This window comes from Zootoca vivipara, chromosome 2 (genome assembly GCF_965207765.1).
Source record: "Zootoca vivipara chromosome 2, rZooViv2.hap1.1, whole genome shotgun sequence".
In the NCBI taxonomy this organism is placed as follows: Eukaryota; Metazoa; Chordata; class Lepidosauria; order Squamata; family Lacertidae; genus Zootoca; species Zootoca vivipara.
This window is the reverse complement of record NC_142584.1, coordinates 107,926,073-108,066,924: the sequence shown is the minus strand read 5'-3', so window position 1 is coordinate 108,066,924 and position 140,852 is coordinate 107,926,073. Positions and strand designations below refer to the sequence as shown.

The following is a 140,852-nucleotide window of genomic DNA, read 5'->3' as shown; positions in this document are numbered from 1 at the left end:
ATAAACAGTTGCCTTGTCAAATCCACCCACTGTTTAAAAAAACAACAACACAGTTTCTTGGGGCATCTTGGGTCATGTGGTGGGAGGAAAGAGGAAACTTGGGATTGTGTACTGCAAACACCCACCAATAGGGAGGAATGTAGACTATGTAGCGTGTCAGATATACCTACATTAGTAACAAATCACGTAAAATTTCCATTTTTAAAAGAGACCTTCACTTAGGGCCAAATGAAATGTGATACAGGCAGAATTTGGAAAGTTCATTTTAAAAAAAGGAACAAATAATACTAGTTCAAAATGTAGAAAAGAAGAATTTATGTGCACATCTGTCCCCTTTACGGAACGAACTACTTCAGTTCACTGTTAAATTCAAGTTGACTCAAATGAAATCTGGCAATTTATTTTCAGCATTCGGGAATGTTACAAAATGCTGTGTCTAGGGATTAAATATGCTTGAGAACACAAAAAAAATTAACACACACACACACACACACACACACACACACACACTGGAATGTGAATTGTTTAATTTATTTTGCCCTGCAATTCCTATCTTTCAGCTTAAAGGCCAAAAGAGTTTAAAAGAGTAAAAAAAAGCACAGGTGAGGGAACAAACTCAAAGCTCTGCCCCCAAATGAACTTAATTCACGTTTGGTTCACCCAGAAATTGTAGGAACCACCTTCAGGTTTAGTTCAGAGATTTTTTTGAACTAATTCAATGAACTTTGTTAAATAGAACTAGTTCATTTTGAACTGGTGCATTCTATAGAACAGTTTCTCGGTTCCCCCCCCTTGCCCTCCTCTCTCTCTCTCTCTCTCTCTCTCTCTCTCTCTCTCTCTCTCTCTGTGTGTGTGTGTGTGTGTGTGTTCTAACTTTCAATTCTTTCCTTGATGGGAAAAATAATGTTCCTCCTACTGCCGCTACTGCCAGCTGAGTTCCCGCACTTTCTCTGTTCCTCACCCTTCTTGGCAAGAATGATGAGTAAGGGGCTGTGAGATATTTATAACTTTTATGTTCGTGGGGTTGACTTACTGTGAATGTGAGATGATGCAAACCGAACAAGTTCCAGTTCACATTTGGTCTTCTCAGGAATACAGTTGACACTCCGTCAGAAATACATTCATAAAATATAAGGTCTGTCTAGACGCAAACAGGATATAATACGTTCAGGGTATATTCCCCTCCCACCATTTGACCAAGTGTAGTCCACAAAAAAAGCACATTTGATCTCGACGCTCTTCACACTAAACTGCTGTTTCCTGTCCATACCTGTAGTCCGTGTGAACTAGACGGTTGAGGAATCAGCGTGTTTTCACATGAGTAGAATGTGTACTTTTATTTAAAATGCATCTCTGGGTTATTTGTGGGGCCTGCCTGGTTTTTACATGAGTAGAATGTGCCCTTTTATTTAAGATGCATCTCTGGGTTATTTGTGGGGCATAGGAATTCGTTCATTTCCCTTCATTCCCCCCCCCCAAATATAATCCGGCCCCCCACAAGGTCTGAGGGACAGTGGACCAGCCCCTACTGCTGAAAAAGGTTGCTGACTGACCCCTGAACTAGCCTCTATCCACATTGTCCCCCTTCTCCTATGGGATACTATGGTTCCCCCCAAATAAACTGGTCCCAAGCCATTAAGAGCTTTATATACCTCAAGCTTGGGTCAGTAACAAATCAACCTGTGCAGATATCTGAGCAGAAGTGCAATATGCTGACAGGGTTGTGGTGCTGTCAGCAACCGTGAAGAAGAGTAGTTTGGATTTGATATCCCGCTTTATCACTACCCTAAGGAGTCTCAAAGCGGCTCACATTCTCCTTTCCCTTCCTCCCCCACAACAAACACTCTGTGAGGTGAGTGAGGCTGAGAGACTTCAGAGAAGTGTGACTAGCCCAAGGTCACCCAGCAGCTGCATGTGGAGGAGCGGGGAATCGAACCCGGTTCCCCAGATTACGAGTCTACCGCTCTTAACCACTACACCACACTGGCTCTCAATGCTGCAGCATTGTGCACTAGCTCTAGTTTCCAGGCCAAGCACAAGGGAAGCCCCACGCGGAGTGCATTGCGGCAATCCATTCCTGAGAAATCAATGAGAAACACAGGGGGAGTAGCATCTATGTAAAAGGTGGGGGGGGGGAAGCGTTCTGACTCAGACACATGATAGGGGAGGGGATCCCACTGCAATGCGTCTGGTAACAAAATGATGACAGTCTGGCGCTGGATTGTTCTCCCAATTCAGATCGCCCCTGGATACGGGAAATCCAAATTTACTGCTGAAAAGAAGTGAGAGAGGTCCTTAACTGGGTGGAGCCAATTAATTGAGATATAAGGAGGTTCCTAATCTACACGGAACACCAGGGAGGCTGAGACAATGATGGTTCAATGGGAGACTAATTCTACTGTCAGTTTGGCCCATCCTTTGACATGGATAATGGCCCTGAATATTAGGCATCCGGGCAGCCTGCACTCAGAAGCAACAGAGGCTGGTCCATCAGGATGACGGACACATAGCCACACCAACCTTAGCCAGCTGCCGTCACCACAAGCCTGCCTCCCTGCCTTCTTAACAAACCTGTCTGCTTCCTCATCCTTCGTTTCAGTTTTGCCTTTGCAGAACTCAGCAGTAGGGTTGCCAGACTCAATAGAGAACAGGACTTCTGTGCCTTTAATTGCCCTGCTCTCTTTTGAGTTTGGAAACCTTAAAGAGAAACCAGCAGACCCTTTGCTTAATTTCCAAGCAAAGGGTCTGCTGGTTTCTCTTTAAGGTTTCCAGTCTCAAAAGAGAGCAGGGCAATTAAAGGCACAGAAGTCCTGTCCTCTATTGAGTCTGGCAACCCTACCATTACGTCCAGAGTCTAAAATGACTTGAATGCATCTCTCTCTCTCTCTCTCTCTCTCTCTCTCTGTGTGTGTGTGTGTGTGTGTGTGTGTGTATACATGATGGTGGGTAGAGGGGGTTTTTTCAGTGGGAAAACTTATCAGAGAAATGGTTAAGTCAGGCACCCCCAAACTTCAGCCCTCCAGATGTTTTGGACTACAATTCCCATCATCCCTGACCACTGGTCCTCTTAGCTAGGGATCATGGGAGTTGTAGGCCAAAACATCTGGAGGGCCATAGTTTGGGGATGCCTGGGTTAAGCACACACACCTCATCGCTGCTTCTCCACTGCAATATATACTTTATCAGTCATTTTAGTTTCCCCACCAACACTTTGTAAGCTGGTTGTAAGTATTAATTAAACTTTGGAGGGATGGTGGGGTTTTTTTTCATGCTTTTCAGTGATTCTATGTCAGCTGCCTGAGTCCCCATCAGGTTGTGTGGCAGCTGACAGCTATCAAACATGAATGGGAATAGTGAATGAGACTGTATTACAAACTTTAAACTTGTTTCTCGTATCCACAGTTTCTTTCTTTTTCTTTTTCCTCCAGTAACTGAACTGTGGAAGACAGGAGTGCCTGGCGTGCTCTGGTCCGTGGGGTCACGAAGAGTCGACTAAATGACTAAACCACAACTACTGAACTTTACGTTTCTTCTTGGCCTGTTTACGCCTCCCTTTCTTCTCCTTTTCATGTGTCAGACCTATATTTCATCAAGTGCACATGTCTAATATGTGGCCTTACTGTTTGTGTGTTTGCAAAATTTCATGAGGCCGGAGAGCGTGTTAAAGGTAGCAGTGGGATGCTGTGGGGGTGGACCTCATGCAGGATGTTTATGACAGGACGAGGGCATATTTGTGTTGCCACAGTTGCTTGTTTATTTCATGCGCTCGGAGGGTGTGTGCCAGAGAGAAGTTACATTTGGCAAAATAATTTTTATGTGGGGGAGACCGAAATGACATATTATGGGGGGTGCACAGCTATACATCTGACCCCTGTTGCTTCCTCATACCTTCCTGGTAAAGTGATGGTCTTTGGAAAGCATCATCAATTTTACCTATTTTGAGGATTGTTGTTATTTATCCATTCTTCACCTTAAGGTCCTCGGGTGGGGCTGTGGTCTAAACCACTGAGCCTCTTGGGCTTGCCAGTTCGAATCCCCGCAATGGGGTGAGCTCCATTGCTCTGTTCCAGCTCCTGGCAACCTAGCAGTTCAAAAGCACACCAATGCAAGGAGATAAATAGGTACAGCTGCGGCGGGAAGGTAAACGGCATTTCTGTGCGCTCTGGTTTCCGTCACAATGTCCCGTTCCACCAGAAGCGACTTAGTCATGCTGGTCACATGACCCATTTCGCCTGAAAGCGAGATGAGCGCCATACCCCATAGTCGCCTTTGACTGGATGTAACCATCCAGGGGTCTTTTACCTTTCTACCTTTTACCTTAAAATAAGGTAAACGTAAAGGTACCACTGACCATTAGGTCCAGTCACGGACGACTCTGGTGTTGCGGTGCTCATCTTGCTTTACTGGCTGAGGGAACCGGTGTTTGTCCCCAGACAGCTTCTGGGTCATGTGGCCAGCAGGACTAAGCCACTTCTGGTGAACCAGAGCAGCACACAGAAACGCCGTTTACCTTCCTGCCGGATTGGTACCTATTTATCTACTTGCACTTTGATGTGCTTTTGAACTGCTAGGTTGGCAGGAGCTGGGACAGGAGCTCACCCCGTCGCGGGGATTCGAACCTCCGACCTTCTGATTGGCAAGCCCAAGAGATTCTGTGGTTTAGACCACAGCGCCACCCGCGTCCCTAGACCTTAAAATACAACAAGCCTATTGTTATGTTCAACCCCAATCTCTGAGCGGTGCAAGATTCCAGAGGTTCCAGTCACTTACCCAAGAATCGTGTTTTCTTTGGAATGAGGTACAGTAGACTGCTGTGTCTTTATGATGTATGGTTTATTTACATATATGTACGTTCAACCTGAGCCTATAACAGAGGGGTTCACAGCATTTAAACCCCAAGAGGGTCTAGCTTCATCTGTAGCCGCAGTCTTGGATTCAAACAGAAATCAAGCATCAATCTGACTCTTTGTAACTACTAGCATGTTGAGGCAAAGGGACCTACCCATTTGTCCTCTGGCACAGAGCCACTTCCTTTGTTCCCCTTAATAGCCCAACACCCAGCTATCACCTCACCAGGAAGCTAGCCTGGCTGTTCAAAGGACCCAGGCATTAGAGGGATCTCGGCATAGAGCCTACTCTCCCCTCCCCAAACTCAGGGCAATATTTTGAGAGTGTATAAAAAGTGTCCTCTCCTTCAGTCCCTACACTGGCTTTCAACCTGCAGCCAAGCCCTGTGTTTACCTTTGAAGCCTTCCTTGCCTCTCTCCTGCCCTTATTTCTCTCTATCCTCACCTCAATGCTGTCTGTGACCTTCAGCACCTCCACTTCCAAATCTCCTCCGTCATACCAAGGTCTTTTGTTCTTTCCTGTTCTTTTCCTTACCTGGAACTGCCTCTTGGCACATCTTTGTGAGGTCTTCTCTTGCCTGCAGCTCCCGACAACTGGTATCCAAGAGTCATGCTGCCTCCAACAGTGGAGGCTGAACATAGCCATGCGCTTTGTAGCCATAGAATAATAGAATTGCAGAGTTGGATGGTACCCCAGGGGTCATCTAGTCCAACCCCCCTCGGCAATGCAGGAATCTTTCATTGTCCATTCACTCTGTGTGTGTGTGTGTGTGTGTGTGTGTGTGTGTGTGTGTGTAGGACAGCAGAGTCTTGTGGCGCCCTGAAGACCAACACGGTCATTTATTACACCGTAAGCTTTCATAGGGGTTGCAGGTAGTGCTGTGGGTTAAACCACAGAGCCTAGGGCTTGCCGATCAGAAGGTTGGTGGTTCAAATCCCCGCGACGGGGAGAGCTCTCGTTGTTTGGTCCCAGCTCCTGCCAACCTAGCAGTTCAAAAGCACAGCAAAGTGCAAGTACTGTAGATAAATAGGTACCCCCCCTGGCAGGAAGGTAAACGGCGTTTCCGTGTGCTGCTCTGGTTCGCCAGAAGCGGCTTAGTCATGCTGGCCACATGACCTGGAAGCTGTACGCCGGCTCCCTCGGCCAATAAAGCGAGGTGAGCACCGCAACCCCAGAGTTGCCCGCGACTGGACCTAATGGTCAGGGGTCCCTTTACCTTTAAGCTTTCATAGAATCGTAGAACTGTAGAGTTGGAAGGGGCCCGAAGGGTAATCTCATCCAACTCTCTGCAGTGCGGGAATTCTCAGTTAAATATGTCAGCTAGATAGCTCCGTTGGTTAGACTGTGGTGCTGATAATGCCAAGGTTGTGGGTTCAATCCCCATTTGGGACAGCTGCTTATTCTTTTCTCTTTTTTAAATTAATTTATTTATTTATTTTGTTTCTCAAATTAAAATTTTACAGTCAGATGTCCAACTTACGACATAAAAACAAGATTCCAAGGAATCTCTTGGCCTTCCCTCCTCCCCTTTGTGGGCCCTATTGTTAATCATTTCCTCCTGCATCCTTTATGACAATCCAAAATCTTTTACCCCTCCATTTGTGTGCAAAATCCACCATTAAACTACAAGTGCCATTCCAATCCTGCTAACGATTTTAACTGTTTACAATGGTTTTTTAAGATAAGTTATAATTTTTCACCGTTCCTTATTAAAATTTTGACCTGCCAGGCAAATCAGGTACAGCTGCGTATTCCTGTATTGCAGCAGGTTGGACTAGATGATCCTCAGGGTCCCTTCCAACGCTACAATTCTATTATTAAAGCATCCATGACAGAACCCCTGTCCACTTCTATCTGTTCAAGTAGACCCCAGTGCACCACCACCAACAACATCATCATCAACAACAACACCTGTCTGTGTGTGCAGATGTTGCGCTGCATAGATTTATAAAAGTCACTGGCCTCTTTGTGTATTTCTTTTCCCCCCTTTCTGTTTTTACAAATCTTGGTGAAACATTCAGCACATATTTACACAACAATTTGCCATATTACAGTTTATGCACAAACACTGCGCAAGAAAAAGAAAAATACAACAAAAAAGGAAAAGGAAAAGGAAATAGAAAATGAAGATAAAAAGGACAAAATAAACTTCTGATTGCTCTCAAAACAACAAAGTCTCATTTGTTTGTTTGTTTGTTTGTTTTACATAGTGTCAGGGGGACTCCCTACAGGGAGCCTCCCCCCATCATCCTGACCAGCACTTCGCCCAGCGACAGTGCTAGCTGCGGGTCAGGGGGAAGGGGAATGGAGGAGGGAAGGCTCAGCGAGGCATCAGAGCCCTCTGACCAACAAGTGGAGGAGGGACGGCTCAGGGAGACGTCGGAGCCCAGGCACTGCCCCATCCAGCAAGGGGAAGAAGGGGCACCGCTCCTTCTGGCACCCGAATTGAGGCGCGCACCCAAACGCAGGGGAGGGGCTGGCATTTCAGGGTGCCCAGGTTATTATGCTGGCCCCGAAGCCGATGGGCGCCATTGCCGGGTTCTGAGAGTGACTAGGAGGTCATGTTTTCTGCTATCTCTGCACTGTAAATAGTATGCACAATAAAACCTTTAAAGACACAACGGACTGGAGTGTCTTTACTCGGCAGTAGCCGCAACAACTCCCTGACACATAGTATCATATTATTCTACATTGTTTTCTTAATTTCCTTCAGAGAAATATTTTTTAGTTTGTTGTCTATACATTACAAGAATCATTTAAGGTCTGCCAGGAGGTGTTTGCTATCATAATAGTTTTTCAAATATTCTTTAAATATTATCCATTCTTTATTCACCTTCTGCACTGGCTTCTTTGTGTATTTCAAAGGCCAGGGCAGGATGTGTGCAGTGCCGGATTTATGTACAGTGGTACCTCGGGTTACAGACGCTTCAGGTTACAGACGCTTCAGGTTACAGACTCCGCTAACCCAGAAATACCACCTCGGGTTAAGATATTTACTTCAGGATGAGAACAGAAATCGCGCGGCGTTGGGAGGCCCCATTAGCTAAAGTGGTACCTCAGGTTAAGAACAGTTTCAGGTTAAGAATGGACTCCAGAATGAATTAAGTTCTTAACCCAAGGTACCACTGTATAAGCTAAACAAGCTATATGCAAAGCAAGATATGTCAAGCCTTTATGTATTGTAACTGTAATTATTTGTCATTAGGTGGGTCACTTATAAATGGAATGTAATTAATGAAATGTAATAGCAATGTTTATTTTTGTATTATTGTAACTATTTGTTTTATTACTGTGGAATTTCCAAAAGAAAGCATTTCTAAAAATTAAAAGAAAAAGAAAAAATAATAAGTTGCATTACTGAAATAAATGCACTTTTCGACGATATTCTAATTTTCCGAGTTTTTCACCTGTATATTCAACACAAAAAACAGCGGCAATTTGTTGTTGACAAAAGACATCTGGACATATAAAGGGCCCCACTACCTTCAGTAGCTGCCTTAGGGCCTCATCAAACCTAAATCCGGCCCTGGATTTGTGCATCCATATAGGCAGCGAGCTATTAAATGAGGAAAGGGCACTGGCGCGCTTGTTTGTTTTCAGCCTATATCGCTCTGCTCTTTGCAAATTACGCAATGCTGGCCTTCTTCCCTCCGTTTTCACTCTCTCTCTCTCTCTCTCTCTCTCTCTCTCTCTGTGCGTGCCATTGCCTCACATTTCCTCCCGGGCGCTCAGCCAGCTCTGCACTTTGGAAGGTCTGGATTTTCCAGGCTGAGCTGTCTGCTGAGCATCAGGCTCCCTTGGCCAATCGGGTGGCGGCGGGGGCGCGGCCTCTGCCATTCATAAAAACCCCGGGCCGGCGGGCGCCTTAGTCAATCTGACAAACGGTCGCTTCGCTCTCTGCTTGCTCTCGCTGCATGAATACCAATACCTTGTACGGCGCCTCTGCGACGATGTGCTACGCTTGCACGCCAGCTCTGCCCGCCCTTAAGATGGTCCCTGGCCCCGGCAGGCCTGAGCCCACCGGGCCCCAATACTTCACTTTCGATCCTCTCCCGGAAGCCGGGGAAAGCCCGGCTCCCAGGAACCTCTCCAAACCGAGCAGGATCAAGAAGAGATCCCGGAGGGTGCTTTATCCCCGAGTGGTAAGTGAGCGCACTCACGCCCAGCAGGGGAGCTCGGACTCCTGGGTTCATCTGGAAGGGGGTGGGGGCGCGGTTTTTCCTGAGGGGCAGAGAAGTGGGTCTCCTCTTAACAGCGCCTCTACCCAAGAAGTAAGCCCAATGAGTTCAGTGGGAGCTTTTCCCCCAGGTAGGATGGCAGCTTTTGGGGAGATCAGCAGATTCTCCCCAATCCACCTCAAGAGAATAACGCAGAGGGCAAGAGCAGGATTCTAGGTTTCTAAGAAGAAGGGTGGGGGAAAGGAAGAGGAGCTAAATAAGGTTTTGCAAACACCCTACATTTAAAGAACACCCCTGAGAATTCTGGGGACTTTAGTTTGCCCCTCACAGAGCTACAATTCCCAGCACATTCTTTTAAAACAACAACAACACAGTTCCCAGGATTCTTTGTGTAGAGACAGAATGTGTTTTCTGTGTACGGTGCGCATTCCATAATATCCACTCCTAGTTCCCACCCTTTCCTGGCAAGCCTCCTGAGCTGCCCAAAGTTGCACGGCTGAGGCTGACTAAACCCCCCCACGGGCAAAACTTTCCCTATCCTTGCATCTATCTGCAAGGTGAGGAGGCAAGCTCTTTGATTTACGTCATGCATCTGCCAGGAACGCATGGGCTTTGCCAAAAAGGTGGGGGCGGGGGGAGTGGATGAAGGGGAAAAAAACAAAGAGCTTTGCCAGCAGGGAAGATGGCAACCCAGTCAAACATGCTGAGACAGGTACAGAGGCAGGATCCCATGTTACCTGCTTCCCTCCCCACTGAAGCAATGGGGAGATAGTTCCCTCTCCTCTATAAGGTTTTGGTAGCAAGGACTCTCCCTAGTGGAGCAGAGCCAATATTTGTTTTGGGGTTTCCCCCCCCCCCTTGAATTTTGATCTGAGGAAGGGTGATTGTGAATTGGGGTGGGGGTGGGGTGGAGCTAAGTAACTGCATAGGTGAGATTAGGAGGGGTGTGTTTTGAGAAATGCAGCCTGCTGAGAGCAGAGGGAAATAACTGGTGAGTTTGGTGCAAAGGAGAGTGGGAAACAGCATTGCATTCTGGGAAAAGGGCCGCCCTGCACCTGGATTTCTAGGCTGCCGCTGTTGCCAGCTGAAAGGGATTCTGGGAAACACGCTTAACTGCAAATGGGAATGTGTTTCTAATTGCCTGCTCTTCCTCTCCTTACAGGTAAAGCGCTACTATCCCGCAGAGGAGCGAAGCTACGTCAAACACCTTTTCGTTATCCTTCTCACTATCATCTTCTTCCAAGTCTACAGTGCTGAGGAAGACTTCGCTGTCGTGGACGCCTCCCAGAATGCGGAGGAAAACGTCTCTGTCTGCTCTCCAGAGATGAGGGGATCCCTGGGGGAGAACCTCCTTGAGCAGCTCATCGTGGCCTCCTTAGAAATCGAAGAGGCAGCCAATAGCACCGGTTGGGACTGGGGAGATTGGGAGGCAGCCGAATCCGCCATCGACATCACTCAGTTTTTGGAGCAGAGGCCAGCTGCTTTCTGAAGACCCCTAAGGGGAGAGAACTTTGAGGGGGGAGCCCAGGCTGGAGTGCTCACATCTGGCTTGAGGGGAAAAAAAGCAGAATTCAAGCCACGAATGAGTTAAATGCCGTTTGAAACACAGCCAGCTCCTTCTGGCATTCTAGAGCAATTTTGCTCCAAACCCAGCAAGACTGACGTCAAAAGAAACTTGAACCAGCACTACATTTTGAACGGAAAGGGGAAGGTTGTTTTTTTAAAAAATGTTATTTTATTTCTGCAGCAGATCAGACATCTGGCAGGCAGAGTGAAGGATGTTAATTTAATATTTATTTAATTAATAATAATAGTAATTAATAATATGTATAATTTAATGTGTTTAATTTAAACTGACTTAATTTAAATCTTCGTGAAACTGGGAGTTTGCAAGTGAAAATGCTGGCTGGCTTACACTGTTGGGCTGAAATAAAAACACACACAACTTTTAATGTACGTCTTTCTCTGTCGTGGCCGAACATAATCGTATTAGAGCTTAAGTGGGGAAATATTTTAAAAAATTATGAAGATTAAAGTAGGGTTGGGAACATTGGAGGATGGTGCTATGATGTTATTAGCTGGTCTGGTGGGGAAATTATTAGTGTGACAGCTCTGAGAGTACAGAAAACCAGACCGGTAACAACCCCCCCCCCCACAAGCTCTGACAATTCTGTGGCTGATGGAAAAAAACAAGCCACAGCAATTCTGGCTCATTGACAGAGAAGGACACAGTGAAGAGGAACAGCAAAGGCATCATAGGAGACTTGAGTTAAAATTTATTCTGCTCTGGATATTAGCCAGCAGTGTTTGCTTACTGTGTAAGCATGCTCTCAAAAGCAGTGACCGCTTCCACACCAGCATTTCCGAAATTGCCGTAGATTTCTTTTGCGAATTGCACTTGTGCGTGTCCACGCTATTGCAGATGAATTGTCTGAACTCTGTATGTTCTGTGAACAAAAGTGAATAAATGTTTTACATGAGACACACTTTTTCTTTTTTCTTTTGGTCTGACTGACACTTCTGTCAAAGTGTTGTGGGAGGAGGATAGCCCAGTGGGCTAGGAGATATAATAGAAAAGGGGGGGACCAGATGACTGCAAAGAGGGGCTTCTGGGCTGCAATTCAGGGAGAAAAGCATTTGCTGGCAGTTCCAGGTTCGATCCTCAACATCGCTGGGTAGTGTTGGGAGACATCCCTATCTGAAACCCCGGATAACCACTGCCAGTCATTGTAGACAACACTGAGCTAAATGGACCAGCTCAGCATACGGCAGTTTCCTAGGTTCAGAAGGGATTTAATGGTCACCAAGAGCCTGCTCAAGCAGGCTATAGCCTAGTAGTACTTCAGCGCGGGTGGCGCTGTGGGTTAAACCACAGAGCCTAGGGCTTGCCAATCAGAAAGTCGGCGGTTCGAATCCCCACGACGGGGTGAGCTGTTGCTCGGTCCCTGCTCCTGCCAACCTAGCAGTTCGAAAGCACGTCAAAGTGCAAGTAGATAAATAGGTACCGCTCCGGCGGGAAGGTAAACGGTGTTTCTGTGCGCTGCGCTGGTTTGCCAGAAGTGGCTTAGTCATGCTGGCCACATGACCCGGAAGCTGTACGCCGGCTCTCTCAGCCAATAAAGTGAGATGAGCGCCGCAACCCCAGAGTCTGTCACGACTGGACCTAATTGTCAGGGGTCCCTTTACCCTTTACCTTTACATCACTGTTACTACATAGGTGTGAGTGATAAGCACCAAGATGGGAGATTTTGGGTGATATCCAATGCACTCGTTCTGTCACTGCAAGGACCTTTAGCTGCTCAATGGGACTTCCCCACTCCTTTTCCCCAAATTGCTCCAGAGGGTTGGGGGGAAATCAATAACTGATTTGCGAGGGGCGCAGGAAGAAGTCAGAGAGGGGATGTTCAATTGCACAGTTAAAAGTTATTCTGTTGATCAAGAGAGAGTGTTGAATTCCACCCTCTGTTTCCGTAGGTAGTAGCATCGGTAATGCTACCAAGAATTGTGCTAGGTACATTTCTTATTTTTGTGAGTAGCTGAATGAACCCAAGAAGAAGAAGAGTTTGGATTTGATATCCCGCTTTATCACTACCCGAAGGAGTCTCAAAGCGGCTAACCATCTCCTTTCCCTTCCTCCCCCACAACAAACACTCTGTGAGGTGAGTGGGGCTGAGAGACTTCAAAGAAGTGTGACCAGCCCAAGGTAACACAGCAGCTGCATGTGGAGAAGGGGGGATGCGAACCCGGTTCACCAGATTACAAATCCACTGCTCTTAACCACTACACCATACCACACCACACTGGCTCTCAAGAAACGGCCAAGAAAGGCTCCAATAACAAATCAAATTAAACATAAGGCTCATGGCCAACTAGCTCTTACATACTGTATCAACTCACTCTATCAGAAGCAAACGAGAGGCTGTGGTCTAGTTGTGTGCAGAGTAGAGGGTTCTGGGTGACGTGCTCAACAAAGTCAAGCCGTATCCTTCAAGGAAAAGCAAAATCCCGGGAGTTTGTTACCAATCTGACCATTGATGTACTTAGGGTGTACTTCCATTGTGCAGGAGGAATTCAAGCACATGCCATAACTTTAGGTTTGCACAGTTAATGTGGGTTAAAATGTGGGGGGGGGGAATTCCACTTGCCAGAGGGCGGGGTGTTTGTTTGCAGGTTGGAAAGTTACAAGGAAACGTGTTGAAAAGTATGTGGGGTGTGTGTGTGTGTGTGTGTGTGTGTGTGTGTGTGTGTGTGTGTGTGAATGAACAATTAACAGGAAGACATGCAAACAGCCTGCGAGCAAAACAGCAGGACTGCTCCTTCCTTGCCATATAACTTCCCCATAAACAAATCAGGATGAATGCTTGATAAAGGCCAGATATAGGTCAAATTTGCACCATACATTTAAAACACTATAATGCCACTATAAACAATTGAATTCTAGGAGCTGTAGTTTGTTAATGGTGTTGACTGTTGTTTAGAAGACCCCTGTTCCCTTCAGAGAGCCACAATTCCTAGAATGGTCTAGGAACGTCTAGTTCAGGGGTCTCCAAACTTACCGTGCTTAGGGCCAGTGCCTGCAGCACCGATCGCGCTGTGGGCCGGAGGGTGGGGGAGCGTGCAGGAGCGCCCGCCCATACGCGTGCGCACGCACTATTTCCAGTGCACTTCCAGGTCGCAGGAGCACCGGAAATAGCTTGTGTGCATGCGCACGGGCCTCCTCCGACCTGGAAGTGCGCCAGAAATGACGCTTGCGCGCAAGCTATTTCCGGTGTTCCTGCGACCCGGAAGTGGGCAGCCGCGCCACACCGGTAAGAGTGGGTGGTAGCAGCAGCAGCGGGTGTCGCCACAGGCCGGAAAAATGAGCCCTTCGGGCCGTAGTCTGAGGATGCCTGGTCTAGTTTAGCATGGAAACTCGTGCCAGTCTAGGCTTTTGGGGACACCCACTTCCCATAAACTATTGTCTGAACTGGCAGGCCTGTCGGTATATGGATATATGTGAATTTAGGGTGCTAGGCTGTTGCTCAGAGGTCCCCTGAGCTGCCCACAGCTTCAGTTTCACTCATATACTCTGAGAAGACGGGGTGGGGGGTGGGGACCAAGATGACTGCACCCTTTTTGAAAAGGTCATATCTACCCTGCTCTTCCTACGGGGAGGTAATGACCCAACAGCCTGTTTTCTCCTCCCATCCATCTTGTGAGGCAGAATAAGCTCCCTGGCTGAAGGTCATTCCATAAGCTTCATGAGTGGGTGGGGATTTTTTTATTATTATTATTATTTACCAGGGTGTCCCTGGTCCTAATCTGACACAAACCACGACACCCTGCTGGCTCATCCAGTCCTTTTTAAACCAGTTGAGCAAAAGCTATGGGGAAATATCTTTGATTCATATTTCTGGTGACTTGAGAGCTGTTTGTGATCTCAGGGCAAAGGGAGGTCACAGCCACACCATGCATCAAAAACACATGTAACACAAATTTATAGCACACAGCTTCCCCCTCTCCAAAAAAACTAAGCCTGGGAACAGTAGTTTTTACCCATCGCAGAGCTACAGTTCCCAACACCCTTAATAAACTTCAGGATTATTTGGGGGGGAAATCACGTGGTTTAAACCTTTTAACCTTGACTTACCAGGGGTTCAAAACTGGCCTGTGAGACTGTTTTCCCCAAGCTACAGCCGCCTGATGTGTGACATCAGATCTGTGGGTGTTGAGACGCGGCTGCCAAGGCACAATCAGCATTAAAGTGCACACCCAGCTGGCGAGTGGAAGCAGGTTTCAGCTAGAGTCAAAACCTGGTGAATCAGATGTGCAAGAGAGTTCCTTGCAAGCAACTCCCTCACACACCTGATGCCTGCAGAGAACAGGCTTCTGTGGAGGAACACCCAAAGCGTGCCGAACTGAGCATAGAAACGAGTTCCCTGTGGTGAACGCCTTAGCACAGCCAAGCAGCTTAGCACAGCTGCTGTGTGTGGTGCCCTGAAGTCCCAACTTCAGGACACAAACACGCAGCAAAGTATAACATGGAAATAAAGGCTATCAAACCATTAAAATGATGCCCTTGTGAGTTATAAAGCTTCCCTTTTCCTCTAGCATAGGAAAAGACCGCACGTTTGGTAAATTAACAATTGGTTTACTCACAAACCCTTCAAAGGTCAGGTTCATGTGATTTTCCATACATCATTCAGTAAAACTGTCTTAGTCACAGTGGTGAAAGTTTCGAAGAGTGTGGAGGAGTGACCTAGCTAAACCTGGCAGGACAGCTCACTCTATGGCATTAACCCCTTCGTGCCTTGACTACCCTGTTTCTCATATTTTAAGGCATCCCCATAAAATAAGCCATAGCAGGATTTTTAAGCATTCAAAGAATATAAGCCATACCCCGAAAATAAGACATAGTGATAGGAGCAGCAGCAATGCCGGCCGCGGCAGGAGGAGGAGGAAAAAAATAAGACATCCCTTGAAAATAAGCCATAGTGTGTTTTTTTGAGGAAAAAATAAATATAAGACGTGTCTTATAATATGAGAAACACGGTAGACCTTTTGCAAGTTGGTCATCCCACATATTTTTTGGATGCGTTGTGGAGTGCAGCCTGTGAATTGGGTTGTGGAATCAATTTAAAAAAGGCCCCCTTTGGTTCAAAATGGTTGCATTATTCAATAAAATAACAACTCCAACAAGAGGTAGTGATGGCCACCAGCTAGGATTTTTTTGAAAGAAGCCACTATGACAACAGAATGACAGACTGGATGGGCCAGGGCCTTTATGCTCTTCTTATGGTTTTATTTGACACTGACCCCAAAGTAAAATATATTAGGGTTGCCAGACTCAATAGAGGACAGGACTTCTGTGCCTTTAATTGCCCTGCTCTCTTTTGAGTCTGGAAACCTTAAAGAGAAACCAGCAGACCCTATGTTTAATTTCCAAGCAAAGGGTCTGCTGGTTTATCTTTAAGGTTTCCATACTCAATGAGAGCAGGGCAATTAAAGGCACAGAAGTCCTGTCCTCTATGGAGTCTGGCAACCCTAAATATGAAACCAGAAGGAAAGAAGCCTTGATGGTTGATAGCCCCATTTATACTCCACCTGAACCCATAGCTGCCAAGTTCTCCCTTTTTTTAAGGGAAATTCCCTTATGCTGAATAGGCTTCCTCGTGAGAAAAGGGAAAACTTGGCAGCTATGTCTGAACCTGAAAAGGCAAGCCAAACAAATCCTAACCACCCCTTGGTGATTAATCATCTGGATTAAACGAGAAAACAAAATGGGGTGGTATTTTGGTGAGGATGATGCCGTGTAGGAAAGTGCTGGCCAGGGCAGCAGCAAGTGCACAAATAAACTGCAGTGCAGAAATTCCCTTTTAAAAAAAGATAGGGAGTTATCAGGCTGAGCAAATCCTGTCTGATGCAAGGGACACATCATAGCCCCACCATTTTGAGGCAGAAAGAGGAAGAAGGTTAAGTTCATCCTCCTTGAGGCTTCGGTGGGAGGCAAAGGAAGGGAAGGGAAAGGCGTATTTGAGGTTTGGTGGCCGTGGCAAATAATAACAACCAGGAGCAGATCTGCAATCTGGAAACAAAACTACTGTACAGTTCATCGTGTACTGTACTTCACTCTAATTCGTGATGAAGTTTCCAGTTCTCTCACAATGGCAGCCCCATTCAAAACCCTTTGACGACTATAATGCTCAGCAGGCCCATTTTTCACATGGGACCGACGAAGTGACACATTATGCGATCGCCCTGCCTTTTGTGTGTGTGCGGTGACCTGAGACCAGTGTGTTATTGTGGCGAACCTGCAACAAAGCCAAGCGTGAAGCTGCCCTATGACACGCGTTTCATTTTGGATTTCAAAAGCTGTCATCAGCCTTGGATTTCCTCACCACATTTCTGTGGTGAACATGTGGGTAAAACGAAAGCATGTTGCCACACACCAGATATTAGAGGCTCCTCTCTCTTGCATCACACAAGCCCCACCGGCACCTTACATTTAAAGCAGTATCAAATATCAAGCACAATTCCCCTCCTGCCATTTCCAGCACCTAGCATTCAGAAGCGTTGCTGCCTCTTTGACCGTAGAAGCAGAGAGCAGAGCCATTGTGCCTAGCAGCTCCCAGGCGGCCTGTTTGTTGAGCATTGATCCATATTTGTTTCCACAAACCTTGCGTGGAGATTGTACAACACCTGCTATTCACTGAGCAGTCATCCGGATTTGTTTGCAGAGAGGTTGCCTGACTTCCCGTCCATCGATCATCACCCTAAACCAGGCATCCCCAAACTGCGGCCCTCCAGACGTTTTGGCCTACAACTCCCATGATCCCTAGCTAACAGGACCAGTGGTCAGGGATGATGGGGATTGTAGTCCAAAACATCTGGAGGGCCGAAGTTTGGGGGTGCCTGCCCTAAACTTTAGGTAAAGGGGTGCTACCACCTTCCTTGCTGAAAAAAGTCTGAGCGTTTTTTTGTTGTCGTTTTTTTTAGAAGAGTGGGTTTTTTACATCACATTTCACCTGCCTTTGTTGCATACACCTAATGTGACTAAATCACTCTCACGGAACTGTGACAGGCAGCCAAGGAAGCTTTTGATTTCCTAACACCAAACCCTAAACTCTGCTTTATTGCAACCTGAACTTGTTGGGACGTCTTCCAGTTGCCTTCGTAAACATTTCATATCACTTCTTGAGAACTCAGGTATCACACCCCTGAGGTAAATGTTCCCTCACCTAGGCCAACCATTCCCTGTTCGCCATTCGGCCATCTTTGTTGCCTTCTGAATCTGATGAGGTGACAGGAGGTGGGGGCAATACCTGCGGAGCAGATATTTCTAAGCCTGAGCTGTGTGCTTTTTGCCTTGCACTCACACCCTTATTTCTCTGAACACCTTGGAGCTTCTTCCAAAGAAACAACAAGATGCCCAGCAAGATAATCTCCTTAGGGTCGCTTGCACAAGAGAAATCAAATTAAGTCATCCAACCCACTGAAACTCTTAAGACACCTCTTTATGGAATGAATACGCGGTTTCTACTTGAAGGTTGTGAGAAAGTGGTAATTTATTACATCTCTCTCAGACTAGAGACGTGCAAGTATCAATATGGGAAACTGACAATGTTATCAATGGCTACCAGCTACATTTCTCTGATGAAAATAGGGATGTCCTACATTATTTCTGTTTATCCCTTGATTTCTTATATTCTTTATACTCTTAATCATAATTACATTTCAACCGGGTTAGTCCTTTTCTGCCATTAGGATTTCATTTATACCATATTATTATACCATCTGACTGGACTGTCCCAGCCACTCTAGGTGATTTCCAAGATATATAAAAACATAATAAAACATTAAACATTAAAAAACCGACTTCCCTATACAGGGCTGCCTTAAGACGTTTTCTAAAGGTTGTATAGCTACTCATCTCCTTGACTCGGGGGGGGGGGGGTTTGCGCGCGCATAACTCCATACCCTCCAACATCACTCTGATGAAAATAGGGACGTCAGAAACCAAGATGGCTTCTGTAAATCTGGGATGGTCCCTGGAAAATATAGAGACTTGGAGGGTCTGCAGCCATAACAGCTCTGCTCTGCTCGAGTCAAAGGCATCATCCTTCTAAAAAGAAAACTACAGGGGGGGAGAGCGTTCTTGTGCCCAGGTTCTCCTCGAGGGTTCCCCATAAGCAACTCGTTGGCCACTGTGAGAACAGGATGCTGGACTAGATGGGCCTCTGGCCTGATCCAACAAGGCTGTGCTGACGTTCTTAAGCTGACTGGCTGACTGACCGAACCCAAAGGGTGCTCATCAATGGCTCCTTCTCATCCCGGAGAATAGTGACTAGTGGGGTGCCACAGGGTTCTGTCTTGGGCCCAGTCTTATTCAACATCTTTATCAATGACTTGGATGATGGGCTTGAGGGCATCCTGAGCAAGTTTGCAGACGACACCAAATTGGGAGGGGTGGCTAATACCCCAGAGGACAGGATCACACTTCAAAATGACCATAACAGATTAGAGAACTGGGCCAAAGCAAACAAGATGAATTTCAACAAGGAGAAATGTAAAGTACTACACTTGGGCAAAAAAATGAAAGGCACAAATACAGGATGGGTGAAACCTGGCTTGAGAGCAGTACATGTGGAAAGGGTCTAGGAGTCTTGGTAGACCACAAACTTGACATGAGTCAACAGTGTGATGCAGCAGCTAAAAAAGCCAATGGAATTCTGGGCTGCATCAATAGGAGTATAGCATCTAGAATTAGGGAAGTAATAGTACCACTGTATTCTGCTCTGGTCAGACCTCACCTGGAGTACTGTGTCTAGTTCTGGGCACCACAGTTCAAGAAGGATACTGACTAGCTGGAATGTGTCCAGAAGAGGGCAACCAAAATGGTCAAAGGCCTGGAAACGATGCATTATGAGGAACGGCTTAGGGAGCTGGGCATGTTTAGCCTGGAGAAGAGAAGGTTAAGGGGTGATATGATAGCCATGTTCAAATATATAGAAGGATGTCATATAGAGGAGGGAGAAAGGTTGTTTTCTGCTGCTCCAGAGAAGCGGACACGGAGCAATGGATTCAAACTACAAGAAAGAAGATTTCACCTAAACATTAGGAAGAACTTCCTGACAGTAACAGCTGTTCGGCAGTGGAATTTGCTACCAAGGAGTGTGGTGGAGTCTCCTTCTTTGGAGGTCTTTAAGCAGAGGCTTGACAGGCATATGTCAAGAATGCTTTGATGGTGTTTCCTGCTCGGCAGGGGGTTGGATTGGATGGCCCTTGTGGTCTCTTCCAACCCTACGATTCTATGATTCTAAGCAGCCCTCCTGTAAAATATGTTCAACGAAAGGATAGTCATGGGAAATTATGAAATCTCCTTCGTGGAAGGCTTGTTAACTGTGAGCTGTTTGCCTGTGATGGTTTACGTCCATGGTTCTGCCCCTTCTCTTATTCTCTATTTGTTAATACCATCACATTTTTCTGTCCCGGGGCACCCTTACCACCAAGTAAACCCTTAATAGAAACCACATGGTACAAAACAGGAAGGGAGGCACTGGAGAAGGAAGCCAAAGGGGACTCTAGGAGATGAGTCTGTGCAGAACAGAGGAAATGAAAAAGGGTGCAAAAGTAGAAGGGAAATGGCTGATGTTTTGAACCTCAGGTGATGTCATATGAAGAAGAAGAAGAGGAAGAGGAGGAGGAGGAGTTTGGATTTGATATCCTGCTTCATCACTACCCTTTGACGAATCTCAAAGTGCCTAACAATCTCCTTTCCCTTCCTCTCCCACAACAAACACTCTGTGAGGTGAGTGAGGCTGAGAGACTCACAGTGCTACAATTCCCAGAATAAATAACAAGCTGCAGTTCTCACAATCTGGAGGAAGGCCACGGCACTTCAAGTGTGTTGAGTTGTAAGTAGAGTCACCAAAATGAAGAGACCTAGTCATGCCCGTTAATTTCAGTAGGCCTACTTGGGGGTAGAATGAGACTCGGCCGTGGCGTCCCCTTGAATAATCCTGGGAACTGAGATAAGTTCAGGGCGCTGGGAACTGTAGCTCTGCACTCTCTTGCACTCTGTGTAGGCCAGGCTTCAACTGTGTGTGTGTGTGTGTGCATTGCAGTTCCTAGGCAACTATATAATATATTGTCCAACTACCAAGGACTAGAAGCAAGGCCGGCCCAAGACATTCTGGCACAGGCATCCCCAAACTGCGGCCCTCCAGATGTTTTGGCCTACAGCTCCCATGATCCCTAGCTAACAGGACCAGTGGTCAGGGAGATGGGAATTGTAGTCCAAAACATCTGGAGGGCCGAAGTTTGGGGGTGCCTGTTCTAGCACCTGAGGCAAACCACAAAATGGCGCCTCCCATCCACCATGGAAGAATGGATGAGTGACGATCTCCATCAGGAATAAGGGAGGGGGACAATTTGTTGCAGAAGGAAGTAAAGGGAAATAATTTTTGTAATTAGTTCTGTATTTTAAATTTGTATTATGTTTTTAATAAGAAACAATAAAGATTTGAAACATTAAAAAAAAAGGAATAAGGGAGGGGGAATAGAGATCAACATCACTAACAAGGGCAGGAGGAGACCAGATCTGGCCTTGAAGGAGCACACTGCAGCAGTGGCAGTCAGCAATGCATTCCTTGGAAGCTGGATCTGCTACCCCTGTGTATCCTGCCGCCTGAGGGAGTCGTCTCATGTTGCCTCTTGGGTGGGCCGGCACTGGAAGAAAAGGAGAAGCCTAGTTGAGGAGGAGAAAGCGTGTGCAAATATGACAGGTTCAAAAGCAGAAGCGGAAATGGGGAGGGAGGCGATATAGGCAGGATGGAAGGGGCAAATACCTAGAAATAAGACAGGAAGCGAGTGCCTCTTGAGAAAGTGACTTCCGCAGCTTCTGCTACTGGACATCACATCACCTGCTGGCAAAGGATATCACAATGACACATGCTTTGTGGATGTGGGGAAGGAATTACTTCCTTCCACTTGTTTTGAACCTAGAGCATTTAATCTAGATCTTGCATTAAACAAAAAAAGGTCAGCAGCTCTTCCTAGCTTACACAGCACTATCTTGTGATTATACAAGGAAGCTTATCATTCTATGGAGGATTTCCACACGCCCAGTTTGTTTGTTTTGGGGAATCTTTTTCCAGGGTCACTGCCTAGCTGGTTGCTTGTGTAAGCAGGAAAGCACACAGCTGTCAAGATGTGGGTGATACTCTTTCATGTTGTTGTTGTTTAGTCGTTTAGTCGTGTCCGACTCTTCATGACCCCATGGACCAGAGCACGCCAGGCACTCCTGTCTTCCACTGCCTCCCGCAGTTTGGTCAAACTCATGTTGGTGGCTTCGAGAACACTGTCCAACCATCTCGTCCTCTGTCGTCCCCTTCTCCTTGTGCCCTCCATCTTTCCCAACATCAGGGTCTTTTCCAGGGAGTCTTCTCTTCTCATGAGGTGGTCAAAGTATTGGAGCCTCAGCTTCACGATCTGTCCTTCCAGTGAGCACTCAGGGCTGATTTCCTTCAGAATGGATAGGTTTGATCTTCTTGCAGTCCATGGACTCCCAAGAGTCTCCTCCATCACCATAATTCAAAAGCATCAATCCTTTATGGTCCAGCTCTCACTTCCATACATCACTACTGGGAAACCATAGCTTTAAGTATACGGACCTTTGTCGGCAAGGTGATGTCTCTGCTTTTTAAGATGCTGTCTAGGTTTGTCATTGCTTTTCTCCCAAGAAGCAGGCGTCTTTTAATTTTATGACTGCTGTCACCATCTGCAGTGATCATGGAACCCAAGAAAGTAAAATCTCTCACTGCCTCCATTTCTTCCCCTTCTATTTGCCAGGAGGTGATGGGACCAGTGGCCATGATCTTAGTTTTCTTTATGTTGAGCTTCAGACCATATTTTGCGCTCTCCTCTTTCACCCTCATTAAAAGGTTCTTTAATTCCTCCTCACTTTCTGCCATCAAGGTTGCGTCTTTCATACCCACCAACTAAGAACTCACCTAGTGAGTGGCCTGGTGGGATACAGTGCAAACAAGCGAAGTATGAATTATTATTGTTATCGTCTTTTCGATTTATATCACACCCTTCCTCCCGAAGGTGCCCAGTGTGGCAAACACATCAATAATAAAACCTTTTTTTAAGCATCCTGAAAATATTTTTAAGACCCTTTTCCCAGCCAGGGATCTCAAGGTTTTGCCAGTAACAATGTCTTTCAGCCATCAAATGCCTAGGTGGTGGTTTTGAACGTGTGCCGTGGCACCCTGGGGTCAGGGTCAGAGGAAGTGGGGTATGGTGGGAGCAGAACGCCCCGGGTGTCTTCGCTGAGGGGGGTGACATTTGGCATGCCACCTGCCCACAACTCCCAAGCCTACCCCATACCCCGTGCAATTGGAGGAAGGGGGGAGCTGGCCCACTTTGCCAGCAGCATTCCCCCCTCCCCCCTCTGTCTTTCCTTCCGTCCCTGTGGTGTAGGGTTAAGAGTGGTAGACTCCTAATCTGGTGAACCGGGTTCGTGTCTCCGGTCCTCCACATGCAGCTGCTGGGTGACCTTGGGCTAGTCACACTTCTCTGAAGTCTCTCAGCCTCACTCACCTCACAGAGTGTGTGTTGTGGGGGAGGAAGGGAAAGGAGAATGTTAGCCGCTTAGAGACTCCTTCGGGCAGTGATAAAGCGGGATATCAAATCCAAACTCTTCTTCTTCTCTTCTGATGCCCTCTTGCATCTCTGCCTCCCAAAGGCTTGCACAGCTGTTTGTTGCAGCAGCCCTGGCTACAAGCTCCCCAGGTGAATGGTGCCTCTGGGGCTGGCAAGCCAGCGGGTGCTGGTTGCCAGGAGCTGAGGTGGCCTTGCAGTAAGCAAGCAAGTGGGTGAGAGAGCCCAGCCAGCGAGTCTTCCAGCCCTTGCTGTTGGGAATGGGCAGAAGTGGGAAGCCGAGCAGGCAGGCAGGTAGGTGCTGCGCTTGCCTTTCTTGTGTTTGCTGTGTGCAAGGCCTGCCTGGGAGCTGAGTGCCCGGTGCTGAAGGAGAGCCTTTCTGCCATGCAGGCCTGGCAGCGCCCGCTGCTACTGCTGCTTCCTACGGAAAGGTGCTGGCCTGACCTTTGGCCAGTCTCTGTTGGGCCACTAAGACTGGTGGCATCCTCTTCCCAGGCCCTTGTGGGGCAGTGTGAGGAAGCACCTCTCTTTGGGGCAGGGGGGGGGCAGCTCAGTAACCAGGGCGGCAGCAGTGGCTGCCCAGAGGACTCCCAAGGAGAGGGGAGAGGAGAGAAGGCTAAGGGAACACCCCGCAAGGGAGCGTGTTCAAAAAAGGGTGAGAGGCTGCCAGCTCTGCAAGGGGTGACATAACTGGGCTCCTGAGCTCCACAGGGCTGCTGCAATTGGTCAAGAGGTTGAAAACCTCTGGGGTAGGCAAACAGGGATGTTTTACAAATTCCTCCTGAAAAATCAGTAATGAGGGAGACAGACATACCATACAATTAAAAGCAACTGTTTAAAACGTTCCAAAATAATAATAATAATAATTGAAATCAACGGTAAGCTTGAAACCAGACTTAGACACTTTGTCAGCATCCTACATAGGCTTGATAGGCTTGTGTAAACAAAAACGTTGCATAATGGCTGTGTGATCTCAGTCATTAAATCACTAGAGGGGAAGCCTTGTCAGTGCCTCGCAGCAAAAACAGCAGTCTTGTGTCACCTCCCACACCACTTGACCTTAAGAAGCATAAAAAACACATTATGTAGCAGGACCCCACCCTCCCACCCTCAGAGACATGAATCTCACAGCGTCATACTTCCAGTTGCGTGGTAACATTGATTACCGTATACAATCAAAGCAGCCGTAAAAAAAATCTATAATGCATGCTTTTTTTGATTTGGTTTGGTAATTTTTAAATTTGATGGGAAAAGAAACGAAAGCTATCCCGTCAGCCCCAGTGCCCCATTTAAAGCATGGGGATTATAAGATAAGATACCTTTATTGTCATTGTCCCCTTGCGGGAACAACGAAATTACTCGGTTGCTACATCCACTCAGATAAAGCATTCCGCATAATCCAAAATTAAAAACCTAATTAAAAACAGTAAATATAATACAAATAACAAGTAAAATAAGATGACTTCAAAGTCCAGGCTTTCCATTTAAGGCCAAAATCGCTCTAGAGAAGAAACTGTTCCTGAGACGGCTCGTTCTTGCCTGCATAGTTCTATATCTCCGTCCCGATGGCAGGAGCTGAAAGAAATGGTGACCAGGGTGTGTTGGATCTCTTGATACGTCTAGTGCTTTTTTATGGCACCTGGTGGTGTAAATTTGTTCTAAGGTGGTGAGTGAGCAGCCAATAATGCTCTCTGCTGTTTTAATAATTCTACACAGCCCTGCTCTGTCCTGAGAAGTACAGCTTCCGTACCACACACATAAACCGTACGTGAGCACGCTCTGTATGGCACAGTGATAGAAGGCAAACAGCAGCTTTTGTGGAAGATGGTTTTTCCTTAAAATTCTCAAAAAATACAGTCTCTGCTGCGCCTTCTTCACAAGCCCCCTTGTATTAACACTCCAGGACAGATCCTCCTGTAACTCAATGCCTAGAAATCTAAATTATATCAGTCTCTCAGGGTTCTTTTAATGTTTAGGGAAGTTTTTAATATCTGATGTTTTATTGTGCTTTTCATTCTGTTGGGAGCCGCCCAGAGTGGCTGGGGAAACCCAGCCAGATGGGCAGGGTATAAATAATACATTATTATTATTATTATTGTTATTATTAACAGATTTATGAACTGCTTCGTAACCAGAAGCCACTAAAGTGGTGTACCAGAAGTTGACAAGAGATAAAATATAATAAAAGATGGAGACTATAAAAACAATGCAACTATTTCTGAAAATTTGTTCAGGTAACATTCCATAAATGACTGGGGCACACTTCGGGGATAGCCTTGAACAAAAACTGGCATCTCATTCCAGAGGGCTGGAGCTGCAACACTAAAGGCCAGATTACTAGTACAAACGAAATAGACACCTGGGGCAGGCAATACTCTCGGCAGTGCCCCATCTGACAAGTGCAGTGGCCAAGCAGAGAAATCTGTAACATGGGTCCAAGTTTTTCAGGGCAAATGCTCAAAGCAAAACCATGCACGGCATAAGTGTTTTGAACTCTGGGGTTTTGTTGTATACGTGCTAAATATTTGTACTATTCTGTTCTTATTAATTCATACCACCACCCACTCCTTTCCCACCCCCTTTTCAGTCTCTTCCATACCTCCCCTCTTACAACATTGGCAAATCTAGGCTTCCAGGAATCTCTTTATTGGCTGCATCCCTGTGCCCTTGCCGTTGGTGGGGATTGGGCCAGAGCTACAGATAAGAGACCCAAACAGCAGCTGATAAGGAGCTGTTCTATTATTTACTGCCTCCTCCTGACCACAAGAGGACTCCATGTTCTTGGAAATGTTGCACATCCTCTCTAGGCCTTGAATAGGTGGGTATTATCACAAGGAGCCTCGTGGAACCCAATGAGAACTCCAGCTGAGAAACTGGACAGTCTCCAAAATAAGGGGTCTCTTCTGGTGATTTCTTGTGGAAAGGAAGGGTGTGATCTTGTGTGGGTCCGCGCTGCCCCCATGCTACATTGCTCTCGTGAAAGTAGGCTGTTGCTGTGATGTTTTGCGCAAGCCAGACTTGATGGAACCAACGCTAAGAGAAGCTGGTCAACACTTCTTGGGAAACTGAGACCTGTCATCGTCTCAAATATAAAAACGAAGGAAAACAAACCGGAAAGCGACACTACTGTGGAAGCCTCTTTATACTGCAACTTAGAAATGCAGATGTGGAGTGCTTTTGTATGCAACGTGAGATAGAACTCTTGCCTTTTACGATCTGCTTCCTCCGATCACATGCATGCTTGCTCTGCGGTCAGGAAGAGGCGGATGTGGTATTCTGCTTTCCTTACGTGCCAGTAATCTCTTTCTGTTGGCAGGGTTTTGAGGGTATACTAATGTTTTCCACATCAAGGAAGTTTAGAATTTGAGAAAGAATATGCCACTTCCTTCCTTTATGGGGGGTGGGGGTGGAGACACACACACATACAAAACCACTTTAACTAATCTCCTGCAGTCATGTGAGCCTGCTGTAACCTACTTTTAAACTACCGGTACTTCCAAAGTTTAGAAGAGTTCTGCTGGATCAGGGCAAATGAACATCTAACAACAACAACAACAACAACAACAACACATAATAATATTATTGTTATAATATATTAGTTGATATAATATTATAATATTACTAGTGTCATTCAGCCCATTTAATAAACGGGCGCTAGAACATTCGGCCTTTTTCGGTGGCAGCGGCGCGTGGGGGGCTTTTATTCCTTGTCTAATTGATTGTTCCTTCCCCCCTCCCTTTGATCCTTAATTTATCCCTAATTTTCTCCCCCCCCCCAGTTCCCAAACCCCAAGCCAAAGTCCCCCCCCCTTTTTTACCTTTATAGCCCGGGCTCGGCTGGGGGATGCGGGGGGGGTATTTCTTCCTTTACCCCCTCCGAAGCTTGTGTTTGGAGTGCAGATCCCTCCCCACCCTGTTTTCGTGCGCTTTTTGCGCCTGCCGTTTGGTTCCTAATTTCCCCCCGTCAATAGCGCTGCTGCTGCCAGGGCCCATTGGCTGAATTCTGGCTCCTGGACGGCCCGGGCGGCTGCTCTGGGGTGTACGCCCAGTTTTTCGGGGGTGGGGGTGGCTCCCGCTACTTTTGTTGGCCTCCGCGGCTGTTTTTCAGTCACCTGCTGCGTCAGGAAAGGGAGCTTTGCACCTTTCCTGGCCGTTCCGGCCCAGCGGGGGTCTCCCGGTTGCTTGCGCTGTTTGGGCCTCAATTTCGGGCCTGTTAGTGAGGAGAAGCCGGGGCCTCGATTTTTTGGCATCCCGGCTTCCTCCTCAGGCCCTTGGGCACGTTGAGAGAGGGCCTGCCCTGCTTAGGGGCCTTGCTGCCTGCTCCTGCCTTCCACCTGGTGGCATCTGTTTTAACTGCTTATTGAGCCAGTGCAGGGCAGAGGGGTGGGGGGTGGGGAGAGCGTGTGTGTGTGTGTGTGTGTGTGCAGTCTCTGCGTCCAATCCCTGTGTCCCTGGGGCACATGCTCAGTAGCACGGAAAACGGGACACATGGAATCTGGACGCAGAGACACTTGCACTTTATTATATAGGATAACATAACATAATAATGTTATAACAACAAATATAAAACATTGATGAATGTTATAACAACAAATATAAAACATTGATGAATGATATAACAACAAATATAAAACATTGATGAAAAACGACTTAAAAACAGCTTTAAAACAACATAAAGTACAACATAAATATAGCATCACCAGGGCTAACTGGCCAAGTTAGTCCTGCTAAGGCCAGCAAGGAGACCAGGGAAGTATTTAAATGTGGGGACCCAGAAAGGTTTCTTCATAGAAAAAGGGAAGGGAAACAGGAATGGAGGGTCAGGCTCAATTGAAGGCCAGGCGGAATAACTGTGTCTTACAGGCCCTGTGGAAGGAGAGCAATGCCCTCAGGGCCCTAGTCTCATGGGACAGAGCATTCCACCAGGTCGGTGCCATCACTGAAAAGGCCCTGGCCCTGGTGGAGGATAGTCTGGCTTCTTTAGGGCCTGGGACCCTTAGGCTGTGCCTCTGGGAAGCCCACAAGCAGAACCTGAGGACAACTCTGCCTAGTTGTGATTCTCAGGAACTGGTATTTAGAGAGATGCCATCCCCAAGAGCGGATGTGGATTTGTCCAATCACCTTTAAAAGCCATCCAGGGCTGCGTTCACACAATGCCTTTGAAGCACAGCGATACTGCTTCAAGCAGTCGCGTCTTCCCCCAAAGGATCCTGGGAGTTGTTGTTTGTTAAGGGTGCTGAGAGTTGTTAGGGTTCTCCTCTTCCCTCTCACGGACTTACAATTCCCAGAGTTCCCTGGGGAAAGGGATTGATTGTTAATCCACTCCGTCAGAATCGACAGCACTGGGTTTGATAGATAAATAGTTTGCACTGGCAGAAGGCAGATTGCGAATATTCCTAAGCATGGGAAGAACAGCACTGGAATTTGTGTTCTCAGGGCCGTTTTCTTAAAATGTTTAAGAATTGGTTAAAAATACATCAATCACAAAATGTTCCAATATTTAAAATATAACACTTTTTCTCTTTGCTGATACTTTTTGTTGGAGCGGGGGGTGGGGGTGGGGGCAAGGGAACATGTTATCACACAGCATCCTGGATTTCTCTATTGATTTCAGTGGGTAGCTCTCATTTCAACCATGGTGTAGATTTAAAAATGGGCTTATCCAGCAAAAACTTTGAAATTCATCACACAGTGCTATGTATATATGCACAGAAATGCCTGTCCTTGGGAACTTATTAAGACTGTTTGAAATATATTGCTTTATTTCGATTATTTCATTTCCTCTTTCTTCCACGGCTCAGATTCCCCAAACGGTCCCCCACCCAGGCATTCACTAGCCTCAGCCTTTGCTCATCTTCAGCCCAACTGCTGTACTGCATGCCTTCTGGCCACATCCTGAGATAGCATTGCCCAGGGGAAACCCAGGGTTGCCACCAAACGTACAATCAGCAGGAAGTCAGAGTCAATCCTTCCTCCCAACCCTGCCAAGAATCACAATATGCATACGTTAGCAAGCGCATGTTTCTAAACTTCACGCTTAGCAAAAGAAGTTAAACCTACGAAATGCACATCTGAAAAACGGAGCGTGTGAGGATTCAGAATAACAAAAAGGGACGAGTTAGGCAACAGACCTTGCCTGTTCTTTCCAGGTAGATGGTGGCAAATCTCAAGGTGGTCTGTCTCAGCCAGACCTAATGAAGGTTGCTTCCAATCCAGGTGACCTTTTCATTCAGCACTCATCCTGATTTGCTTGCACAAAAATTGCATCGGGGTTTTACGACACCAGCTCTTTCCTGAACGTTTGTTTTTATTTGTTTTAGGGGGAGGTTCTACAATGCGTCAAGCAATTGTTTCCTCCCCACTTTCCTCTGCATCTTCCCACAATTTCCCCTACTGCTATTAGAGGATGTGGTGCCTAAAAATTAAGGCCCCTCCAGAAGACACCCTTTATCTATCAGCTCCAACTGGTACGCAGGCTGAGACCCTACCTGCTCGCAGACTCTCTCACCAGAGTGGTGCATGCTCTAGTTATCTCCCGCTTGGACTACTGCAATGCGCTCTACGTGGGGCGACCTTTGAAGGTGACCCGGAAACTGCAATTAATCCAGAACGCGGCAGCTAGACTGGTGACTGGGAGCGGCCGCCGAGACCACATAACACCGGTCCTAAGAGGCCTACATTGGCTCCCAGTACGTTTCCGAGCACAATTCAAAGTGTTGGTGCTGACCTTTAAAGCCCTAAACGGCCTTGGTCCTGTATACTTGAAGGAGCGTCTCCACCCCCACCGTTTAGCCTGGACACTGAGATCCAGTGCCGAGGGCCTTCTGGCGGTTCCCTCACTGCAAGAAGCAAAGCTACAGGGAACCAGGCAGAGGGCCTTTTTGGTAGTGGCACCCGCCCTGTGGAACGCCTTCCCATCGGAGGTCAAGGAGATAAACAACTACCTGACATTTAGAAAACACCTAAAGGCAGCCCTGTTTAGGGAAGTTTTTAATCTGTGATATTTTACTGTATTTTGGTATTTGCTGGAAGCCGCCCAGAGTGGTGGGGGAAACCCAGCCAGATGGGCGGGGTATAAATAATAATAATAATAATAATAATAATAATAATAATAATACGTCACATTCACGATGATTTGTGCTCACGTCGCTCTCAGGGCGGTCATATGCAATCCCGCTTTCAATATTAGTCGTGGCTGACAAAATCATTTCCAGTCACTGGCGCCCCACAACTTCCTGCTGAAATCCTGTAGCTTTTCATATTACAACTGAATGGAATGGAACCACCACTAATAGATCATAGAATTGGAAGGGATGCCAAGGGTAATCTAGCCCAACCCCTTGCACTGCAGGAATCTCAACACGTGGTTCCCCATCCAGTCTGAAACCCTACCGGACTCTGCTTAGCTTTGCAAATTCTTGTGTCAAGAACATGCGGCAGAATGCATCTGCGATAAAACGCCAGACCAGGAGCAATGGGTGTATGTTAGAGTGGTTAGAGGCAAAGAAGGACAGGGCACTATTTAACAGGAGAGGGCATTTTGGAATGTGTGCTGGGGAAAATGTTAAAGGTAAAGGTACCCCTGACCATTAGGTCCAGTCGCGGACGACTCTGGGATTTTGGCGCTCATCTCGTTCTATAGACCGAGGGAGCCGGCGTTTGTCCGCAGACAGCTTCTGGGTCATGTGGCCAGCATGACTAAGCCACTTCTGACAAAACCAGAGCAGTGCACGGAAACGTCGTTTACCTTTTCACTGGAGCGGTACCTATTTATCTACTTGCACTTTGACGTGCTTTCGAACTGCTAGGTTTGCAGGAGCTGGGACCGAACAACGGGAGCTCACCCCATCGCGGGGATTTGAACCGCCAACCTTCTGATTGGCAAGCCCTAGGCTCTGTAGTTTAGACCACAGCGCCACCCGCGTCCCTGGGGGAAATATTAGTTGCTCTTAAAAGAACATGTGGTGTGTTTGTGGCCATCACATCTCTGCTGTTTCTCATCCAGATAAGATTTTTTGCTGTCCGCATTTTATTTTGCCATCCGTCATTTTCTTTTCTACGGTCACCTCTGATGTGCCGGAATCATAGAATCATAGAACTGTAGAGTTGGAAGGGACCACGAGGGTCATCTAGTCCAACCCCCTGCAATGCAGGACTCTTTTGCCCAATGTGGGGCTCAAACCTCATGCTCTACCGACTGAGATATGCTCCGCACTGTGGAGCAAACACCTTTTTTCCACATTGCACTTCAAATGTGGCAGTGGAGACCTTTTATTTTTATTTTTAATTCTTTATTTAAGTTTCCGTAATACAATAATACAATAATCATGCCATTTAACACAATCTCAACCAACCACAATTACAAATACAAAAATGAGAAGAAAAAGAAAAAAGGCGAGGGAAGGGGGGGAGGGTAAAAAAAGAAAAAGTCGCCATCCACCTGTTCCCCCTACACACACACACACACACACACACACACTCTCTTTATGACTTCCAGCCTATTTCGGTTTCAGTTTCCAAGTTCTTTTGTATATCTTTTTATATCTTTTATTCTATAATCTTTTTATCTTTTTTTGAGTCCTTCACCTGTCTGCTAAGAGGTTGGCATTTTCCACAATTTTTTTCTTATATTCATTAAGTTTTTCCCAATCCTTATCAATTTTCTGCACTGGCACCCCCTCGGTTTCTCCTATTTCCCTCGACAAATTTTTGATAATTTTATTAATTTGATTTGCCAATCCTCTAATTTTGGAATTTCATCACTTTTCCATCTTTTTGCGATAAGAAGCCTAGCAGTGGAGCTAGCAGTGAAGCCCTCAGCTGGTGGTCACCTGCCCTGCCTGCTTACCTACAACGTGTGTGTGTGTGTGTGTGTGTGTGTGTGTGTGTGTGTGTGTGTGACATGCGCACCTGCCTGTCCAGCTTCCTCCTCCTCCTTGGTCTCAGTTTCCCCCTTGCAGAACTCAGCAGGGAGCAGGATGGGGGGACAAAAATGAGTTGGCTCTGCCTGTCAATGGCTCTGGCGCCACCTACTGTCTTCCATCCTGCCAGTCCCAATGGCCACCGAAAGATGGATAGAATGTAGACCAGTGGTACAGAGCTGGTTATCTCTTGGTCTGAAGAGTTCGGAGGAAAAATGGACTAGAGCATTAGAGGAACAACTCTGGGAACAAATCTGGAGCAAACTACTGTCTGGATCTATCTCACTGAGACCTCGAGAAAATATTTTTTAAAAGATCACTGGTATATGTGTGCCCAGTGACACCTCAGTTTAAGTACACAATTGGTTCTGGAAGTCCGTACTTAACCTGAAGCGTACTTAACCTGAAGCAAACTTTCCCATTGAAAGTAATGGAAAGTGGATTAATCCATTCCAGACATACTCAACCTGATGTGTACTTAACCTGAAGTATGAGTGTAATTGGTTCTGGAAGTCCGTACTTAACCTGAAGCGTACTTAACCTGAAGCAAACTTTCCCATTGAAAGTAATGGAAAGTGGATTAATCCATTCCAGACATACTCAACCTGATGCGTACTTAACCTGAAGTATGAGTGTAATTGGTTCTGGAAGTCCGTACTTAACCTGAAGCGTACTTAACCTGAAGCAAACTTTCCCATTGAAAGTAATGGAAAGTGGATTAATCCATTCCAGACATACTCAACCTGATGCGTACTTAACCTGAAGTATGAGTGTAATTGGTTCTGGAAGTCCGTACTTAACCTGAAGCGTACTTAACCTGAAGCAAACTTTCCCATTGAAAGTACAGTGGAACCTCAGTTTATGAACACCTAGGTTTATAAATTTTCGGTTTACGAACGCCGCGGACCCATCTGGAACGGATTAATCCACTTTCCATTACTTTCAATGGGAAAGTTCGCTTCAGTTTATGAACGCTTCAGTTTATGAACAGACTTCCGGAACCAATTGTGTTCAGAAACCGAGATACCACTGTAATGGAAAGTGGATTAATCCATTCCAGACGGGTCCGCGGAGTACTTAAACTGAAAGTACTCAAACCAAAGCGTACTTAAACTGAGGTATGACTGTATATAGAATTAATCAAAGCATATCCAACCTTTGCTGACAGGAATGCAATTTATGTGGCTCTCTGGTACGCATGTGGTGGGTTTTTTTGCCCACAGATTATTCCCGTTTGGGGAAAAGTTTTTCAAACAATCGAACGATGGGACAATCGCTATAACCAGACCCAAAATTATCCCTATTATCTTCTTTTACTACTCAGATGAAGAACACAACCAATTAAGACCCCTTCCTCCATTTATTAACCACAGCTAGATGAGTGATTGCAAGAAAGAAAGGAAAAGGAAAGGAAAACTTCAAATGCAAATTGTTTTGAAGTTTTGTTTTCACAAGCATGGGGAAAAATATGGACAAATGAACCATTCACAAAAGGAATAGCAATCAGGGGGCGGGGCAAGAAGACTCAGCCCTTCTATCCGACATAAAATCATATAATTGTAGAGTTTGAAAGGACTAGTATCCTTTTACTGATTTTGTTAAAGCAATCAAATGTGGTTTTCACCCTCCATCAACTCATGGAATCTTATGGAGAGACATTTTCATTTTGATTGCCTTTCTCAGAAAGTCTAAAACAGCAACCGCCAGCTGCTGTTTTTCTTTCTTTTCTATACAGCTGTTTTCCTTGTATGGGCATGGTTCATTACTTACAATTAAAAATTGATATTTTAAAAAGAGAGGAAAAATGGATCACCAGGATACAGCTCTGAAATTAAAGAAAAGCAATGTTTGCAGGTGAGCATGGTGAGGTTAGTCTATATGGGATGATAAGAGCATTCCCAGGAAATGTGGGGTAGCCAGCTACATATAACCAACATGTTGTTGTTGTTTAGTCGTTTAGACATGTCCGACTCTTCGTGACCCCATAGACCAGAGCACGCCAGACACTCCTGTCTTCCACTGCCTCCCGCTTACGTCTAATTAATGCATGAAGGGGTTAAAGCCATAGAGCAAGCTGTCCTGCCAGGCTTAGCCCACCTTGGGAGGAACTAGGTAATCAAGCTTTTGTTCCCCCTCCAGTCTACCAGAGAAGCTAATTGTGTCAGGAGGTCTAAGCTTAGCTGCTTGACTCAGATCAGCTGTTATTGAGTTCCTATACAAATAGTTCAGGAACTTTCACCACTCAGAATGTGGCAAAATATTCTGCACCTTGCACTCATCTGTGAGCATCTGCATGAGCTTCTTGTTCCTGGGATTGCAAGATGCTGTTTTTGCACCACTTTTGCTGTTTTCGTGCTCTTTTTTTGTGCCATTTGTGCCCCTTTTTCATACCACCTGGTGCTTTTACCCTCGGCTGTACTTGAGGGACGATTCCTACAGATTTCACATGAAAAATACTTACGTCTCTGTGGAGATGGCAGTACCGAATCAGTGGCACATGCCCTTCTGGCTTGCACTCTTTATAAAGACATGAGGAATGAGATTATCACGCCCTCTCTCATCATAGCTGCCAAGTTTTCGCTTTTCTCGCGAGGAAGCCTATTCAGCATAAGGGAAAATCCCTGTAAAAAAGGGATAACTTGGCAGCTATGTCTCTCATTGTCCATTCCAGGTCACCCAATCACTGCCACAGTGTCCTTTCTCCTGACAGATCAAGAGGAGCAGATGACAGCAAAGGTTGCAAGGTTTTTAGCTGGGGAAATCGGAATAAGGTCCACTATTTGACTGCTGATTCATGACCCTAAAGTGTGTTTTATATAATCGACTTTTTATTTCTGTTCTTCGTATATTGCATTGCTGTTTTGTTGCTATGGCCTATGGCTGACGCAAATAAAGATTCATTCATTCATGCCACTTGTGGGTTTGGGACTATGTGTGTGTGTCCGCATGTGTGCATTGAACGTGCTTAAATGGGGAACAGACAAACCGTAGAGTTGACTGGAGGTTATGTAACACACACACACACACATATATGAAAATGCACTTAATTTTAAATCTTACAGTCACATCTTAATCTTATTTAGAAAATGTATTCATTTTCTAGTAAGGTAAAGGTAAAGGGACCCCTGACCATTAGGTCCAGTCGTGACCAACTCTGGGGTTGCGACGCTCATTTTGTGTTATTGGCTGAGGGAGCTGGTGTACAGCTTTCAGGTCATGTGGCCAGCATGACAAAGCCGCTTCTGGCGAACCAGAGCAGTGCACAGAAACGCCGTTTACCTTCCCGCTTGGAGCGGTACCTATTTATCTACCTGCACTTTGACGTGCTTTCGAACTGCTAGGTGGGCAGGATCTCGGACCGAGCTCAGCCCGTCGCAGGGATTCGAACCACTGACCCCAGCGCCACCTGCGTTCCCTGTTCTACTAAGCTAGGGATGTTAAAAAACGGTTATCTGGAGCTCAGTACTGCAAAAACAAAGCTCGACCTGCTGTTTACCCGCCTGTAAAAGGTAAAGGTCCCCCTGCAGCCATTAAAGGCACGGAGCCCACCTGTCTCAATTTTAAAGCAAAGCTTGACCTGTTTGTTTTCCCGCCTGTTGTGCAGCAGAGAGTCTGTCCCAGTTTTAAACAAAGCCGTACCTGTTGGTTTTCTGCCTGCTGTGCATCCTTTAAGTTGCACTCTTTTTTAAAAAAAAAATTGACCAAATCTTAATGGCTCAGTTGGTTAGAGCGCGTGCGTCTAATCAAACTGAACAGAAGCTTCCCCCCCAAAAAAAACCCCACCCCAAAGCAAAGAGCTTTCCTTGCCCTGTGGTCTCTTGTCTCTCAGCAGCGCCTGCAACTGCGAGGTAGCAGCCAGCAGGGGGCTGCAAATCCTCGGTGCGCTCCTGCCGGCGAATTTGGGGGAGAGAGAGAGAAAGCACACTGCGGGCTGATGGGAAAGTGGTGGTGTCAGAGAGCCAGGAAGGGTGTGCCTGTCGGAGGCAGGAAGAAACAAGCCGCCTTGGAGATTCAGCTGCAGCGGGCGAGCGGGTGAGTGAGTGAGAAGGGGGCGCCGATTTGCAAAGCGGGTGCGAGGCTGGCAAGAACCCACACGCTCCCTCGTGCATTGGGATTTCGCCTTTGCAATCTTTTTTTTTTTTAAAAGCATGCATGTATATATCTATAATTACGGCCCGGGCCCTGCTGGCCTTGTTGTTGTTGTTTTTCTTTGGAGAGCACCTCCTGCCCTCCCCATCCACCCCCCACCCCCCGGTCCTGCATATCTCGCCTCAACCCGCTAGTCCTCACCGTGCTCCCGCCTTAGGAAAGCTTCAAAAGCGCCCCAGCGCAGTGTGCAACAGCAGTCCGAATAATTACACCTTTTCAAGGGAAATAAATAACATAGCCGCACCCGGAGCGAATGCACAGCCCGAGGCGACCTTTGGAAGCATTTACTAAACAAGTGTGGTCTGTTTTTTTGGGAAGCGGGGAAATGCTAGGATTCTTGCATGTAGCATGAATTGAGAAGCTGTCGAAGGCCGGTGTGTGTGTGGTTCTCCTGTAATGCGTTGTTGTGTAGCTGCCCGGAAACAGGATCAAAGGACAGCTGTGCTGATTTCACTGTCCGATCCAGTTCAGCTCAATTCAAGGTGCTGGCGCTTTCTGCGCATTGCAAGGGGGGTTGGGCTAGATGACCTCGGGGGGTCCCTTCCACCTCTGCCATCCTATAATTCTGTGATTCCTTTCAAAGCCCTACAGGGCAGGTGTGTGTGGCCGTATGGGATTGCCGCTCCCATTATCCCTGACCCCCTGGCCCATGCGGACAGTCCCAGCAGTGTCAGCTTCCCTATACAACATCCCTTGGTGTAGTGGTTAGAGCCCTAGACTAGGACCTGGCAGACCAGGGTTCAAGACCCCACTCAGCTCACTGGTTGACTGGGAGCCAGTCACCCTCTGCCTGCCCAACCTACCTTGCAGGGTTGTTGTGGGGATAAAGCGGGGGGTGTACACCGTCTTGAGCGAGCTCTTTGGAGAACACGTGGAATATAAATGCAACAGGAACAGCTTGGGGCCAGAGTAGTCTGGCTGCCTACTCCATACATTTAATGCACACCTCCCTTGCACTCACCCAAAGAATCCTGTGGGCTGTTGTTTGCCCCACAGAGAGCTAAAATTCCCAGCGCCCTTAGCAAACTACAGTTCCCAGGATTACTATTAGTTTTTTGGCAGGGTGTGTGTGTGTGTGTGCACGCTTTAGACATATGTTGTACGAAGCCTCTGCCTCCCTATCAGCCTGCCCAGACACCCTCCCCAAAAGGCATGATCAGATGGCCTCCTGAACAAGCAAATGTTCAAAGAGTTGCCCGGGGATCTCCATGCAAACCCGACCTCTCCTTGCAGGCATTCCTGCACTCCCAAGTCTCCAGCTGTATTCCTCTGCTTGCAGCTTTTTTTTTGAGATGCGCCCATAGAAGTCTTGCTTTTCCGGGCTTCCTGCCCGAAAAGGATTAACCTTTTCCACGTCAGGAAGCCTCTGTAGGACCCACTGCAACTCCCGGGAGGCGCAGAAGATTTTGGGACGTGTCCTTGAGTACAAAAGTCAACCCACGAGGCTGTGGTGGTCTCAGGCCTGCTGGGCTTCACCATTGCCCCATGGAAGCCAAAAAGTCCCCCCCCAAAAACAACAACAACAACAACAACAACAACCGCCCAGCACTCACCTGTGGCTGCACAATTCTGGTTCTTTCCAGGTCTACATGGAACAATGCCACTCAAGGGCAGCTGTACTGCCTCTCTTTATTTAACAGTGTTTTCCGTTTGTTTGTTTCTTTCTTTGTTTGTTTGTTTGTGTGCTTGCTTGCTTGTTTTTACACATTTTACATTGCTGGCTCCAGATTTTGCATGCCCCCCCCCCATATAGTTACCTCTGAGAGCAATGGAACATTGGCAAGTCCCAGGGCAACTTGCTGTGTTGTGTTCAAGGCTCCAATTGCAACCCTGTTCCAGGTTGTGGGTGACAGAATAAACCGTTCTGGAGGTTTTTAGACAACAAGGAAGCAAAACCGTTACCAAACAGCCCCGCAGCTCTCGGAAACCGTTGAAAAGGGATCACACGATCCGATCCAAATCATGGTCTACCCAGATCACATTGGTCGAGTCTCCTAGGAGTGCGAGTTCCATTAGTGAATTCAGCCATTTCTGAATTGAGGAGTATCGAATACACCTCTAATGAATCTATAAGTCCCTGTTGCAACAACTTTAAAAGCCACCTTTGGTCTGATCCAGCCTTTGGTGTGATCCAGCTTGGCAATTCTTGCGACGCTGTCTTTAAAGCTGAGCTTAAGTTAAGCCAAGCCTTAACTTTCATTTTGGCCTTCGCTGCACACTCATTCTCCCCTGGGACAAAATTGTATTGAGTTTATTTCCAGGCCCAATTTAAGCTGAGTGGGCAAGTTGGTACATTTGGGAGGCCGGAAAGCAGCATAATGGAGGAGAGCTGAATGGCGGGTCTCCATGGAAATAATCCATGTTACTTTTTCCTTTCCAGACCCCCCCAGGCTTCAGGATGTTCTTTACCTGTGGCCCCAATGAGGCCATGGTTGTCTCAGGTGAGTTCTACACTTCCTCTTCCTCCCTCTTACCAAAGAGGTGGGTTCGCCTGGGACCTGCAACAAAATGTTGCAGCGTGGAACATGCCTCTTCAGTGTTCCAGCAGTGTTCTAGCCTCTCCCTCTGATACTCATTATCACATGGTGATTGAGGACACTCCATCTCTGCTGAAGAGGTTTTTTGGGGAATTTCTTGTCTCCTTGGATTTCTTTTCCCTACTTGATTTCTTTTCTATTTCTGCTGTATGTGGGCTTCCTTGAGCTTATAACAGCCTTTTAAAATGATTTATTCACAGCCTTTTAATTGAGTTAATCTGGTTATATTCTGCTGCTCCGATTATATTTTGATTTCTTTTCAGTACTCTTTTGTTTTGTACGCTGGCCTGTAAGAGTTCAGATTGAGGGCAGGGTATTAAATAAGACAAAATGCTGCATGAGGAAGGCTAGCAGGCAGCGTGTGTCTGCATTTAGGTCTCTTTCTCTGTTCTTTTAAACCGTATTCTTTCCCACTGGTGAAGGTAATATATTATAGTAGGTCCCACTATTATATTATTTCATGCCACCCCAATCTCGGAGCAGTACGAGTCTTACTTTAAGGCCGAGGGAGCCGGCATTTGTCCACAGACAGCTTTCCGGGTCATGTGGCCAGCATGACAAAGCCGCTTCTGGCGAACCAGAGCAGCACACGGAAACGCCATTTACCTTCCCGCTGTAGCGGTACCTATTTATCTACTTGCACTTTGGCGTGCTTTCAAACTGCTAGGTTGGCAGGAGCTGGGACCGAGCAACAGGAGCTCACCCTGTCGCGGGGATTTGAACCGCCGACCTTCTGATCGGCAAGCCCTAGGCTCTGTGGTTTAACTCACAGCGCCACCCGCGTCCCTTTACAGAAGGTACCGTATTTCAAAACAGGCTGTAGTTCTGCCCTTCCATCCATTCACACCAGAATAATTTTGGGGCTTGGGTTCCCCCCCCCCCCCCGCTTCCATTTTTCCAACCACCCTGCTTAGGGTTTTCCAGGGAATCCTATTGCAGTTTTCATTTGCTGTTTGACAGTGGAACTCTCCCTCGGGAGGCTGTGGACTCTCCTTCCTTGGAGGTTTTTAAGCAGAGCTTGGACGGCCCTCTGTCATGGATGCTTTAGCTGAGATTCCTGCATTGCAGGGGGTTGGACTAGATGACCCTCGAGGTCCCTTCCAGCTCTACAATTCTATGATTCTCTCTCTTTCCTCCTCCTCTCTGCCCCTGATCATAAACAAGCAGGGTTGTTGTTTTCTTGGAAGTACAGTGGTACCTTGGTTCTCAAATTTAACCTGTTCCAGAACTCCGTTCCAAAACCAAAGCATTCCAAACCAAGGCACCCTTTCCCATAGAAAGTAATGCAAAATGGATTAATTGGTTCCAAACTTTTAAAAACAACCCTTAAAACAGCAAGTTAACATGAATTTTATTATCTAACAAGACCATTGACCCAAAAGTGAAAGCAATAATCAATGTACTGCAGTCACGCAATCAATCAGTCAGTAGCTGAACTGGGTTCCACACAGTCCCAGTCACCAAAACAAATAAAAGCCTCAAAAACAAAAACGCAAAATAAGTAGCAAAAACAGACAGACCTGAGCGTTGTTGGGTTTATATTCCTCTCACAAGACTGTGTTTATACATTCCAGCAGAGATTGTTGGAATCATGAGAGTGGATGTTTGCTGGAAGTGTGGCACTCAAATCAGAAGCGTAACACTCCAAACAGGGCACATTCGACTTCCGAAAAACGTTCGCGAACCAGAACACTTACTTCCAGCTTTGCAGTGTTTGAGTACCAAGGCGTTTGAGAACCAAGGTACCACTATAGGAGGCCCCTTTACGTCAGTGATTTTGGTGTGTTGCATTAAGGTGCATCAATTCAACCTTTTTTCCCTCAGGTTTCTGCCGCAGTCCCCCTGTCATGATAGCTGGAGGACGCGTGTTTGTATTGCCATGTATTCAGCAGATCCAGAGGTGAGTTCTTCTGGGGCAGCACACCCCTGGGAGGGACAAGGGGGCTTTGGCAACAAGGCTGCTGCTAACATGAACATATTCCTGTCCTACCTGGATCTTGAGTCCCTTCTCTGGAGGACACCAGTAAGGCCTCATCTGCTCCATACATTTAAAGCACTACCGTGCGCTAAAAGTTAAAGGACCTCTGGACGGTTAAGTCCAGTCAAAGGCGACTATGGGGTTGCGGCACTCTTCTCGCTTTAAGGCCGAGGGAGCTGGCGTTTGTCCACAGACAGCTTTCCGGGTCATGTGGCCAGCATGACAAAGCCGCTTCTGGTGCAATGGAACACCGCGACGGAAGCCAAAGCGCATGGAAATGCTGTTTACCTTCCCACCGCAGCGGTACCAATTTATCTACTTGCGCTGGTGTGCTTTCGAACTGCTTGATTGGCAGGAGCTGGGACAGAGCAACAGGAGTGCACCCTGTCGCAGGGATTTGAACCACCGACCTTCCAATCAGCAAGAGGCTCAATGGTTTAGACTGCAGCGCCACCCATGCACAAAACCTGGCTGAGTTCAAGTCTCCCCAGTCAGAGTCAGAAAGCTCAAATATTGCAACACAATGGCTTTTGTTTACTCCGCTCCTGCACACTGTAGTTTCTTTCACCAAAAATATGCACTTAGAAACGGCATCTTCTGAGTTTCTGTTGAGGGCTAGAAACAGTTTCTGTTGAGGGCTAGAAACAAGCTCTCCTCCACACACACCCGGCTCAGACAACAACAATTTAAATTCTCAAATCCAAACATCACTCTGCCTGTTAGATTGTGCACTGAATTCTTGTGCTTAAAAGAGCGCCAGAAAAATGAAAACTGCCGCCTGTAAAGAGATGTGTCTTTCAGTTACATCTAAGCCAAGATTTAGATCTAAGCCAAGATTTGGCCTGCCGCCAAGGGATTCTGGGAAGGATGCAGTTTGCATAGAAGAAATGGCAGGAGAGAAGTTGAACAGTGCAACCCACCTCACCGGGTTGTTGTGAGGTGGTTGTGCTCAATCCATCCATCCCTGGTGTCTACAATTGGGGGACAAAACCTGTGAAAGTGAAGGACAGTCAGTTAAAGAGGCCTTTGGACTAAGCAAGGAGTAGAAGTGCCATGTCGTGCCATGTTGGCCGTGCCAGCAATATATATCTGACGGGCAACCTTAGGCCCAGGGATAGCCAGGGTGATGTGGTTAGACTACAACTCCCAGAAGCCCCGGCCGGCGTAGCCAATACACAGGGGTTGTGGGAGTTGTAGTCTAGCAACATCTGGAGGTCGCCACCTTGAGTCCCTCTGGCTTGGCCTTCGCAGGAAGGCAGGTCCAGGTCACCACTGAGAAATCCGTGTGTGTATGTGTCTTCCTCTTCTTTATTCACCCTCTCCTTCCCCTTCCCATTGCCTGCAGGATCTCACTGAATACTCTGACCCTGAATGTGAAGAGTGAAAAAGTATACACCCGACACGGAGTCCCCATCTCCGTCACTGGCATTGCGCAGGTAACCATTTCCCAGCATGCTTTGTTTCCCTTTTAATTGGAACATTTCATCTGCTGAGAGGAAGGGGGCCTATGCTGGCAGTGGCCTGGGCTGAATCAAAATGTGGGTGGGCCGCCTTTTCGGGACAGCTCCCTTCTATCTTCATTCTGTCACACGCATGCACCATTTTTCCTGCAGGAAACTTGGCCAAGGGCCACATGAAATTCAGCCGAGGGCCGCGGGTTGCCCACCCCCGTTCTGTAGGAAAAGGCCATTTCTGATTTCCTCCATTGGAACAATTTTATATTCCTCTCATAATAATAATAATTTATTATTTCTACCCCGCCCATCCGGCTTGGTTTCCCAGCCACAGATCTGCCCCCACCCCCTGCAGGGGATCAGTTTAATTTCCTTTCTCTTCCTCCTCTTTCCAAAACTTGCCTCAGCTCTTTCCCCGGCCCTCACAAAATTGGCGGGGGGGGGGGGGATTCGAAGTTTAGCATTACAGCCTGGGACCCAAATACTTGCAAAACCACACTTCTTCCACATCAGCCTGCAGTCTGTATTTTAAGAACTGTGTTGCGTTCTGGGTTTTTTTTCATTTGCCTTTGTTGCAAACCAGCCTGTGGCTTGCGAAAGGGCGCAGCATACAATCATCTAAATAAATGCTAGGGCATGATGCCGGTCTTGTGCTGATGTTTGCTGAATTAAATTTCCTCCAGCTTAATGGCTAGCAAAAAGCAAGATGTGCTGGGCTACAGAAGCTCCCTGCATGCAGTAATTCCAGAAACGGCTCTTCCTCTTAAAGGGAAAATGTCTCCAGTCTGACAATTACCTAAAACAGGATGTGAGAATTGTTAGGGAACTTAAGGAGGGGGTGTCTTCCTTTCTCTTAGCTTTCTTCTCTTTCCGCCCCACCCCCAACATAGGTGAAGATTCAGGGACAGAACAAGGAGATGCTGTCAGCTGCTTGCCAGATGTTCCTGGGCAAATCTGAGCTCGAGATTGCCCAGATTGCTTTGGAGACCCTAGAGGGGCACCAGAGAGCCATCATGGCCCACATGACCGTAGAGGTGAGTTCTGCCAGAATATGTTCAATCTTTGCTGCCCTCTGCTGGAAGGGATGAGTTTGGGTCACTGTGTATACACCATGCTGCCCCCTGCTGGGAAATGTGTGGTGTTACCCGCATCAAGAAGAAGAAGAGGAGGAGTTTGGATTTGATATCCCACTTTATCACTACCCAAAGGAGTCTCAAAGGGGCTAACATTCTCCTTTCCCTTCCTCCCCCACAACAAACACTCTGTGAGGTGAGTGAGGCTGAGAGACTTCAGAGAAGTGTGACTAGCCCAAGGTCACCCAGCAGCTGCACGTGGAGGAGCGGGGAATCGAACTCGGTTCCCCAGATTATGAGTCCACCGCTCTTAACCACTACACCACACTGGCTTGGGTGCCCTTGTTCCAGCCATGTAGATGGGACTTTATCTTCATTCCCCCAACCTGGTGGGGCTTTGGGACTACATCTACCACCATGCCCAACAAGCATTACCATCAATGATAAGGAAGCCTGCTTTAAGAGTTTCCAGGTGTCTCATAGAATTGCAGAGTTGGAAGGGATCCCCGAGGGACCTCTAGTCCAACCCCCTGCAATGCAGGAATCTCAACTATAGCATCCATAACAGATGGCCATCCAACCTCTGCTCAGAAACCTCCAAGGAAGGAGAGTCCACCACCTCCCGATGGAGTCCGTTCCACTGCGGAACAGTTCTCACTGTTCTAAACATCAGAAAGTTCTTCCTGATGTTTCGTCGGAATCCCTTTTCTTGTAACTTGAACCCGTTGGTTCAGGTCCTCTCCTCCAGAGCGGGACAAAACAAGCTCGCTCCATTCCCCGCTATGTAACAGCCCTTTAGATACTCTGCAGAAGCAACTGCTTTTGTACTACTACTACTACTAATAAGAATAATAACGATGTTTTTATTTGTATGCCGCCCTCCCCAGCCAAGACCGGGCTCAGAGCGGCTAACATCATAAAAACAACACAACATGCATAAAAATAGACATCAGTTAATTAAAATACATCTTAAAATTAATTCAGACAAGTTAAAATCTGGGCAGGTGGCAATTATCAGGTTGGAATTGTGAGTGGTTGTAGGAAGTGACCAAGTCCTGGAAATCTGAAATAAATGGACCCTGTTGGGGTGGAAAGGTGGGCAAGTCTAGGACTCGATTCCTGTTCCTGACTGCTTTTCCCTCTCCGGGTATAATACAGGTGAAACTCGTCGAAAAGTGCATTTATTTCAGTAATGCAACTTATTATTTCTTCTTTTTCTTTTAAGTTTTACAAATGCTTTCTTTTGGAAATTCCACAGTAACAAAACAAATAGCTACAATAATACAAAAATAAACAAAAATAAGCATCGCTATTAGTTACATTCCATTTCATTAGTTACATTCCATTTATAATTGACCCGCCTAACAACAAATAATTACAATTACAGCAAATAAAGGCTTGACATATCTTGCTTTGCATGTCATGCATCTATCTCATACAGTCATACCTCGGTTTAAGTACGCCTCGGTTTGAGTATTTTTCAGTTTAAGTACTCAGCGGACCTGTCTGGATTAATCCACTTTCCGTTACTTTCAATGGGAAAGTTCGCTTCAGGTTAAGTACGCTTCAGGTTAAGTACGGATTTCTGGAACCAATTACACTCATACTTTGTGTTAAGTACGCTTCAGGTTGAGTACTTCGTGGACCCGTCTGGAACAGATTAATCCACTTTCCATTACTTTCAGTGGGAAAGTTCACTTCAGGTTAAGTACGCTTCAGGTTAAGTACACTTCAGGTTAAGTACACTTCAGGTTAAGTACACTTCAGGTTAAGTACAGACTTCCGGAACCAATTGTGTTTGTAAACCGAGGTACCGCTGTATATTGGTTTCACCTCTTAAGTTGCATTACTGAAATAAATGCACTTTTTGATGATATTCTAATTTTCCGAGTTTCACCTGTACCCTCTGCCGTCTCTGTTCACCCATCAGGAAATATACAAGGACCGGAAGAAGTTCTCCGAGCAGGTCTTCAAAGTTGCCTCCTCTGACCTGGTCAACATGGGGATCAGTGTGGTCAGCTACACCCTCAAAGACATACACGACGACCAGGTAAGTAAACAGGAAGCTGCCTTGTACCAAGTCTGATCACTGGTCCACCCAGAGCTCAGTATAGTCTCTGCTTTGAAAGCAGCAACTTTCCAGAGTTTCAGGTAGAATTCTTCCCCAGCCCTACCCGGAGATGCCAGGGATTGAACCTGGGAATTTCTGCATGCTAGGTAGACACTCTACCTCTGAGCTTTGGCCTCTTCCGCATGAAGGTAACAGCTCTCTCCCTCCCACTGTTTTGTCCCTCTAGGAACTAGCTTTAGGTATATCAATATAATTTCAGGGGCTTTTGTCCCTTTCCAAAGAGTGACTGGGGTTAGAATTCCATTGGCAAAAATCAATAAGCAATAAAAACCTTAACATATTTCTTTTGTTAGTGAATATGGAACGTTTCCTAATGCTATAACGCACCAACGCAGAACGAGAGAAGAGAGGATTTATATGGTGCACTAAAATAGTACTTTTCCCGATATCCACTTCATCAGAGGCACTGGTGAAACAAAGCAATGCTCTCTATTTCCTCTGTGCTTTGTTGCGAGATGTTACTTTGTTTTGTTTTATTTATTCTTATTTTATATATATAATCCTGTCCTTCCTCCCAAAGGAGCCCAGGGTGGCATCCAGGGAGTGTTAGAAACTGAGATATGAAAGCTAGGAGCTAAATGGAACCTTAAACCTGGTTATGGGTGCAACAACAGAATGTCTAGGCATGCTTTTTTATAACAAGAATACAAAGCTTAAAAATGAATGAACTGCAGTTAGAATATTATGTTCTTTTTTTCACATGGTCTAGTCCTTCCCCTGCTTACCGCCCTAATATTCTCAAGAGGGTCTCTTCTCCAGGCTTCAGAGAGTAGCTGGAAGTGGGGAGGCAGAAAAAAATCCTTCTTTCCATCCATTCTGTAGATTTAATTGGAAATCTTAGGCACAGAGCTCAGAAACTGCTCACGCGGATGAAATTCCCTGTCGCAAAATGTGCCTGGAGCAATGGGAGAATTCGAACGCTGCACCCAGGGTTTTGCTGGGTGTTCCTTCTTGTTATTCTTACATACCAGGATGAAAATGGCATTTTAAAAAAAAGTTCAAGTGGTAATCAGTATATTGCAAATTCCAGCGTCAAATACACCTTGGTATATTTGCACTTCTTGGCCATAATATTAACCCCTTCTCTTGGGCCAACTGTAGGATTATCTTCACTCTCTGGGGAAAGCTCGGACTGCTCAGGTGCAGAAGGATGCCAGGATTGGAGAAGCCGAAGCGAAGAGGGATGCTGGCATCAAGGTATCTCTGGGACCAGGCCCTTAGAGTGAAGCGGCCTCTCCTGCTAATCTTGGTCTTTTAGGATTTTCTCTATTTACTCTGGAGATGCCCACCAGAAAGTAGGAAAGCGGCTCTGTAAGATTGGCTCTATCTCATGCGCTGTGGAATGCCCTTCCCCCTTGCCATATGTGAACCACCACCTGTTAGCTGCTTCAGACATCTTGTGAAGCCTTTGGGTGGGATTTTCCTCTCCCATCCCCAGAGAAAAATTCCAGGGGTGTACAGTGAAAGGAGATGGGAGGAAAGCCTCTGCCCAGTATTCTAGGAGCGTCTCCACCCCCACCATTAAGAGCGGACGCGGAGGTCCAGCTCTGAGGGCCTTCTGGCAGTTCCCTCACTGCAAGAAGTGAGGTTACAGGGAACCAGGCGGAGGGCCTTCTCAGTGGTGGCACCCTCCCTGTGGAATGCCTTCCCATCAGTTGTCAAGGAGATAAACAACTATCTGACTTTTAGAAGACATCTGAAGGCAGCCATGTTTACGGAAGTTTTTAACGCTTCATTATTTATTGCTTATTATCATTATTATTATTACTAATAATATTCTGTTGGGAGCTGCCCAGATTGAGGTTGAATCCTGACGAGAAAGAAGTACAGTTTTGGGGGGACGGGGCCTGTGGGTGTGGAGGACTCCCTGGTCCTGAATGAGGTAACTGTGCCTCTGAAGGACCAGGTGCGCAGCCTGGGACTCCCAGCTGTCCATGGAGGCGCAGGTCAACTCTGTGTCCAGGGCGGCTGTCTACCAGCTCCATCTGGTAGAGACCCTACCTGCCCACGGACCTGTCTCGCCAGAGTGGTGCATGCTCTGGTTATCTCCCACTTGGACTACTGCAATGTGCTCTACGTGGGGCTACCTTTAAAGGTGACCCAGAAACTACAACTAATCCAGAATGTGGCAGCTAGACTGGTGACTGGGAGCGGCCGCCGACACCATATAACACTGGTCTTGAAAGACCTACATTGGCTACCAGTACGTTTCCAAGCACAATTCAAAGTGTTGGTGCTGACCTTTAAGGCCCAGTATACCTGAAGGAGCATCTCCACCCCCATCGTTCAGCCTGGACACTGAGGTTCAGCTCTGAGGGCCTTCTGGCGGTTCCCTCACTGCGAGAAGTGAAGCTACAGGGAAGCAGGCAGAGGGCCTTCTCAGTGGTGGCGCCCGCCCTGTGGGATGCCCTCCCATCAGAAGTCAAGGAGATAAACAGCTTTTGATAGCTGAAGGACTATTGATAGCTGAAGGGCTATTGTATTTTAATCTTCTGTTGGAAGCCTCCCAGAGTGGCTGGGGAAACCCAGCCAGATGAGCAGGGTATAAATATTATTATTATTTATTTATTTATTTATTTATTTATTTATTTATTTATTTATTTATTATTACACTACTTTTAGAAAACATTTGAAGGTAGCCGTGTTTAGGGAAGTTTTCAATGCTTGATGTTTTACTATTTTATGCTGTAAGCTGCCCAGAGTGGCTGGGGAAACCCAGCCAGATGGGCAGGGTTTAAATAATAAGGTCCTTATTCTTATTACCCCATTGCGCAAGCAGAAGTCCTTCCTCAAGGCTCCTTATGTGAATTCTGCCCATATTTTTTCCTCTGGGTTTTCCCTAACTCATAAGATTATTCCCTTTTATTTCTGAATTCCCGCTTTATTGCTTCAATGTTATTTTTGGATACCGCTTCAGCAATTTTTAAAAAAACACTTAAGTGCTTTAGAAACACTTTTAAGTAAATCGCTAGAGAAGTGTCACCCCTCATTGCCCTTCCCAGCCGCTGTGGGGGAGCTGAGATATTTTGCAAAGGCCCTCCTCCAACGCTATGCTACTCTTTCTCTCTCTCTCTCTCTCTCTCTCTCTCTCTCTCTCTCACACACACACACACACACACACACACCAATGACTCACCTAAACAAGTACAGTTCTACCTTGGTTCTCAATCTTAATCCATTCCGGGAGTTGGTTTGACTCCCGAAACCATTTCAAAACCAAGGCACGGCTTCCGATTGGCTGCAGGAACTTCCTGCACTCAAGCGGAAGCTGCGTCACATGTTCGGTTCCCGAAAAGCATTTGGTTTGCAAACCGGAACACTTATTTCTGGGTTTGCGGCGTTCGGGAGCCAAAACGTATGAGTACCAAGGTGTTCGAGAACCAAGGTTACGACTGTATGTGTGTTTCAAAATGTGGGTTGGCCATATGGCACTTGCGCTGCATTTTGAAATGTGCCGCTGTTTGGAGCTTGGGAGTTTTCAAATGGTGCAAATAGGAGAGTGGAAAAGAGGGCTGAGATCTCCTGCTTGGTGATGTTGTGAGGGACCATCGCAAGAACTTTTCTCTCATCGCTATCCCCATTGGGAATTCGCCACCTGAGGCATCTCTCTTCCAGGTCAGCATTTTCCCAAGGTGGGCCTCACCCCCATTTAAAAGTTCCCTAGCATTTTATTTGCTGTTACTGTTTTGTTAAAGGTGAGCCATTCCCCCCCCCCCCCCCGGGCTGGTGTTTCCTTTCCAGCCGTCTTTTGGGAAAAAATCCAGTTGCCTCTTTCTGTTGCTAAACCATCTAACCCCGTGCAAGTGGAGGGTCCGAAACTGATCATTAAAGATCATGTGCTCTGTCCCTGAGCTGTCGCCCCTGTTTCCGCCTGCAGGAAGCAAAGGCCAAGCAAGAGAAATTGTCTGCTCAGTACTTGAGTGAAACAGAAATGGCCAAAGCCCAGCGGGACTACGAGCTGAAGAAGGCCACGTACGATTACGAGGTGAACACGCGGAAAGCGGAGTCCGACCTGGCCTATCAGCTCCAGGTGAGGCAAGCTTTAGTTATGGAAGGTGGTAGGCAGAGGACGGGGAAATAAGTCACAGGAGCAGGGTGGGTAAAAATCATATATATATATATATCAAAATTGGGCTTTTAAAATTTAAATCGGATTTTTTTATTTTTTAAAAATCGGATTTTTAAAATAAAATGTTTTTGGAGAGAAAATCTTTCTATTTAAGTTACATTATAGTGCAAAGGCTATTCATCAGGAAATAAGGATTTGTTTTAAGTTTTTCATGTGTGCTAAAACTTGTCTCTTTTTTTTTTGTTTAACCACATCAGTTAACAAACATGGATACATAGGCTATAATGTTATTGTTTTAGTTGAATAAATGGTTTAAATTGTTATTAAGGAAATGATTGTTTTTCTCCCTCCAATAAAGCACGACATAAAAGTTGTCCAAATATAAACAGTTAACTTATTAAACCTTACAACTATAAAAAGTACTCTGAAAATTTATTATTCCAAAAATGAAACCTTCATCTGGTTGTAAATATTAAGATTATACCAGCAAGAGTGAGTCTTTTTGTGAAAAAAAAGAGATTGAAATCGAGTCTTACTGACTAGTGATTTAAATCGATTTGATTTAAATCAAATCCACCTTGCACAGGAGTGTTGGTGGCCGCTTTCTGGAACTTCCTCCCCCTGGAGGTGCAGAGATCTGGTCAGCCTACAGAGATACTTTGCCTGAGAATAGTTGATTGCCTTGTACTTTTAATTATTCTTACGTAGCTAGAAACCCACTTCCTCCACTGCAGGGGCCGGGAACCTCAGGGGGAGTGTGGCCCTCCAGGCCCCTCTGTCTGGCCCCTAAGACTCCGCCTCCTCCCCAGTCCACACCCTTTCCCTTCAGACCCCGGCCCTGCTCCATCCTTCCTTAAGTTATTTTGCCTGTCTGGAATGAGTCCTTGAACTGTGACTCAGTGCCTCTCGCCCGCCTGCATAGAGAGATGTACCGTATTTGCTCAATTCTAATACACCATCAAATCTAATGTGCGCCTCAATTTTCAGAACCTTGAAACCTTGAAAAAAGTATTTGCTGGTGAATGTAAATGTGCCATCAAATCTAATGCTTACCTTTTTTTTGGCCAAATTATGTTGCGAAAATTAAGGTGCTTGTTAGATTTGTGTAAATACGGTACAGTCGTACCTTGGAAGTCGAACGGAATCCGTTCTGGATGTCTGTTTGACGTCCAGAACATTCAGAAACCAAAGCATGGCTTCTGATTGGCTGTAGGAAGCTCCTGCAGCCAATCGGAAGCCGCGGAAGCCTCATCAGACTTTCGGGTTCCAAAGAACCTTCGCAAACTGGAACACTCACTTCTGGGTTTGCAGCGTTCGGGAGGCAAAACATTCGACTTGCAAGGCCTTCAGGATCCAAGGTACGAGTGTGTGTGTGTGTGTGTGTGCGCGCGCGCTTGACTTTTTGCATGGCTGGAATGTAGCCTGCTATCAAGAGGTAAGAGTCACATGTGTTGTTTGCCTCTGGCCCCGCCCACTATGGGAATGTGGCCCTCGCAAGGCTGCTCACAAAGCAGTGTGGCCCCTGGATTGAAAAAGGCTGCCCGCCCCTTCTCTGCTGAATGATCCCCCAAATCTCAACATTTTCCTTTGCCGAGAAAGATCCTGCCTAAATGCCCTTTTCCTTGCCTTCCATTTGTTCTGTTTTTGTAGGAATGTTATCGGCGCAGCTTCTTCTTTAGGTTTGTGATGTTTGTCACTGAAAATATACATAATTAACAGTTAGTGAAAACAATCCATTTTTTAAAGTTGATATTTATTCAGAGATACCGTTCACAGAAATACATACCCATTACAAAATATCTCTTAATAATATACTGAGATAAAACAGCAAAGTCAGAAGGGAGAAAACGCAAGAAAAAGAGAGCTCTAAAGAAGGAGAAAGCAAGAGAGAAGGAAAAGAAAGAAAGAGGAGAATTTTTTTCAAGCTGGCTTGTTTCCACCAAATGTAGTTAAGAGTAACCACTTCCTCTTGTCTCGCTGCTCCCCCCCCCCCCTGGGAAAACCACACTCTAGTGCTCAGTCGGAGCAAACAGCAACTGGGGTTTTCTCCAGATTGCAATTTACTCCAATTTAAAGCTAAAGAGCAGGTTTTCCCTGGTGAAGGTGCGGGACCAGGAGAAAACAGCTTGGAGCCACGTCTAGAAAACGTAGGTCAAGCAGAAAACTGCTCAGACAATCCTGGGAGAAGCAGTATGGTTCAACCTCTGAACTTGTCCTCACATCCACACCAGGTGAAGGGAGTACACTAGCCCAAGGGTCACTCTTGGCATGCTAAACGGTAGTTTCCTGCTACATCTCAGCCAGCCCGCTGCCGGTTCCTGCCTTGACCTGTTCAGATTCCAAGGCACTGCCTGCTTGACCAAACCTCGCCAGCTGCTCCCTGACCCCAAGCCTCTCCCTCCTGTGTCTCTTCCATGCTCTGCAGGTAGCCAAGACGAAGCAGAAGATCGAGGAGGAGAAGATGCAGGTGCTGGTAGTGGAGCGAGCCCAGCAGATTCAGATACAGGAGCAGGAGATGATCCGTAAGGAGCGCGAGCTGGAGGCGAAGGTCAAGAAGCCCGCCGAGGCAGAGCGCTTCCGGCTGGAGAAACTGGCGGAAGCTGAGAGGTACGGGCAGCGTTCGCAGGCCCAAAGGAGGGTTCCCGGGAGTAGTTGGGCGCAGGGATACCAAAGGAGGATTGTTGAAACCACCACATTGACTTCCAGTACGTTTCCAATTCAAAGTGTTGGCGCTGACCTTTAAAGCCCTAAACGGCCTCGGCCCAGTATACCCGAAGGAGCGTCTCCACCTCCATCGTCCAGCCCGGACACTGAGGTCCAGCTCCGAGGGTCTTCTGGCAGTTCCCTCCTTGCGAGAAGTGAGGTTACAGGGAACCAGCCAGAGGGCCTTCTTGGTAGTGGCGCCCGCCCTGTGGAACGCCCTCTGTTCAGATGTCAAGGAAATAAACAACAATCTGACTTTTAGAAGACATCTGAAGGCAGCCCTGTTTAGGGCAGCGTTTCTCAACCGCTGTTCCGCGGCACACTAGTGTGCCGCGAGACGCTGGCTGGTGTGCCGCGACGTGCCGCGATGAGAAGGGCGATTTGCATTGTCACGCGCCTGGCGGCCACCAATACACAGCACTGACCCGCCGGAAAGCAATATTTCTCCTCCTCTTTCCCAAAGCTCAGTGCAAACGAGCCTGGCGGCCGCCAATATACAACAATGACCCGCCGGAAAGCAATATTTGGCAAGTGTTTCTTACAGTCATAATTATAATATAGGGTGGCACAGAGTTAAATTTTTTAACTTTTTTAATGGTGGTGTGCCTCGTGATTTTTTTCACGGAACAAGTGTGCCGTGGCCCAAAAAAGGTTGAGAAACACTGGTTTAGGGAAGCTTTTAATGTTTTATGTTTTTAATATTCTGTTGGGAGCTGCCCAGAGTGGCTGGGGAGACCCTGCCAGATGGGTAGGGTATTAATTAATTAATTAATCAATTAATTAATTTATTACTTATACCCTGCCCATCTGACTGGGTTTCCCCAGCCACACTGGGCGGCTTCCAACAGGAGATTAAAAATACATTAAAACATCAGCCAATAAAAACTTCCCTAAACAGGGCTGCCTTCAGATGACTTCTAAATGTCAGGTACGTAGTTGTTTTTCTCTTTGACATCTGATGGGAGGGCATTCCACAGGGCGGGCGCCACTACTGACAAGGCCCTCTGCCTGGTTCCCTGTAACTTACTTACTTATTTTATTTATTTATTTATTAGAAAGCTGTAGAGCAAATCAGCCTACAAGGTCTCCCAACCTTTGCAGATGCAGGATGGACGCTGCAGCAAGGAGATAGTTTGCCCAACCAAATGTTTGTATACTCTTTCTACACAAAGCACTTTGGCCAGGGCATCAGTTTGGCCCAGGTGAGGGCATAAGTGGCAAATGCCCAAATTTTACAGATAGCTCCCCTTTTCTCGGCTCAGAGCCCAGCACTCCAGTCCCCCAGATAAGCGTAACATCAAAGCAACCCAATTAGACTATATGGGAATATAATAATTTATGAGCTCATTTCTGCAGCGACTACCAATCTATTGATGGTACGCAGTTTGTTTCCCACTCACTTGCGAGAACGAAGAGCTCACGGTTACTATGACTACCAATTAATTGTGGGGTTATCTTGACTACCAAAATGTGCTTCCGGAACAGTTCATCTTGAGTTCAACACAGGGCGTGCCCCATCTTTTCCTGTGCAAAGGCAGCCAGAGCTGCTGCTTCTGTTTTTGCCAGACGCTAAAACAGGTGCAGAAGCCCCCCGGAGATATAGATGGCACTGAATGGTATCATTTACACGGATATAATGCATATTTTTCATTTCCATGGGAGGAAGTCGGTATTGCGCTACAGCGATCGTTCTGTCAGAGCAAGCTTTCCAGCTTCCCCTTCTGCTCCTTCCTCTGCCTGCTGTTCTGGGGGTTTTTCCTGACCCTTCCCAGGTCACCTTTGTTGGGGGTACAGGGTGGAAATCTGCCACACTGCGCTCGTGGGAACCTTTGCCCTGGCTTGGGCTAGCTGGGCTCCTTAGCGCATTGTATTATTTATCTAATGATATTCTAATGATATTAAAAGAGCAGTATTCAACAATTACAAAACACACAGTGAAAATGTACAGCTCAGTAGCTGTCATTTACAAATGTGTATCAGTATTTGTATACGTATAAACTTGGGTGTGTGTGTGTTTTGTGTGTAAAAAGCCCCCTCAGAATTATTTTTTTAAAAAATCTTTAAATATTAATTTACAGCCTAGTCACAATTCAGAGCAGGGAGAACTGCTTTTCTCCCCACTGTACCTGTTCCCACCCCCAAACAAGCAACCTGTTCTTTTTCCTGAGATTTGTAATTACTTTTTTGCCAGATTACACACAAAACACAAAAAATCCTTACATGCATGTGCACACACACAGTTCTGTACAGAATAGATAGATGATAGATAGATAGATAGATAGATATTGATATTTAGGTATGGTATGCTGATATGCTATAAACCATCCTTTGGATGAAGGGTGGTATACAGATTAATAGTAACAACAACAACAACAACAACAACACTTTGTGTGTGCTCAGAGTGTGACACTTCTACCGTTCCCATGTAATGGGCAGCCTGACACCCTGAGCTCGCTATATCCTCAATCCTCCTGGTTTTGACCTCCGTTTTGTGAAGCAAAAAGGTTGCGGATAATACCCCCTTATTTTTGGCTGTTGGGAGCACGGGGCAGCGATGAAGACCCTCCTTCTTTCTTCTCCGACAGGACACAGCTGATCATGCAGGCGGAGGCTGAAGCAGAGGCCATCCGGGTGAGTGTGTGTCCCCATCCCCCCGCGTTGTGGGAGGAACGTTTCCGGGCAGGAGGGATGGAAGCCAACTCACGGTCCCTTTTGCTCCTCGTCTTCAGGTGAAGGGTGAGGCTGAGGCCTTCGCTATCGAGGCCAAGGCCCGGGCTGATGCCGAGCAGATGTCTAAGAAGGCAGAGGCCTTCCAGCAGTACCAGGAAGTAGCCATGGTTGACATGCTTCTGGAGAAGATCCCGGAGGTGAGTCCCTGCTCTCTCAATAAGTGGACGCTATACCTCAAACAAATACGGGAGGTGTTGGAAATGGCAGCAGGATAGAGAGCAAACTGGTCCAGGGAGTGGTTTTAGTTACCTGTTTGCCGTTTCTTGTATAATTCCGTTTTTTATAATTCCTTCTGGTAAAAAATAGAAATTGCTGACCAGTTATTTGGGCCATGTTTATACATCCTTCTGATGTGTGCGTGTGCGTGTGTGTGTGTGTGTGTGTGTGTGTGTGTGTATTAAACTGCTGACCAATCAGATGTTCTTAGCCAGTCTTTTTTTATTATTATCTGTTAATCAACTAAATGTTGCAGCGTTCTAGAACTTAGATGTTTGTTTTTGTTCTTGGTTCTGTTCAGATGCTAACGATTCTGGCAGAGCTGTCCAGTTTTGTGCCAGTTACCGGATTCTCTGCCAAATATGAGAGAGAGAGAGAGAGAGAGAAAGAAAGAAAGAAAGAGAAAGTAAAAGATATACTGTATATTCCTGCGTATAAGACTACAGTGGTGCCTCGCTAGACGAAATTAATTCGTTCCACGGGTCTTTTCTTATAGCGAAAAATTTGTCTAGCGAATCCCATAGGAATGCACTGAATTTTTTTCGACTTTTTTCCCCCCGTAGGAACGCATTAATTGAATTTCAATGCATTCCTATGGGAAACCGCGATTCGCTAGATGAATTTTTCGTAAAACGCATTCGTCTAGCGAGGCAAGCTCCGCTCGAAAAATCCTTTCGTTAAGCGGAAATTTCGTTAAGCAGGGTATTCGTTAAGCGAGGCACCACTGTACTTTTAAACCCAGGGAAATCTTCTCAAAAGTCGGGGGTTGTCTTATACGCCGGGTTGTATTTCTTATGCGGCGAGTATATCCCAAACTCTATATTTTAACTGAAAAAGTTGGGGGTCGTCTTATGTGCCCAGTCGTCTTATACGCCGGAATATACGGTGTGTGTGTGTGTGTGTGTGTGTGTGTACAGAAAGAGATACACACATGTAAGTGTGCATATAGTCATACCTTGGAAGTTGAACGGAATCCGTTCCAGAAGTCCGTTCGACTTCCAAAACGTTTGCAAACCAAATTGTGGCTCCCGATTGGCTACAGGAAGCTCCTGCAGCCAATCGGAAGCCGCGGAATCCCCATTGGACGTTCAGGTTCCAAAAGAACGTTCACAAACCGGAACAATCACTTCTGGGTTTGCGGCATTTGGGAGCCAAAACGTCCGAGTTCCAAGGCGTTCGGGATCCATGGTACGACTGTATTCTACTGTTTCCTTCTGCCGACAGATGGCCGACGAGATCAGCAAGCCCCTGACTTCGGTGAAGAAGATCACCATGGTATCGAGCGGACCTGGGGACATGGGGGCTGCCAAGATAACGGGGGAGGTGCTTGAAATCATGAGCAGGCTGCCTGACACCGTGGAGAAACTCACTGGCGTTAGCATCTCTCAGGTACCAAGCCAGAGCTGTTAGGTTCTTAACAGGGGAGGCTGGTTCCCCAACCTCCTGAGACCGGAAGGTAGAAGGCAGGGTGGCAGAGTAGGTGGAGCCAGAGCCAATGGTGGGTGGAGCCAACAGTGGGCGGAGCCAACTACTTTTGGTTTTGTTCCCCATTCTCCTCCCTCCCTGCTGAATTCTACCTAGGCAACGCTGAGGAGGAGAATGCTGACAGCCAAAGCACCTCTTGGGCAGATTGTAAGTGGGGAGGCAGGCAGGTGGCTGAGCTTGGTGGGGTAGTGCCCCATTTGCCCTAATGGACCAGCCTCCACTCATTCTTAGATGAGGGCAGGGGGGAGAGAATATTTAATCTGGTGCCTTGGTCCATTTCTAGCTGCAGCGGGAAGGCGTTTTGAAGCACGAGTAAGGAGCTATCCCTGCCCCTTTTCTCCCCAGCACCCCTCCCTCCCATTCCCCCAGCAAGGGGAACCAGGGAGCCATATTCTGCGGAAGAAGATAGTGGGGATGGGAGTTTTTGAATCGCAGCTCCTTGGTTATCCAAGGAGAGAGCGGAATTTGAGGAACCCCGGGTGCTTTTTCTTAACTCCCCGTTTTTCTATGGCTTACTCTGTCGCACTTTGTCTTTTCCGTCTTTCCAGCAGATGAATCAGCAGAAGCCAAGACGGATGAACTGAATGCGGAAGACTTGCGGAGGGGGAGGGAGAGGGGGAAATCCTTCCTGAACATGACCCTCATCATCTGTATGTGTCCACATATAGAAAGTTCTTTCCCCATCCTGAGCCCTCCTGTAATCGCCAAACCTTTAATGGACTGAACTGTTGCATGTTGGCCAACAATCCTTGAAACTGCTGAGGTCTGTCACCCTGCTGTCTCCCAGTGTCAACCCCAATGTTACCTTTGTAAGCACCCTGGCACCCATTATCACTTGTCACGCCATGCTTCTTTTGCTCTCGTTTCCCCACCAACTGCACCGCTGACGCCACTTCCTTGCTTTGTTGCCTGAGCTCGTCGGGTCAATGTGTACCTCCTGCTAGTGACCTTTCTTGGAGAATTTAAGGAAGGGTCTGCTTCTGGAATTACTGGGGAGGCAGCAAAGAGGAATCTGGGAGGAAGGGGAATCCAAGGCCTGCCCTTTAGAGGTTGGTTGGTTGCTGGATGCTTTGCGAACAAGGTGTTTCGAGTTTATGTAGGGTGGGTCCAGTGGATGTTCTAAGGAACTGCCTTCTGCGAGTGGAGACGTTTTAGAGGGTCAGTTCTACGCCATTGGGCATGGACACAGTTCTTGCTAGCTCCATAGACCTAAAACCACTTATATTTTCCTGTGTATGTATGCCCATGCTAATTCAACCCTTTCTCCCTTTGTGCCATAGTACTTGGGCATGGCTGAGATTCCCCCCACTTGGCAAAATTCAAATAATCTTGCTCCCTTTTGTTGTTGCTTTTATACTTTTTTAAAACACACACACACACACACTATCTCGTTTTTTCAAGGGTTTGCATGTGTTTACAGCCGCTCTGCACTAAGCCACAGGTATATGAAGTCAAAGGCACATTCCGCACTACTTTTGGCATGGTGGGCAGGTGGCCAAACGCTGTTCTGGTAGGTGCGTATTAATGAATGCGTATTTATTTCCCCTCCCCCCCCTTTAAAATCAACATCTGGTTGTGCCTTATATCTGTGTTAGCTTCAGGAACAAGCCGACGTTGCCACCAGTCCTGTGACTGGAATAGGAGGTGGGTGCATGTATGGGCTTGTGGGATACACAATCAAGATGACAGGTGCTGCTGTCCTTTTACTAGTGTGGATTCTGAGCCAAGATTATGGCACTTGCCGAAACCTGGCTGTGGCTTTGGCCTAGCCTTTCCCCTTGACATGCTAGGTTTCTGCACGCAGGGAGCTTTCCTGAAGGAGAGCATTCCAAGTGCAGTGGGACATGGGGACCCTGCGCCACACGGTTCGCCTCTTACGTTCAGATCTGCCTTGGCAATCCTTGCCGTGAGGTGGGTTGGCCCTCTGAGGAAAGCTGTCAAAACAGAGACAATCGGCTCTTGCTTCATTCAGAATGGGTAACCCTAATAAAAGACCATTTAACGAGCGCACCCACCCACTTTTCTGCTGCCAGACTCCGGTCTTGTCCTTACATTTCAGCTGTTTTGAGCCATGTCTGAGCTTCCCAGAGTGAGCTGTGAGTAGCCAGACTTCACTGTGTCGCTTTTTGCCCTCTTCCCTCGTGCTGCAAATCATGTTCGCTTGCATGCTGCTCACTCCTGAGATGGAAGCACGCTTGATTGTGGATGGAGCACCCTTGACCCTGTACCTAACAGAGAAGCCGCTTGGTTGTGCCTGCCCCAACTCTTGCCCTGCTTGCTGTGTAGTAAGGCCTCAGCACCGTGCCTTGTCTAACTCTTTGCCAAGGAGAAAGAGTTGCCCCATCGTCCTTTCTGCTACCAAGATCCTCCGCTTATAATAAAAGCCAAGATTACTGCCTGTGTCTGCCTCTCTCTCTCTCTCTCTCTCTCTGTGTGTGTGTGTTTAGCCCACACTAAACACACCCCTCCCTGCCTTCTTCCCCCTCCCTGCCTTCCAAAACTAAAAATGTCCGCCAGTGTCAATAGCACCTCAAAATGTATCCAGCAGTCTCTCTTTCCCAGCCCATCTTACTGAAAAACTTTTAGTCTGCCTCCCCAAAATGCTTTTGTTTTTCTCGCTCATCTGGCTTTTCACCCTCCCTCTGGCTGGAGGAGGGGGGAAACTAAGGGTGTGTCATCTCCAACTCTCTCATAAGAACCTTGTGCCATTTATTACTAATTAACTGGAGAGAAGACGTCCCCCTGGCAACTTTGCCACTGACTTCTAGGAAATAGTTGCAGCCCTTCTGGCTCCATTAGCTGCAGTTCAATGTGGCAAGTGGGCAATTGATTAGCACTGCTTTGGGACCCTGCTGCCATGCCAGGACTGCTAGCTCTGGGCAAGGTGGCCTGGGAGAGATGCCTGCACTGAAATTCTGGTTTAAGATCAGCACACTTAATTGGCAACAATGAACTCGTAACTAAATTCTAAAAAGGCTTGGAAGAGCAGGTGTTTCCCAGCAAGCCTGAAGTGACAGCTGGTGTGTTGTGGTTAGAGTGCCAAGACGAGGACCTGGGAGATCAAAGCTCACTGGGTGACCTTGGGACAATCACTGCCTCTCAGTCTAACCTACCCCACAGTTGAAAGAGGAGGGGAAAGACCATGAACGCCACCTTGAGCTCCTGGGAAGAAAGGTGGGATATAAATGAAATAAATACATAAAGCTCCGTTTTTGTCTCTTAACTCCTGGTTAGCTTTCTTCGTTTGTGCAGCCTAACAAAAAGCCACTTTGCTGCTGCTGCCGCCATTATTATTATTGTTGATTTATTTCAATTTGATTCATCTATTTGTATGCTACACTTCAAAGAAAACTCTGCCGAATGGACAACTGCTATGCCACTTTTTTTTATAAAAAAAACCATACTAAAACAGTTGCGAATGATGTCAATAAGTAAACCCATTAATTAATCTCAAGTTTTTGCACACAAAAAGCCACCCATGCTGTTTAGATGCAGATCACCCTACCAGCAGACCCTGATCTGCTCACCCCTGCCATGTTGGCTGGGGTGAGAAATGTAGGCAGGCCTATTTTTGTCCAGCTGCCTTTTCATCCTGCTTTTCCTTCCGCCGCTAACCCCGAGTGTGTCTATTGTCAATTGTCTTCCTGGAAGCAGCAGGAGCAGCTGCAAAGGTCAGCACCAGCCACGTCTGGCCTCCAATCACGCTGATCTTTACTTGATGGAGCTGTGCTCCTCTCAGCGGGATTATGCGATGGTTTGGCCGGAGCTGAGCGTGCGACTGTGTGACTACAGTCCAGTGATTTAGACGCCAGCTGGAAGGAGCTGGCGGTTTCACAGCAGGCCTGTTGGGAGGAACGTGACAAGTGTGGTTTCGGTCAAGAACAGCAGGGAACAAAGCGGCTCCTTCGCTTTTGGACTCCGAGCCACAACCAGTGTGCATGGGCGCTGCCATTAGGTAGATGGGGCAATTGCCTCAGGCAGCAGAAGCCGCATCCAGCAGCTCCTGCTGAATCCACCAGGCACTTTCCTTTGTTTCCGCTTGGGATGCGAAAAGGCAGCGAATTCCATCCTGGCTCTGTGTTCATCACAATGAGCGCTGTCTCCCTTCCACTGCAGCTCAGTTTCTGCCAAATCCTACATCATTTATCTCACTGTGATACTTCACGCAAGATACGTTAACTTATGTTACTATTCACGTAACTTATATTCATTACGATGTAAAGAAAACACCAAAACAATGTTTTAAAAACCCATCATTCGTGGACTTGCCAACAAAGACAATGACGTGAATGCATACCAGTTCAAGAAAAAGGTTAGTTAAAAGAAACCAAGTCAAGAGGAATGCTCAATAAACCAGCAGTCATCTGGAAGTGACTGCAGTTAGGTAACTTATGACTAATAAGACTTTGTGTGGGTGTGTTTAAAGAAATGCTATTTGCCTTGCACTATTTCAAAATGTGGTAGCCTGCTGTGTTTGGGACCCTGCTGCTCATTCTTCTGAGTGGGGACCTGGGCTTCTCCCTCAAAGGCATGCACTGGTGGGCTCCTTTTGGAGAATAAATATTTTTCAAGCCAGCTTCTTTCCTTTAATAGAAACCAATTACGGCCTACCCCTTTTCCTATCTCAGCGAAATACCTATTTACGTCCCTTATGCAGTGGTACCTCGGTTTACAAACTTGATCCGTTCTGGCAGTCCGTTCTTAAACCAAAACCGTTCTTAAACCGAGGCACGCTTTCCCTAATGAGGCCTGCCGCCGCCGGTGCCCTTCCACCGGATTCCGTTCTTAGACCAAAGTTAAAGTTCTCAGCCCGGGACACTATTTCCGGTTTTGCGGAGTTCATAAACCAAATCGTTCTTAACCCGGACTGTTCTTAAACCAAGGTAGCACTGTATATATAATGTGTCCCAGGAGAGGTTATCTGGCACCTTCTTCTGTCTAGCAGGATCCCCATGTAACGTGGCAGGCAGAGACTCAACAATAAAGATTTCCTTGCCCCAGGGATGTACCAGGAGAGAAAGCTGCTCCTGTAGAATCAAGAGACAGGAGCCGTGCCAGGAAAAAAGAGAGAGCCAAAGCTTGCATTTTCCAGTGGAAAAACCACCTAAAACCCAAACATCAAACGTTTGCAGCTGCCTTGGCACATTGCTTTCCTCCAGCCCTGGCTGGCTCCCTTCTGTCTGTCGCAAAACACTCGCTGACCTTATCCATAGGGCTACCCAAATCCTTGTGTTTAAAATGCAATTCAGGAATTTTGCAAGGAATAATTATGGTTGCAGATGTTCCTTTAGCTTCTGTGACTCTGCAGCAAACTCAGTTCCTGCCTGTTAGGAGGGAAACCAGGGGGAATGTGTGCCTTCTATGCAAGGCGCTGAATGCTCTGGGATTGGCATGGGATGTTGCTATCTGAAGCCAAGGGGTCCACCCATCCACTGCCTTGTTTTCCCAGAAGGAGAAAAGGTTCTTGGGAACCTAAAATCCCCAGAGTGGAAAAAGCCATGGACATAGGAATCTGCCTGATACCAAACCAAAATGATCCTTTGTACTGTATGTATTTATTACATTTAGAATGGAATGGAATGGAATGGAATGGAATAGAGTCATACCTTGGTTTAAGTACACCTCGGTTTGAGTATTTTCAGTTTAAGTACTCCGCGGACCTGTCTGGAACGGATTAATCCACCTTCCATTACTTTCAATGTAGAATAGAATAGAAACTTTATTGTCATTGTACATAAAGGGACCCCTGACCATTAGGTCCAGTCGTGACCGACTCTGGGGTTGCGGTGCTCATCTCGCATTATTGGCCGAGGGAACCGGTGTACAGCTTCCAGGTCATGTGGCCAGCATGACAAAGCCGCTTCTGGCGAACCAGAGCAGCACACGGAAATGCCGTTTACCTTCCCGCTGTAGCTGTACCTATTTATCTATTTGCAGTTTGACGTGCTTTCAAACTGCTAGGTTGGCAGGAGCTGGGACCGAGCAATGGGAGCTCACCCCCGTCGCGGGGATTCGAACCGCCGACCTTCTGATCGGCAAGCTCTAGGCTTTGTGGTTTAACCCACAGCGCCACCTGCGTCCCATAGTACAACAAAATTGAATGCCATCCCATAAAAAAATAAAACAAAAACACAATTACAGCCACACCACTCCCCGGGATCATATTACAGTCATACCTCGGTTTAAGTATGCTTTGGTTTTCATCCCATCTTTCCTCCAAGGAGCTGGGCTGGACTAAGTCACTAAGGAGAATGAATTTCGCCAGAATTGGATTTGGATCGTGTGTGTGCTGAATCTGCGGAGGAGACGCAGGAAGTGAGGAGAGTTGGAAAGCCTTGGAGAAAGAAAGGACTTTCTGGGTTCCCTAGAATAGCCTGATCCGAATAGGATTGCCACTAAACAGCCTTGCCTCCCCACTCTCTCTCCCACTGCCAGGTTCCTGCTCCCTTAAGCAACCGCGTGGCAGGCAGCAAACCAACAGGTGTGGCTGTTTTGCCTGGGCCGGAGAGAGGCCAGGCCTTAGGGAAGCCACACCTGTTGGATTTCTACCTGCCACGCAGCAACAGGAATATGCAGCAGCTCTCATTCTCTTTGTGGGTGGAGGGAGTTTGAACAAACGATATCCATTCTGGCGGGGTATCCTTGTTGCTTATGTCAGCGCACAATGCTTTGTGTCGGGGATGGAGGTTCAAACAACCCCAAAACCATTTGCGTTCCTCTTTCTTTTCCATTTGCAAACAGTGAAAACGAAAAGGAAAGCGTGGCTAGTCTCTGTGCTGCGGGGGTTTCAACAAACATAAGAGATTAGGCGACCAAGCCTTGCCAGATGAGCAGGGTATAAATAAGGATTTATTATTTCAATTATACGTTCCCTTTGCAGCAGGCGGGACGAAAGCGGCAGGAGTCTGGGCTGTACTATTTCAGCGCGGGCTTACTATTATCATTACAGTCAGTCTCCCTGCGTTTAATAAAAGCTGCCCTTTGGGAAAACATTTCTCCGTGACGTACCAGTTTACCACATGGAGGAGCGGGTTTTGTTGCTTGCTTGCTTGTTTTAAAAAGATTACCCCCCCTCCCTGCAGCCCGAAGTAGTACAACCCAGAACGCCCCCGTGTCCGCCTAGCCCTGCGCGCGCTCCGTCTGCCTGGCGGGAGTCTCGGCCGGCGCAGAAGCGACACGGCCGTGTCCTTTTCCCGCGATGCCACGTCGAGCGGCGCCCCCCTTCGCAGGCGGCTCCCCCCCCCCCTCGCAGCGCCCCGGCCGGCCCTTGGTTCCTCCTCGCCCGCTTTTGCTCTTCTTCTCCTTCTTCGGCGGCTTCCCGTGCACACACGCGCCTCTCTCTTGCATTTCGCAACGTTGCAGCCTCAGAGAGATAGGCGGGAGAACTGGGGGAAATGGTTTCCTCCGAGACTTGAGGCCTTCCCGCCTGCCCCTGAGCATGTGCAGAGTGCATTTGCCTCATTGCACTCCACAGGGGCAGGCATTCCTATGTAGATTCCAGGCATGCGCGAGCTTTATGGGTTATTAGTTACTTTTTATTATTATTTACACCTATTAGCATCATCCAGCCACGGGATTAGGGTATTCCAAAACGGGCGTAGAGCTGAGACAACGTGCGAAGGAAGGGAACGCAACTACGGCTGGGAGTAAATATAAACGCCAGTACTTTTTATTTATCTGCTCATTTAGTGATTGCATCTTTCCTGCAAGGAGCTCTCAAACCTTTCATGAATTTTATCCTCTCCACTCTGATAAGGGGAGGCAGAGGTAGTTGCTGGCCCAACCTCAACCAGTAAGCTTCCTGGCTGAGTGGGAATTTGAACCTGGATCTCCCAAATCCTAGTTCCCAACACTTTTTAAAAATCCAGACTCTCCACATGTTGTTGGGACTCCCCCATCAATCACAGGCTTAATAGTCAGGGAAGACCATGGGCTCTCAACCCCTGCTCTAACCACTACACCACACTGGCATTCATTTACTTTACATGAAAGGGACAGGGACAGGCTGCAGTTCCTTCCTAGTGGGTAAATGTGTTCTGAGGCACTTGTGTGTAGGATTACGCTCTCTATTCCTTTTACTTCACTCAAACCCTTTTGAATCTGGTAGTTGCGTGTCCCAATTTCAGCCGCAGTGTTTCTGTTCCATTAGTATGTTTTGGCCCAGCCACTCAGGCAAGTCACCCATTCACCTAGCAGCAACCACTACATGAGGAAGTTACATGAAGCAGTCCAGTGTTGACATGGGAGTGGAGGCATTCTTCACATGCCCAGGAGCATTTCGTATTGCAATAGGAAGCTTGCTTATACCAAGTTAGGCCATCTAGCTCCCACATAAATATTATCGTGGAGATTTTTAATTGTTTATGAACTGAAGCAAGCACTTAAATGTTTTTTAATCTCATCTGGTGCTAAACTGATGTTGGCGATACACTACTGCTTTTCAGAGTATTTTTCGTTCATTATTTAATGGCTTTGTTAACCAGAGGATGTTTCGCTTCGCTTTTCTGTGCCCAGCACAAATCCTAATGAGCAAGGTCCATTTTGTAATCTCCCGTGAGTATTAACCAGCATGACAGCGTTCATCCTATTTTGCTCTGAACAGATGAAGTTCAAAGAATACTTTCAAGTATCCAGATGAGCCCAGAAACAAGGGGCATTTATTTTTATACTGTTAAATTCAACATGCACATTCCCTGTAACGAGGCACAGGTATTCCTTTATAAAGGCCAGATTCAACGCTTTTCCATCAAATGTTATGGGAAATAGACTCTCCAATGGCCAGATCTCTCCTCTATGCGACTGCAGGAGTGGTTCTATAGCAGGGGTCCCCAGACTTACCGAGCGGCGGGCCGGTGCCCGCCGCGCTGCCCGCGCGGTGGGCCGGACGGCAGGGGAGTGCGCGCGCAGCGGGCCGGAGGGCGGGGGAGTGCGCGCCCGTGCGCATGCGCACACGCACACGGGCGGAAAAAAATAGCCGAAAATCGCTTGTGCGCATGCGTATGGGCCTCCGACCCGGAAGTGCACCAGAAATGACCTCTTCCGGGTCGGGAGAGGCCTGTACGCATGCGCACAAAGGATTTTCGGCGATTTTTTTGATTGTCGCTGCGCCGCGCGCCGTGAGAGCGGGCGGCAGCAGCGGGCGGCGGGGGTCGTCGCGGGCCGGATTGGAAGGCCGATTGGGCCGCATCCGGCCCGGGGGCCGTAGTTTGGGGACCCCTGTTCTATAGAATCCCTACACCACACACTCTTTTGCTGTCCATTGTATTCGGAAGCCCGAGCTAAATATCTGTCACCATTTTTATTAAGAATTACTGACAGAACACAGGATGCCCAACTAATATACCTTCTGAACGATGAAGATCTAAGCAGATCCCTTGCGGTCGCTAGATATCTGATCAATATTTTATTTTATAAGAGAAACGGATCACTGCGCATCCTTGATAATTATAATTATGAATCATTTAAAGGTCTTAGAAATAGGTTGTATTTTATTGGAGAGAACCCAGAGTCCTATTCGATATACTGTATTGACAAATTTTATCAGATAGTAGTTTAAATTGGGTATTGCTGAATCGTGTGACCTGTTTTAAATGTATATTGTTTTGGTCAAAGTTGATGGAATTGTTTGATATTGTTCTAATATGGGCCAATGGCCAAAATAAATTACCTACCCCACATTCCCTGCTGTACATTTGGCTAATTTTGGCTGCCTTTGTTGCTCAAATCTACACACTTTGCAGGGACCACCAGCCCCCAAGCAAAATTCGTTCTAAGATGGTCACTCATCATCATACCCACTGCTCTGCAGCTGTCAATCACCCACTCTTGCAACTCATATTCCTTCCTCCTCCAGCACAAGGAATAAAGGTTATAAACTCTCATGCACACATACAAGCTTTTTTGACACTGAAGTTCTCAGACCAGTTTTTGAACTTGGTACTATTTTCAACCCTTTCAGGTACACCACTTCTAAAATGCCCTTTGCAATGTGTTAAGCTTCCTTTATATCAAGAGATGGCAAACCCGTGGGGGCAACCCAGTGTTGCACTCTAAACTCCCATCAACCCCTGCAAGTATGGCCCATGGTCGGGGGAAATAGGAATTAACACAAATGATCCTCTATAGTTGCAGCTTCCACACCCCTGCTTTATGGGTTCTCTCAGCTGCTTTTCATGATAAACCAACTTTTTTCAAAGTTATGGCGATGCCTTTCCCTTGTCATTTACTGTGCAAGGATGAGGGTCTGCAGAGGGGCAGTGATGACACTTAACACAGAAAGGAAAACATAAGAAACCCTTTTATTTGTTCACAAGACAACTTTTCAATATGAAAAAGCAGGGATTTTTTTTTCCTTTAAAAAAAGAGTAAGATGAGGCAAGGGAGGAAATGAGTGAGGAGTGAAAAGGAAGAGAAAAAAAGATGCTGAGGCAACAAGCAGGAGATTGAAAAAGCCAGGCTTTGTGGTGGCAGTGTGACCTTTCAGATGTATAACCCTGTTTAGGCAGATTCAGAACTAGATGTCCCTTTCCACTGGCTCAACGATCCCTTGGAACAATATGCCTCCCTTAGCTACTTTCTGCAGGTTGGATACTACAATAGAAGACTGATCTACATCAACAACAAAAAATAGGCTTTTTTTAAAAAGCAGACATTTGAGTGTTCTCATGGATAAAGAACTCACTGAAAGAAAACCTAATTCAGTTCCTCTTTCCTAATGCAGTTTCTCTTCCCCACAACCACCCAAAATATTTGGACAGACCTTTCTCCATCTGCTCTATGTGTGCAGGTCTTTGCTGCCCTTTTAAGTGCTAACTTCCATCACTCCTCACTGATCTTTAGTCTTACCTCAAACTTTTACAACTGTGAACAAAAGCAAACTAAGCCATGGGGACTTAGGATTTGTAGCCACCTTTCAGACAAAGTTTTTTTTTTTAATGGTAGTTATTTATTCAAACAGCAGCTTGCCTTTTGGGTTGCGGCACAACTCCCTTGCCATGGTAGGGGTCCAAGCCTCAAAATGTTAATTCAGGACCAAAAAAAAAGAGGGCTTTGCTCTTTCTCCTATAGCTCCAGGGCTTTTGAGAAGCCAAGGCTAGAACAAAAGTTCTAATAAAATAGTTTGAAGGTCAGGCTTTTGGTCTACGTCCTATTTGGCAAAATCGGGGGGAGAGGTAAAGAACCCTCTTTGGCTTTCACACCAGTTTTGGTTGACTTCACAAAGAAGAATGGGATACAAATAGGCAATGAGCATTAAATGAAGAGGCAGGCGCCTAGTATGCTAAGTGTTTTTATATTGCAGGCACACCATATAGGTAAAGACATCTGACCCGGTGGCTCCTGCAAAGAGAACTTGAATTTTGTTCCCCTGGCCAACAAATGCCTTCTACATTAAAGTTGATTGCTTTAAGATGTTCCAGGGGCAAGGTGATCCAGGGGCAGATTTTCCAGAAACCAACATATAAGGGAAGACCAAGCAATCCACCAGACTTCAAACCATTTAAACACCCATTCTGCAGGCTACCCCAAAACTAGACACTCAACTTCCTACAGGACAAAACCATTGTCCTGTGGCTCAGATTAGCAGAAGTCAGGTTATTATTTTCTACTAAAGCCAAATTGGACAGAAAGAAAGAAACTTGCCTTTCAGGAACATGCTTCCGTTTTAAAGTCAACTACCTTTCTACTTTTATCTGGAATGGGTCCCCATGTCAGAACTGATCCAACATACTCACACCCTTTTGCAATTAAAAGGCTCTCACAGCCTTGTTGCTTCTTAACAGCTCACTTGATTAACTGCGGTAGATCAGGGAAAACAAACACCTGGAAAACAAACACCACTAATGACCAAATATAATCATGGATAGACAGAACCTCTTCTTTTTGAGCCGCTCTCAAGGGACTCTCTAAGCCAGGCACCCCCAAACTCGGCCCTCCAGCTGTTTTGGGACTACAACTCCCATCATCCCTAGCTAACAGGACCAATGGTCAGGAATGATGGGAATTGTAGTCCCAAAACATCTGGAGGGCCGAAGTTTGGGGATGCCTGCTCTAAGCAGCCGTTTCCTTGTTAAATCAGCCACAGGCTGTTCCCACCACTGAGAAGAAATGCAGAGAGTGTAGGCAGGCTTAAAATGGGGAGACTGGCCCATTAAGAGACGCAGGAAGAGGTTTGACAGGCTTGAGAGGAAAGAAAAAGAAACAGAACATGGAGATGCAGGGTTGTTGTTTTTTGTAATTTTTATTTTGTGCGGATTCGTTTACTTTTTTGTTTTTGTACTTCGGACTGCCAGCAGACTCGCCTCAAGCTTCCTCCTCGGCCTCTTCGCCGAAATCCTCCTCTTCCTCCGCCGTGGCGTCTTGGTACTGCTGGTACTCAGAGACCAGGTCGTTCATGTTGCTCTCGGCCTCGGTGAACTCCATCTCATCCATGCCCTCGCCCGTGTACCAGTGGAGGAAGGCCTTGCGCCGGAACATGGCCGTGAACTGCTCGGAGATGCGCTTGAAGAGCTCCTGGATGGCTGTGCTGTTGCCGATGAAGGTGACCGCCATCTTGAGGCCCCTTGGAGGGATGTCGCACACGGCCGTCTTGACGTTGTTGGGGATCCACTCCACGAAGTAGGAGGAGTTTTTGTTTTGAACGTTCAGCATCTGTTCATCGACCTCTTTCATGGACATGCGGCCGCGGAAGACGGCTGCCACTGTCAAGTAGCGCCCGTGGCGGGGGTCGCAGGCCGCCATCATGTTCTTGGCGTCGAAGACCTGCTGCGTCAGCTCAGGCACCGTTAGGGCCCGGTACTGCTGGCTGCCGCGGCTGGTCAGGGGCGCGAAGCCGGGCATGAAGAAGTGGAGGCGGGGGAAGGGGACCATGTTGACAGCCAGCTTGCGGAGGTCGGCGTTCAGCTGCCCGGGGAAGCGGAGGCAGGTGGTGACACCGCTCATGGTGGCTGAGACCAGGTGGTTGAGGTCGCCGTAGGTGGGCGTGGTGAGTTTGAGGGTGCGGAAGCAGATGTCATAGAGCGCCTCGTTGTCGATGCAGTAGGTCTCGTCAGTGTTCTCCACCAGCTGGTGCACGGAGAGGGTGGCATTGTACGGCTCCACCACTGTGTCGGAGACCTTGGGGGAAGGCACCACGCTGAAGGTGTTCATGATGCGGTCAGGGTATTCCTCGCGGATCTTGCTGATCAGAAGCGTGCCCATGCCAGAACCGGTGCCGCCGCCCAAGGAGTGGGTCAGCTGGAAACCCTGAAGGCAGTCGCAGCTCTCCGCTTCCTTCCGGACCACGTCCAGGACAGAATCCACCAGCTCAGCGCCTTCTGTGTAGTGGCCTTTGGCCCAGTTGTTGCCAGCTCCGCTCTGGCCTGTAGGAGGCAGGAGAAGGTGGGGAGAAACCATGAAGCTTGGGCTAAGATGGCTCATTCTCACACCACACCACCCGTGGCTGCTCTTCTGTTAGCTTCCCAGCCCACATCATTCACATTCAGTGTGTCTCCCTGAACTTAAAACTAGATAAGAGTCATACCTTGGTTTTCAAACAGCTTAGTTCTCAAACATTTTGGCTCCCGAACACTGCAAACCTGGAAGTGACTGTTCCGGTTTGCAAACTAATTTTTTTGGAGCTTCCTGCAGCCAATCAGAAGCCGCACTTTGGTTTCCAAATGTTTTGGAAGTCGAACAGACTTCCAGAACGGATTCCGTTCGACTTCCAAGGCATGACTGCACCGTATTTACACAAATCTAACGTGCACCTTAATTTTTTTGCAACGTTTGACTTCCAAGGTACAACTGTACTGTAAATCCTTTAGCCCCCCAGTAGCAAGGAACTACTCTCTTGTGCAACCTGTTTTAAGAAAACCAAACCAGTGCAGCTCATTTGCATCTTCTGCTTGGATAAGGCCAAGAAGTTCACTACATGAATATGGCCCAAAACGGGGGGAAAGCCGGTAAGTATGGATTGTTGGGACTTTAAGTTGGAAGGACAAACCAATCCACCCAATGCGATGAAGTCATCTGAGATGCAGCTCAAAGGGGCTATATCCACAAGTACCCCTTGGGGGGGTACTTGCTCCTCTACAGCAGTGGTGGGGTCTTGGTGCCCTCCAGATTTTGCTGGAATGCAAATCCCACCATCTCCGACCGCTGCCCATGCTTATCGAGGCTGATGGAGAGTTGGGAGTCCAACAACTTTTGAAGGATCGCAACTTTCCCCAGCCATGCCCTAGATGCGCTGCTCAGGCCATTGGGAAGGCAGGGCTTAACGTCATTTAAAATGCTGGTTTGGGCACCGTGCTTTTGGGCAGCTCAGAGATGGCCAATTGCCTACAAAAATTGTGTACGCAGCGGCGCTTCCCTTGCCAGGCTGATTACAGGGGGAGAAAACATGTGGTGAGAAATGGCTCCTTGGCATCACTCTCTGTTACTCTCAAAGCCTGGTGTCTCTTATGCACAACTTGAAGAAAGTAACAGAAGCAGAAGAGGAATTGTGGCAATTCCACTCTCCCTGAAACTAGCTGAAAGTGGGTTTGTTTGCAGCCCTACCCGCCACCTTCCCTCCCAACTACAGATAGAAACAGCAAAGTCTGGGATTGCATCTTACCAAACACGAAGTTGTCTGGTCTGAAGATCTGGCCGAAAGGTCCAGACCTCACGGAGTCCATAGTTCCTGGTTCCAGGTCAACCAAGATGGCACGAGGGACGTATTTGCCACCTGGGAGAAAGAAGGAAAAAGGATACCTGAGAAAGAGCACTGTGGTTCCCCATCCATTGGCCCTTCCATAAAAGAAACTATGTTGCTAGCTTCATATCCATTCAAGTTAAATGCAAGCCTTTTAATAATGTTCAGGTTTCTCAGTAGAATAGAATAGTAAGTCACCAAGGATCTTTGAGAAGGAAAGTACATTAGAATACAAGCACATTCCAGCTGTTTGCAAGAAACACTTTGTAGAGTGAACAAATGTGTGCTGGGGCTGACGACATGGCTTAAAGGCTCATTTGAGCTCAAGGATGCTTCATCTATTTTATTGCCTGCATGTGGGGATAGCCTCCCATATAGCCTCCCTGGTAGGCAAAGTATTAAGGGATGAAAAACAATTTGAAGCTTATACCTACATAGCAAAAGGAAGGGAGTAGATGAACCATATACAAGAGAGGCAAGCAGCAAAATGGAAAGCGTAGGGAGCTTTTGAGTCATTTCCCCTGCTCATTCTGGGGGAAGTGTCCCCAAAATTCTGCTGGTTGGGTTATTCTGGTCCAGCAACACCTTTCAACGTTCCATTTTGAGGCTTGCCTCCCTCCCCCCACCTCAGCAGTTAAGAGCTAGGAGCTTGCATTTAAATTACAGTGGTACCTCTAGTTATGAACTTAATTCGTTCCAGAGGTCCGTTCTTAACCTGAAACTGTTCTTAACCTGAGATGCGCTTTTGCTAATGGGGCCTCTTGCTGCTGCTGCGCCGCCGGCATACAATTTCCGTTCTCATCCTGGGGCAAAGTTCTCAACTCGAGGTAACTCTTCCAGGTTAGTGGAGTTCGTAACCTGAAGCGTTTGTAACCCGAGGCTGTATTCTTTTTTAAAGCTAACACAATGAAAGATGAAATTCTCTAAAGACTGAAAAGGTGGCACCAAGCAAGCTCTGGCAGTACGACCCTGAAATGCACAGATCCAATATACACGCCTTCACACTTGGGAAACTTTCCATATTCCGTTTTCCTACTTATAGCTAGGACCCAAAAGGGGGGGGGGGCAGAGGCTTGACAGCCATATGTCAGGAATGCTTTGATGGTGTTTCCTGCTTGGCAGGGGGTTGGACTGGATGGCCCTTGTGGTCTCTTCCAACTCTATCATTCTATGAAAAGGCATAATAAAGAGAAGAAATGGTAAGGGAGCCAGAGAAAAGGCAGGTTATTCAGATAGCGAGTTACGCATGCCATTTGCAAAACTAACTTTGTGAATCAAAATGTTCCAGAACACCTTGGGGGGTGGGGAAAGAGATGAATACTCACCTGTGGCTTCATTGTAGTAAACACTGATGCGGTCAAGCTGTAGGTCACTATCGCCATGGTAGGTTCCAGTGGGGTCGATCCCATGTTCATCACTAATCACCTCCCAAAACTGCAGGGAATAAGAAGAAAAGGAAGATTCAAGTTAATGGCCGTGGACACACCCCAATCATGGAAGCAGCACCACATGACCACAACACACCAGGAAATCAGTTCTGGCTAAGGCAACACATGCCTGAAGCCACATCAAGGCTGGGTTAATGCAATGCGCTCTACCCGGGGCTGTCTTTAATGCACCCTTAGAAGCAGCAAGCATCCAGAATGCACCAGCTAGGATGTTTAGCCGGACCATCCTGCCATGTTGCCACTTCGCTCCCTGACACAATTCAAAGAGGTGATTTATCTAAATGGATTGGGCCCAGGATACCAATGGGATCTCCTCCCATGCTACCCAGCCCACTCTCCAAGATCAGAAGGAGAGGAGGGCCTTCCACTTAGATTGGAGACAACACTGGAGGGCAATGACAATCGCAAGAGGCAGGGCCTTTTTAGTGCCTGCACCAGTATCGTGGAAGACTGCTGTGTGCAGCATGACTGGCCTTCTCTGGTTGCTTTTCACCTGTTTGTAAGCACTGTGCAACTGATTGCTGTACATGTGCGGCACCCACAAGAGGTTCTCCACTTTGCAAATGTGCCCACAGGCCCAAAATGGTTAGCAACACCATTCTTCTAAAAAACAACCACAACAAAACTTTAATGACAAACGGTTGTAGTCCTAATTGACAGGAACGTACCACTCTTCATCTAGCAGCTATGCTCTACTGCACAGCGGCTGCTCAGTGGTGAGAGGAGTGGACTTTGCACATGCTCAAGAGCTACTCATGACCACCTCAGGCTGTTCCAGGTCGAACCTGAACACTGAAATCTAGTTCTGTGGCCCTATGTCAGCTGAAATCAAGACCTGGGATACAGATTTGGGAAAAGCAGAAAGACGAATTGGGGGGGGGGGAGAGAGAGAGAGAGAAAATGCTAGACTACTTCCACACTACCTTAAAAGGAGCATCTCTGCTCCTCTCCCCCATCCAGTCATTTTAAAGGAGACTGTTCATATCTCCCTCGGAGGCAGATGGGTTGACTCAGCAGCTGCAGCAGCCAACACAAACACTGCCTTGTTCCCCCGAAAGGCGAGCCATGGGGGGGAATGACTTTTAGCTGCAGCTCAGTAGTGCCCATTGGCTTTTCCCTGCTCGAGAAAAAGTAAACGTCCTTCTCAAGAGAAACTAAGGGGGCGCAAACTTCATAATCAGAGCCTCTGTCTCACACACATACCCTGAAAGCAGCACTCCCAATATAATCCTTCTCCCTATTTCATTCAGTTACGGTTCACTCCTAAGTGAAGTTGTGTTCTTTGGCCCTCACTCCCAGAAGCCCTTGGCTCCATTGCTGGAAATCAGCAGGACGCCATTTTGCTTTAAAGCAAACTTCCTTCAACAATGGGGCCCCAGATGTCATCGGACTACAACTCCCATCAGCCCCACTCAGCTTAAGTCAGTGGTTAAGGGGTGATGGGAATTGTAGTACAACACCATATAAGGACCCAGGGACCAAATAACATTGCTCCAAACCACAATTACAAACTCTTGCCTTGTGAAATCCATCGGACCGGTGGTTTCACATTGAAGAGGGCAGGGTCTCTTCACAGTACTGGTCCAGCCTATTAAAGTGCATTGTCGTCTCAAGAACAAGCGGTTTCCAACAGCTGAGGCGACCTCCATCTTTCCCTGCAACTTGAGCCATCGCCCAGCCTCAGTAACAGAATCAGGGGTCATATTTAACAAGGGATTGGGGGGGGGCCTTTTCAGCAGTGACCCTACATCTCCCCAACACTACCAGCTGTGGTCTGACAGGCCCCAATACTTCAGAAGAGCCCTGAAGCCCCTCTCGGTTTTTGCCTGCTTTTTCTTGAGCTGTGGTCCAACTGATGGTTTTTTGATGTAGTTCTGTATTTTTGGCTGAATGTTTGTTGCTTATTTTCACTGGCTTTGTCAATTTTGTTGCCTTACTGTATTGCAACTGCACACCAACTTCGGAGCGTCCTCCCCACCCCGCTTTAAAAGCAGTATTGAAGCATTTTAAATGGATAAACATGATGCTGGACTAATCTATTTCATCCCCCCCCCAAAAAATGTCCCAGCTAAGGGGGCTCTTCTCAGCAGCCACCCCTAGAACCACATTTGTGGCCTGCAATGCAGTGCAAGTTATGCTAGTGTTGGGGCAGGGGGATTGTTAAAAACATTATTAAATTACCTCACATGACATCTCGCCTAGCAATTTCCAAGTGGTTTACAGGCGTTTCGACATACCCAACAATCCCCTGCGGTTTCAAATTGCAGAGATAGCTTGATGTGGATAGACAACTCATCTTGATCCACCCATTACTCTGTACTTTGGGAAAAACCACACAAAAAACTTTTCCTCAAAGCACAGCTTGAAAAAACCCTGTCATTAGTCTCGCTCCCCTCCACCCGACTTCCTGGTCTTGAAAGAGTTTTAACTGATTGCATTTGAAGAAAATAAACTTGAACACTTTGGATAGTTTCTCTCCTGCTCCTCAGAATTTGTAGGAAGCAATTTCAGTAATAAAATTAAGAGTATTATATATCTAACAAACAAACAATGGATTTGGGTCCTCTAACAGGAGAGTAAGAGAGGCGCAATAAAGAGCAGGAGGAGGGAAATGGATCAGTATTGTATTAATATCAGAAAAGGGAAGTGAGGTTACAGGGAACCAGGCAGAGAGCCTTTTCGGTAGTGGCACCCACCCTGTGGAATGCCCTCCCATCAGATGTCAAGGAAATAAACAAGTATCTGACTTTTAGAAGACACCTGAAGGTAGCTATGTTTAGAAGTTTTTAATGTTTGACTTTTTGTGCTTTTAATTTCCCCAGAGTGGCTAGGGAAACCCAGCCAGATGGGTGGGGTATGTATGATTATTAATTTCCAAAATGGCAGAAGGCCTTGATTGGGATGGGGAAGGGTTTTACAGGAGAAGACAAGTTTTCCTTAGCCTCTTGATTTTGTGTTGCTACAGACCATGGCAAGTTATTTTTTAGCACGCTGCTCCAAAACACCATTGCTGAGTACATGCCCATCCCCACAGCCAAGCTGGCAATCAGGAAATACTTTGCGGGCCTATTGAGCCACCAGCCTAGCTCCCGATTTAAATCTCAAGATCCTTGGCATGCAGACATTAAATATAACCCCGTCAAGAGTGCAAGCCACCTGCTGCTCTTGAGGTTCTAACAAGGTGCATGTGTCCGAAACACACACACTTATGGGTGTTGCACCTGCCAACATGACTACACACCAGACACCTCCATCCCCTTTAACCTAGCCGGGACAGACAAACCCCCCCCCTTCAGATGCCTCTTCCGCCCCCTTCCCCCAGCCCCAGGGTCTTCAGGCCAGCTGCTTCGAACATGAGCAAGGTCTCTCACACATGTCAATAAGCTTTCAACTGCATGGACTGGACAGATGGCAAAGGACTGAGGTTAAGCAGCTTGTATCCGGCCTTTGTGGATCAATTCCCCAGCGGGGTGGGGTGGGATTAGAGCTCCTTCTGGAAGCTGGAAGTCCCAAACAGGAGAGAAGAATTAGTTGAGGGAGCCCAATTAGACCCAGGGAAGGAAAACAGACCTACCCAAAGGCCAGCGTGAATGAAATAAGGTATCTTGTGAATTAAGAAAGGGAGCAAAGGCCAAACATTAGGACAACTCAATGGCTCTGGATCTCTCCTTCCCAGCGCAAGCAGCAACACAGGTTTCCGTCAGCTATTCAGCCATTCAAGACTAGGCAGCTGAGATACATAAGCTGAGATACATAAGTTTTTTAATGGGTCTGTAAAACGCCCACAGAACTAGGTTCTCTAGGTAGTACATAAATGCATCAGATATATATATGCACTTGGGGTTACTTTATCCTGCAATAAGGTTTGGAATCTGACAGGGACAGAAGGAAATTTGGCGGTGATAAATTAATCTCCCGCACCGCCTGGTGCCTTCCCCCTAGTCCAGATAAGAGGACGATGCAGGAAGGCGTTGGGAAACTCTACTGTGTCCTGAACAAGGTTTCCTCTAATCCTGGAGGTAGAGCCCTACAGAACCAATGAGATGTTAGTCTGTGATCATGACGGGTGATGGTGTCGTGACCCATCTTGCCTGCACCCCTAATATTGATCCTCACTTTATCCATCAAACAGGAGGACTTGCCCCCTTGCCTAAGCTTGCTATGTTGGAGAAGAGAGCTGAGTTCATTAAGGAGCGAGGAGACAAAAACTATGCAAATTATGTGCAAATTCCTGTGTGTGTGTGTGTCACACACACAGAGCTCACATCCCTCAGGGAGGCCCTTCACTTCTATAGAAATCAGATCCAGCAGGGAAAGGGTTACTATACAGCCCCATCTGTCCATCCCCTGTGATGAATGGGGGGGGGGAGGCCCTAAGCTGCCACAGGAATCCATCTCATGGTCTGGGGAAAACAGAACTCAATTTTCCATTTCTGAAGACACCCCCCCCCCCTCCCCATAGACCACAGCTGTGGGTGGTTGGACAAAACATTCCACACATTTTTCAGCGCCAGGGTAATGGTTGACTGGAGGGACACGGACTGCCCAAACCACCCTTACACACACACACACACACACACACACACACACACACACCCCAGGGACTGTCTTACCAAGACAGCTGCTCGGAAGGAAAGGATAAACAAAGGCGGCGGACACAGCTAGAAATTAACTCTGCCCTGGAAAAATTAAAACAGCGCTACTGAACTTCAAGGGACTTTCACCCTGTGTGAAATCTAGTTACCCAATGTTGATGAAGGGAGACATCTTCTAGGCTCTTCCCAGAGAGCACAAATGACTTTTTAATTCTGAGGGACATTTACAAGATTGCTGCCTGCTTCTACTCAAGAGAAGTAAGGCAGCCAGGAGCTCAGCACAAGCCTTCTTTGGCCAACTAAGCCTGTTGGATCGGAGCATACAACTTTCAGGAGCGTGCAACTACAGAGGGAGAGCAGCCACCATGGTCACTAGCCACTGACAGCCTTTAACCTCTACAAATTTGCCTAATCCCCTTTTGAAACCATCCGGTTGGTTTCATAGTTTAATGATGCGCTGTGCGAAGCACTTGCTCTGTCCTGAATCCTTCACCATCCAGCTTCACAGGTTCTACTACTTTCTCCTATGTCAAAAGTTGTATCCTTATGCACCTCAGGTTTGCCTGTGAAGCAGATTGTGTGTGTGCGTGCGTGCGAGAGAGAGAGACAGAACGAGAACCTTCTGGGAGGAGCCTCTCTTGCTGCTCACACTGGGAAGAAGGGAGTTAAGAGATAGTTGCCCAAGTTGACTGCACAGGAGAGCGCCTATTGGCCAAGTTAAATCCTTCCATGCTCTCCTTCAATGCTTGTTCAGTTAAATACATCCTTCCCAGACATCCTCAATTATCTGAAAGGCTCCCATGAAGAAAACACGGCACACTTCCTTTTCTGTTGCAACAGATGGCAAGAACAATGAGTGGGGGCTACAATGAAAGATTTCAGGTAAACTCTAAGACAGGGGTCCCCAAATTAAGGCCCGGGGGCCAGATGTGGCCCAATCGCCTTCTAAATCCGGCCTGCGGATGGTCTGGGAATCAGCATGTTTTTACATGAGTAGAATGTGTCCTTTTTATTTAAAATGCATCTCTCGGTTATTTGTGGGGCATAGGAATTCGTTCATATTTTCCCCCAAAATATAGTCCAGCCCCCCCCACAAGGTCTGAGGGACAGTGGACCGGCCCCCTGCTGAAAAAGTTTGCTGACCCGTGCTCTAAGAGAAACCTCCTTAAGATAAGAGGTGCTGAGACAGTGGAGCACCTTAGGAGAGGTGGTGGGCTCTCCTTTGCTGGGGGGATAAGAACAAGGGTTCCTCAACTTCGGCCCTCCAGATGTTTTGAGACTACAATTCCTATCATCCCTGACCACTGGTCCTGCTAGCTAGGGATCATGGGAGTTGTAGGCCAAAGCATCTGGAGGGCCGAGATTGAGGAAGCCTGTTCTAGAGCAAGGAATTGGCATGGCCATAGCAGTGTCTCACAATTACTTTAAGGTGACTTACTTACCACTTAAGTTATCCTATCATTCACAATCAAAGTGGCGGAGGTTAACTTTTGCTGCGTTTCCCAGGCTTCTGCAAGGATTCCCCCCTAACTCGTGTGGAACAAGGGATTGCAGCTATTCCAGATTAATGCAAAGTAGAATCATGGCAACAGGGACCCAGGTGGTGCTGTGGGTTAAACCACAGAGCCTAGGGCTTGCTGATCAGAAGGTCGGCGGTTCTAATCCCTGCAACGGGGTGAGCTCCCGTTGCTCGGTCCCAGCTCCTGTCCACCTAGCAGTTCGAAAGCACATCAAAGTGCAAGTAGATAAATAGGGACCGCTCTGGCGGGAAGGTAAACGGCATTTCCGTGTGCTGCTCTGGTTGACCCGGAAGCTGTCTGCGGACAAACGCCGGCTTCCTCGGCCTTTAGAGTGAGATGAGCGTCGCAACCCCAGAGTCGGACACAACTGGACCTGATGGTCAGGGGCCCATTTATTTCATTTACAGAATCATAGCAACTGCAGATGTTGTTGTTTAGTCGTTTAGTCGTGTCCGACTCTTCGTGACCCCATGGACCATAGCACGCCAGGCACTCCTGTCTTGCACTGCCTCCCGTAGTTTGGTCAAACTCATGTTCGTAGCAACTGCAGATATGTAAAGGCAATTTTTTTCAGCCTCTCTCTAGCTCCCTCCTCAAAAAGGGGGGAGGATTAGAGTACCAATCTACCTAACTTTGAGGACCATTAAGGGACGTAAACGTGGCTGTTCTAATCTTTTAACAGCAGCATTATATGCCCATGTTTTGAGATCACTCCCATATAGGTTAACATTTAACATTAACTGAAACTTTGTTCTAGTAGGTAGATTAAGACCTACGGTTATGTAAGCACCTGCTATCTGTATCAGCTACTGCTATTAGGCGATTAAAGTTATCATACAGAGTCCTCATGTGATCAAGTGACAAGGCCACTGTGCAATGCTCGCAGGCATCTCACAGGGATCTACGTCAAAAAGGATATTTTAAATATTTCAGGATCCATTATGAACAAGAGCCAACTGTGGCAGGGGTTCGTTTAGGAGCAGGGCAGGCTATATTCTCGTACCACATACAAATAATTATCAGGAACCTATTTCCCAGAGCACCTCAGATGACGCACTGTGAAAATATCCATGGTTCTGTGTCATTCCTTCCCAAAAAAAGGCATTAGCCCTACTAAGGGCATGCTCAGAGCATTAGCAGATTTATATATCCTAAGAGGAACCTGCATTCCTCATTCCTTCTTGCTTTAATAGCTGAAACGGAACAAAAAATGTAGAAGGGAGTTTATGGTGTGTTAGGGAATGCTTGCACTACCAAAGCCATTATTGGGTTTTATATGGCTTACACCGCCATGGCTTGCTTCAAAGAATCATGGGGCACGGCTGTAGTTGGTTCAATCCCTTGGAATCTCCGAGGAGGGCTAGGAAAAGATCCCCTCTCTTAAATCCTGGAGAGCTTCTGCCCATCCATGCAGAGGGCCCTGAGCTAGATGAGGCAATGCTCCCATTCAGTAGAAGGCAGCTTCCTTTGTTCCCATGGGAATTGTGTTTTATGGTGTTCAGAATCCAGTTAGCATCTTCCCCAACCAGCCTCTCATCTTCTCAAGTTCCTGGTATGGGTGCAGCCTTAAGTCACAGGTGGCTGGGGCTGATGTGACCTGCAGTCCAACAACACAACTGGAGGACACAAAAGCAAATAAAGCTGCCCTGAGGTGAAGGTGGAACAGTGCAGACATGACAGGCTGTGGCCTAGTCGCGCCCCCCCACAAAACACCGTTCAGGGACAGGTATATCCTGTAGGGAAAGAGGATTGAAGCACAGAAAAGTTAACCAAGAATCAACAGGCCATCTATACTTGCCCAACTCCAAACTTAAATATTGTCTTATCATTGACTGGAGTGGGTGGGTGGGTCAGGGAAGAGAGGGACAGTACATAGAAAATGAATTTTGTTGCAACCAAAAATGTTCTCAAAGCAGGAGAGGGGAACCCCAGGCCTGGCAGTGGGAAGGGGGGGAAGGCTAAAATCCATGCTAATCTTTTCTTTTCTTAACTCATTCCATCATGAAGACCAGAGTCAGAAAAGTTAATGCTGTTTCTACCACTGCTGCAGGAAGTTGTACTTCAATTCGAAAACATCCGCTATTTTCTTTGGAGAATTCCCTCCTCAAGATAGTGGAGACTCACAATCGCTTCACACATTTTGATTTTTAGACACACGTCTAAAACATAGCATGGGAGAGAAATCTAACTGGTATACAATAATCTCTTAGCTCAATTCAGAGCCAGAGTTGAGTGGCCAACATTGGTTAAGTTAGAAAACGAGGCAACAAAACAAGCTCTGTGACCCTACAGCTCCCCTATTGAAGTTACCAAGGCTGCATTTACACTTTACCTTTAAAGCGAATTCTTCCCCTCAAAGAATTCTGGGCACTGTAGTTTTTTTCAGGGTTGATTGGAATTGTCACTCTGTGTGGAGTTAACTGCAGAGCCCAGAATTCTTTAAGGGCCAGAGTGTGCTTTAAAGGTAGTGCAAGTCACACCAAATTGAAACATTTAACACCCTTGAAAAACATTTTTTTAAAACCCACAAAAAGCTAACTTGAAACTAAGCTACTTTTTGTTTTACAATGATCTCTCAAATTTATCTGTACTTTATGGCCAAGTATGCTTGTTTAAATGGAGAACATTAAAAAAAGAGATCTGTTCAAAAGATCTGACAGATTATGTCGCTTTACAATTTAATTTGTCCCACTTGGGGGGTCTGGCTTCCTCACCTTGCTGCAGATCCAAGCAGGCAAGAAACTGCTTTTCAAAAAAAAAAAAAAAAAGCCAAGCTAAGCACCTACTGGAATTGGCAGCTCTAAGAGGTTCTAGAGTATGTATCTCTGGTAGGAAGCTTTTGCTCCAAGGAAATAGGGGAGCACATTGCACCCAAGGAGTTCTTTGGCTTGGCTGTGGGAGACATAAAACGCTCTCCCCCTTTTTTTAATTCATCAGGTACCAGCAGAGATGCGCAGACACACCCTCCTGCATATGAAAGCATGTGCCGCAATGTAGGTCATGCAGAGGTGAGCTGGGTGGGGCACCTGGGAAATTGCAGGCATGGGGGTTTGCCTGGCTTAGGTGCATCTCCAAGCAATATCACAAAAGTGGTAGCATTTTCCTAGCAGCAGCTGAGTATTCAAATAGTGGGACCGCTATCCCCTAGGATAAAAGATTTCTATAGTATTTCATAAAGCCCGGTGCAACAGGAAGAAGGCTGGTTAATCAGATTCTCTCCCCAACAAAGATCTACATGGCTGTGCACCAAACTGGATGACTCTTACCTGCAATTGCAACCTTATGCCCTCAACCTCAATCTGTGTGTTTAAAATATATCATTCTTTTTAACCAGACACAAGTCAGTTTGTAACCTTCCCAAGCTACAACTTTACTTACATTCCACCATTCTATTGAGAGCAAGCATGGTTTGCAGGTCAGGTTTAACACACACACACACACACACACCCACCGCCCCCTCCCTTAATGCCATCCTTTAATACATCTGGGTTTTGTGGGTCTTCCTCACCCCCATATTAATGAGTAACTGTCACTCATTTTGCAGTGGTGGCAAAACCTGCCTTCTGCCCATCACAATGTGTATAGAGATGTCTTTGTGATCTCCCCTAAGGGTCCCTGTTTAAAGCCATGCACACATCCAGGCTCACAAAAATGGAGTGTTTGACCAGTGTAAAATCCACCCACACTGATCTGGCCCCTTCCAATTCTACGATTCTATGGAAGAGAATTAAGCAGGCAAAGCTCTAAAAATATTGCCTTTAGGATTACCACTGCACCCCTCATTTAAGGTGATAAAATGTGAGAGGGGATTGTTCCTTGGTGCAATGTAGGTTAACATAGTAATATACAAGCTTTGGACTGCAGCAGAAATATTTTTGTGTGTACACACACACACACCCCCAAGTGGAGAAGTGTTGTGTGAAAAACCAAAGCTTGCATACTTCTTTCACATCTTCCAAACTCTTGACAATATGTCCTTTATTTCTTTTACCCCTATTGTGCTAGGGAAGCGTATCAGCTACCTGATTATTATTATTATTATTTTAAAAAGCTTATTCCTTCATTTAAAGATGTACCTCACAATAGCTCTGCACCATTTTGATTGTAATTCACACCAGAGAGAAAGCAAGCATTGGAAAATATTTACTATTTCCCGTTAAAAAGCACGATGAATGTAGGGTCCTGCTTTGCACAGGAGTGAAAATCCCAAAATTCCCCTTTATTTTATTTGCATTGTGGGGAAGTTGCAAGCAGCAGACCAAAGGATGCCCTTCCATTGTTCCCAGCTCTGCTGTAAGGGACACACCTTAAGAGCTGTCACTCCTTGCAGATCTTGCCTAGCATACAAATCAGACTGCTATCCTCCAATTTGCATACGCAGTACTACAACATTTTTTTGTTTTGCTTTGTTAGTATGTCTTGAAGCCCAGCTCAAGTTGTCCAGGCTCCTGAGAGAGAGAGAGAGAGAGAGAGAGAGAGAGAGAGAGAGAGAGAGAGAGAGAGAGAGAGAGAGAGAGAGAGAGAGAGAGATATTGATGCTCCCAACAGATGGAAGAAACCACAAGATTGCCACGTTTTTAGGTCACACACACACATGCTCAGCCTTGGTTTCTGCAGTAAGTAGTGCTAGAGAGAATGCTACAATCCCTCCTCCCTCCCGTTGCTAGAGAGAGAGAGAGAGACCCACCCACCCAACCAGACAGCAGCAGCCATTACAGGCACAAAGGACGGAGAAAAGTGGTGTCGTGGCTACTAGACAGAGTCAGCTTTCCAAGGCAATTGCAATAATGGGAGGAGAGGGAAGCAGCCCGGGAGCCTCGTCACGGGAGGGAATGAGGCTGGGGAAGGAAGAATCAATGAGCACCCAGAAATTTAAAGGAGAAGAAATGCGCCAGCCCTCCAGCCATGTGCTCCCGGAGCCTGCCTCGCAGACAAAGAAGGTGGAAGATGGTGAGCGTGCCATTGGGCGCCAGAAATGGCATTTGCTCCGCAGAAAACAGGAAAGGGCGCGTGGGGGAGAGGAAAGGCGAAAACCCTAGTTTCTTTTTTAGGTCACGAGACGTTTTATTTCAATGAAATAAGATACAAAGAATCCAAATCGTTCTCCGCAACTTTTGACGGTCCATTATTGCAACAACATCACAACAGAGACCTCGCGGTTCCTCTCTCCCTTTTTTTGCAAACAAAAGGATACACTGCGCCGGGTGGGGGAGGGGAAAGATCAGCTCCCACGTTTTCACATTTCCTCGGTCCGAATACGAGGGTGGGAGAGGCAGAAACGTAGTGGGGCACTACAGCCCACACTCTGCAGACACCCCCCTTAATCTGGGGGTGGGGAAAGCACCCCCTCCCAAATCTAAGATTACTGTACAACGAAGCTGTTGCATTGACCGAGGGGTCCCGGCTTTGCGGCCACCAACCTACTTTGCAGCTTCTTCAAAATGCACCTGGAATCGAGTTTCGGCCCCTCTGCTTTTATATCACTAACAGTGTCGGGTTGTGTTTTTTAAGCCATTTTCTCGAGAGCAACAGAGGGGCTTTTTCTTAAACAAACGAAAACCAACCCTAATGATACTGTATATATATATTTAAAGCAGCATCGTGGCTCGAGCCACCCAAAGCCAGAAGGAAGCCGGGGTGTGGCGGGCGAGCGGATAGGAAGTGGACAACCGCGTGGTTCGCGCTAATCTGGTCCAGAAACCGTGTCCTGCGCCTTGCACTTTCTTAAGGAGCGGGCAGATCCGAACCTCGTTCAATTATGGGGGGTCCTTTTGGAGGAGGGAGGGGAGTCAAGCCCCCTTGCTGGAGCTAACCCCCCCCCGGCTTTCTCCAGCTGTGTCATGCGCGTTTTCGTCTCCCCACGCCTACCGATCCTTGAGACCGTTGGCCCCTACTCTGCCGCTTTTTTTTAACCTCCGAAAAAAATATATTCCCATCCCACCCGCTATCCCTTTAGGTTAAATGATAAATGCATGCATATTTGTGCATTTTATTCGGCCAATGACCACCCCAGGTGGAGAACAGGAAAACACAGTCGCGATGGAGCAACCCGGGCTTTTGCTCCCCGCCTCCTCTTTCCCCTCCAAAAAATTCAAATCGCACCTTCGTACCGTAGCCGATTTGGCGCTTAAATCTACACGCAACGTTAGAAGGATATCTCAACGCGCGCGCGCTCGTCCAACCCCACCAAGCCGAGCGAGCGGGAATGGGGAGGGAGGAGATACTGTAATACAGTTTTTCTGTTTGACTTATCCGCCGAAGCGTCTAATCCCGTTAATTTTAAATCGCAGCATTTATTACGGGAGGACGTCTCTCACCTCTCCCTTATTTTAGAGGAAGATCTTTATTTTTTTAAACCCACACACCAGTAAACATTGCTAGCTTTATAAAGCAAGCCCAAAGGCAGACACAGATACCCACACCCACCCACCCACTCAAATCCTTTTCACCCGGACAAAGGCTTCGCTTACAATGCACTTTCTAGAGAACGCAGCACGGCGTTCGAAAAATCGGATTATATTTAGCAATGACCACACGCTGAAAACAAAAGAAAAGGTCAGAGACTTCTGCTACTGCCCTTATTTTAAAATTAAGTGCGCCGACGTGCAAAACGAAAGATTATGCCACCGTGGCAAGTACCTTAACCCGTTTTACCGAATTGCCCCGCTGCACCCATCCCCCAAATAGTATCTGTTGCATTCATGCGAGAAATATATATGTATATTTATGGCATCCTCACCTTAGCACCGATCTGGTTACCACATTGCCCAGCTTGAATGTGGACGATTTCCCTCATTTTGCTTGGATTTTTTTTTTTAAATTACTTCCCCACACTTTTAGCTTGTACGCTTAAAAAGACCGCGCTGGGCCAACGCCGCTGTTTGCTCTTTTTTTTAAACACAGAACGTTGGGGAGTTCAAGGTTCTCTTCTCCGAACGCGGCGGCGGAGGCTGAAAGTTCTAAAGAGGCTGGCGAGGTAGGCTGGGGAAAGCCACACAAAGCTTTTATAAAGTAGCGGGCGGCCCGCGCTCCGATTGGCCGAAACGGCCCAGGGGCGCTGAGCTGATTGGATGACAGCGACAAGAGACACGTGGTGGAAAGAGGGGGAAGGCCGAGCTGGGTGTGGCGGCTGATAGAGGCGAAGGGGGATGTTGGGAGTTGCGATTTTCCTTTTGTTGTGACAAAATGGGGAGTAAGGGGGCCGCTATGGAGAGGGCTTGGGGGCCGGAATGTTGGCGGGTGGTGCACATATAGTATTGATGCGCACAGCCCGGAGCATGTCTGCACTGGTTCTAGATGGTGTGCAAAATTGGCCACCAAATTGGCCAAAATTGGAGGGCAGAATTTCATGCAGCCGCCCCCTTAAAAGCATGCAGGGAACCTGTCGCCCTGCAGGTGTTGCGCTGCATCAGCCGCAGTCGGCACGACCAATGGTTAGGGAAGAGGAGAGCTGTCCGGAGGACCACTCAGCTCCCTATTCCTTGGTCGCATTCAGTGACACCATTGTGAGTGATAAATTGCTCACTGTCAGAGGCTTGAGAATCAAGTTTTCTCTATTCCTGGGTAGCTTTGTCCTGGTCTATTTATTTGCAAAATTAAAAAAATTAATGTGGTACCAGAATATGTGTGTGTGTGTATTCACCATGACAGTGAACAGGATAAATCCACAATATATATATATATAAAATAAGACTACATTCATGCAACCAGTTTGAAAAATATCACAAGTCGGTAGATCAGCTTAATATAATTGGATCACTCTGAAGAGAAAGCCTGGGAGAACAAAGGAGTTTTAAGCAGGCAACTAAATGCCAGTACAGTACTGGTAGTTCATTGGGACTGCATTCTGAAGGGCATCTAGAGGTGTACCAAACTATGACCAAAATGTTGAGAATGGGCATTTTTATAAAGCAATAACATTTATTGGCAGGTTTTGGTGTTTATTATTAGCAGATTGTTCAGTCTTTGTGCAATATGTTAAATATTGTGATGGACAGATTGCAAATCTGGTGCTATATTTCATTAAAATGTTACCAGTGTGCTTTGACTGAATTAATAAGATAATGTTGCTATATCTTATGCATCCCCCCCCCCTTTGTGAGGTGTGGTTTGCTGTGGGAAAGTAGGATACAAATAAAGCCAACGTTTTAATTTTATGCTTGAGTCGCTGAGTTAACAGGGTTCTTTTATTCTACATTTTAATTATGGGTATTTATATTTTAATGTTGTGTCACTGCTTATCATACCTATAAACCACTTAGAAGCCTATTTTGACAACATTAGGAGGAATAGTGCAATAATAATTATGAAGACCCCTTAATAAAATCTTCAGGCTCCGCCCCTGATTCCTCCCTGCCACCCCCCAGGGACCCTATAAAACCAGCAGCTTTAGGGGGCTAGCCTCCCTCTACTAGGGTTGCCATATTTCAGAAAATAAAAACCAGGACACCCCGAAGGTTGTTCAGCTTTTTTAAGGAAGACCCCATAATTTGAGTGCAGGCTGATGTTTTTGCAGAAGTTCCGTAAATGGGATTGATTTTGTTGGGACTTACTTTCCATGTGGGACGCCACTTTGATTGTGAATGATAGGTCCCAGCTCCTGCCCACCTAGCAGTTCAAAAGCACGTCAAAGTGCAAGTAGATAAATAGGTACCACTCTGGCAGGAAGGTAAACAGCGTTTCCATGCACTGCTCTGGTTCGCCAGAAGCGGCTTAGTCATGCTGGCCACATGACCCGGAAGCTGTCTGTGGACAAGCTGTCTGGGTCCCTCAGCCAGTAAAGCAAGATGAGCGCCGCAACCCCAGAGTCGTCTGCAACTGGACCCAACGGTCAGGGGTCCCTTTACCTTTACCTTACTTTCCATGTAAGAGGCTTCAGCACTTCCACGAACTCTGCTCTCTGGCAGGCCATGATGAGCCGCTGGTCTTCCTTCCAACTTAGATGCTGCAAATGTGGGTGCTGGAGACTTGTCTGGGGTGCCTTTGCCACACAGGCCCCTACTAGGAAACCCACCTGTCTCACCAGCCTTGGGCAGCACTCAGGTTGACAGGTCACAGTCTTGGCCCCAACATGATGGAATGCAATTCTTCATGTATCTGAAGAAGTGTGCATGCACACAAAAGCACATACCAAGAACAAACTTAGTTGGTCTCTAAGGTGCTACTGGACATTTTTTTAATTTTTATATATATTCAAACAATAGTTACGATTCCTAAATTTGCATCTACTGTACACATGTAAAAAAGCACCTGGAAATATGTGACCGGGCGTCTTCTCTCTGATTGTGATGCATCTCCCTGCGGCTATCCTACAGCTGCACGGAACAGCAGAACAAGTGAAAAGTGTCTCTGCTAAGCTCATCTCTATCTTCTGCCCCTACAGCCACATCAGCATCCTTGTTTGGTCTTTATTCTAGCTCTCTTTTATGGTTTGCGTCAACGTCAAGGCAGTGGCGTAGCTAGGCGCTTGGCTGCCCGGGGCGGTAAACCTGAAGGCAACCTGCCGGGGGGCGGGGTGTCCGCCCCGCGCATGTGTCACGATTCACGACGCATGCACGCACAGGAGGGATACGACGTGGCGCTGCGGCGACATAGCAGGCAGCGGCGGGCGGCAGGCCTCCCCCTCTCCCTCTGGCCCTCCCTCCGCCCGTCCTTACCGTGCTCAAGACGGTTCTCACAGCCAGTTTGCGTTGGCTCCGCAGGGGCTGGTCCTGCTCACCCGCTGCCTGGCTTTCTTCAGGGCCATCGTGGAGGCGGGCGAGGGCTGCGCTGCCAGTGGAGGGCAGCTCCCCCGGCAGGGAGTAGACGCCGTGGAGAAGCTGGGTTCGGAAGTCGCCGGAGCTCTTTCCGCAGTGCACCCTAGTCTCGCCTCCACGTGGGCGGCAAGGGGCGCTCGCAGCGGCTGTCAGAGGTGGTAACCCCCAACCAGCCTGCTGCCCGGGACGGCACGCCCTGCTCCCCCCCATTACTACGCCACTGCGTCAAGGCTCTCGAGCTCATTTTTGAAAGCACTTCCCTCAGGGCTAGCCTAAAACGGGGTCGAAAGGCCAGCGACATCTGCCCTGTGCTAGAGGCAGGTTTGGGCCATTCATGAGACACGGTGAGGCGACTGCCTCAGGCAGCAAAATTCACAGGGGCAGCAGATCCCAATGCCAAACTTTATTCAAGGCCGGCCCACCCACGAGACAAGGTGAGGCGACTGCCTCAGGTGGCAGGATCCACTGGGGTAGAAGTGATTCCCGATGCCAATTTCTCCCCCGTCTTGCTTCTGTTGTAGATCATCCTTCACCCTTTCTTCCCTGGCAGGGAGGGGAGCGCCATTTCAGGGTCTGCCTCAGGTGCCAAAATGTATTGGGCCCACCCTGGCTAGAGTCTCACTGCACCATTCAGACACCAAGTCCTACCTTCACCTTCCTCTGGCTGGCAAAGAAGGAGCACGGGTGCTGTGCTACCACAGTCTGTCTGGCTTCTGTACTGGCTGCAGGGAAAGTTAATGGAGCAGGATCCCACAGGAGAGGCATGGCCTGCGGGAAAGGGGGGAGTCTGGTATGCCAGCTTGAGAGGGCTAGTGGGCCAGAAATGGCCTGCAGGCTGGAACTTCTTGTACCCCCTTCTTGTGAGGTTGCATGGAGAAAGTCACTTCTTCCTGCTGTGTGGCAGACTCAAACTCCAGACTCAAATGTCTCCCTGATTTTCTCCCTTGTTTCTCCTTATGACCTTATCCATCCCTCCCTCTCTGCTCTAGTTTCCCTTGTTTCCTTCTCCATGGGACTTTTCAGCAGGCTGTGCCTTAATCCACCCATGCCGTTCATCATCCTTCCCATGTCCTTTGCAGAAGCTTTCCTTCCACTGCTATTCTCATAATTCACATGGCAATAGCTGGCTTCCTCCACACCCCAAATGTTGAATGGGTTCACTGAAGGTGGAACAGATGAAGCCATGGGCATAGTCAAGGGGGGCAGGGAAGGGCAGCTGCCCCCCAATCAATGAAAATCAATAAAAAATACATAGCAAACTGAGGTTCTGTCCCCCCTAACAAAGGCCTGGCTACGCTCATAGATGAAGCTGGTTTATGGTAAGTCAGGTGTCTGGATCATATAGCCCAGGGCCAGAGGCCAAATGTGGTCCTCCAAGAATCTCTACCTGGCTTCGTGCTCTAGCACTTCACTGCCACACCCAGCTCCACATCATCTGCTTCCTGAGATGGCCACCTCACTTTGCCTAATAGCAAATTGCATTAACATCTATGGCACTAGCATCTGAATAATTTAGGCACAAGGCTATATCCATCCTGTTTGGGCTTTTAAAAGCCATTAGGATTCATCAGCTGGGACTGCATTCTCTATCGCTGCTTCCGGTATTTGCTATTTACTCAGCTTGCTTTTAATACTGTCTGAATCATAACTGGATTTCTTTTGTACAGCATCTTTAGGACACTTTTATACTGCCATTAAGAAAGCAATGCTCAATAAATTAGGGTTCCCATATTTCAAACTGTGAAGATCTGTTTTTGAGCTATTTCTATGGGAAATTGGCAAAAATGGCACAGCCAACATGGGCTGCCATATGTCTGGATATTTCTGCACATTACACACACACACACACACAATTTCCGTCCGGACACTGCTGCCAACCGCAGTATTACAGATATGTCTGGGGAGTTCCGGACGTTTGGCAAGCCTAAAAAAAGAAGCACCCTTAAGGCAGGAGGGAAGGCATTCTTTAAACGTCCTCAGGTGACTGGGAAAGGGAGGAGTTATGGAGCTGTGTTTGCCAGGTCAAGCCTTGGCATCTCGACCCACACTCTGAAAATAGATCAGGAAGCAGACAATAGGAGAGAAATTTGTCTGGCTAAAGGGACAAATGGTCGAATTCCAAGGAATATGGCTTTGCATCAGGGGTGGGGAAACTGTGGTCCCCTGGATGCTGTTGGACTACAATTTGCATATTCCCTGACCATTGACCATGGATCCAGCCCTGGGGAAAGCGTGGGGAACGTTTGCAGGACACATGCACACACTGCAGCCGACACATTTAACATGTCTGCGACACACCGCTTGGAAAGCTCTGCTGTAGGATCACGGATTCTCCATCTCTTCTTTGTATGCAGCCAGGTTTAGTAGCTGTTCTTATCTGTTTTAAATCAGTTTTATATTCTGAACTGCCCTGTGATCCTCAGTTGAAGGGTGGTATAGAAATTTAACACCACCACACTGCGACCCCCTTTTCCTAGATATTTCCAGTGCTTTTTTCCTGGGGGACAACGCATACCCCTAAACATTTTGTGAATCTAACAGGAGAAGAAAATTTTAACTTTCTTCAACTAGCAGAGTGAATCGTCAGTTCCGTTGCTACCCTCAGTCTCGGCCTCATTTCCTGAGTCTCAGATGGAAGCGAGCGTTTAATGTGTGAAGTAGGAGTTGGAATCTAGCAGAGTGATTGGTCAATTTCGTTGTGACCTCCTTCGATGGTGGCTTCATGTCCTTTCCCGGTGATTTTCTTGGGTCAAAATGAGAGTACTGTACCCCTAAACATTTTTTAAGGGGGGGGGAAAGCACTGGATATTTATTTTAAGTATTTCTGGGAGTTGTTGTTGGACTCCAGCAACACACACCAACCCCAGCCAGCAAAGTCAGTGGTTAGGGATGACAGTAGTTGTAGTCCAGCAACATCTGGCCCCAGGTGGCCCATCGCAGGTGCAGACATAAAAACAATGGTGACTATGTGGTGTGTTACTACCAGTATTTCCATGGAACGAAGTACAAAGAGGAAAGCAAATATTTGAAAACAAAAACTTCGTCTTTTTATTTTTATTATAATTATATTATGTATATATTGATACCTTGTTCAGCTTGTCTATGCCAGTTAGCCTTTTTCCCCGACATACTCTATTTTATATTTTAAGAATTGGATGCAGAGGACGTGTTTTTGCTGCTTCCTGGTATGGCTTGCTACTCAAATGCAGCTTGGATAAAAGTTTTTTAGTTCTAAATTGGGAAAGGAGTACGACAAGGTTGTACATTGTCTCCCTGTTTATTTAACTTATATGCAGAATTCATCATGCGAAAGGCTGGACTAGAAGATGAATCCCAAGCCGGAATTAAGATTGCCAGAAGAAATATCAACAACCTCAGATATGCAGATGACACAACCTTGATAGCAGAAAGTGAGGAGGAATTAAAGAACCTTTTAATGAGGGTGAAAGAGGAGAGTGCAAAATATGGTCTGAAGCTCAACATCAAAAAAACCAAGATCATGGCCACTGGTCCCATCACCTCCTGGCAAATAGAAGGGGAAGAAATGGAGGCAGTGAGAGATTTCACTTTCTTGGGCTCCTTGATCACTGCAGATGGTGACAGCAGTCACAAAATTAAAAGACGCCTGCTTCTTGGGAGAAAAGCAATGACAAACCTAGACAGCATCTTAAAAAGCAGAGACATCACCTTGCCGACAAAGGTCCGTATAGTTAAAGCTATGGTTTTCCCAGTTGTGATGTATGGAAGTGAGAGCTGGACCATAAAGAAGGCTGATCGCCGAAGAATTGATGCTTTTGAATTATGGTGCTGGAGGAGACTCTTGAGAGTCCCATGGACTGCAAGAAGATCAAACCTATCCATTCTGAAGGAAATCAGCCCTGAGTACTCACTGGAAGGACAGGTCGTGAAGCTGAGGCTCAAATACTTTGGCCACCTCATGAGAAGAGAAGACTCCCTGGAAAAGACCCTGATGTTGGGAAAGATGGAGGGCACTAGGAGAAGGGGACGACAGAGGATGAGATGGTTGGACAGTGTTCTCGAAGCTACCAACATGAGTTTGACCAAACTGCGGGAGGCAGTGGAAGACAGGAGTGCCTGGCATGCTCTGGTCCATGGGGTCACGAAGAGTCGGACATGACTAAACGACTAAACAACAACAACAAGTTCTAATTCCTGGGCTGTCAAACCCCTTCTCCCCTGTGCTGCATTTGTTGCCAAAGCTCCAGTCGGGATTGAAAGTTTCCTTTCAGCCATATTTTAATATTTATAATTCAATAATTTAATTCTATTAATTAACACAATCTATCCCAATTAAAGTGATGCAGGTGGCGCTGTGGGTTAAACTGCTGATCAGAAGGTTGGCGGTTCGAATCCCCGCAACGGAGTGAGTTCCCGTTGCTCGGGCCCTGCTCCTGCCAAACTAGCAGTTCGAAAGCACGTCAAAGTGCAAGTAGATAAATAGGTACCGCTCCAAGCGGGAAGGTAAACGGTGTTTCCATGTGCTGCTCTGGTTCACCAGAAGCGGCTTAGTCATGCTGGCCACATGACCTGGAAGCTGTACGCCGGCTCCCTCGGCCAGTAAAACGAGATGAGCGCTGCAACCCCAGGGTTGGTCACGACTGGACCTAATGGTCAGGGGCCCCTTTACCTTTACCCCAATTAAAACACAGATTTTACCAATGTGATATATAACCACTAGGTGTCACACATTCTCTTTTTAACATAAAAAAGAAGACAGCAAGAGTTCCCAAATGCAATTCCAACTACCCAACAACAGATGTCCTTCTCCCCCTCTCCTCTATCTCTCCCTGTGTAAAAACACTTCTTCTGTTGGACTAGCTGTCCCCAAAACAAATTTATGTCCGCACAAAGGGAAGGCTATTTATAGACCTTCCTGTCATATTCTATAGCGACATACACAACAGGTGAGAAAAGAAAGCCTGTAAGATGGCTTTGCTTTGTGAGTTTCTTTTCCTACATCAACTACGATACCTAGAAATAAAAAAACAGGTTCAAACGATCACCCCCTCCATAGTTAAGGAGCAAGGTACCCTTCACCCAGGAATCAAAACCAGCATTAAACACACAGGTCAAAGCAAAACTAGGGAATAAAACCAAATACTTAGAACAAAGAGCTAAAGCTTTCAAAGGAATATTTATTCAGCTTCTTCTAAAAGCCCAATTCAGGAGTGTTCCGAGGGGTGGTGGTGGTTACCCACTGGTTCAAGTTAATCAAAGCAATAACAACAAAAAGGAGAGAAAGGAAAAATATTAAAAGAAAAAAATTATAGTAGGGAGGATTCCAAGTTTTTGGCAGGCCAGTTTACCCAATGTATCTTGGATAGAGTATAATTAGTGTCTGCAATGGCGATCAAGCCAAGTCCTTCAATATCGTTCACAATTCCCTATCTGAGACATCAAGTTCAATGTCTCATTGAAGAAAAAAAACAAAACTAATTTTGGTGTATCAAGTTCAATGTCCCAAGTTCAAGCTATAAGTTCAATGCCCTGGTTCAAATAACCAAACCAAACCAAAATTATTTAGCAAAATTCAACTCCCAAAACTGACCTGGGTGCTCAGATCCCCAAGCGGTTTTTTGTTGTTTAGTCGTTTAGTCGTGTCCGACTCTTCGTTCAAATAAGTGCAAAGAAATGGTTTTTGTCTTCACACCACCACCAAGAAACTGACCTTATAAAATAATATAAAATAAGATCCAAATCAAGTCTTCTATCCAGGTTCTTTTTTATAGTTATTTAATCCTTTGGTATTAAACAGTCATAAATCGATCCAAATAGGAGTTTCTTCAGCATTGCGGGGTTGTTGTTGTTTTTGGAGCGGCAACCACCGCTGTCGGCTGGAGCTTGAAGCTTTTCTTCGCTGGGTTCTGTTCGATCCATAGCTGCCAAGTTTTCCCTTTTCTCGCGAGGAAGCCTATTCAGCATAAGGGAAAATCCCTGTAAAAAAGGGATAACTTGGCAGCTATGGTTCGATCAGGCACCCCCAAACTCGGCCCTCCAGACGTTTTGGGACTACAATTCCCATCATCCCTGACCACTGGTCCTGTTAGCTAGGGATCATGGGAGTTGTAGTCCCAAAACATCTGGAGAGCCGAGTTTGGGGGTGCCTGTGTTAGATCCTTTGCCCGGGCGGCTGGATCTCGCCCCTCCCTCCCCTCTGCACCTTTTAGAGCAGCTGGGGATCGCAAGAGGGCTGGCTTCTCGGGCAGCAGGTCCCCGAAGATCCCAAAGTGATCCCCTCTGGGTTTTTTTTAGGGGTACGCAACATCCTTTGCGCTTCCCCTAACCTCTCGCGAAGACCGAGCCTGTCGGAGAAATCAGGATCAGCATTCCCGCGGCAGCCGGAAGTGATAAAACATAATATTTATCCTTTATTTTTGCATGTGCAACATTCACTTCCGCATCCGGGCACACGCAGTGCAACCGGAAGTTGAAATCTTTGTACCATGTTCCTATAACTCTATGGTTGTGGTGCCTGTGTGGCCCTCTATCCCGACGTTTCTCCTCTCAGTGGTCATTCTCTTCATTCCTACCGAGCCTGCCATTCGGCTCCCGGGCAAGCGGGGGAACCGTTGAACCCTCTCCGTTCTCCCTCCCACCGGTGAACAGACCAATGGAGAGGAGGAGAGCTTTGAAGTGGCGACGCGGCTGACCAATGCAAAGCAGCCGCTTCCGAGAGAGGCGGGTCGCATGTAGAGAGTGAGCGCTGGAGCCCAACTCCTGGGGCTTTTGCTTGCAGAGACTTCTCCCGCGTTCGGTTTTAGGGGTTGGTGGCTTGAAGTGGTTTATTGGTGGTGGTTGGTGGTTTATTGGCGGGGGTGGCAGTGGGGCGGTGAAGCTTTAGGATTGAAAGGTGCAAAAAAAAAAGTTGGTTGGGAAAATGGGTTTGCGGGTAGGGTGGAAAATTGAGTGGAGGGGGCGTTAGAAAATGGGGTTTTCTGCAGGATCAGAGCAACTGAGATCTGGGGAAGGGGGCGTGTGTGTGTGTGTGCGCGCACGCCTGCCACGATACGAGGTTATGACTCCTTTTTATTTCTTGCAGAATGGATCTAACGCAGCGTTTGGTCTGGGATGAAGAAGGGGATCCTGACGATTCCTCCGATGGGGCTGGCGACTCTGGGAAGCCCCCCAAGCCCGTGGGGCGCTTGCGCCTCCTGAGCGGCAAGTATGGCCCCGAGAAAGGTAAGGACGGTGCCCCCCTCCGGTTGCAGTTTTCCTAAGAAGCGCTCAAGCCTTTTTCCGCTGCGTTTGATTGGCTAGATTGCTGTATTCCAAAGGCTGGGTATGAAGGGTTATGCATCTCTGATCTGTTCGAGGAGCCATTTCTATCTTCTTTTGTACAGAAGAGAACAAGGGAAGGTGTGTTAATATTTCAGAGAACTTGTCTCCTCCTCGGGATTCCTGCTACCCAAGGGCTGCTTCCTGGTTTTCATTGTGGAGGTTGTGTGAAAAGGTCATCCGAAACGACACACCCCTTGAAATCTGGTTGGCTGATGCCATTTTGGTGGCAGGTGACGAAAACGTAGCTTTTGGAAATTATGCCCAGCTGAGCTATCTTTGATACGCCAGAGTTTATACGTATTTTTATTTTATTGGCCTACGGTGGTTATTTTATTGAAGTTATTACTCCCTGCCCCGAGTTCTTTGGATGGAGGGCAGGATATAAATATTTTCCAGTGATTAATCAATTAACCCTTTCAGACTTCTGGATCTACCCTGGGGAGAATGTCATTGGCCGTCTGGAAAGCTGTCAGGTCTGCTTGCCCGCCGCTTCAGTTTCCAAAACTCACGCTGTGATCGAGGTTCCTTCCCACAAGGGACCCCACCTGTTGTATGACCAGGGAAGCCTGAACCGCACACGCCGGCAGCGCATGGTGTTGACCCCCCATGTCCGATACAGCCTTCAGGATGGAGACGCCCTGCTCTTTGGGGACGTGGGGTGCAAGTACTTTGTGCTGCTCCCAGGCGGTCCCGATGAGTCTCTCGATGAGTCCGTGGAGGTGCCACCCACGCAGAAGATTGGGGAGGTCGGTGCTTTTGCCATTGAGGAGACACCCGCGCCGGGGAAGAGGATGGCTTTCGGAGGAATCCTGGTGCAAGATTCCGACAAGGAGGAAGATGAGGAGGAATTAGTGAATGGGGCAGGCAGGAGCCGACATCTCCCAGCAAGTGATGGTAAGTGGGGGGTTGTGAAGGGGGAGGGGATCTGCCATACTGCCCACCTGGCAAGATGGATAAAAAAAACGATGATTTATTATTATTATTATTATTATTATTATTATTATTATTATTACAGTAACAGGTTTTTTAAAACTTAAATCAGGTTTTTAAAATAAAATGCTTTTGGAGGAAAAAGCTTTCTAAATATAGTTCTCTATTTAAGTTACATTACAGTCAAGAGGCTATTCATCAGGAAATAAGGATTTGTTTTAAGTTTTTTATGTGTGCTAAAACTCAGCCTAAGTTTTTTTTAAAAAACAACAACAACAATCAAACCACATCAGTTAACAAACATGGATACATATGCTATAATGTTATTGCTTTAGTTAAACAAATTGTTTAAATGTTTATTAAGGAAATGATTATTTTTCTCCTTCAAATAAAGTACAGCAGGAAAGTTGTCCAAATGTAAACAGTTGACTTATTAAACCTCACAGTGATTTCATAATTATCCTTCTATGTATTTCTAACAGTAGAACCCAATCAGTAATTTTTGATATAACTGTGAAAACGGCTCTGAAAATTTATTATTCCGAAATTGAAACCTTCCTCTGGTTGTAAACGTTAAGATTATACCAACAGGAATGAGTCTGTCTGTAAAAATAAAAATAAAAATAAATAAATAAATAAAGTCTTACTGCCTAGTGATTTAAATTGTGATTTAAATCGATTTGATATAATAATAATAATAATAATAATAATAATAATAATAATAACAACAACAACAATAAGAATAATTTATTATTTATACCCCATCCATCTGGCTGGGTTTCCCCAGCCACTCTGGGTGGCTTCCAACAGAAAAATGAAATAAAATAAAATAATCTATTAAACATTAAAAGCCTCCCTAAACAGGGCTGCCTTCAGATGTCTTCTAAAAATCTGGTAGCTGTTTTTCTCTTTGACATCTGATGGGAGGGCGTTCCACAGGGCGGGTGCCATCACAGAGAAGGCCCTCTGCCTGGTTCCCTGCAACTTGGCTTCTCGCAACGAGGGAACCGCCAGAAGGCCCTCGGTACTGGACCTCAGTGTTAGCCGCCATCCATCCTCCAACCGCCTCCAGGCACTCACACAAGACCTCCACCGCCTTCACTGGCTCTTAAATCAAATCCACCCTGCCACCTGCTCTCCCAGTGGTGTTGCCACTTACGGTAACTGCAAGAGATGGGTGGAGAGGCCCACCCAATGACAGTCACATTGGCAAGAGTGCCAGGTTGGCACCAGTGGGTTCTGACCTCCCAGTAAGTAGCAAAGATGCCATTGCCAGGAAGGCAGGTGTGCAGCATCACACACACACACCCTGTTAGGATTCTTTCCTTGTGTTGCAGTCATGGGATTGTTTATATCACATGACCGTGTATGTTTTCAGTCCACGTTGTGGGAAGTGACGGAGACAGGATGTTTTAATTACTGTGTTTCTGTGATGTAGGATTTTTGTCCTTAGTTCTTTCGCTGATGAGGAAGGAGCTGAGTTAGAATGCTCCGAGTGTATTATATGTAAATAAAGTAGTTTAGCCAAAATGCTGCGCTACTGAGCCTCTTACGCTGACTGCCCATACTCTGCTGTTCCTGAAGTGCGCTGATGCCTCTGAGGCATCAGTCGCTGTGACGTTCAGGCTGGAGAAAGACTTTGAGTCTCCCGAACGACCGACCAGGAGGGAGAGAGCATGCCGGCCAGGCATGTCTCTCTGCCGGATTCCTACTCGTGTGTACGACCTCCTGACACCCACCCCCGGTCAGCCATTCCTGTAGCAAGGCGGGACGTCGGCAGCTTGGAAGTTACGCACTCCGGAATTCAGCTCCCTCCTTTTTGAAAAAGAATGCAGCACATTCTTAATTGTAGTGTGTTAGATGTATCGATCGCTGAAGAAATCAAGATGGCATTTTTTTTTTAAAAAAACAAAAGAATGGAAATGGTTTAAGTTGAATAATAATAATAAAAAGTTATTGAATTTTCACCGATAAATTGTAAACGGATAAGAATATTGGCAGGATTATTGTAATAACCTGCAGTTTCATAAGGGTATATATTTAAAGAAGAAGCATAAATGAGCATATTAAGTTAATTTGGATACGCAGAAGATATGAAAAATAAAATTAGGGAACCACAGAAAGAGGGGGGAAGGAAGTCAAGCTTTGAAATGTCAAAGTGATTGGAAAATTAGTGAAATGTATAAGCTTGAAAAGTATACACACACACCTCGTATTTTTCGTTCCATAAGACACACTTTTTTCCACCTTAAAAGTAAGAGGAAATGTCTGTGCGTCTTATGGAGCGAATGCGTGGTCCCTGGAGCCGAATTGCCCAGGGGCGAAAGGCAGATCGTGCTTTTTTTTTTTTAAAAAAAAAAGAAAGAGCTAAAGGGAATGAGCCATTGAAATGAACCCATTCAGCAGCTGATTGCAAGAGATCGGGAGGGAGATAAGGGAGCTAGCTCCCTTCACAGCCCCTCCTGGCCCCTTGCCTAGGCCTCAATTGTTCTCTGCAGAGGGAAACATGTGACTGGCTGATTAGATTATCTGTCTGGAAACTGTAGAAATGCAGAGAAGCTGCAGAACTGTGAGTTGAACCCCATAAAAACAGGATTTTTTCCCCTTTGCAAGGAAACTTTGCAACTTGAGCTGATCCTAAAAAAATGGAGCTTTCCCCCTTTGCAAAAAAGATGCACAACACTGAGCTGACCCCCCCCCCATGGGGCTTTTCCCATTTGCAAAAAAAGCTGCACAACTTTGAGTGGATCCTAAAAATTGGAGCTTTCCCCCTTTGCAAAAAAGATGCACAACACTGAGCTGACCCCCCCATGGGGCTTTTCCCATTTGCAAAAAAAGCTGCACAACTTTGAGTTAATCCTAAAAATTGGAGCTTTCCCCCTTTGCAAAAAAGATGCACAACACTGAGCTGACCCCCCCCCCCATGGGGCTTTTCCCATTTGCAAAAAAAGCTGCACAACTTTGAGTGGATCCTAAAAATTGGAGCTTTCCCCCTTTGCAAAAAAGATGCACAACACTGAGTTGACCCCCCCCCCCAAATGGGGCTTTTCCCATTTGCAAAAAAGCTGCACAACTTTGAGTTAATCCTAAAAAATGGAGCTTTCCCCCTTTGCAAAATAAGCTTCCTCAAATATTTAATTGGGGGGGGGCACAAATGCACCTAGGGCTCTAGGAGTTGGCTGCTATGCCTAGGACAATTCAAGAAAGCAAAATATTTTTTTTTCTTGTTTTCCTCCTCTAAAAAACTAGGTGCGTCCTGTGGTCAGGTGCGAAAAATACGGTACATATATATATGATGTATTGATTGCAAACAATTTGTTTAGGTTCCCTATCCCTGCCGTTCCTGATTCTTTAAATTTCCTCTGTCTTCCTCCCTAGGGTCAAACTCCTCTATCAAAGATGGTGCTAGAGGATGCTCCGCTTTGAGTTCCTCTGTGTTCTTCTCTCCCTCTGCTACTGTTGTGCCCGAAAGGTAATGCTTTTTTCTAGCTGCCTTTTTTCAGTGGAAGCAGGCCTGGAATATGGCAGTCCCTGCTGAAGAAATGGGGTATGTAAGCATTGTGGGAAGGATTAAACGTACCCGTGGACTGATCCGTGGTTCATAGCAATGGTAGGTAGAAATGGAGCCTCCATGTCCAACGATGGTATATCTTCAGTTAGCAGACCCCTGGAGGCATCAACAGGGGGTGGTGTTAATTTTTTAATTAGTGCTAAAACACATTCCCAGTTTACATACATATTTTTAAACCCTTGGAATGCTCCTTATATGAAAGAGTGTTAAGAGTAATAGAGCTCAAAATTTATTTATTTTTTTAAAAAGTGGGGAATATTTTTGCTCGCTGCCATTTCCGTACAGGCAACCCACCCCACCCCCACCCCGCCGCCATTTATGTGTGTTCAGTATATGCGCAACGGCCCATACAAGCATTGCACCAAACCCGGAAGTAACCCCAAAATGTCACAAAAATGGGCGGAGCAAACTGGAACAAGGTGTTTGCAGGCTTTTCTAATTGTGTTTCAAATATACGCAATTTCTCTTAAATGTGCAGGGCCTCGGAACATAACCCCCACGTAAACGGGGAGTTGCCTGTCATATTTCTCTCTCTCCTCCTCCTCCATCATCCATCACTTCAAGTCTATACTTGTAATTGCAACAATATGATAAATGCTATGGATTTCAAAATAGCATTATTATTTATACCCTGCCCATCTGGCTGGGTTTCCCCAGCTACTCTAGGCGGCTTCCAACAGGATATTAAAAGCTTATGATAAAATATCAAACATTAAAAGTTTCCCTAAACTGGGCTGCCTTCAGATATCTTCTAAAAGTCAGATAGATGTTTATTTCCTTGACACCTGGTGGGAGGGCGTTCCACAGGGCGGGCGTCACTACCGAGAAGGCCCTCTGCCTGGTTCCCTGTAACCTCACCTCTCGCAGTGAGGGAACCGCCAGAAGACCCTTGGAGCTGGACCTCAGTGTCCAGGCTGAACAATGGGGGTGGAGACACTACTTCAGGTATATTGGGCCGAGGCCATTTAGTGCTTTAAAGGTCAGCACCAACACTTTGAATTGTGCTCGAAAACATACTGGGAGCCAATGTAGGTCTTTCAGGACTAGTGTTATAGGATGCTAATAGGACCAGTGGTCAGGGATGATGGGAATTGTAGTCCAAAACATCTGGAGGGCCGAAGTTTGGGGATGCCTGTGATATATGGTCTCGGAGGCCACTACCATCAAAAGCTTTATCCACCACGAAAATCTGTTAGATTCATTGACTAAGATAGCTGTAAATGGGTCAGAGCCCCAGGTTCTACAGTGGAGGGACTTGCTGTGAGTTTTAATTCCCCCCCCCCGCTTGTTATTTGTACCCCGCAGTGATGAAGAGAGCGAGGAACCCTCTGGCAGCGAACCGCCTTGCCCATCCCTGCGCCTGTTCCTTGAGAGCCAGGATGGTGCACCAAGCCAAGAGGGGCATCCTGTTCAGCCAAGAACTACAGAGACGGGAGCAAAGTCCGGCGACTCAGCACCCCCTTCGGAGCCGAACCTCGTCAGTTCCGACCCGGACAGCGATACTGATGTGGAGGATGAGCGGAGGGCGGGCAGCACCCCTGAAACGCCGAAGTCGGGGGGCCTGAAGGAAGGTGGCTGGGACTTAGAGGTGGGCAGTGACACGGATGAGGAGGAGCCGGCGCTGGGGGCTCCAGACGCTGCCTGTCGGAAGAGCCACCAAACAGTGGAGAGCGCCACAGATATAGAGCGAGCAGAGAGCCCTGGGGCTGTGGGCTTGCAGGCGCACCGACCGGTTGAAAATGGAGAAAGCGACACAGATGCAGAGGAAGGACTGGAGAATCCTGGAGGCCTCGATCCCTGTCCCATAAAGGAAGGGGTTGGCTGCAAAGGGGCCAACGGTGTCGTGCATCCTGAGAGCCGCCAGCCCAATGAGAAAGGGAGCAGTGGCGCAGATGGGGAAGAGTCAGGAGCTAACCCAGATGTGCATGGAAGGGGGACTAAGAAGCCTGCTTTGGAGGACGACAGCGACACAGATGTGGAAGACCCGTCCCTCGACGTGGAGGATCCAGCTGGCATTCCGAAGACCCACGAGGCTGCGGGGGACAGCGGTGGCGATACAGATGTGGAAATGGCCGACTTGGCGCTGGGGAATTCAGACGTTGCTCTCAGCCCCCGTCCGTCAAGCTGCAAGCCCGTCGGGACAAACGCGGGAGAGATCTCCATCGAGGAGGCTGCGCTGCCGGGCGACAGTCACCCGGGCAACGGTGTAAGGGATGGTGCTGAATCCCAGAGGAGTCGTGAAGCTGCCAGTGGACGGTCCAGCGATTTCGGTGGGAAGGAGCCCCTGGGGAAACCTGAGGTTGTAGATAGTCAACGCTTGGCTGCTCTCTTTGTTGACAGCGATACAGATGTGGAAGAGGAGGAGGAGGCTGGAAATCCAGATGTGGGCCCAAACGAGGACCACACAGCCGCTGGGCTCAGTGGAGGGTGTATCCCTCTTGAGAAACCAGACGTTTCTGGTCCCCAGAAGATCCCCAGAACCGTTGAAGGAGGGGACAGCGACACAGATGCGGAAGCGGCGTCTCCATCCCACAAGGACTCTGTGGCTGAAGACAGCGATACGGACGCGACGGAGGGAGAGGCTGAGCCGTTGCCCGGGAAACCCTTGGAAGAGCAAGACACGCAGCTGGTCCCCGTGAAATCCTGGCCGGATGGGAAGAAGTCGACTGGCTCCGCGGTGGAAGCGAGCGCCGGCCGTGAACCTTGCAAAGAGGATGAAGATACAGGCGCAGAAGGAGAGGAGCCCCACCCAGGAGAAGACAGCAACACGGATGGTGGGTGTGAAGTAAAGCGATACGAAAAACTGGGTCTCTCTTTCGACTTGGAATACACCTGAGATGTGGTACCAGGTTTGCGCTTGTGCAGTTGTCCTGAGCAGGGCCTTGCACAAGTCAGGTGCCCTTTAGATTCATTTTACGGTGGTACCTTGGTTCTCAAACTTAACCCGTTCTGGAAGTCCATTCCAAAACCGAAGCGTTCCAAAACCAAGGCACGCCTTCCCATAGAAAGTAATGCAAAATGGATTAATCCGTTCCAGACTTTTAAAAACAACCCTTAACACAGCAATTTAACATGGGTTTTACTATCTAACGAGACCACTGATCCATAAAATGAAAGCAGTAATCAATGTACTGCAGGCACACAATCAATCAGTCGTTAGCTGAACTGGGTTCCACACAGTCACAAAAACAAAACAAAAAAAAGAGCTGCAAAAACAAAACCACAAAATAAATAGCAAAAACAGACAGACCTCAGCGTAACACTCAAAACGGAAGTGTGGCACTCAAATCGGAAGCATAACACTCAAAACGGAGCACATTCGACTTCTGAAAAAAGTTCGCAAACCGGAACACCTACTTCCGGGTTTGCAGTATTTGGGTTCCAAGTTGTTTGAGTACCAAGGTGTTTGAGAACCAAGGTACCACTGTATTTTATTTAGACTACTTCTGTCCTGCATTATGGGCCCCAGAGAGGTATCCATGGGGAAGCAGGTTTGTTCAGGCCAGGCAAAAACATCTGGAGGGTCGCAGTTTGGGGATGCCTGGTTCAGGCAGTATATTTTCCTCAATTCCTTGCTTTTCCCTCAGCAGCTCTGAGCCAGGTGTGAGGTACCTTTGGCCCTCCAGGTGTTCCCAAACTGCAACTTCCTGCATCCCTGGCCGTTGGCCATTGTACTAGGGACTGATGAGGGTTGTTCTTGAACAAGCTGTGGTGGGCTAAAGGTTCCCTGTGCCTGCTCAGAGCCAAGGAAGAGGGGCTTGGCAGCTGCAACCCTTTAATAATAATAATAATAATAATAATAATAATTATTATTATTATTATTATTATTATTATTTATACCCCGCCCATCTGGCCGGGTTTCCCCAGCCACTCTGGGTGGCTTCCAACAGAATATTAAAAACATGATAAAACATCAAACATTAAAAAGTTCCTAAACAGGGCTGCCTTCAGATGTCTTCTAAAAGTCAGGTGGTTGTTTATTTCCTTGGCATCTGAAGGGAGGGTGTTACACAGGGCAGGCGCCACCACCGAGAAGGCCCTCTGCCTGGTTCCCTATAACCTCACTTCTTGCAGGGAGGGAACCACCAGAAGGCCCTCGGAGCTGGACCTCAGTGTCCGGGCTGAACGATGGGGGTGGAGACGCTCTGAGCACTGAGCAGGAGCAGTGCCTGTTTGGGTGTCAGGTTCGCAGGTGGGACCCACCAGGAAAGGCGGCAATGCCGAGCGCCGGTGTTCAAGTCAGAAAGCCCTGCCTTCTGCCTTGGATACTCTCTTGCATTCCCCGCTGGCAATCAGTCAGTGTTGCTTAACCCACTGAGTGTGTTCTGCCTTCATTGGACTATTTTTTTCATTTCCTAAGGGCTTTTTGCACTTCAGCCAACCTGATTACCTCCCGCTTCTGTGGGAATGCCGCCATTTTGGCTTGCATATGCATGGCCGCACCCGCCTTTGACATCAGAAACAAAAAGCTCATTCTTTCCCCCTTCCCCTCTCATCCCCCCCCAGAGGAGCCCGACTTGGCTTTCCAGGACACCCAGTGTTTCTTGCTTGCCGAGACCTCCTCTCCCATGGCTGCAAAGGCAAGAGATCCCTCCGCAGCAGGTAAGGAGTTTTGCAGGATTCCGAGTGAAGCAGCTTTTGCAGGGGTAACGGTTGAGGAATCTGGCTTCTCTGGAGAAAACACGTGAGACTCTGTGTGGCCGCTGTTTGGGCCTTAGCTTATAAGCACCAACATTGTCTGTTGTTTCTAAGTGCTGGTCTTGTGCAGCCAGGCCCGTCTTAGCCATAGAGGCTAGTGGCGCGGGGAACCACAGCGCCGGGCGCTGGAGGGCGCCAGGGAAGAGGTGCGGGGGCCATGGCTCGGTAGGGGTGGCAGCCTGCCCACTGCCAGGGGGAAGGCAGGAGGAGGCGATCGGTGGCGGAGAGCCGGGCGTCCCTCCCTCCCTCCCTCCCTCTCCGGCTGGTGTGCATGTCCCGTCCGGGAGGCCTGTGTGCAGCATCAGTGTGTGTGTGTGGGGGGGGAATATGTAGAAAAGAGAGGACCTTGACTGTTGAATGCCCCCTGCCCCCCACCTACCAGAGGAAGATACACCGGGCACCCAGTAGCCCCAATTTAAAGCCTTGTTGGTAAATGTGCTTTTAATTTTTTTCCCCAGTTCATTATGAATTATTTCCCGATACTCTTTCACCCTTTTACAGGTCCAACACATTTTTAATATGCAGTGGCGCCTCGCAAGACGAAATGAATTCCTTCCGGGAGTCGCTTCGTATTGCGAAAATGTCGTCTTGCGAAGCGCGACGGAAACCAAGGAAACCAAAACCAAAAAAAAAGGAAAAAAGGTCGTCTTGCAAAGCACGGCCATAGAAAAATTTGTCTTGCGAGTCACCAAAAAAAATCGCGAACCCCTTTTGTCTTGCGAGTTTTTCGCTGCACGAGGCATTCTTCTTGTGAGGTACCACTGTATATAAAAATTGGAGCCTCTCAAAAGGTTGAACACCTTTCCTGTCTTTTCCACCCTCCACCCAGGGGCCAGTTGTGCTCTCAAAGAAGTGGCTGCAGAGGAATTTGTCTTTCAGTCTCCTTCTGTGCCATGCAGACTCCGGGCTGCGAAAGGTGAGTCCACCTTGACCCGTGTCCCCATGGCAGCTTCTTCCCCACGGTTGTCCAGATGGAATTCTTCCAGACTGTGCCACTTGCCTCAGTCCTTACAGTCTACATGATCCACCGTTTAGTTTAATGGGGTTGATTACCGAATGTCTGGGCCTGCCCTGATTGGCCATGCTGGCTGGGGCTGATGGGTATAGGGGATCCAAACTTTGGAGGGTGGTTTCAGGCATGAGGGTGAGCAAAGGGAGAAGGGGCAGCATCATGTAAGGGAGCAAAAGATCTTGCTGAAAATCTCATGGCATAAACTCTTGCAGATTAGATTGTCTTCTTCGTCAGCTCTGTTTGAATTGTCCCTATCCCAGTTTTCTTACCACCAGGAAAATATATTTGTATAAATGCACGTAAAGAGATTTGCACAGATGAACTGGGCATTAGCCCATGAAAGATTGTACAGTGGTACCTCATGTTGCAAACAGGATCTGTTCCGGCGGCCCGTTCGCAACATGAAGCGCCGCATCTGCGCACATGCGTGACGCAATGCGGTGCTTCTGCGCATGCGCAAAGAGCAATTTAGCACTTCTGCACATCCGCGCAGGTCATGGACGTGTCGAACCTGGAAGTAACCCGTTCTGGGACTTCCGGATTACAGCACGTCCGTAACCTGAAAAGACACAACATGAAGCGGACGTATCCTGAGGTATGACTGTAATAAAATTTGTTGGGTCTTTCTCTTTCTTTCTTATTTTCACACACACAATTGTTTACATTAAACCACAGTCCATATCAATACATTTATGGGGTTCCCTGAACCACCGGACTTCGCCCCACCCCTCCCATGGCTTCCAAAATTTATCTTCCCTTTTTTTCCTGCATCTAATTATATTTATCTAAATTATTACTCTTCAATTTTATCCCTTGCCGTTTTAAATTACAAGTGCTATGTCAATCCTGCTAACTTTTTATGTGCTTACAGTGTTCTTTAATATACAGTGGTACCTCGGGTTACAGACGCTTCAGGTTACAGACTCCGCTAACCCGGAAGTAGTACCTCAGGTTAAGAACTTTACTTCAGGGTGAGAACAGAAATCGTGTGGCGTCGGCGGGAGGCCCCATTAGCTAAAGTGGTACCTCAGGTTCAGAACAGTTTCAGGTTAAGAATGGACCTCCAGAACGAATTAAGTTCTTAACCCGAGGTACCATTGTATTCTATAAAGTTATGCCATTCTTTGTTGAATTCATCATCATCTTGGTGCCTGATCTTCTAAGTCAGCCTTGGCATTTCCGCATAGTCCATCATCTTCATTATCCATTTGTCGGGTCTTTTGAGTTGCTGCAAGACTCTTGGTCGATTTCCCCACCCCACCCCGTCATCACGCTAGTCAAAGGGCCACTTTAAAATGCACCTCCGTTTTTTTTTCTATTAGGCCGTGGTGAGAGGATTTAGGGCAGGGGTCAGCAAACTTTTTCAGCAGGGGGCCAGTCCACTGTCCCTCAGACCTTGTGGGGGGCCGGAGTATATTTTGGAAAAAAATAATGGACTAATTCCTATGCCCCACAGATAACCCAGAGATGCATTTTAAATCAAAGGACACATTCTACTCATGTAAAAACATGCTGATTCCTGAACTGTCCGTGGGCCAGATTGAGAAGGCGATTGGGCTGCATCCGGCCCCCGGGCCTTAGTTTGGGGACCCCTGATTTAGGGGCTGAGAATTAGATGTGGCTGAACTACATCTCCCGTCAACCGCAAGCAGCATGGCCAGCGGTTGAGGCTTTTGGAATAACATCTGGCAGGCCAAAGATCCCCCATCCCCTAGATCAGAGTCAGGGGAGAATGAACACTGTCTTGGGATCGCCTCTCTTCTTTCTCTCTGCACAGAGAACAGCTCCTTTCTGAATGATGACGACTCAGATGCTTATGCGATGGAAGCCACTCAGCCTTTCTGCCAGGACCCCGGGCGACTCTCAGAAGATCCCACTCAGGACTTCCTCGGCAAAGAGGAGGAAGATACAGACCTAATCTTGCCGCGTCCGTCCGAGCAGGCGATTCAGATGATAGTTTCAGGGTCGGCCTCTAAGGGGCAACAGGTGGCCAGCCGCCTAGGGACCAGCACCCCACAACTGCCCCGTTCTCAGCCTGCATCACAGCCAGCGGGGGGCGCTGCTGCCCAGCAGCAAAAGCAGGAAGAGGAAGCCCAGCTGATCCACGCAGCGCAGATTCCCTCTGTTGGCAGAAGTCAACCCTCGACATTGGCGAAGGAGGTCTCCGGGAGCCCAAAACAGGAGGGTGTGACAGCCCACGAAGGTAGAAGCACTGAAGTGAAGTTAGAGGCACAGAACGAGGCAGGTGAGCAGTAGGGGATGGCTGGAGGCTGGGGAGTGTTTGGTCGTCCAATAAAGAGAATCATAGAATTGTTGTGTTGGAAGGGACCACAAGGGTCCTCTAGTCCAACCCCCTGCATTGCGGGAATCTTTTGCCCAACGTGGGGCTCGAACCCACAACCCCGAGAGTTAAGAGCCCCAATTGCAGATATGGCTATCGCAAGTGTGTGGAGACACTGCTTATTGTCGTCTGACAGCAGACCCACCTCTTGCTCCCTGGATACTTCCTCTTGGAATCGCTTCCTTGCCTGTGAATTGTGTATCTTTCCCTCTCTGTGTGTATTAAATAACCACCAGCAGCAGAAGCTCTTAGGTCCCAGGGCAGGCTTTGACAATCAAAAACAACAACGCCCAAACCAGGGTAAATGCATACAATCTCCAGAATTGGGTTGGTCCTAAAAATATACAGTACATCAAAAGTCCGAGTAAAGAGGGGTTTGCTGTATATATGAGAATTGTGTGGATGGTAGGGAAGGGGTGAAGTAGCACTTGGCTATCACAGGGAAAGAGGCTGTGCAAGGCTGCCTGACGTTCTCTCTGGCTTCATAATAATAATAATAATAATAATAATAATTAATAATAATAATAATAATAAAATTATTATTTATACCCCGCCCATCTGGCTGGGTTTCCCCAGCCACTCTGGGCGGCTTCCAACAGAAAAATGACATAAAATAATCTATTAAACATTAAAAGCCTCCCTAAACAGGCCTTCAGATGTCTTCTAAAAATCTGGTATCTATTTTTCTCTTTGACATCTGATGGGAGGGCGTTCCACAGGGCGGGTGCCACCACCGAGAAGGCCCTCTGCCTGGTTCCCTGCAACTTGGCTTCTCGCAACGAGGGAACCGCCAGAAGGCCCTCGGTACTGGACCTCAGTGTCCGGGCAGAACGATGGGGGTGGAGACACTCCTTCAGGTATACTGGACCGAGGCAATTTAGGGCTTTAAAGGTCAGCACCAACACTTTGAACTGTGCTCGGAAACGTACTGGGAGCCAATGTAGATCTTTCAAGACCGGTGTCATGTGGTCTTGGCGGCCGCTCCCAGTCACCAGTCTAGCTGCCGCATTCTGGATTAGTTGTAGTTTCCGGGTCACCTTCAAAGGTAGCCCCACGTAGAGCGCATTGCAGTAGTCCAAGTGAGAGATTTCCTCTTGGGCAACAACCCTTCATGGTGGGGGGGAACCCCCTGTTTGTTCATTGGAGGATTTCTTAAGGGTCTGTCATGCGGGAGCCGGCCCTGTCTCCAAACAGCAGACCCAGTGGGGCTTCGCAGGGAAACTAGCGGTGACAGAGTCCAAACCATAGTGGGTTTCCATTTGCTTTCCTGCAACTTAGGAGTAGCTGACGAGCCTGGGAGGCTCAACTCTACGTGAATCCTCAGGGAGGGTCGAGCCGGGGTTTAGTGGGGTTCGTGTTTTGGAATCAGAGATCTCCTTCCAGCTCGATCCTTCAGTCGGCGCTGCCTCCTGGTGGCTGGAGTGGAAGTTTGCGCCACTCTGCTCACGGCTTTTCACTCTGCTTCTTCCCTAGCTCCTGTTGACGTGGAGTCGGAAGACAGGAGCTCGGCTCCGGCAGGAGAAGCAAGGAATTCTGAGCAGGTGGGCTTGGACTTGGCCGCTACAGCCCTTCATTCCTCCCTCCCTCTGAATTTCCCCGCATACCTCCTGTAGGCCTTAATCGCCCTTCGTATTACAGGTGCTGGAGGAGCCGGCAGCCTCTGTTGTTGTCCCACGGAGGCGCGGTCTGCGGTCCGCCAGCAGTGCCGTTTCCCCAGCTCCCGTACCAGAGCGACCGACCCGTGGCCATGCGGGATCTGCTGATGCGGGCGAGTCCAGGGAACCGGAGGCCCCTGTCGCCAGGCGTCAGGGGCTTCGGCGCCGGAGGAAGCCGACCCAACTTATGGGAGAGCCGGAAGAGGAGTCGGAGCCACTGGAAGAAGAAGGACCAAGCCTAGGCAAGAAGGCCAAGAACAGGGAGCCGGCAGCCACCTCGCGCCAAGGCCGAGCCAGGGGCTCGCAGAGGAAAACGGGGGCCACCAGCAGGCTTCAGGAAGGGCCACCAACGGCCGTAGACAGCCCTGGCCCCAGGGAGCGGCCAAGGCGAGGGAAACAGGGAACAGCCGTCGAGTCTGTGGAAGAACAGGAGGCCCCGCGCCCGAGGACCCGAGCGGCCAGCAGGAGGTCGAGCTGCTCTTCAGTGAGCATGCCCAGCCCAAAGGATTCTGGGAAAGAAGCCAAATCTGGGCAGGTGGGTAAGGGAGCAGCAGGAGGAAGAAGCACAGACAGAGCTACAGCAGAAGCACAGACAGAGCTTACAACAATGAAATAAATAAATAAATTGTTATTTATACCCCACCCATCTGGCTGGGTTTCCCCAGCCACTGGGCGGTTTCTAACAAAATTTAAAATACATTAAAATGTCACACATTAAAAACTTGCCTGAACAGGGCTGCCTTCAGATGTCTTCTAATTGTCAGGTAGTTATTTATCTCTTTGACATCTGATGGGAGGGCGTTCCACAGGGTGGGTGCCACCACCGAGAAGGCCCTCTGCCCGGTTCCCTGTAGCTTCGCTTCTCGCAGTGAGGGAACTGCCAGAAGGCCCTCGGCGCTGGACCTCAGTGTTCAGGCGGAACGATGGGGGTGGAGACGCTCCTTCAGGTGTATTGGACTGAGGCCGTTTAGGGCTTTAAAGGTCAGCACCAGCACTTTGAATTGTGCCCAGAAACGTACTGGGAGCCAATGTAGGTCTTTTAGTGACACTATTGGATGAGCCGGTCTCATGTCTGGCCCTAAAGATGACTGGCTAAATTGGATTTGGCCTTTTCAGAATCCCGTTGGGCAGCCTGTTCTTAAAACGAAGCCAGATGCATGAGTGTAATTGGTTTCCAGAATCCTGCCCGCGCCTTTCCTGTAGGGAAAATGCTCCTTTGCTGAGCAGTAAACCTGGTAAACCTGGCTTATTCTTGCCTCTTGTGTGAATCCTGGCTCCGGTGTGATAGTCCTTGGTAACCTGTAGGCAGGGAGAGTTGGGCCTTGACAACCAGGAGGCGGGATGTTCCTGTGGCGGGGAGGGGCTTGCGAGCCAAAGGATTGGCTAAGACAGCAAACTTTTCTGTCTCGGTGTGACCCTCTCCTCAATTTTTTTGCTTGCCTCCCTTCTCCCCAGGAGCCAGCGCAGTCCACTCCATCCTCGGGAAGGAGGTCACGGAAGCCGAGCACAGAGAGCAAGCCAGCGGGAAGAAGAAACCAGCCCCGGAGACAAACCCAGGACTCGGGGGTCTTGGGCAGTCCTGTCCCAAAGGTACTGCACACACGTTTTGGGGTGGAGGAAGAGGTTGGAAGGAGAACACCCTGAGAGGGAAAGCTCTGGGGTCTTAGGGTCTGGCACCCTTGGCATAGAAGCAGTAGCTTGTGCATATTTTTATATATTTTTTACTTAATGACTTTTTAATCCAAGCATCCACCTTCTGAACTCAAGTGGAATGTAAACAGGGGAAAGCTATCAATATTTTGTAAAAACCAGTAAGTTCTTCACCACTTTCATAGAAATATTAAAATAATATTAAAATAACAGGAATGGTTTTTGTTGCAGTCAAACAGTAATGGAGACCGATTGCACAGTTAATAGACAGGCCAAGAATACTGAGGTCAAAGGCATTGCCTCTGATAATGATAATATTTTAATCCAAGATGGCATTTGGATAATGTTTTAATCCAAGATGGCATTTGCAGAGATAACACGGACAGTACATCAAGACTTTGAAATGTCCAGACCATTTCGTATTTGTACAGAAACGTGCAAAATGCTATATGAAGTTTCGCATTGTTACTGTGAGAGCAGTTTTCTTGCATGCAGCACAATAAACGTGTGGGCACAATCTAGCCCAGGGTTCAGCACTTTTAATTTCACAATGTTTTTTTATTTTTTTGTCGGAGAATAAAGCATGTGCTTCCGTTGTTTAATGCATGTATACATTTTTGGCTAGCCACAGACCTTTCAAAAATTTGCAGGGCTTGTGCATATTGAGAGCTCCCTCGCTTCCCTCTTAGGCCAGGTGGCCCCTTGTCTGTCCTTTCCTATGGCTGTCATCACCCCACTGCCTCACTTTGGCACCATAGCTGCCAAGTCTCCCCTTTTCCCCGGGAAAACCCCTTTTTTATTTACCCTTTCCCGGTGGTCCCCCGTATCACTTCGTCTCCCGTTTTTCTCTGTTATTTTCTCCTGCCGGCGGCCATTTTTTTCCTTTCCGATTTGCCCTTCTATGGGCACCAAAAATGGCCGCCGCCAGCTTCAAAAGTCGCATCTACGCATGTCCGGAAGTGCATAGACGTAACTTCTGGTGTTGGCGGCGGCCATTTTTGGTGCCCATAGATGGACGGAGCGACACCGGAAGTTGCGTCGGCGCACTTCCTGTCTTGCGTACAAGTGACTTTCGAAGCCGCCGGCGGCCATTTTTGGTGCCCATAGAAGGGCAAAGCAACACCGGAAGTTACATCAACGCAACTTCCGGTGTCAAATGGCTGCCGGTCCTGGATTCTGCAGTCCGGAACTTGGAAGGTAAGCTTTGGCACCCCCCATCCTCGGCAGATCTGTATTCCTGCTGAGGAAAGACTATCACTTTCTCTTCTATTCATCAGACAAGTAATCGGATGACCAGGGATGGGGAAATTTGCAACCCTACCATAGCACTGGGCTCTGCCAGCCCCAGTGCTGTGTCTACTGCATTATTTTTATTTTACAGTGGTACCTCTACTTACGAATTTAATGCGTTCCGAACGCACATTCGTAAGTCGAAAAAATTAGTAAGTCGGATCCCATAGGAATGCATTGGGAGAAAAAATTCGTAAGTCGAAGCAACCCTATCTAAAAATTCGTAAGTAGAAAAAATCCTATCTAAACCGCATCCAAGATGGCGGACGGAGCTCCATTTGTAAGTAGAGTTATTCGTAAGTAGAGGTACCACTGTATTTTGCAAAATCAGTGGGGCTGGGCTGGGGCATAAAAATGGCCTTGGTGAGGGCAGGTGGGGCCAGAGTGGTCGGCCACCCCCTGGTCTAGACACAAGGGAAGCAAGAGAAGAAGGGGAGGGGATCGTAGATGGCTAGACAGGGGAAGAAGTTGTTGCTACATACTAGGTCTTGCGGTCCTTGGCTTTGCTTCGTGTGGGCCACGGGGAGGGGGGAAGTGGGATCAGGGGGCGGCAGAGGGAGAGGGAAAATAGGCTGGGCAAAAGAGAGAGAGAGAAGCCCTTTCTCCATCCACTTTTGGCTCTGGCTCATGCCAACCGCTGGCTCCGGCCTTCCATTGGCCTGTACCCCTGAGGCAGGGTTTCTCCAACTTGGATCCCTGGTTGTTGTTGGGCTGTGGCCCTCATCATCCCTGATCACCGGTCCTGCCAGCTAGGGATGATGGGAGTTGTAGTCAAACCACAGTTTGGGGACCCAAGTTGGAGAAAACCTGCCCTGAGGGAACGTGGAAAGAAACAGAGCAAAAAAATAATCGCTTCCACCACCACTCCGGGGATGGCAGGAGAAGAGTAGCTGTGGTACTCCAGATGTTGTTGGCCTTGTTCCCATTAGGCCAGCGTGATGATGGGAGTTGGTAGTCCAGCAATATCCAGGGGCCATCAGGTTCCCCATCTCTGATGTGGGTTTGGGAGATAGTAGTGCCAAAGGGGTCATAGAAAATGTCTTCTTCTGTTCTTTTCCTGTCAGCATTGGATTAGGAGCCCAATCCACAGGCCGCTGAGTGTGACAGGAAGCTTATCGGCAAGCCGTGCCTCGGTTTCTTTGTTCACGTATTTGTGTTGACACACAAAGGGAAATCAGAAGAGGTCGTGGCCCAAGTTTTGCAGTAGCGTTTCTTGAGCTTGGGTCCCCAGATGTTGTGGGACTACAACTCCCATCATCCCTGACCACTGGTCCTGCCAGCTAGGGATGATGGGAGTCGTAGTCCGACAGCGTTTGGGGGACCCAAGGTTGAAAAGGGGCTGTTCTATAGGGCTTGAGAAGCGTGGATTTGAATGGCTTGCCAGTGGCTGCATGCTGAGGGTGGGGTTATATTCCCCAGTGACTTCCCTTTCCTTCTCTTGCTGCCCCTCCCAGGTGTTGTTCATGGCCGGGACCGGCGAAGAAGGGGAGCACATTGTGACGGAGCTGGGCGGCTCCTTGGCAGAGTCCGTCTTCGACTGCACCCACCTGGTGACGGACCGCATCCGGCGTACGGTCAAGTTCCTGTGCGCGATGGCGCGGGGCATCCCCATCGTGACCCTCAGCTGGCTGGAGAAGGTGAGCTGCTTCACTTTCCTCCCATAATCCTCTGGGGTAGGGTTAGCCACCAGGGGGCCTTTCCAGGGCCAGTGGACTCCAACTCCCATCAGCCCCAGTGGTCAGAGATGATGGAAGCTGTAGGCAAACCATATCTATAGCCATTGGCTACTTCTGCTCTACAGTAGGAACGTACCACTCCTGCAGTCCGGGCCGGGGGGGGGGCAGTGGCATTTTATTCTCCAGGGAGTAGTCTGGGAGAGAATACTGTGTATTGCTGCCTTTGATGACCGATCAGGATCCATAGCAGTGATCTGAAAGAGCGTCTCCATCCCCGTCGTTCAGCCTGGACATTGAGGTCTACCTCCGAGGGCCTACTGGTGGTTCCCTCGCTGCGAGAAGCAAAGTTACAGGGAACCAGGCAGAGGGCCTTCTCGGTGGTGGCGCCCTCCCTGTGGAACGCCCTCCCTTCAGATGTCGAGATAAACAACTATCTGACTTTTTGAAGACACCTCAAGGCAGCCCTGAAAAGGGACGTGTGTAATGTTTTATTATGTTTTTATATATCAGGCTGAACGATGGGGGTGGAGGTGCTCCTTCAGGTATACAGGGCTGAGACCATTTAGAAGGGCCATTGGCTTGATCCAGTAGGGCTCTCCTTGTGTTGGTGAACCAACGAGCAGTTGGTATCATGGTAGGGCCTTATACCTTTCTGCAGTTGGCTGTGTGCGGCGGCCTCCTTTAAGGGGAAGGGGGTGGTCCTTCAGCGGTTTCCCCTGCCTATTCTCCAACCTCCCCACGATTGAGGTTGAATCCTGACAAGACAGAAGTACTGTTTGTGGGAGACAGGAGGTAGGCAGGTGTGGAGGACTCCCTGGTCCTGAATGGGGTAACTGTGTCCCTGAAGGACCAGGTGTGTAGCCTGGGAGTCATTTTGGACTCCCAGCTGTCCATGGAGGCGCAGGTCAATTCTGTGTCCACGGTAGCTGTTTTATCAGCTCCATCTGGTATGCAGGCTCAGACCCTACCTCCCCGCGGACTGTCTTGCCAGAGTGGTGTATGCTCTAGTTATCTCCCGCTTGGACTACTGCAATGCGCTCTACGTGGGGCTACCTTTGAAGGTGACCCAGAAACTACAACTAATCCAGAATGCGGCAGCTAGACTGGTGACTGGGAGTGTCCGAGACCACATAACACCGGTCTTGAAAGACCTACATTGGCTCCCAGTACGTTTCCGAGCACAATTCAAAGTGTTGGTGCTGACCTTTAAAGCCCTAAATTGTCTCGGTCCAGTATACCTGAAGGAGCGTCTCCACCCCCATCGTTCTGCCCGGACACTGAGGTCCAGTACCGAGGGCCTTCTGGCGGTTCCCTCATTGTGAGAAGCCAAGCTACAGGGAACCAGGCAGAGGGCCTTCTCGGTAGTGGCACCTGCCCTGTGGAACGCCCTCCCGTCAGATGTCAAGGAGATAAACAGCTACCAGACTTTTAGGAGACATCTGAAGGCAACCCTGTTTAGGGAAGCTTTTTATGTTTAATAGATCATTGTATTTTAATGTTTGTTGGAAGCCGCCCAGAGTGGCTGGGGAGGCCCAGCCAGATGGGCGGGGTATCAATAAATTATTATTATTATTATTATTATTATTATTATTATTATTATTATTATTATTTCCTCTCTTTGCAGAGCCGGCAGAACTCCTTCTTCCTGGCCCCGAACAGCTTCCTCGTTTCCGACCCCGAGAAGGAGGAATACTTCCAGTTCAAGCTCTCCGCGTCGCTGCAGAAGGCCCGGCAAGCGGGAGGTGTGCTCCAGGTGAGGTCACGGTTAGCAGCCTTTGCCTTGGGCCACGCCCACAGGCCTACCTAGCCAGGTATGCACAGCAAAGCGGGCAGAGGATTTTCCCCAACGCCAGAGCTGTTGGAACGGGGTGGGGAGGACTCTGCACCAGTTTGAATTTCTCTCTGATACACAGCGGGGAAAGAAATGGATAACCCACCCACTTCGTGCAGGCTGTAAGGCCACAGCGAGTTGGCACCGTGACACCCCTTCCCTACAGTTCCTTGGGAGGTTGGGGGCAAGATCGGTAGAGGGGTCCCCTTTGGTAGTTCCGCTGCCCTTGAAAAGCAGGCCCTGAGGGGTGGAATTTCCTCCCCATAGAGGAGTGTTATAGTATTAGGATGAGTAGAAATAAAATGTCTTCCAACTTTCAGAGGAGCAGCCATATTGGTCTGTTGCAGGAGAAACAACCTAGAGCAGGCACCCCCAAACTTCGGCCCTTCCAGATGTTTTGGACTACATTTCCCATCTTCCCTGACCACTGGTCCTGTTAGCTAAGGATCATGGGAGTTGTAGGCCAAAACATCTGGAGGGCCACAGTTTGGGGATGCCTGACCTAGAGCCTTGCTAATTCTGTTAAAAAACTAACACATTTCATTATGGTGTAAGCTTTCTTTCTTTTTTCTTTATATTTCCAAATTTATACTTTTTATTAGTTTTAGAATCAATTTTACATTTCAAAATTTGACTTCCTTCCCCCTCTTTCTGCGGTTCCTTAAATTCATTTTTCCTATCTTCTACATATCCAAATTCATTTAATTTACTCATTTCTTTACCTGTTGTAAAGATGGTATATTCTTATAAAACTGCAGGTTATTACATTAATCCTGCCAATGTTTTTATCTGTTTGCAATTTATCTGTCAATATTCAATAAACCATTTCCATTCTTTTATAAAAAAAGCTTGTTATCTTGATTTCTTATTCTTCCGGTCAGTTTCAGCATTTCTGCATATTCCATGAGTTTTTGTGTCCATTCTTCCTTTTCTGGGACTTCTGCTTCTTTCCACTTTGGGGCAAGTAACATTCTTGCCGCTGTAGTAGCAGACAAAAATAAGTTTCTATACAATTTTGGTATTTCTGTCCCTATAATTCCCAAAAGAAAAGCTTCTGGGTTGTTGTTTTTTTTACCAACGTTATTTAAAACATATTTTTCCATTCATTATATATCACTTCTATGACGTAAGCTTTAATCTTGAGTCGCAGGCGTAATCCAATTCTGGCTCAACCCTTCCTCGCTAAGATTTGGGTTCCCATGCCCCTTTGACACACTACAGACCTGTCTCTTTCTCTTCCAGGGCTATGAGATCCACGTTACGCCCAACGTCAACCTGGAGCTGGAGGACATGAGGAACATCGTGCAGTGTGGCGGCGGGAAGTTCTTACCCAGAATGCCTCGAGCCTACAAGGTGAGCAGTGCGTGTTTATATGGCATCCTGTGGGGCGCTGGCAGAAATGCTGAGGCAAAAGGGATACTTGAGACCTGACTCTCAACCTTTTTTATTTATTTGCTTAAGGACAAGTGCGTTGTGATTTCCTGTCCCGAAGACCTGCCCCGCTGCAAAGCAGCACAGGATGCCAAGCTCCCCATCGCCAACGCAGAGTTCATCCTGACAGGTATATTGCAGCAGAAGCTTGATATGGATGCCCACCGGCTGGACAGGATGGGCGCCTCCTCCGTTGCCACTCCCCCGACTAGGACGAGGACGAAGAGGGCGGCTGCGGCGCCAGCAAGCACAGCCTTGCCCAGCACAGCCAAGAGGCGGCATTGATACCGAAGCGCAGCCCCGTTACATGGCAACGTTGCCTTAAACTTGTAAATAACTCTCTTGTGTTTTGTTTTTTTACCACTGTCAATAAAATGGGTATAAAAAGCAACCTGGTTCCTTTGGAATTGTGTATCTGCGGAAAAGGGAGGGTGTGCGTATTTCCTGTGGCTGTGCCAGGGGGCGGGGGGGATTGTATGGAAGGCGAACTGTTTTCATGCAGGGCTTTCTGCAGTTCTGCCTCAGCAGGTTCAAGTTTTTTTGTTATAAATAATTTTTATTTTCAGTTAAAAACATCCCAATTGATAACAAATCCAATCCAATCACAATACAAACACGAGTTCTGAGCCCTTTCTCTGATAGGTTTTGGATGTACAGTGGTATCTCGGGTTACAGACGCTTCAGGTTACAGACTCCGCTAACCCAGAAATAGTACCTCAGGTTAAGAACATGAGAACAGAAATCGCGCGGCAGCGGCAGAGGGAGGCCCCATTAGCTAAAGTAGTACCTCAGGTTAAGAACAGTTTCAGGTTAAGAACACCTCCAGAACGAATTAAGTTCTTAACGCGAGGTACCACTGTAGTAAGAAAGAGCTACCCCTCATGGTTATAAGGAAAGCCCATCTTTGACACGCTTCATTAGTACAAAAGCAATACAAGCAAGTGTGTCTAAAGGCATACCTGCCAAGTTCCTTCCAGGAAAATAAGGGATGGGACCGGAAGTAGTAGACCAGAAGTAGCGCTGCCGCCATTTTGGAACTGGGCGGAGCATGCTCAGAAGCGACTTTTGATGCTGCTCTGCCCAGTTCCAAAATGGCCACTGTGCTGCAGCCATTTTGGAACTGGACAGAGCAGCATCAAAAGTTGCTTCTGAGCATGCTCCGCCCAGTTCCAAAATGGCCGCCGCGCCAGAAAACGTTTCTGCGCATGTCCAGAGACTCCAGACATGCGCAGAAGGAGCCTCCCCCGGCCGGTAAGTAAACCGGGGGGAAACAAAAAAATCTGTTTTTTCAGCTGGGAACAGCTGGAAAAACGGGGGTTTCCCGGGGAATGCGGGAGACTTGGCAGCTATGCCTAAAGGGCAAGACCATACAAGAACTAGTTTTGTCCTTGTCATGCCCTCCAGAGATGGTTGGACTCCCAACTCCCATCAACCCCAGCTAGCTAGCAGGGTCAGGGATGATGGGAGTTGTAGTCCGGCAAATATGCTGTGTTGCCTTCGCCTGCTTGAAACAGTTACCAATGATATGAATGGCTTTTTTAAAAAAAGTAAATAGCAGGCCCTAACCCAGATCACCGATCCCTGGTGGTTGTGAGACTTAGAAGGGCTTTTTACTCCTTTGCTTCATTCTGGATCGGGGCCTACATGCCTGCTGCTTCTTGCCCTGAAAGAAAAGCCAATGGAATGGAATGGAAACTTTTTATTTCAGTGCAAATGACAGGTGGCCTCATCTGCCTTCCTCCAGGATTCCAGCCTACGTTGCACACATACATATCTCCTGCCCACTACTTGATTTTTTTTTAAGTGATCTATCAGATTGCTAATCTAGTAGAGCTCTTACATTATGCCCAATTAAGAAATTGAGCTGAGAAGCTGAAAGTTCCCGTGTCATGAATTTACTGGGTGAATGAAGCAAGTTACAGCTCCTCACCTGCAGGAAGGAAGGGATAATAATCGATTGCCTTAATAGCAGGAGTGTGTTCGATTTGTAAATTGAGTCCCCCGCTGCTAATCAGAGGCTTCCTGTTGAGTCTGTCGGCTGTTGAGTCCTGAGCACCAATGCAACACAGAGGTGATATTTGGAGCTTTTGCTTTTTTGTTTGTGTGGCTTTTTCATTTTTTTTGACTGTGACTTCTTCATTTTATGGGACTGACTTGTGACTGTGGCTTGTGACTTTGGCTTGTTACTTCATTTTTGTGACTGTGGCTTGTGACTTTGTTTTTGTGACTGTGTGGAACCCAGTTCAGCTACTGATTGATTGATTGATTGATTGATTGTGTGACTGCAGAAATGGATAAAAGCCCCCCCCCCCATCCAAACAATGACTCTCATCCGTGCACCTAAGAAAAAAATTGATTTAATTTTTTTATCACCTACAATACTGTCTTATTTATTTTATAGTACAGTACATTGATTATTGCTTTCATTTTGTGGATCGATGGTCTCATTAGATAGTAAAATTCATGTTGAATTGCTGTTTTAGGGGTTGTTTTTAAAAGACTGGAAAGGATTAATCCATTTTGCATTACTTTCTATGGGAAAGTGCGCCTTGGTTTTTAGGACACTTTGGTCTTGGAACAGACTTCCAGAACGGATTAAGTTTGGGAACTGTCAGGGTTCCCCTTACAGGAACCAAGGTACCACTGTATATATCACAAAAGGCCTGAATTCACCAACGATCTCCTTCCCAGGGGCACACACCTCTCATCGCTTGGAGAATTGTGGTGCACTTAAGAACATCGTTCCAAAATCCACATTAGGGCAATGGCTTTTATAGGTCAATTAAAATGTCACGAAATAGTGCGCAAGCCTTCAAGTTACCCAGAGCTCTTCATCAGGTTTGACAGCAAATAAGGCGAGGTGGGAGGGAAGTTGGCTGATGATGAAGTCATGGAGTTTGCATCTCATCTGGCCTAATAAAAGCACTGCCTTAGTATGGATTTTGGACTTTTATCTAATGGGCAAACACGCCTACCTTTCCTTTTTTATAATAATACCCTCTTAAGAGTTGCTTCAATGTCCTAACTGTGGCAGGTTTTCAAGCTTATGGTGCGTTTTTGCCTGAAAGCAGCTGGTGTAGGTTGGAAGAAAGGGTAGACTTTTTCGCTGAAACGGGCCGTGTGTGTGCAGAGGTGAGACCCGGCTGCTACATCATAGAAAGAAACTTGGCCTCCCTCGTAGTCCAGGTACACGCCGACCTTCCACCAGGACGATCCATTTTGAGGCTCGCTATCCTCCTCTGTTGGCTCCAGACACCACATCTTGTCCGTCAGAGAAGTGGGATCCTTGCCTTTTTGCTTTGGGATGGACTCCAAGGCTACGCCGATCAACCAGTCTCCCTTATTTTGGACCTCAACCTCCCAGTAGTGTCTTCCTGAATGGAACCCCTCTTTCCCCAGCACAACAGGAGAGTCCTGAAATATCTCTGGATAGTTCGAGGGTTTCTTAAGCAGTCCAAACACCGTACGATAGTTTTGTAATAAGAAAGTGTATTCGGGAGGAGCAGTGGTACAGCCCAGGGTGATTGGTTCTACTCCTGATAAGCAAAGGAAAAGAATGAGTTCAATAAAATTGGGGCATCCAATATAGGGACGCGGGTGGCGCTGTGGTCTAAACCACTGAGCCTAGGACTTGCCGATCAAAAGGTCGGCGGTTCGAATCCCTGCGGCGGGGTGAGCTCCCATTGCCCAGTCCCTGCTCCTGCCAACCTTGCAGTTCGAAAGCACATCAAAGTGCAAGTAGATAAATAGGTACCACTCCGGTGGGAAGGTAAACAGCATTTCCATGTGCTGCTCTGGTTCGCCAGAAGCGGCTTCGTCATGCTGGCCACATGACCCGGAAGCTGTACGCCGGCTCCCTCGGCCTATAGAGCGAGATGAGCGCCACAACCCCAGAGGCGTCCGCGACTGGACCTAGTGGTCAGGGGTCCCTTTACCTTTACCTTTATACTAGCTCCATCCTAGGTTACCAAAAGGGAAAGAAACAAGTGGCCATGGCTCTCAGCTTACATTAAAAATATAAGATGAGAGCCAATGTATTGGATCAGATTAATATAAGGTGTGTGGTCTTTGTTGTTTTTTTCAGCTTGTAAGCTGCCTTGTGTATCGTGCTATAGAAGTACAAATTAAAAGTGAAATGAAATGAAATCTGGTGTTTAACGTGTTAAAATGCAGGCTCCTAGCCCTCATGTCGGTGAATAGTCTGGAAATATAGTGAAGCAAAGAGTGGGATCCCCGCTTAGACGGAAGCTTTTCAAGAAATGGCAAAGCATCTTCTCTTCTTATATAGAAGCCAGTTCCAAACACATCAAGAAACAGAAGCCATAATTGAACCAAGGAACAACCTTGGTTGTATATGGATGGTGTTTCTGGAGCCATCAGGCAGGTTTAAACCATAGCCTGGACAGCGTCACAGTGCCTTTTCCCACATTATACATGAATGGTTGCCACTTGTAAACACAGCTGTACATAACAATGTCACCCCTCTGCTGAATCCTTGCACAATGCAAGCTCTGCCTCCATGCACGTAAGGACACAGAGATGGAAGAAGGGGTTCTGCTGGATCAGACCAAAGGCTCGCCTTGTTCAGCATCCTGTCTTCAACAGTAGCCAAACCCACAAGCCGGCTCTGAGCATGAAACTTCCTCTCCCATCGTTGGTTCCTAGAAACCGGTCCCCAGCAGCACCCTGCCTCCGCATGTTGAGGTTCTACTTCACTATCATGTCCTTTATTCTGATTATCCTCCCCCATCGTTCTGCCCGGACACTGAGGTCCAGTGCCGAGGGCCTTCTGGCGGTTCCCTCGCTACGAGAAGCTAAGTTACAGGGAACCAGGCAGAGGGCCTTCTCGGTAGTGGCACCCACCCTGTGGAATGCCCTCCCACCAGAGGTCAAAGAGAACAACAATTACCAGACCTTTAGAAGACCTCTTAAGGCAGCCCTGTTTAGGGAAGCTTTTAATGTTTGATGGATCTCCGTATTTTAATGTTTTGTTGGAAGCCGCCCAGAGTGGCTGGGGAAACCCGGCCAGATGGGCGGGGTATAAATAATAAATTATTATTATTATTATTATTATTAGGTGTTCAGGATGTAGGTGGCATGTAATCAAAATACACAACCCCCACTGTTTGGGGTGGGGAAATGGAAGACTGCAGGTGGGGCAACATTATTATTATTATTATTATTATTATTATTATTATTATTATTATTATTATTTCTACCCTGCCCATATGGCTGGGATTTCCCAGCCATTCTAGGCAGCTCCCAACAGAATATTATTATTAATAATAAAGCGATAAAACACCAACCATTAAAAACTTCCCTAAACAGGGCTGCCTTCAGATGTCTTCTTAAAGTCTGATAGTTGTTTAGTTCCTTGACATCTGGTGGGAGGGTGTTCCACAGGGCGGGCGCCACTACCGTGAAGGCCCTCTGCCTGGAACCGAGTGTCTGGAACTCTGAACAGCAGCACACCACAATGCAACATTTTGTTCCACTTGCCACGGCAAGTCAACAGACGTGCCACGAATCTGTCTAATTCTCTTTGCAAGCAACCATTACCACATCTTCTGCCATAGAATTCCATGTGTTAACCACGAAGAATGGTTTCCTTTTGTCTGATCTGACATTACCTAAACATTAGAAAGAACTTCCTAACAGTAAGAGCTGTTCACCAGTGGAATTTGCTACCAAGGAGTGTGGTGGAGTCTTCTTTGGAAATCTTTAAGCAGAGGCTTGACAGGCATATGTCAAGAATGCTTTGATGGTGTTTCCTGCTTGGCAGGGGGTTGGACTGGATGGCCCTTGTGGTCTCTTCCAACTCTATGATTCTATTATTCTACTCTCAATCATTCCTGAACTTCCTTTCAGTTACCTGTTCTGACGATGGATCTCATGTTACTCCATGCTAGGTATTGCAGTGGACCCTTGAACTTGCCCAGGCAAAGTTCCCTGCGGACAACAGAACGGTCAACCTGGTTTCCTACGCCCTCAGCCTCCTTTTCAGCAGGGAGCCTAGTGGGAAGAGGAGCAGAATACCAGTTTACAGCAAGTCACTACCTGCTCTCTCACATATGAAACTAGAGGAAAGACACCATACTCACTTATTTAGGAGCTTCTGGACACCCTGGGAAGGGGAAAGAAGGTGAGATGGTTAGGAAGCTTGAATCTCTCCTTTCATATTTTGGAAAATAACAGAACCCTTATATACCCCCGTCATCCACCCTAATCTTGCCTTCCTCAAAGCCATTAGATCCCACTAGCCTCCCATTGAATCTTGGAATGCTGATTATCCTGTTTGCTAATTTGTCTGTGTTTCCTAAGGGGCCTCGGAGTGTGGGGCTCCTTTCAGCCCACAACCCTAACCAACTGTTATGTACTAAGCTTGGATCCTAGAACAATAGGCAAGTAGGATCCTAGAATGCAACAACTGATTGGCTTGGAGAAGACCAATTAGGCTCCAGGAAGAAGTTAATCAGCCTACTAGGCTTGTAGGTTTGTAGAATGCAACAACTGATTGGCCTGCGGGAAAAGACCAATCAGGCTCCAGGAGGGAAGCAGAATCAGCCAATCAGACGGGACTCATTGTGTAAATAATGCGTATAAAAACCTGAGGTTTTTTGGGGGGGCATTTCATCCACTGTTTTACAAGCTGCGATAAAGAGCATGAAGTCACTACAGGACTCTGAGTATATTTCACCAACCATACCCCCTTGCCTTCCCAAAGACTGAAGGGACTCAAGCCTCTCCAATATTCCCACCTGATTTGATAAGACACAGAGAGATGACCTCCCCCTCATACAGGAGACTAGATTGACACGAAACAGATTTTCTTCATGTCAGCTTCACACACAATCATGGGATGTGGCGGAGTCTCATGGACAAGAATGAGGGTGGAACCAATGGTAAGATTTCCTCATCTAGCGATTAATATTTCACCGGGGTAGACGAACACCTAGGTGGAGGGCTCCCAGTATACTGGTGCAACTCAAATATAAACACCAACAACTGAGGAACACCAGCCTGCGAGCGCTCCAATGGGAGAACAACCTTTATCAAAGGTGGTGTTGATTTTGAAGACACGACTAAACGTGTTACACTAAAGAGGTGCCAAGGTTTGGGCCTCACCAGGAGGAAGGCAGCTGAATCTGTCTGTTCCATCTTGGCCTTTCCCTGGCTCATCATCTCTCTGGCTGCAGACAGGCCCTCCCGGATCTCCCAGAGATGTGCCATCATGTTCAGGCGTCCATCGTTTTCATCCTCATCTAGCTGGGCCAGTACTGCATCTTTCCTCCGGCTCAAGAATCGCTGCAGCAAAGTGAACTCGTCCTCAATTGTCTTGCGAAGGGAATCAGCTGAGTTCTGCAATGGAAAGAAGTTCCATTGGGAGGTTTTTGTGGCGGTTACCCATTCAGTGAGAACAAACAACTGAATCGAAAAATACCTTGTAAAAATGAGGGGGTGTTGCTAATCTATGCCCGGCACAAGAAACCAACCAGATTGGGCACTGGCTGAATACCCTGAGGCCTTGAAAAGGCCCCCCTCACAAGCCCAACTTGTCCACATCCCCATTTAATGGTCTCCTTGTTAGATCCATACGTGCTTTTCAGTGGTAGGCGATGGTGCCATCCTTCAGCTGGGAGCCAAGCTCAGCTCCCACCCATAGTAGGTGCCTGCCATTTTGAAGTAAACCCAATGCAAAATAATTTTTCCAGTTTTATACAGTCCAGCCAAGAAGATTTAGTAGGTAGGTCTATAGCAGGCATCCCCAACTTGCGGCCCTCCAGATGTTTTGGCCTACAACTCCCATGATCCCAAGCTAACAGGACCAGTTGTCAGAGATGATGGGAATTGTAGTCCAAAACATCTGGAGGGCCGAAGGTTGGGGATGCCTGGTCTATAGGCAGGGACACTGCATTTTGGGTATTTAAGATGATGAGCAGCTGGGCTGGGAAATGATATATAATGAATTGAAAAGGACGTTTAAAATAACTTATTTTTTTTAAAAAAAACCCAGAAGCTTTTCTTTTGGGAATTATAGGGACAGAACTACCTAAACTATATAGAAATTTATTTATGTATGCTACTACAGCAACGAGAATGTTACTTGCCTTCTGGAAAGAAGCAGAAGTCCCAGTAAAGGAAGAATGGATACAAAAACTTAAAGAATATTCAGAAACGGCGAAACTTACTGGAAGAATAAGAAATCAAGGCAACAAACTTTTTTTTTAAAAAAAAGAAAATAATGGAAATGGTTTATTGAATATTTACAGATAAATTGTAAACAGGTAAAAACATTAGCAGGATTATTGTAATAACCTGCAGTTTTGTTAGAGTATATGTTTACAGTAGATAATTAAACGAGCCAGTTAAATGAATGTGGACATGCAGAAGTCAAATTCTGAAATGCTAAATAGATTGTAAAATTAATGAAATGTATAAATTTGAAAAGTATACATAAAAAAAGAAGACGAAGAAGAGGAAGATGCTGAGCAGCCATCATGGATGGGAGCTTAGTTTAGTCCAGGCTTCCTCAACCTCAGCTCTCCAGCTGTTTTAAGACTACAATTCCCATCATCCCTGACCACTGGTCCTGCTAGCTGGGGATCATGGGAGTTGTAGGCCAAAAACATCTGGAGGGCCGAAGTTGAGGAAGTCTGGTTTAGTGCCACTTTTGAAAAGAAGCTAAACTAAGCTCCCATCCATGGTGGCTGTTCAACATCTTAAGTACCCCAAATGCAATGTCCCTGCCTATAGACACAAGAACAGGCCTTCTCTGTAGTGGCTCCACCATTGTGGAATGCTCTCCCCAGGGAGGCTTGCCTGACTTCTTCATTGCATACTTTTAGGCACCAGGCAAAAAAAGAAAAAAAGAAAATGTCTATAACCAGGCCTTTGGCCTTTAACTATCTGTGGCCTTTTAAAAGTGGGTGGGGTGTTTTTAATGAATTCTTTTCTTGGTTTTAATGTATCTATATGGGCTTTTCTGTTTGCTTGGTAAGTCATTTTGGGTTGCCTTGGGCAAGATAAAATGACTAAAATAATAATAATAATAATAATAATAATAATAATAATAATAATAATAATAATAAGTAGTAGTAGTAGTAGTAGTAGTAGTTAGGAATTATTGCCTCTTACTCTCAAGGAACGTATGTTTTCTTCTTGACGTCCTTCTTGCTGCTCTTGTTGTTTAATTCTGGTTTCCAGGCCACCTAGAACTTTGTCCAGCTTCCGCTAGGGGAGGAAGAAGAGTTTGTGAAATTAGGCAGGTCAGGGAACCTGCCATGTCCCCCCATTTTGTTTTTCTCTGTTTCCTTTTATTACTTTTGTTCTACGTTCCGGGATTGCAGATATTCAATGAAGAGCAGGCTATAAATAGTGCAAATGCCACCTCCTTACCTTTTCTTTTCTGAACTAAATAGCCCTAAGTGTTGTTGTAATCATTTCTCACAGAGAAGTTACTCCATCCCCTTAAACATTTTGATTGCCCTTTTCTGAAACTTCCCTATGCAGGGCTGCCTTCAGATGCCTCCTAAAGGTGGTCTAGCTATGCCACACCCTCCAACATTTCTCCCATGATAATAGGGACGTCCTAAGGAAAAGCGGGACATTCCGGGATCAAATCGGAAACTGGGACAGCTTCCGCAAATCTGGGACTGTCCCTGGAAAAATAGGGACACCTGGAAGGTTTTGACCTTTAAAGCCCTATGTGGCTTAGGACCCTCGTACCTACGGGACCACCTCTCCTGGTATGCCCCACAAATAACAATATTTTGGAGATCCCGAGCCATAAGGTGGTTAGATTGGTTTCAACTAGGGCCAGGGCCTTTTCAGTACTGGCCCCGACTTGGTGGAACGCTCTCTCACAGGAGACCAGAGCCCTGCGGGATTTGTCATCTTTCCGCAGGGCCTGCAAGACGGAGCTGTTCCGCCTGGCCTTTGGGCTGGACTCAGTCTGACCCCTATGTTTTCCTCCCTTATGGTTTTGACTTGGGCTACGTTATTAAAATGAGGCTGCATTTTAAAAATTTAAATTTAAACTGTATTTTAACCCTTATTAACAATTAATTTTAATTGTTTTTCCTTTTTTTAGTCTTATTGTAATTTTATTGGTGTCAGCTGCTCTGAGCCCGGTTTTGACTGGGGAGGGCGGGGTATAAATAAAAAATTATTATTATTATTATTTAATAACAAATAACAAGGAGTTACCTTCCCTTTCACAACAGCGCCCAAACCAGCTGTTGGAGGGCAACTGTCTCACTTTACATAAAGCACCCCCTCATTCACTGTGTCTTGTTGCACGCTCACCTTGTAGTGCTCAGCAGAGTCTTTCAAGGAGCTGAACTTGTGCCCGGCATGGGCAGGTGAATTCACACAGCAAAAACAAACGGGGTCCTCATCGGTGATGCAGAAGAGCTGCAAAGTGCAATCGTGTTGTGCGCAGAGCAACCCCTGCTCAGCACTTTCTCCGTCTTCCTGGGCCTCTCTTGCCTTTTGGGCCAAGTTTCTCAGCAAGTGGTTGGGTGTGAAATGTCTGTCAGGACAGGGGGCCCGGCAGTCAGGGCAGCTAGGAGCTCCCCCTTGGCTGTCCCAGGAGGCGGTGATGCATTTCTGGCAGAAGCAGTGCCCGCATCTAAGCAACACGGGCTCAGTAAACACATCGAGGCAGACGGAACAAGTCAGAGCTTGCTGAAAACCCTCCGCCATCTCTGCGGACAGATTTGCCAGAGTCCAGTTTCGCTTTCTTTTCTCTAGTTCCTCCTTTTGCTTTTCTCTTGTTGCTTAAAGGAGCCACACCGTAGAAGTGGAGCAAAGAGTAACATTTGCTATAGCCATATGAGAACTTTGGAGTCTTTTGCAATAGCAAAGAGGTTAACTTCTGAAATCAGCTGGAATTTAGGTCTTCTGTGTACTTTTAATGACCTTGTGCAGCTCTCAGCCTGTTTTGAGTTGTTTTTTTTTAGGGTGGGCACTGGATTTTTATGCTAGGATTTGTTTACTGTTGTATGGTGCCATGCTTTTATAATTAAAATGCAACCTTTCTGTTGTCTGCAAGCAGATCAGAACAGTGTCATGGTGTGACATTGTTTGCATTCACCTGTCTTTGTTAATTAATAAAATTAACTAAAGGGACATGGGGTTTCTACATTGCAGATACAGCCCTGCCATGCGCCAGCTTTGAGGCAGAATTAACTACAGTGGAACCTCGGGTTGCGGAAGTAATCTGTGAGGGAGCCATGTCCGCAACCTGCAGCGTTTGCAACCTGCAGCACTGCGTCTGCACGACACAATTTGGTGCTTCTGCGCATGCACGAAGCACGATTTAGCACTTCTGTGCATGCACGAGTGGCAAAACCCGGAAGTAATCCTTTCCAGTACTTCCAGATTTCCCGTGGTCCATAACCTGAAGCGTCTGTAACCTGAACTAAATAATATTGCTTTTTAAAGGGACAGTTTGTTATGTATTCAGTGGTCTGTGTTTGCCTGAGCTTGAGTCTGGACTAAGGATTCTGAGCCCCCCCCCCCGGTGTTCTGATTCGATACATGATATCCAATCACAAAACAATTCAGGATTTGGGCCTCCACCATTGGCCTTTAAACTCTGTGTCATGATTCGCAGCTTGGAAGTTTAGAGAGCCAATCACATTGGGAGTGGGAGTGGCCCAGGGCTTCAGAAATGTATATAAGCAGTTGCTTTGCCCCCTGTTGTCAGTTCTGTTATTTTGTACACAACGAAGGAGTGGTAAGTACTTCAGGCGTTGAAATGTGATTGATGACAGTAAGGACTCAAAACCATATTGCCCTTTACTAGACTTTTTAATCTCAGCGCCCTGAAACTCCAGCCAAATTGCACTCACAACCTGAGTCAGCTACAGGTGCAATCTGATCCCAGAATTCCCCCCGTTACACTTCTGGATGCTTGGACATTTTAGGTGATTAAAGAAACACACATTTGTCTAACTTTCTCCTAGCAAGACATTTACACAGGGCAGCCTCTTCTCAGTGGCTCCTTCCAGACTTGGAAGCTCCTGCCCTAGAGAGAAACCAGAACGTTTTCCTCCCTGCTGCCCTTGTTCCAACAGGTTTTTGGAAACAATGAAAAGGCTGCTGCCCTGCTGTTTTCATTGTAATTATTTCTACGGTTTTAATAGTGTTTTTAGCACTATGCATACAGCCCTGAGATTCGTAGATGAGCTAACACAGTAGTAATAATAATTCCTTCTAGTCTAAATGAAAAAATGTATAGGAAAACATGACACTTGCAAACTGACCCACCACTACCCAGTAATATCCAGAATTCCAGTATTGTCTCCAATCAGCAAATGAAGAGGACTGGAGCTGAAAGACCCAAGTCGAAGTGTGGATGGAGGAAGGGTGTGCATTGCAATAGATACAGGTGAAACTCGGGAAATTAGAATATCGTCGAAAAGTGCATTTCAGTAATGCAACATAAAAGGTGATACCAACATATGAGACAGATGCATGACATGCAAAGCAAGATATGTCAAGCCTTTATTTGTTGTAATTGTAATTATTTGTCATTAGGCAGGTCAATTATAAATGGAATGTAATTAATGAAATGCAATAGCGATGTTTATTTTTGTATTATTGTAACTATTTATTGTATTACTGTTGAATTTCCAAAAGAAAGCATTCGTAAAAATAAAAAAAATAAAAAAGTATGTTACATTACTGAAATAAATGCTTTTCGACGATATTCTAATTTTCCGAGTTTCACCTGTATTGTGCTCCTTCTGAGATATTGGAGACTTGGGTGTCAGAAGCTTGTTTCCTCCTCCCTCCCCATCCCCTTTTCCTTGTGTTGTGCCTTTTGGTCTGTGTGCCTGTATATAAAGGGATTGTCTCGGATTGACTGTATGCAAGTCACTCTGGTAGCCTTTCTGGTTGTAAAGCAGAATAAAAATGCTCTAGATATATAAATTGGCTGAAATCCAGTCGCCTTCAAAATTTAGTAACACTCTCATAGGTTTCAAAAATTATTGGTTTCCTATAACAGCTTCAGCTATTTACTGACGTTATCCAAGGGAAAGGGCCAAAGGAGAAGAGATTGCTAAGAAACCCTCAATAAAAACACAATTATGTATTGCTAGATGAACAAAGCAACTTTATTGAGGATAGTTTGCAAAGGTACATAGATGAATTCAGCTAATACAGCTTTCCACAGGTCTTCCCCCAAATGATGCAGCAAATGAGGGATTCTGATATGTACTAACCTGTTCCACACCTCCTTGATTCATGACCAGATTGGACTTTAGCTATCCACAGGATTTTGATGCCATTCTCAACTGAAATAAATGTTACCAGATTATATATCTGGAGAAAATACGTTGAGAAATGTGCTTATGTTGAGAGACAATACATGTTCAAAAATACACTTTTAATTGGGAAGGCAGGGTGGATAAAAATAAATGATTTTTTTAAATTTAAAATGGATTTTTAAAATAATATGCTTTTGGGGGGAAAAAATCTTTCTTTCTATTTAAGTTACATTATAGTCCAAAGGGTATTAATCAGGAAATAAGGATCTGTTTTAAGTTTTTCATGCGTGCTAAAACTCAGTTAAGTTGTGTGTTTTTTTTTAATTGTTTAATCGCATCAGTTAACAAACATGGATACATATGCTATAATGTTATTGTTTTAGTTAAATAAATTATTAAGGAAACGATTATTTTTCTCCTTCCAATAAAGTACAGCAGAAAAGTTGTCCAAATATAAACAGTCAATTACGAAATTATTGTGAGGTTTAATAAGTTATCTGTCTATAGATTTCTAATAGTACGGTATAACCAAACCAGAAATTTTTTATATAACTGTAAAAAACTACTGTGAAATTTTTTTATTCCAAAAATGAAACCTTCATCTGGTTGTAAATATTAAGATTATACCAGCAAGAATGAGAATTTCTGTTAAAAAGAAAAGAGTTAAGTCCAGTCTTACTGACTAGGGATTTAAATCATGATTAATCATTTTAATCGATTTGATTTCAATCAAATTCACCCTGTGGGAAGGTAATGCTAACATGTGAGTGCAAACCCCGTTGTGTGGGATGGTGGTTGTTGAAAGCGGATCTTGCAAGACGGCAGCACAGATGGAACATGCCCTCTTCTGCACATTTTCTAGGATTTGCATTCCTCCAACTTGTAATTTCTTGCAACACGTCATTTTTGCCAGTTCCCGGGCTGCTGACACCACCAGCACCTATGGACAAAGCAGGGAACATGCGTCATTCATTTCTTATATAGGAAATAAAAGAGCTACATGCACACCAAACTCTTGCAAACAGGAGAGCTCCCCTTTATCCCCAGGTGTGAGGAACATTTCTTAGCCCGAGCCCCACATTCCCTTCCGCTTCACCTGAGTGGTGAGGGAGAGAGACAGAGGCAAAAGCGTGTGCGGCAACCAGTGCAAATATTACCTTTGTACTTCAAGCTCATTTATATACACACACAACCTCTATCCTCCATGCAGAGAAGCAAGAGGCAGTTGCAGAGCTCAAGGACATATTTGAGCTAGGCTGTTATAGGGCAAGGCAAGTGAGAAGTGTGTCCTGGGGGTTGCTCCAAGGGCCAGGTACAAGAGCACACTTCATTTCTACTATAACCCTCACTGTTCTGTTTTGCTACAACTTTCAAAGCAGTACAAACAATAACCTTTGTTTATTTACAGGTAGGTAGCCATGTTGGTCTGACGTAGTCGAAGCAAAATAAAAGAATTCCTTCCAGTAGCACCTTAGAGACCAACTAAGTTTGTCATTGGTAGGAAGGAATTCTTTTATTTTGCTTTGTTTATTTAATATCATGCCCTTCCTCCTGAAGGAGTTTTTTAAAATATATGTGTATGTGTATATAAAACATCTGGAAGTCACCATGCAGAAGGTAAAAATCCCAGGAAAATAAAATTCTGTAAATGGAGAGAGGCCACACACCATGTCATCCAGTCCCAAGATAAAAGCCACTTTTCTTTTCTTTCTTTTTTTTAAGAAGTCAAAAGGCAGGCTAGGAACACCTTGAAACAGTGTTTCCCAACCTTCGGTTTTCAGCTGCTTTCAGACTACAATTCCCATCATCCCTGACCATTGGCAGGGTGGATAAAAATCAATGATTTTTTTTAATCGGATTTTTTTGATTTAAATCGGATTTTTTTTTAAATAAAATGCTTTTTGAGGAAAATATATTACCATCCAAAGGTTATTCCATCATGAAATAAAGATTAGTTTTTTAATTATGTAGAATAAGGTTGTATATGGTTTTTTTGGTAAATAAATTCCATTAATCCATTCACAATGTGAGTGTGAATTCCAGAGGTTTTTGAAAGATTATTGGGCAGTTTCTCTGCCTGCAAGATATTATCACAGATGCTTGGTTTACTTTTGCAGTTCTCAAAACTGAATTTGACTTAACAGAGATCACATGCCTCTTCTTCACAGCAAAAATGTTATAACATGAACAGAGTTGAGAAAAAGACCTTAATCCTATTGTTCTACAAACCTATGAATACAGAATCAACCCCTTCAGTGCTAAGTTTCAAGAAGTTCAGTGAATAGAATAGAAACAATATTTTTCTGATTGTTTGGAGTGGACGGTATTTAAGTTTTTCATGTGTAAGCTGGGCTGACAGTCTAAGTTTCTTAATATATATATGTATTGTTTTTGATTAGCCAAATTACTTAACAAACATGGATGTTTGTTTAAGCAAATAACATATGCTGTAATGTTATTGTTTCAGTTGAATAAATCTATTTAAATTGTTATTATTAAGGTAATGATTATTTTTCTCCTTCCTAAGTACAACAGAAAAGTTGTCCAAATACAGTATGAATGATTAACCTATTAAACTGGGGATAAAAAACTAATATGAAAAGTTGTTATTCTAAAAATATTCATCTACCAGCATTTTAAAGTTATACCAGCAAGAATTAGTCTTTATGTAGAAAACTATGATTTAAATCAAATCTACCCTGACCACTGGTCTTGCTAGCTAGGGATGATGGGAGTTGTAGTCCAAAAACAGCTGGAGACCCATGGCTCAGAAACACTGCCTTAAACGGCTGAAACAAAACGCATGACAGAATTCAAATACTTGGCGTGCAACACAGAAAACTGTAGGAACAGAGGATTCAGGAGCAGCCTAGAGTAGTAAGCCAGCCCTGTACAAAATAGCCTCCATCCTGATTAATCTGCCTCCAGTTCTTACGTGCCAACACACGGGAGAGTACAGGCACGCCTTTGTGGGAGGGTTCGCACACACCCAAAATTTCTCAGTCATCACGAAGCTGAAAACGTAGTTGTCCCCTGGCAGGAGGTGCCCACCCTCTCCCCCAGCACTGGCTGAACAGGTGTGACTTCGCACCTTCACGTTCTTAAACACTCTAACTAGCTGGGTAGGAGATCAGTGGCAGAAAACCAGCACATCTTCCAGGCGCAATGTGAGGAGGGGATGTCCAACCAAGCTTTAAGCCAGCAGTAGGGAACCTCTGGCCCATGAGATTTCTGCCCAAAAGCCACACCCACTTGCCCCACATCTGATGTCATCCATATATGATATCAGGTGTGGGGCAGGTCAGGAGGCACCTGTAAAGGAACCACTGACTTCCAAGCCCTGCTGGTGTTCCAGCTACATGCCAGCTCCCAATGCAGTGACCCACAGCCATAGCTGATCCAAGTGGGGCCTGAAGTCATTGCAGATCAGCTGAGCACAGCTGTGACTTCCAGCCCCACTTGGGTCAGTTAAGATCTTCCTTTGCAGTGTGTCTTGATCTCAACCCGCACTAGAAAGGAAAGCGTGCGTCATGGTTCTGTCTGTTTGCATTTCTTAGTGCAGAAAGTATTGATCTCATCTGTAAATATCTTTCCTATTCTTATTAATTCTGGAGCAGGCATCCCCAAACTTCGGCCCTCCAGGTGTTTTGGACTACAATTCCCATCATCCCTGACCACTGGTCCTGTTAGCTAGGGATGATGGGAGTTGTAGGCCAAAACATCTGGAGGGCCGCAGTTTGGGGATGCCGGTTCTAGAGGCTAGACTATGAATGCTGACTATAAATATAGGCCAAAAGGAGCCTGGGTCTTACCTCTCTCTCTCCCTCTCTCTTCCTTTTGGTGTGGTGTTTCTGTTTAATTCTGCAACATATTTAAGGTTTTCCTCTACAACGTATGGCAGGTTGTTGGTGTAATGTGAACAATGGATTAAATTGCACAGTGTTTGGCATCATGTCTTGAGGAGCACATCTTCCATGCCTGGAATGTTCTGAGGTGATCAGCTGGGGGAAAGGAGTGAAGGATGCGGCCCACCAGGCTGAAAAGGTTCCCCATCCCTCCTCTAAATTTACATACCTGAGGTATGGGTGCATCCCACGAAGGGATGTTTTAACATCCAAAACCATCCACATCCACTCATTTGTACATAAAGTTCAAAGCTGAAGGGGTGCTCAGAGAAGGCGTTTAAGGCAGTTGTTCCCGGATCTACAATTCTCTTCATCTGGGAGATTCAAAATACAATACATCTTCCCAAAGTGATATAATTTAAGAGAAAAGGGGAAGGGGAAGAGAACAACATCAGATGAAAACATTTTCTTATGTTGTCACACACCTGACTGAAGCTTTAAGCATAGCCCCCAGATTAGCAATTTTTGAGGCCACAGGTTTTTACAGATCAAAAATACCTATGTAAGCACTATTACTAACATATCAGTAATGTAGCTGCCTTCAGTAGCACCTTAAAGACCAACTAAGTTTTTATTTTGGTATGAGCTTTCGTGTGCATGCACACTTCTTCAGATACACTTGAAACAATGCTTCTGCTCTACATTACCAGCTCACCCCTAAGAATAAATAAGTTCATAGATACAGTATATTCCTGCGTATAAGACTACTTTTTAACCCAGGAAAATCTTCTCAAAAGTCAGGGGTTGTCTTACACGCCGGGTCGTATTTCTTATACGGCGAGTATATCCCAAACTCTATATTTTAACTGGAAACGTTGGGGGTCGTCTTATACGCCCAGTCGTCTTACACGCCGGAATATACTACATAAAATCTTGTTGTTATGGTGCCACCGGGGGACAAATAGGGATCCCTGTCACAATTTCTCCCAGAAACGGGATGGAAGCTTCGAGCATCATAAAAAGGCAGCCTTAGACTCCCCATCAATGCTTTAGACAGCAACTGCCATCAGCCCCAAGGCCTGGTGAAGGACAGCAAAAGTTTTCTCATAAGTGATTCTTGAGATTTTCTTTTTCTCCCCTCGCCTTCCACCCCAAGCAACTTTGTAGAATTTTCTCTGAATATCCTCCAACATGTTTGTTTTTTTTTGGGGGGGGGGGGGTTGACCACCATTCTCCTTCACACACTCACAATGCCTCAAAACCATGCTGGGCCTGAGGCGTTGTGGAAGCTACAAAATGGCGGCCGGGCCGCCGACACAGTTATAACAGCAGCAGCAAAACCTCAGCAAAAAGGAAATAATTCATACTGCTGCCATTGCTGACGGCAAGCGCCGTCGCCTAGAAAATGGTGGAATGCTTTCTCCTCCCACTGAAGAAATTCAGCGAAACGGTTCCACTTTCCCGATTTCTCTGCTCACAAATATGGCAGGGTGATTTGTCGTGCAGACCACTCTACAGTGGTACCTCGGGTTAAGTACTTACTTAATCTGAGCGCCAGTAGCGTGTGTGCATGAAGCGCCAATACCGTGTTTCTCCGAAAATAAGACGCTGTCTTATATTTATTTTTCCCATTATGGCTTATTTTCAGGGGATGTCTTCTTTTTTCCCTCCTCCTGCCATGGCCAGCATTGCTGCTGAGCCTATCACTATGTCTTATTTTCGGGGTATGGCTTATATTCCTTGAATGCTTAAAAATCCTGCTATGGCTTATTTTATGACTACGTCTTAAAATAGGGGAAACAGGGTAGAGCGCATCTGTGCATGCGCGAATCATGCAGATCGCTTCTGCGCATGTGGTGTTCCGGGTCCGCGGAGTACTTAAACTGACAGTACTCAAACCGAAGCATACTTAAACCAAGGTATGACTGTATTTCTGAGCTGGTTGTAGAGGAAATGTGAGACTCTTAATATCAGGGTCGTGGGTTGAAGCCCCACGTTGGGCAAAAGATTCCTGCACTGCAGGGGGTTGTACCCAAATGACCCTCTCATGGTCCCTCCCAACACTAAAATTCCATGACTTTCTAATTGCCAGTGGATACTTAACAAGAAAATGTAGGGTTGAAAACCTTGGCATAGCCTCTGCACTTTTCACAGTTAAGTTTCACTCCTTGTGAGCTACTCCCAGTTCTTACCCGTCTATACCCCCTCAACCCCTGTTATATAGGCTCAGCTTGGGTCCAGGATAATGGAAAGACCCCTTACATATTCAACTGATCACTGCATTCTGCAGAAGGGGCTCCCTCCAGATACCCTCTTATCAGGAAGTCCATTCCACGCGATATAAGAACAAGGCCTTTAGTGTGGTGGCACCTACCCAACCCTCAAATATTATAAGCCAGCAGATAAACCTTCACACTGCACAATTACCTTTCCAGAAAATGATGCAACTTGGAATGTCAAGAAGTCCAAAGCTCTTTTGAGCCAGACGATGTGGTCTACACCAGCTTTTCCCAACCTGGGAGATCACAGCATCGTATACTCGAAAGGGACCCTGTGTTTCATCTAGTCCAACCCCCTGCGATGCAGGAATCTGAGATAACGTATCCCTAACAAGATGGCCACCAAACCCCTGCTTATGAACCTCCAAGGGAGGAGAGCCCACCACCTCCTGAGGGAGTCTGTTCCACTGTCAAACAGCTCTTACTGTCATTTGAATCCACTGGTTTGGGTCCTACCTTCCTGAGCAGGAGAAAACAATCCTCCTCCATCTTCCACGTGGCAGCCCTATAGGTATTTGAAGATGGCTAGATCATCTCTCCTCTCAATCTTCTCCAGGCAGCCAGATGCAATCCGACAGCATCCGGAGAACACGTGGTTGGGGAACGCTGGTCTTACCCTTAACTGTCTGAAACTCTCCAAGGTTGCAGAACAGGAACCTTTCCTAGCCCTTTCCTGGAGAGCTGCCCTTACCTGGGACCTTTCGCGTGCTTCACAAAAAAGCACGTGCTCTCCCCACCGAGCTAGGCAGGGCGGAATAGGCAAGCGCACACCCGCAAGGCGCAGGTTACCGAGGCAGGTCTGCGCAGTGGCGCTCGGCATTTGAGCTTTCCCAGCAACCTCGCAGATCCATATCGGTGGTGGGAACCTTACCTACCCGATCCGCTAAATTAAGGGGGCTTAAAGTTAGCCTAACAAGGCTCCGGTGCAGGATTCCTGGGAGGCGCCCCGGGCCCCCACCATTCCCAACTGTGCGCCCGCCCAGCACATCACCCGATCCGTGGCAAGTCCCCCGCGCAAGGATGGGGATGGATTCCCCCCTTTGCCAACATACACACCCGGCCAAGCCCGCCGGAGATCTAAGCGCCGAAAGTACTCCTCCTCCTCCTCCTCCGCCTCCATGGCTGGGGCTGCAATGCATGCTGGGGATCCTCTTAGCTTGCCCAAATTCAATCGCCTCCGCTCTCATTGGCTGCCAGATCCGGGAATCGGGCTGGAGGGAGGGGGTGGAGCTGCTCGGTCCGCATGGCCTCTTTCTCCGCATTGCATTAGGGACGCGTGCGGGGGGAGCCTTCCCGACGCAGCCCGAAGCGCGTTCACCGCGAAGTAGTGCGCACCGTAGAAGCATAGAACTGTACAGGGGTCCGAGGGTCGTCTAGACTGACCCCCTGCAATGCAGGAATCTCAACGAGATCACGCACGACACGTGGCCACCCAACCTCTGCTTAAAAACCTCCCGAGGCTATATCGCCCTCCCAGGAAACCTGTTGTTTTTCACTGTGTTCTTCCTGACGTTTAGTCGAAATCTCTTTCGTCACTTGGATCCGTGTTTGAACTGGACTCGCTGCCGCGCGGACTTGCGTGGCAGACCAGCCGTAGCAGGTCTGTTGCAGCAAAGACCTCTGAGCCTTGCGGAATGGGCGCTATTAATTGCCTAATAATAGGCACTTCCTGAATTTATTTTACCTCTGACCCCAACGTTTATAGTTCCCCCAGCCGCGTGTGTATCCTGTATATCTGAATCGTATGATTCGGTAGACTCGCTAGCCTGCAAAAATAATAATACTAATAATACTAATACTAATAATATTACATTTTATTATTGCGGGAGGCAGTGGAAAACAGGAGTGCCTGGCGTGCTCTGGTCCATGGGGTCATGAAGAGTCGGACACGACTAAACAACATTATTGCATTTCCCCCCACCCCAATTTTATTCTCTCAACAACCCTGTGAGGTAGGCTGAGAGACGGTTACTGGTCCAAGATCCAGAAGTGAGCTACATGGCTGAGAGGAGATTTGAACCCTGGTCTCCCAGTGCCTAGTCCAACACTTAACCACTATGCCACACTGATGTAGTTTATTGGTTTATTTTATCAATTATTTGTTTATTTTATCAATAAAGATATATATATTATTAATAAATCTCTGCACTGTATCCATAGCTGCCAAGTTATCCCTTTTTTTAAGGGATTTCCTCTTATGCTGAATAGGCTTCCTCGTGAGAAAAGGGAAAACTTGGCAGCTATGACTGTATCAGTGGCTGGGGAAACCCAGCCAGATGGGCAGAGTATGAATAAATAATTATAATAATAATAATTATTATTATCATCATCAGATGGAATTTGGCGTGCATGGGATGGCTAAACGACCACTGTTGTTGCCTCCAATTTGCCTCCAATTTGACTTGCAAATCCCAGTCCTCAAACTGTCAGATACTTTGTCAGTTCCTTGGCTAAAATGGGAAGGGGTTCTCTTAAATTCCACCACACATGCATACACCAGGGGGCTTTGAAATGAGACTCCCTGATTGGCTGCTTGCCGAGGCATCACTTAGCAACCAATGTTCCATCCCCTCTGCATTTTTCCTGCTTGCAAGGCCTCCCCCCCCCCCATTTCTTTCATTACTTGAATAACTCCATTTCTCTTGAGCCTTCATTTCCTTTGTCCCAGATCTGTACCTAGTCTGGATTTTGATATTGCTTTAACATTGCTCCAGGGAGATTCTTAACAAAAAAAGAAAGAAATGAGGCTCATCTGGGCATGGGCTTTTATTGCACTCAAATTGCTAAAAGTCCTGGTCTGAACCTCTTTTCCACGTTTTTCCCCTCTGAAGAAGAAGGGTTGTGTCCTCACAGCCTTGTCATTGACACCTCTCCTTGCTGTTGAAATCCAGAGTCTTTGCTGAAAGTGTTGGAATGCAATTCTGCTTGTTTGGAGGCTGATAGGTTTGCATGGGAAAGAGGAGAGAGAGAGGGAAAGGAACCCTCAAATTTCCTAGGCTGTCCTTTAACCTTCCTAAACTCACAGTGTGATTGTGTTCAGTGATGTGCTCCTGCATCAAGGACTCAATTGTTAACTTCTGCTGCTGCATTTGAGTCCAAATGCCATCCGTCTTCTCTCTCTTTCTAGATGTTTGTTTTATTTGCAGGTACTTGTATTCCATTCTTCAACCCTAAGTGGATTCCCAAAGCAGCTAACAATTGAAGACAACATTAAAAATAAAAGTACATACTATTTTTGCAACGAAACAGCAGCATAGGAGCATCGCAAGCTTCCTAGGTAGAGAATGGAAGTCAACCCTCAACACTTCTTGAGGTATTTTGGTCCTAAGCCACATACGGTAGGATGTTGAAGGTCAGAGCCACCATTTTGGATATAGACAACTAATAGATACAGCTAATTGATATAGGTATGTCAATCAGGGACATGGGCATAATCAGGATTTATTATTGGCGCAGGCTTTATA

General features: G+C 46.9%; 5 protein-coding genes and 2 long non-coding RNA genes across 16 annotated transcripts in view; 4 read left to right on the top strand and 3 right to left on the bottom strand.

Moving 5' to 3' along the window:
• Positions 1-3,609, top strand: part of LOC148687039 (uncharacterized) — an 8,537-nt gene extending 4,928 nt beyond the window's left edge. Inside the window, exon 2 of the long non-coding RNA XR_015948609.1 lies at positions 3,429-3,609. This is a non-coding gene — a long non-coding RNA (uncharacterized LOC148687039). The remainder of the gene's footprint in view (positions 1-3,428) is intronic.
• A 5,122-nt stretch (positions 3,610-8,731) lies between these two features.
• Positions 8,732-11,508, top strand: IER3 (immediate early response 3). Its single transcript, XM_035107897.3, has 2 exons — positions 8,732-8,990; positions 10,189-11,508. Exons 1-2 carry the CDS (start codon positions 8,763-8,765, stop codon positions 10,513-10,515), a joined length of 555 nt encoding a protein of 184 aa, XP_034963788.1. The 5' UTR covers positions 8,732-8,762; the 3' UTR covers positions 10,516-11,508.
• Positions 11,509-35,914: 24,406 nt separating this feature from the next.
• On the top strand, positions 35,915-59,012 carry FLOT1 (flotillin 1). Of its 2 annotated transcripts, none has more exons than XM_035107777.3 (13): positions 35,915-36,121; positions 38,619-38,679; positions 40,600-40,675; positions 42,099-42,189; positions 43,098-43,241; positions 45,211-45,330; positions 46,513-46,608; positions 49,289-49,441; positions 51,906-52,087; positions 54,769-54,814; positions 54,913-55,050; positions 56,354-56,518; positions 57,163-59,012. In XM_035107777.3, exons 2-13 carry the CDS (start codon positions 38,637-38,639, stop codon positions 57,196-57,198), a joined length of 1,290 nt encoding a protein of 429 aa, XP_034963668.1. In that variant the 5' UTR covers positions 35,915-36,121; positions 38,619-38,636; the 3' UTR covers positions 57,199-59,012. The 2 variants fall into 2 exon arrangements, with proteins under 2 accessions (XP_034963668.1, XP_034963669.1); XM_035107778.3 differs by having other exon boundaries at positions 35,988-36,121; positions 57,166-59,012.
• Positions 59,013-66,893: 7,881 nt separating this feature from the next.
• Positions 66,894-85,815, bottom strand: TUBB (tubulin beta class I). The gene is made up of 4 exons (XM_035107776.3): positions 85,588-85,815; positions 72,611-72,719; positions 71,208-71,318; positions 66,894-69,972 (listed from the first exon to the last, which is right to left on the bottom strand). Exons 1-4 carry the CDS (start codon positions 85,642-85,644, stop codon positions 68,915-68,917), a joined length of 1,335 nt encoding a protein of 444 aa, XP_034963667.1. The 5' UTR covers positions 85,645-85,815; the 3' UTR covers positions 66,894-68,914.
• LOC118081113 (mediator of DNA damage checkpoint protein 1) lies at positions 85,806-118,378 on the top strand. 4 transcript variants are annotated; one of them, XR_015948491.1, is made up of 15 exons: positions 85,806-85,824; positions 95,664-95,803; positions 96,323-96,796; positions 100,211-100,304; positions 101,709-103,177; positions 104,910-105,005; positions 105,931-106,017; positions 107,891-108,358; positions 109,928-109,995; positions 110,093-110,644; positions 111,565-111,699; positions 114,504-114,686; positions 114,964-116,478; positions 117,799-117,909; positions 118,018-118,378. XR_015948491.1 is itself a non-coding variant. In XM_035107302.3 (15 exons), exons 1-15 carry the CDS (start codon positions 95,277-95,279, stop codon positions 118,270-118,272), a joined length of 4,305 nt encoding a protein of 1,434 aa, XP_034963193.2. In that variant the 5' UTR covers positions 95,170-95,276; the 3' UTR covers positions 118,273-118,378. The 4 variants fall into 4 exon arrangements, 3 of the variants coding, with proteins under 3 accessions (XP_088519562.1, XP_034963193.2, XP_034963194.2); XM_035107302.3 differs by lacking the exon at positions 85,806-85,824 and adding an exon at positions 95,170-95,320 and having other exon boundaries at positions 116,350-116,478; XM_035107303.3 differs by lacking the exon at positions 85,806-85,824 and adding an exon at positions 95,279-95,387 and having other exon boundaries at positions 116,350-116,478.
• A 1,950-nt stretch (positions 118,379-120,328) lies between these two features.
• On the bottom strand, positions 120,329-128,763 carry LOC118081303 (nuclear factor 7, brain). The gene is made up of 6 exons (XM_060271179.2): positions 128,293-128,763; positions 127,123-127,218; positions 125,113-125,346; positions 124,089-124,111; positions 123,860-123,999; positions 120,329-121,523 (listed from the first exon to the last, which is right to left on the bottom strand). Exons 1-6 carry the CDS (start codon positions 128,689-128,691, stop codon positions 121,009-121,011), a joined length of 1,407 nt encoding a protein of 468 aa, XP_060127162.2. The 5' UTR covers positions 128,692-128,763; the 3' UTR covers positions 120,329-121,008.
• Positions 128,764-131,093: 2,330 nt separating this feature from the next.
• Positions 131,094-138,512, bottom strand: LOC118081427 (uncharacterized). Of its 6 annotated transcripts, none has more exons than XR_004692065.3 (3): positions 137,537-138,512; positions 135,339-135,508; positions 131,094-132,204 (listed from the first exon to the last, which is right to left on the bottom strand). It is a non-coding gene; the product is annotated as an uncharacterized LOC118081427 (long non-coding RNA). The 6 variants fall into 6 exon arrangements; XR_015948496.1 differs by having other exon boundaries at positions 135,339-135,483; XR_015948492.1 differs by having other exon boundaries at positions 137,845-138,512.
• Positions 138,513-140,852: the final 2,340 nt, after the last annotated feature.

What these genes read in the sequence shown, in the direction of transcription:
- LOC118081113 (XM_035107302.3), top strand. Translation starts at nt 95,277, where the DNA reads ATGCAAAGCAGCCGCTTCCGAGAGAGGCGGGTCGCATGTAGAGA. An exon ending in ACATCTCCCAGCAAGTGATG is followed by an intron (nt 96,797 to 100,210) that starts GTAAGTGGGGGG and finishes CTTCCTCCCTAG; the next exon opens with GGTCAAACTCCTCTATCAAA. An exon ending in CAGACTCCGGGCTGCGAAAG is followed by an intron (nt 106,018 to 107,890) that starts GTGAGTCCACCT and finishes CTCTCTGCACAG; the next exon opens with AGAACAGCTCCTTTCTGAAT.
- IER3 (XM_035107897.3), top strand. Translation starts at nt 8,763, where the DNA reads ATGAATACCAATACCTTGTACGGCGCCTCTGCGACGATGTGCTACGCT. An exon ending in GGGTGCTTTATCCCCGAGTG is followed by an intron (nt 8,991 to 10,188) that starts GTAAGTGAGCGC and finishes CTCTCCTTACAG; the next exon opens with GTAAAGCGCTACTATCCCGC.
- TUBB (XM_035107776.3), bottom strand. Translation starts at nt 85,644, where the DNA reads ATGAGGGAAATCGTCCACATTCAAGCTGGGCAATGTGGTAACCAGATC. An exon ending in TTACTACAATGAAGCCACAG is followed by an intron (nt 71,319 to 72,610) that starts GTGAGTATTCAT and finishes TCTTTCTCCCAG; the next exon opens with GTGGCAAATACGTCCCTCGT. An exon ending in ACCAGACAACTTCGTGTTTG is followed by an intron (nt 69,973 to 71,207) that starts GTAAGATGCAAT and finishes TGCCTCCTACAG; the next exon opens with GCCAGAGCGGAGCTGGCAAC.
- FLOT1 (XM_035107777.3), top strand. Translation starts at nt 38,637, where the DNA reads ATGTTCTTTACCTGTGGCCCCAATGAGGCCATGGTTGTCTCAG. An exon ending in TGAGGCCATGGTTGTCTCAG is followed by an intron (nt 38,680 to 40,599) that starts GTGAGTTCTACA and finishes TTTTTCCCTCAG; the next exon opens with GTTTCTGCCGCAGTCCCCCT. An exon ending in TGTATTCAGCAGATCCAGAG is followed by an intron (nt 40,676 to 42,098) that starts GTGAGTTCTTCT and finishes CATTGCCTGCAG; the next exon opens with GATCTCACTGAATACTCTGA.
- LOC118081303 (XM_060271179.2), bottom strand. Translation starts at nt 128,691, where the DNA reads ATGGCGGAGGGTTTTCAGCAAGCTCTGACTTGTTCCGTCTGCCTCGAT. An exon ending in GTCCAGAAGCTCCTAAATAA is followed by an intron (nt 124,000 to 124,088) that starts GTGAGTATGGTG and finishes TCTTCCCACTAG; the next exon opens with GCTCCCTGCTGAAAAGGAGG. An exon ending in GAGATCCATCGTCAGAACAG is followed by an intron (nt 121,524 to 123,859) that starts GTAACTGAAAGG and finishes TTTGCTTATCAG; the next exon opens with GAGTAGAACCAATCACCCTG.